Source organism: Gasterosteus aculeatus, chromosome 4, assembly GCF_964276395.1.
Source record: "Gasterosteus aculeatus chromosome 4, fGasAcu3.hap1.1, whole genome shotgun sequence".
NCBI classification, from domain to species: Eukaryota; Metazoa; Chordata; class Actinopteri; order Perciformes; family Gasterosteidae; genus Gasterosteus; species Gasterosteus aculeatus.
In genome coordinates, this window is record NC_135691.1 from 5008894 (window position 1) to 5150739 (window position 141846).

Below are 141846 nucleotides of genomic sequence, written 5' to 3' on the forward strand. Positions count from 1 at the left end.
CGCTCGCTCTCTCTCTCTCTCTCTCTCTCTCTCTCTCTCTCTCTCTCTCTCTCACACACAAACACACAAGCTGTTCACTGTGTCTGAAAACATGTATACCCATTTGTGTTTTCGTCTTCCCGTTTTGACCTGAAAGATAAGCCTATAGGCTGCAGAAGTCATTAGACACACACACACACAGACACACACACAGACATGCGCCTTGTGTGATTATGTTGGTGTTGTGTTGTTTTCAGCAGTTGGAGTTGCAGCACAGACAAGGACCAGTTTACCATCAGTCTGCAGGAAGGAGATTATTTCATCAATGCAGATAAATAACTGGGCAGCAGCATCATTAAAAACTCGTCTGTGTGTGTGTGTGTGTGTGTGTGTGTGTGTGTGTGTGTGCATGCTCAGAAACTCACTTCAGTTATCAGCCAAACAGAGTAGAGGATCTCGACCACTACCGATCCAGACGGGTCTCATCCAGCGGTTCTCTCTACTTTTAACGAGCGGTTCGGGTTTCACTGCAACAAAAAGCTCCAAAATTCAAACCAGTAAATAAAACAAATGGAACATGCAGCTAAATAGGAGAATTGACAGAACATTGAAAGCATAATATTAAAATACTTTTTAGCACTCATACTCAGAATTCAAGCCAAAATAATGTGCAAAAGGTGAGGCCTTCATGGACTTAATATTCCTGGGATTTATGTCTTGGGACCTTTAATTATGGTTAAAGAAATTTCTGTGCTTCCATGTCTGGAAGGAAATAAAACCAAAAGTTTAATAACATTGAAATGAAAAGTACACTACATGAAAAAAATGAAGTGAAAATGGCCTTAATTTGGTTCTTCATAGTCTACTTGAATATATATTCTATATATATCCCGTGGGCCTTTCTTTAATGTAGGAAATTAATCTTTATCTTCTTATACAGTATTCGCGCTGAATAACACAAAGAATAAAGCTTATTGTTTATTCCCTGGGACGGACTCCACGCCGTCTCTTATTTAAAGCAGCGGTGATGTGAGAGTTTATTCATCTGAATAACCGGGGATTACAGCAGATTTACTTTCACACAGCATTAACCCGGAGAGGGATGATGGAAGGATGATGGGTGCTGTTTGCTGCTTTTAGATCAAAGGATTAAGCTTTTTATTTTCATGTTTTCACTCAGATTACGTATATATATTTTCCCCCATACTTGTCTGTTCCCATAAACTCTCTCGTTAATCCCAAGGAGCTGGATTCTGTCTCTTCGTTTCCATCTGTCCATGACAGCGATGGCAAATCAGAAAAAACATGCTCATATTTAAATGTCTGTCTTCTGGTATTTAAATGTAATCAATCAGAACGGTCCGGTATTAAAATTGAGAAATTCATAAAAAAATGAGACACAAGACGATACGAAAACATGTCCCGTTATGTGAAGGGAATATTTTGAATCCTGCCTATGGAGCTTCGATCTTTATGAAGGAAGATTCCTTGAAAAAAGCTGTTAAATGTTGTCGATGGAGCTCGATGGCTCAGAGGAAGATGTTCGCTTGTCGATACTTTCAAGTCCACCAGCTGTTAATTGGTGGCCGTTTTTGTATACAAAAAAGTATTCTTACAGTTTTTGAACACCCTGAATGTTTGTTATTTGTAGACATCTCACCGGTTGCGTGCTGGTTTTCGTAACATTTGCCGTTTCCTGTTCTAAAAAAAGCCTCAAAACCCCAGGTAACCCTTCTCCACCTGTCTCCCCTGCAGGAGATGTGGTGGACATCTACCAGCGGGAGTTCCTGGCGCTGAGGGAGCGCCTTCACTCGGCCGAGCAGGAGAACCTGCTGCGCTCCAAGGAGCTGAATCTGGTGCTGGAGGAGATCAAGAGAGCCATCGCTGAGAAACAGGCGCTCAGAGACATCAACCGCACCTGGAGCAGCCTCTCGGGTCAGTATAATCCTGCTACAGCGTGGCGTAATCTGCTTTTATTGTGGTCTAAAAGGGTTTCATATTAACTTGTCCTGAAAAATGGATTATATACACCTAAATATAGCTGTTGCATAAAGCTTTCCTCATGGGACTAATGTAAGACGGACTAAGAGGGCTTGTTGGGTGAAATAAGACATGTCTCAGAAGATACCAAATTGTCTTACCCAATCTAACCTGGTCTAATCTAGTCTACATTGACCTCATGTGGTCTGACCTGAACTAATTTAGTCAAAATGTACCTCTTATGTTCCAACCTGATATAACCTTTTCTAGTCTAAATTTACCTTGCATGGTCTGACTTGATCTAACCTGGTCTGATCTAGTCTACATTGACCTCACGTCGTCAAACCTGATGTAACCTGTCCTTATCTATCTACATTGACCTAACTTGGTCTAACCTGATCTAACCTGGTCTGATCTAGTCTACATTGACCTCACGTCGTCAAACCTGTCCTTATCTAGTCTACATTGACCCAACCTGGTCTAACCTGATTTAACCGGGTCTACTCTAGGCTACATTGACCTCATGTGGTCTAACCTGCTATAACTGGTCTCTTCTTGCCTCACCCGGCCCCTTCTCTTTCCCGTTTATCAGAGGAGACGAGGCTGAAGCTGTGGAATGTGAGCAGCAGTAAAAACGTCCTGCAGCTTCCCTCCATCTTCCACCACCTTCCTCACCTGCTGAACCGGGAGGACAGCCTGCAGCCGGCCGTGCACCTGGGGCAGGGGCGCACCGGGGGTGAGAGGCAACCGCCGGACCAGATTAGATCGATTAACATCTTCACCATATTACTTTAATGCATTAAAAGCGCCTTCCCACTCCTCGCCCCGGAGGCACAATGACACAATCATCAACCCGGCCACAGTGCACCTTCCCTGGGGAGATGACTAACTGCCCCCCCCTCCCCACACTAGATGTACTCCACATTCCATGCAGAGAAAAACAAACAGCTAAAACCAGCCGGGCCGGGGCAAGGTCACCGTGTGTGTCGGGTCGAATTTATTTAACGTTTTTTCTGCTTTGTAGACCATTTTCGGACAAAGCCTGCTGTACACAGAGGGCATAATACAGATAAAACACACAGAACACAAGAGTGTGAGCGCGTGTGTGTGTGCGTGTTTGTGTGCCGCCGTCAAATGTATTCATGAGGCACTCGGAGCAAAACTCGTCTGTCGGACACAAAGTACTTTATGGTGCTGCAAAGAAAAAAAAAACACGAGTGGAAACAGATGAATAAATTAATTTAAACGTATCTGCGTGTGTGTGCGTGTGTGTGTGTGCGTGTGTGTTTGTGTCTGCGTAAAGCTTTGAAACTGATCGGACTGAACACAAAGTGTTTTTTCCTCGGAGCATCAAGCAGAGAAAAAAAGGTTAAAGGAAGACAGAGAGGCTTTTAAATGTTCTTATATCTGTGTGTGTGTGTCTGTGCGTGTGTGTGTGTGTGTGTGTGTGTGTGTGTGTGTGTGTGCAGTCTCCATAGTGATGGGGGTTCCCAGTGTAAAGAGGGAGGTCCACTCCTACCTGACAGACACACTTAGCTCTCTGATGTCAGAGCTCAGTCCGGCCGAGAAAGACGACTGCGTCATCGTCGTCTTCATCGCTGAGGTCAGTGAGTGTGCGTGTGTGTGTCCATGTGTGTCAGTGTGTGTGTGGGTAATTAGCCATCAGTGCGAGCATGTGTGTTGATGCATGCATTATAAAGGTCAGTGGTTTAGATAATGAACCCCGACGCACACACAGGCTGATAATCTCAGTGTTTAGCGTCTGTGCTAACGCTAACCGCTGCAGGGGAGGAAAAAAAATTTGTGTGTGTGCGTTGAATTATTTAAGCTGTGAAATCACTTCAGTGTGAAGAGTTTTCCTGCTCTCATTTACAGCTGTGTGTGTGTGTGTGGGTGTGGGTGTTTGTGTTCGCAGTAACAGTGATAAGGGTCACACACAGTGCAGCAGCTTCTCGTGCGCCGTTATTAGTTTGACGCCTGAAACTTTATTTATCAAGCTGTTCTTTGTTGTCATTAAATCTCAGATCTCACACACTCATACGTATGTTGTTTGTATATTTACCTATATGCTCCGCTCTCTATGTGTTAAAGCTGCATCTTCTCTAGTCTCCACCAGGGGGCGACTCCTGTGGTCTTATAGAAGTCTATGAGAAAATTACTCTACTTTCTTTTGATTTATTCCCTCAGAGAACACTGTAAACTTGGGTTTATGGCCTCAATCTCTAGTTTAAAGTCTTCTTCATTAGAGCATGATGTTCATTTAGTAAATTGTGCTCCATTCAGAGTCAAAAGGCCATAAAGCAGGGTATGCTTTAGGGCGGGGCTACACGCTGATTGACAGGTCTCTACCAGAAAGTATACAAGTCTCTACATCCTCTTCTGTCCAAATATGGTCGCTTCCTGTTCAACAGAAAAATCGTCCAGATGACTCCACTTCAAATGTACAGATTTTATATTATTTATTATATATATCAAAAGTCTGGAACAGTTTGGACACATTTTTTCAATCAATTAAATGAGAAAGTGGGTCCAAACTTTTGACTGGTACTGTATGTTATTCAAACAGAACAGAGACATAATGGTGTCTGCGTTCAGGTTAGCAAAGCGCTGATTTCAGCAAGGGTGCTCGCTTGTAGTGCCCGTTCGTGCTTCATCACATGCTTCTGCCCCTCCTCCATCGGACACGTCGCTCCACTTCCACCGCCTAGAGTCCGTGGCAACAACCCCCCCCCCAACCCAACGCCCCCCTCTGCTCGGAAAACTGTGTCTGATAAAAGATTAAAAAATGGAGGGGGGTATTTCAGACATTACATGCAGCCTGGAGAAAGAAAAAACACAAGGTATCAACGTGACGAATGTAGACATAAATAAAGACAAACTCACTAACATCGGCGAGGAGGGGAACGTAAACTAAATAATCGCTCAGATCACGAGGGGGAAAACTATCTTCCTCTCAACTCTTCATCAAACAAAGTCTGGAGATAAGTATCCCGAATAATACTTTGAATCTAGCAGAATGTTTTTTTTGAAGATTGAATTATGTTCTCAATCTGTTTGTTTTCATGCATTCAAGAAGAATATCCATGCGTTACACACAGCTGAATAAATATATGCAGAGCTTAAAGAAGTAAAAAATAATAAGAGAAATACTAGTGTTGGCACCAAAATGTACTCATGTATGCAGAATATTATATCATAACTTTAATGTGGTTTAAAGGGTGCAGCTAATATGAATGACCTTATATACTGCTGGTAGATTAAACTACAATGATCATCACTAGTTGATAATACCATGTTTTAATATTGTGGTGGAAGATTTTGCACAGACAATCGTTAAGTAAGAATCAAAGGCTCTGAGTCAAGTATGTCTTTTCTCCGTTTATTTCCTTGCAAGGGAAAAAGGGTCACAACAGCTACGTGGTCAGTAGACTGTCAAGAACCTCCTTTTCTTCCCAACACATCGAGGCAGTTCTTATACCTAAACTTAGATATCGGTGGCGTCAACAGAAACCGTTAACCATCTTGTTGAGTATCTACAGCCAGGGTACGGGGAACATCTTATCCATGTGAGACACGTCAGTTCTTTGACCGTGTCCTTGCTCTCCCAACATGCTAAAACAAAGGTGGTCATAGACATAACAAACACTTTGTTCAATCTCTACAGCTATGACGCTGGAAACATCTAATCCAAGTGGGAGACATCAGTTCTTATGTCAGGGCCTTTGTGACCTAAGCACTTGCAACTAATAAACTGGTTATACAAATGAAGCATTTAAAAGGGTCACATATCATTTTCCCATTACATTCCACTCTTTTGATTACATAATAATCACAAACTATGCAATCAATTTAGAATGACTACTCTAAAAATTTAACAGCTGATAATCTGCCACATCAAATATCACAAAACATTGAACATCTGGACATCGCTCACAAAACTTTTCCTGCCACAGAACAAAAACTCCCTAAAAAAACCCTCCGAAATGGGAAAATAGGAAGAAATCTGTTAGGAGAAGATAAAGACTGGAAACCTTCTCACAGGATTTGAGCGTTACACCCCAGATGTCATGTGTACAGTATTGAAATAAAAAAGAAATGAGAACATGTTTAAATCACAATACCAGAACTTGATCCCCTTTCACACAATACAGATATAGAATATTGTGGAAAGGTCATTATATCAATCATATTTACGTTACATACTAATAAATGCAAGAATAAAAGCTGTTTTTGTGAGAATGTTATTTCTCATTGTTTTAGCAAGCTACTGTGAAACAAAAAACATTTAGAACACCAGGAATGCACACAGACAGTGTGTCACTATGTCACTATGCGTATGTGTCGAGGTCGTAAGTGTTCAGCTCGTCAAGGGAGTCCGAGTCACTGTTGGGGTTATTGTCAGAGTCGCGTCTAGGGAACAAGTTTGGTGGTGAGTCATCAGGTGACCCCAGGCTGTACATAGCCATTTGTTTCGCCAGGAGTTGGGCAATCGTATGACGGATCAATGGGATACCGCAAATTACGAATGCGAAGAGAACACAGAGGATAGTAGCTGCTTGTATTAGTGTTCCTTTCCATGAATACCACACCCGTGTGAGCCAATCTGGGGAGGGAGATTTATCTCTTGTCATAGATTCCCGAAGTTTTGTCATGTTTTGTATCGCCTGATGGATTATGCCTTCGTCTTTGTCATTCTCAGGGATAAACGTACAGCAATATTCTCCTACGATAGCACAAACACCTCCTTGGGCAGCGGTCAATTGGTCTAGTACCATGCGGTTCTGCATAATCATTAAACGCATGGCGGTCATTTCCTCGCGAATACCCTTAAGGCCAGCTAGAGTCATGTTTACAAAGCTTTTGAAACGGTAATCAACGGTTTCAAGTCGTAGCGTGTTTTTTCCCACTCCTGTCCATGGATTGCGCATGCGCAGCATGTTTCTTTACATCCGCGAGTCGCGAGTCTTCCATTCCAGCAACAGAGCGCTGCACATTCATTTTTATGTCGGGCAATAGTCCATTCATGAAAGCATTCTTCAGGTGTGATTCCCACGTCCCCAGAGCGTCTCCTAACGCGGCGGGTTGTGGAATGCCACTGTTAAGATTAAACACTGTGAGAAGTCTTTGGTAGTAATCATGGACGGACTCACCCGCTGCCTGCTTGGTATTGTTGATGGGAGTCATATCCACTTTGTCAGGGAACAAAGTCTTTATGCCGTCGTTCAAAGCCGTGAGTGCGTCTCTGTACGGCTTATTTTGATTTGAACTCCATTCAACGTCTGCCGCACTGGTGTCTCCTGCAACCAGCTGGTTGAGCTTCTGGTAGTGAGTCGGACCCACGTGACTCATTAGAACACGTCGAATTTCAGCAAAGTTGGGCAGGAATTGCTTACAGAAGTCCATGAATGCTTCAGCAAACAGTCTTCCCGAGTGCTGTATCGGCGGGAGATGAGCCATTGCAGCTCTAATGTCCGTATCAGTCCAAGGAAAACAAGTATGGGACCTGAGTGTCCTGGTACTTGAATCATTGGGGTTTGGAGCACAGATTTTGCATCCGGGGGAACTCCCTCTGGGTCGAAAGAGGGGGAAAAAACATCTGATGTAGATGGTTGCTCTGCAATCAGTTTGTTGATGGCAGAAGTGTCCCCTCCGGTTGCTCCTGGAGAGCGAGAGCGAGTGGGGAGAGCAGCCTGTCTCTTTTCCTCCTCTTCGCCGAGGAGTCGTTCCTGTGCTGCTTTCTCTGCCGCTTCCTTTTCCTCCCTCTGCCGGGTGTAGTGAACTTTGATATGTGCTCCTGCAGACGGAGGTTGCTGGTTCGCAGATGAAGCAGGGTACGGTGGTGGGCATGTGTTGAGGAGAGGGCCGCCAGCCCCCGTGAGACTCGGATACAAGGGAGAAGAAGCACATCGGTCATTTTGTTCAATAACATTTGGATCTGTTTTTTCAACCAATGTGGTTTTTGCGCATGTCAATTCTTTAGCCATTTGTTTCCTTTCTCTACATTCACATTCATCCTCCCACCATTTTAACCATTTACTTTGTTTCTCAATGTCCTCCAAGTCTTTGCCTTTTATCACCCTCTGAGATTTTATACCCTTCTCTTTTCCCTCTAAGCCTGTTCGTAACATGTTCAGTTTTATTCTACTGAAAGAACCATTTGCAGGGAACCCAAAATCTTTTGACCACTCGGGCAAAAACTCTAGAGATTGATCTCCATATTTCCTTCTCATCAGATCCACAATGGGTCCCTCCGGAGAACCCATTTCCTTTTTACCTTTACCGTGTACACCACCCATCTTTCAGGCGTGGTGAAGTATACTTTTTATTACTTAAAATATAGTCGTCACTATAAGTCTTGATTTTCTTTTACGTAGGAAAAATACAAGTTAAAACCCAACCAGAACTATTGGTTAATAAATATAGGTCAAGGGCGCAAATATCTGTTCTCAGACTTCTGTCCGAAAACCCCGATATTGTTCCTGTCTTCCTGTTAGGTCAAGGGCTGAGATTTTGCGACTTCAGTGAACTCTCAAAATCCCTCCTATCTTCCCCTTCGGTCAAGGGTCACAATTGTCAATTGCCCCTGTCTTCCTCTTTGGTCAAGGGTCACAATTATGCGTTTTCAGAGTGTTAGTCTGAATACAATCGTAATACGCACATTGCTCCCTGTCTTCCTCAGTAAAAAGTTGGATGCTGATGAACCGGAAATACTGTACAATTACTCTTATAATTTTATACACATTTTTCAAATAACCGGATAAAAAGACAAGTTATCATCATTAGAAGCCCAATCAAATAACCGAAATTTGGATTTTCTAAGAAGAGAGAGAAAAAATAATTTAAAAAAAATCCCAAAGTACTAAATACCCGTCTTTGTAATCTGTTATCACCCGTTATAATTCAGGAAGCCCCGTTTGAAAATCAGAATATCAACTTCTTACCCGATTCGTGTGAAAATCTTCCTCATCGGATCGTGTTGAAGCCAATCAGGTCTCTTTTGGTCTGTTGCTGCTTTAGACAAGGAGATGTGTGGGAAAGAAGAGTCCACATTAAAGAGGTGCTGCTGAGAGGGGGTGAGAGAAACGGAAACAGCACATTTAAGTGTGGACCAAAACAATGTCATACATGCAATTTGATCATTCAGATCCTGTAGAAATAATGCATCATATTGCTTATCTGGCCCATGTGACACATGAGCTGTGCAGTGGAGATATGAAGCATCCATGCACTCTGTCTCAGGCTGGACGCGTGATGCTGCCAGGTGGGACAGTTCTGATTGTGGGTCAACCGGAAGCCACCACTGGTACACAAACATTGGATCACATATAACTGTATTTGCCATCTGGTCAATGGCTCTGCATCTCACCACTTGCAACCCTGTAGGAGTGGAGATGAGGCTAATGCCGAAAGAACACATGAGGTCTCTGCCCATTAGATTAATGGGACAGCAAGAGGACAGCAAAAAGGAATGTTTTACTGTGATGTCTGGTTCAGGGTCAGTTGAGTCAGTGTGTGTACTGGTCATAGGTGCCGTAAATCTCTCTACAATAGTCATCCCTGAAGCTCCTTGTGAGAAAACCTGTTTTCCACTAAGTTTCTGACCTGGAAAATACTTTTGTTGTATTACAGAATGTGTAGCCCCCGAATCAACCAAAAACAATAAAAGTTTCCCTTGAATTTGCACCATAGTGGTGGGCATATTTTCAAATGATTTTCCTGAAAACTTTGCATATGTGTGTTTAAGTGAAAGCTTTTGTTGTGTTCTCAATTGCTCTGTGATGTCCACGAGAGCTTGTTGTTGCTCCAGTGTGTGTGTGTGAGTGTGAGTGTGCGTGCACACCTCCTTCATTTAAGTTATCAGATAAATGAGATAGAAGTTAAATAGTTCCCTCCGATATGTAGTATACTAGAAGACCTAGTACCTAGTTACAGAAGTGTAGTTTATTAATCATTAAAAAAAGACGCTGTGAACTCTTAGTCTGCTCCTTGTTAGTGCCGAGCTCTGTGGTAAGCTCCACCCAGCTGGCACCGTCAGGACCTCGAAACAAAGCACACAAACACGCTCCCTGCAGACACACACTCTCCTTGGCTGGTGGAGATTTGTGTGTGTGAGTGTTAGTGTGTGAGAGCGACCTGCACATCCACATGATCGGGTCCCAGCTGGACCCTGATTGGTCGAGAGGAGGGTTCAACTGTGATGTCAGCGATTGCTCATGTTGTTGTTCAAGTGAGAAGAAAAAACGTTCACATGATGTCAGTCCACCACGTGTGTGTGAGTGTGTGTGTGTGTGTGTGTGTGTGTGAGTGTGTGAGTGAGTGTGTGAGTGAGAGAGGGTGTGCGTTGTGTTCCAACACGCTACGGTGATGAAGAACATAAGTTTGGCAACTAGCGCAGAACAGAGAAAACATCCTCGTCTTGTTTCTCGGGGAAACGTGCAGCCAATGAAGGGATCGGGGTGGACAAAATAATAAAAACACCTATTTATTTATCTCAATAGAGATACACTTCTCTTCTTTTCTCTACCGTATTTATACTTTTTACCTTGTTATCAAAGTAGAAGTATGAACACTGTGATGCTCCTGTAGAAAAGAATCATAAAGTGACCAAAATAAAATAAAAAAAGAATATAAATATTTACCGACACATTTCAAAAAGTGACGCCCGGTCGCTGCTCTTCACACTGTGCGTTTTCTTCCAACATCCAATCAAAAAAAATAAACTTCTTCACAGATCTTCTTCACTTATCTTCACAGAAAATCTGGCAACATCCAAAGTAACAGAGTATTTCACCTTCTTTTGCGGAACCATACCAACTGTTTCATTATCTCTTTCACTACATTGAGTTATGTAGTATTCAACAGTGTTCTTGAACCCAGCAAAGTATTTTATTCAGAAAATTCACGTAACAACACGCGTTGCTGGTGTTTTGTAGTAACGGCCTTGGTGTGATGTTAAATATGAATAACCTGAACCTGTTAACTTCCTGTGTGTTGTGTGTCTTCAGGCCGACCAGCAGTACGCCAGCAGTGTAGCAGACAACCTGAAGCGCCTGTAAGTCGTCCACCTGCATGATGGGATGCGGTTTCTCCGGCAACCGGCCCGGGAGGAGACACGGCGTTTGTGTGTTCGTGTGTTTGTGTTTGTGTGTTGTCTCTGATGTCGGCTCGCACCCTGCAGGCTTTTATATCGCGTGTGAACAGCTGTGTGTGCGCCATTGTTTACGGCATGCAATCAAAGTGCAGCATGTTGGAGCATGATTCATTTATCACACACACAAGCGCACGCACGCACGCACACACACACACACACACACACACACGCACACACACTCACTCGCGTGAATGATGTTTTTTATCTTACACTCTAATTCCTTTTTTTCATCCCTTTGTTAAGGTTTCACTCACAGCTCATTTTCCTTCTCTTTTTTTTATTTACCACAACCTGCTCCTACATCCTTATTTCCTTCTCCCTCATCCTTTCTTTTTCCCCTACATCCTACATCCTTATTTCCTTCTCCCGCATCCTTTCTTTTCCCCCTACATCCTCTGTCCTTATTTCCTTCTCCCTCATCCTTGATTTTTTCACTACATCCTACATCCTTATTTCCTTCTCCCTCATCCTTTCTTTTTCCCCTACATCCTACATCCTTATTTCCTTCTCCCGCATCCTTTCTTTTCCCCCTACATCCTACATCTTTATTTCCTTCTCCCGCATCCTTTCTTTTCCCCCTACATCCTACATCCTTATTTCCTTCTCCCTCATCCTTGATTTTTTCACTACATCCTATGTCCTTATTTCCTTCTCCCTCATCCTTGCTTTTTTTCCTGCCTCCAATGATTTTCTTTCCTCCTCTCTCATCCTCCTTTTTATTCCCTATCTCCTTTTTCTCCGTCTTTCCTCCTTTTTCTCTCATTCTCGTTTTCTTGCCTACAACCTTTTCCCTGGTCCCTCTTACCGTCTCTACCGTGTCCCCTTTATCTCCTCTCCTTCCCGTCTTCCTTCTTGCCATCCCTCTCCCCTCTTCTCCTTCTTCTTCTGTCTCTCTTCTCCTTTCACTTGTAGTTGTGATGACCATGAAGTTCGCTTTTGTCTCAGTTTTAATTAACGTTATTGTCCCGGCATTAAGTGCACTGTGTCACACTTTAAATAATATGATACTATACTATATATAAATATATGTAAAATATACATTATGTTTTCTTTATGTCTCAGTTTTCCAGCAGAGATTCAGTCGGGTCTTCTGGAAGTCGTCTCTCCGTCCATCCACTTCTACCCGGACTTCTCTCGACTCCGAGAATCCTTCGGAGACCCAAAGGAGAGAGTCAGGTGTGTGTGTGTGTGTGTGTGTGTGTGTGTGTGTGTGTGTGTTAAACAACTTCCCAGGCGTCGGTCAGCCTGTCATGGAGCTCTGAACGATACTGAACAAGCTAACTGCACACACACACACAAACACACATGAACACACACAGCGAGAAACGAAGACACACAAACTTAAATTGCTCCGCTCCCTTCCTTATCTCCTTGACAGAACCCTCCCTGAAAATAAAACAGTAGGCAGATTGAGGTGACATCATCTTAGTTAATACCCTGTTGCTTCGCCCCTTTGGCCCTGTTTCCGTGGAAACACAGAGAAGTCGGGGGGGGGGGGGAGCGAGGAGTGGGGGAGGGGACACGGGGAGGAGGAAGGAAGGATGCAGGAAGTTAATGTAGGGGAGGATAGATTCAACCTTTTAGGGGCCGTGGAATCCGAAATGTAGGAAGTTGTTATTGATATTGTTGTTGTTGATGTTTGTTGTGATTTTTAACTAGCTGTAGTTACCTCTTTAGGACAGGTGTAAACCAGGTGTGTTTAAACCTCAGCGGGATTATTGACACAATAAGCGTTGGAGGAGCAGGAGCACGACTTCACTTCACACAAAGACGCTTCTTCTCATACATTCTCACGAGTTTAGAGGAAACATCTGGATTTAGATTTGAAATGACATCAGACGTAAAAGGAAGAAATGAAAACAGTAAAAACAAGTGGAAACATTTGTTTGTTGTGCTTTATTTATCTAAAGAATGGAGAAGGTTTAACTGATGCCGCCCCTACTAGTCATTAGAGAGAATGCAGCTTTAACACATTCTTCAGAAGAGTCTTTTATTACTTTTATTCTAAATACTTCCTTCACAGACGGATGTGAATAAGTCAGTTAATGCAATGCAGTTGAATTACCTTTTCAGGACGCTGTGATTTTGAAAAGACTGTAATCACTTTACGAACAAATGTTTTAGCTTCCTCCTCTTCCTCAGGTGGAGGACGAAGCAGAACCTGGACTACTGTTTCCTGATGATGTACGCTCAGTCTAAAGGAACTTACTACGTCCAGGTAGCAAGGAAAGAAACTGTCACTATAAAAGCATTTCTGCTACAGGAAATATTCACAGAAATTAACAAAAAATATTTATTAATGTATGAAATTACAAACAAAAAAATGTATTAAATTAATTCACATTTTTTATTTAGTTATTTAATGGTTCAAATTGGCAAAATAAGTTGATTATGTTTAAGTGCGTTCTCCCACGACAATAAATATTAGTGAATTAGTGAATCCTCTTCACATCTGTGTTGATATTTCTACTCTCCTGTCCTGTGATACGATATAAATAAACACAAATCAACTCAATATGAATGATGTGAGATTAAAGGGAAAAAAGCCTTTGATGTAAGCCTGCTGATGAAACTGTTGCATTGTGGGTAGACTAATGGGCACATTAATGTGGGTGTCAAGTCTTTGTTCCTTTTAAGATGAAAAGAGGAAGAGAAACAGACAGAAACATCACTGGGAGATATTTAAGATTAAGAAAAAGAGAAACCGTATAAGAGCAGAAACATCATCTGACTTAGAAGCATAGCTTTCATTTTACTGTGAGTCTATTCTGACCGGTTACTCAACGACATTAACCAAATATAAGTCAAATGACCTTTTTAATGAAGACATTATGAAGTTCTTTAGAGGGTTCAGCTTATTTTATTGATTGTGTCATTCTTTAGTTTAGTCCGTAAAATAACCTCCACCGCCTTGTAAGTATATATAAAGCTTGCACCCCCCCCCCCCCCCACCTCCTCCCTCCATGTCTCCCAGCTGGAGGACGACATCGTCGCTCGGCCGAACTTTTTCACCACCATGAAGAACTTTGCGTTGCAGCAGCCGTCAGAAGAATGGATGATCCTCGAGTTCTCTCAGCTCGGCTTCATCGGTGAGTCACTGACCTCCACTGACCTTCACATTATTATTAATAATGATAATATTAAATACATATCTAAATAATAATAGTAGTAGTAGTTTTATTAACACAATCATTAATAATTATATCAATACACACTATAATGATAATTATGATGTAGTAATAGTAGTGATGGTAATAGTTATAATAATAAAATAGAATAAAATAAATAAATAAATATATAAAATAGGAATACTACTTTGAATATTTGTAGTTATAGTTAATAATAATACTAATAATAGTGAAACTGAACCGTCGGATTAAACCCAGCAGATCAATGATCTGCTTTCTAATCCTCCTGGAACCCGCTGATCTGGAGTCAGATATCTCCTTTAAGCTCCGACAGACACCAGGTCTGATCAGCGAGTCTTATTGATTAGATGGTTCAGATCGGCAACGACTGGAAACCCAGAATGAAAGATATCTGCCATCATGCAACTATGTATGAAAATATACGACAAAATATTTTCTTTCCAGATCGTTAAATGTGTTTTGTTACGCATTTAAAATTAAAATATTCATTTTTTAGTGAAATACATTTAACTAAGTTTTATTCTGAATCTGGTTTGGAAATGAATGATCAGAACAGCGTGTGAGAAACAGAGCGTGTGTATTTCTGGAGGAAGCTTTTGTCTTCTTCTGCTTCTATTCTGTTTTTACAACTCAAGACTCTACACTCACACATTTACTGCTTCATTCGCTCTCTCTTACACACACACACACACACACACACACACACACACACACACACACACACACACACACACACACACACACACACACACACACACACACACACACACACAATTACCCAGCACCACTTTCTTCCCATGAGGCTTTGCTGCTCCACTTCGCTCTAATAGGTCCCTGAGTGCTCGGCCCCTCGTTAGGGAACCTACGGATTTGTTTTGGTTATTATAATGGAAGTTATGTATTTCTCATTTTTTTCACGATATTTTCGATTGATTAACGCACAAAATAATCCTTGGATTAATCCTCTGACTCTTAATTCCTGGGTGCGGAGCAGCAATTAACCGACTTCTTCAATCTTATGATGATCTTATTCTGAGCCATAAGCGTTCTGGTATGTTGTCAGTGATGCGAGGAGAACATTAAAGATTGCATTTAGTGATAATCTCTGACGCCGCGCTCCAGGCGCCGCTTCCTCCATCCAGAAATTAAACATTTGAAGTGTGAACTATTGATTTGACTGGCGATCAATTATGTCATTATGTGTGATATTCTCTCTGCCGCCAAAGGCTGACGGGACGCCGATTCATTTTAGAGGCTCAACCGAAACGTTTTGGATTAAATCTGATTATTAAATAATTTTGACCAATGTGTGCAAAACACATTTTCACTGTTGTTGAAAATATAAGCTCTTGTTTTCAGCAAAATAATAATTGATGCAGCAAAGCAAGCAAAATAAACCCTTCGATGTAATTCTCCTGGTGTGTGAGGCTGATGAAACTGTTTCATTGTGGGTATTTAGCGAGTGTCCGTCGCTTGCCCTTCATCAGAAACTCTTTGTTCTTCTTTAAGAGAGAAACTGGGCAGCGAAGTGAAGAGTCTCTGCTTCAGAATGCTCAATTATTGCAGTAAGAACAGTGATAATAACAATATTATGCTAATAGTAACAATAATAGTGATAATAACAGTGATACGGTAATGATAATAGACATAATAATTATAATACTGATAATGGATAATAACTATATTAGAATAATAACAATAACAATATTATGATGATAATGACATTTAGAACACAAGTAATAATAATATTGATAATGACAATATTATATAAATAATGCTGACTGCTTCTATATATATTTTCATACACAATACGTAGGATATAAGAGCTGAATATACTGTTATATAAAGTTCTCACAGAAAAACACCTTTTCCTCTTCACATGGTTTTCTCTCCTCCAATTCTTCTTCTTCTTCTTCTTCTTCTTCTTCTTCTTCTCCCTCTGACGAAGCCTCACACACAGAAAGAAGAGTTCCATTCTCACACAATATCATTTTAGAACTCTTCATCGGAGTCGTTATCGCTCTCAGCCAATCGATGAGGGGCTGCAGCTCAATAACTGACTTCATCTTTCTGAATTGATCCGATTCGTTCAGTTTTTTTTTTTTTGTTCTTCATCTTGTTCTTCTAAATACAAAAGTCATGAAGAAATTAGTTCTGGGTTAGGGTTAGTATATATAATATAATTATTATAATATAATAATGATCTTTTCTTCTCCTTTCCTCCATCCTTCCTACTGCCTTTCTCCTCCAAGTTCTCCTCCTGGTCCTCCACCCTTGCTCTTCCCAGTCTTCCCCCCGGTCCTCCTTCCTTTCCTTGTCATGGTTTATACGAGCCCTCTGAACTGCTCTGGCCCCCTCTGCTCCTCCTTTCCTCCTCCCAGTCCTCCTCCTTTCCCTTCACCCTTTGTCCTCCCCCCGGGTCTCCTTCCCTCCTTTTCCCAGTGCTCCCACTGGTCCTGGTATTCACTGAACCGCTCAGACCCCACTCTGCTCCTCCCTAACCTCCTCCTTCCTCACTGACTCACTGGATTAAATCAGACGAGGAGGAAAGAAGCTTCGGGGTCGTCCACTAATTCAACTCTTCAAATTTGGATTTGCTAAGTTTAGCTTTTCCGGTCCGCAGGCTTTGGTTGTTTTGTTTTATTTATTAATTATTATTCTGGGGCCTTCGGGGATGAAACGTCCAGACACATCAGGGAGGCCCTGAAGGAGGCCGGATCTCCTTGTGGCCCTTTTGACTCCTCGTTGTTCTCTTCAGCGCTCTGTGTGACCTTTAATCCAAGACGAGGTTTCCCTCCAGCAGACTCATGTGATCCACCAGATGAATATGAAGACATTAAGTCTCCTTCTCACGTCTAGTGGATCCTAATGAAACTAAATTGTCACAACATGAATACTAATAATCTTAGAACTACTCTGTTTCAATAATAGTGGAGAAAAGAAAGAATCTCGTAAGGTTTTAAATTGCCAAAAATACTACTACTAATTATTATTTTACTAGAAAACCAAAATAATCAAATATGGCAAATTAATTAGAAAGTAAAAACCTATTCAAAACCATGACGATGTTGCAAGATAATGTGTTCAATAACATAATTTCACAAAGTGCTTTACAAGCATTCTATAAATGTTAAAAACAGGTGAATTGAAGTGGAAACTGAAGTGGACGTCCCTCCTCTTCTTCACCGACAGGAAAGATGTTCAAGTCTCTGGACCTGTCGCTCATTGTGGAGTTCATGTTGATGTTCTACAAAGACAAACCCATCGACTGGCTGCTGGACCACATCATGTGGGTCAAAGTGTGCAACCCGGAGAAGGACGCGGTGAGGAACGTCCACGCTTGGTCCTCGTCGTCGTGTTGCTGTCGAAGAAGGTGAAACGTTTATTTTGTGTGTTTTTTCCCTTCAGAAACACTGCGACAGGCAGAAAGCCAACCTGAGGATCCGCTTCAAGCCGTCGCTCTTCCAGCACGTCGGCACTCACTCGTCTCTGGCTGGAAAGATACAGAAGCTCAAGGTACTGTGTGTGTGTCTGTGTCTGTGTGTCTGTGTGTCTGTGTGTGTGTGCCTGTGTTTGTGACATCCGCCAACAGCAGTTAAAAATGTGAATACTTTCATCACTTTATATGTTTTTCAGGTTTTACGGTACTTTTTTTTAATGTTTCGATTTCTCTCCTAAATACTTTCACAAACAAAAATGATCTTTTACACTAATTATCAATAGCGATTTATCTATTTATCTAAATTGGATTTGTCCATTAAAATACTGTAATACTTACACACACTGACTGGATAACGTCTTAGAGATTTAGAGATCTATATTTTGTCCTGCCTTCAAATTGTTCGGCCACATTCTGCTTAATCCTGGTATTTCTATATAAAGTATACTGTTAATAAATAATATTACTATATTTGTACTTCTTTAGATTCCTGTGATATTGTTCCGGACTGATACAAACATTTCCATGTTGAGGTAACTGGTGGGTTGTATTCATTCAAGCTTCAGGTTATTTCAGCCCTTAAACGTGCAGTTACAACATGGAGGTGACACCTGAGGAACCACAGAGGGAGGAGGACTGGGAAGGGAGGAGGACTGGGAAGGGAGGAGGACTGGGAAGGGAGGAGGCAGGAGGACTGGGAAGGGAGTAGGACTGGGAAGGGAGTAGGACTGGGAAGGGAGGAGGACTGGGAAGGGAGGAGGACTGGGAAGGGAGTAGGACTGGGAAGGGAGGAGGACTGGGAAGGGAGGAGGACTGGGAAGGGAGTAGGACTGGGAAGGGAGGAGGACCGGGAAGGGAGGAGGCAGGAGGACTGGGAAGGGAGGAGGACTGGGAAGGGAGGAGGCAGGAGGACTGGGAAGGGAGGAGGACTGGGAAGGGAGGAGGCAGGAGGACTGGGAAGGGAGGAGGACTGGGAAGGGAGGAGGACTGGGAAGGGAGGAAAGGAGGCCAATGAGGTCCAGCTGAAGTTTAGCCTCCACAGGGATGGAGATCAAACGCCTCGGCAGACTCGAACGCGCCGCGTCTCCCGGCGTCTCCGTCGCTACCTCCGGAGCGACGGGTATCAGGACCGCCGCGGCAATCTGCTCCAATCAATGGGGCATATTGGGGGCAATTCAGGGACGCTCGGGCCGCGTGCAGACGCAGGCTAAACACAGCTGCTGCCCTCCAAGCCTTTCAAGTGCATCACAATAACGCCGGCGGCCGCGCTTCTTCTGCTCGTATCTTTAGCGTCTGTGCAGCGAACCACAGGTGCGTTAGTCATCTGCAGCTGGAGACGATACCAGTCCGTGGAACAAGGCTAATTCCGGGTGGCTGACTGTTAGCATTACTTTCTGCTCGGCGCACAATGCCGTCATCTTCATCTCTCTCCAAAAATACAGAGAGGCCACACACGAGCACACACTGGAACACGACCCCCCCTCCGATAAGCATGTGAAATAAACGTTCTAATTTAACCACATTTGACCTCAGCGACCTCCCCGATGCGTTGCAGGACAAGGACTTTGGGAAACAGACCCTCCATAAGGGTCACGCTAACCCGCTGGCGGAGGTGACGACCAGCATGAAGACCTACCAGCACTTCACGCTGGAGAAAGCCTACCTGGGGGAGGACTTCTTCTGGGCCTTCACGCCCGTGGCGGGGGATTTCATTCGGATACGATTCTTCACGCCGGTCCGCATTGAGAGGTGAGCACCAGGGAGCCACAGGTGTTATACGGGTGTGAGGATCACCTGGTGATACACTCTCAGATACAATGTGTGCAAGAAGAGCGCAGAAGAAGGAGAGCTTCATGTGAATTGAGCTCAAAGATACAACAACAGTATGAGATACTTCAGGGCACTTTGGGGTTAACATATAAAATCACAATACATTTATTTATAAATTATTTTGAACTTCTTTCTTCCTCTATCAGGTTTTTTTTTCGGAGCGGGAACATCGAACATCCGGGAGACAAACTCTTCAACACGTCAGTGGAGGTTCTACCTTTCGACGTGAGTCTTTAATCCAGTTACAATGCATCCACTCATCTATTCATTCATCCATCCATTCATCCATCCACTTATCCATCTATCTACTTATCCATCCATTCATCTACGCAGCCATCCATCCATTCATATATCCACTTATCCATCTATCTACTTATCCATCCATTCATCTACGCAGCCATCCATCCATTCATATATCCACTTATCCATCTATCTACTTATACATCCATTCATCTACGCAGCCATCCATCCATTCATATATCCACTTATCCATCTATCTACTTATCCATCCATTTATATATCCACTTATCCATCTATCTACTTATCCATCCATTCATCTACGCAGCCATCCATCCATTCATATATCCACTTATCCATCTATCTACTTATCCATCCATTCATCTACGCAGCCATCCATCCATTCATATATCCACTTATCCATCTATCTACTTATACATCCATTCATCTACGCAGCCATCCATCCATTCATCCATCCACTTATCCATCTATCTACTTATCCATCCATTCATCCACTCAATCATCAATGGAATCATCCATCCAGCCATGAATATGTATACTTTTTAAATATGTAACAGACATTTCCACCATACTTACATGGGATCATGTTTGTACGGAATAATTCAAACTTTAATTCTACTTTAATTCTGTATATATGTATAATGTGTAAAGTCTGTTTGTGAAGAACAAACAAACTTGAATTATACATGATCTATTAATTATAAATGATGTGTAAATAAAGTCTGTTTGTACAGAACAGACAAACTTTATTTACACATTATTTATACTTCACAAAGATAATTCATTTGAATTTGAGCTTGTGTTTGTGTGTTTTTCCAGAACATTCAGGCAGACAAAGAGGCTTTGACCGAGGGAAAGGAGAAAGCACCAAAGTACCATCGAACAGAAGACGGATTCATCAGGATCGGTGAGTAAGCGAAACAATGAAGAGTTGCATTTTGTTTCTGGGGTGACGATTAACATCTATGAAGTGAAAACAGGCAGTAAAATAACGCTGTGGTTGAGACCTGTCAATCACTGTGTAGCCCCGCCCTGAATCTCCCGCTGCTTTATGGTCTGTTTGACTCTAAATTAAGTATAATTTACTAAATAAACATCATGCTGTATCGAGGAAGGCTTGAAACTAGAGATTGAGACCATAAACTCTTGTGTACAATTGTTAGTGAGGGTATAAATGAAGAGAGAAGTCATTTTCTCACAGAGGAGAGAGAGAATGCAGGAACTTATTCAATTTAAAGGTAACTTTTACCCTAACAAAACACATATTTACCACTATGGAGGGATTAGTTTCCTAATTATGACAATTTCACATGTCTAACAAGATCAAATCAACTGCTAAGAGTTTAGGGTTGAGTTTCGCTCTTGTTTTCTCACTAGAAGAGAACAAAGTTAATATGAAGACTGTGAGATCTCGACGTGTGAAGGATTACAACTGGAGTCAGGAGACGGGTTGAAATGTGTCACAAGCTCAACGACCTTTGTGTTAACGAGAAGAAAGTTATTCAGGACAACATTCCTCCTCCTCCTCCTCGTTTTCTTGCAGCGATGACAACAAACACGCACACACTTGTTCTCATGTTCCTACGTTTGTGAGGACTCACAAATCTTGACCTTCAAACAAATCTTTACACAAAAGAAGAGCAGAACAAAATTGGTTCTCACCAACATAGAAGTACAAGACAACACACACACACACACACACACACACACATTGAAAGGTTTTGTGGAACATTTACAAATTTGGCTGATGATGTAAAGTTCACTGTTTTGGGAACAATTTCATTTGATGTAATGCCAGTAGAAGCAACAAAAAGCAGCCACTACTTAACACCTGAGCGGTACCACAGAACGAAGTACGACATGAACCTCTGGTATGTAGCAGTTGCTGCTAAATACTCTTCTACTTCTTCTGTTTTTATGGCTTTGACTCTCATATAATCAAATGAGATTGTTCCCAAAAAAGTAAACTTTGCATCATCAGCCCAACTTGTAAATATCAGAGAAAACCTTCCAGTGTTTGTCGTCCCGTACTTTTATCTTTGTGAGGACTTATTTTTCTTATTATTTTTCTTACCTATTTGTACACCATCATTCTGTTTCATGAATTATTAAGCTTAATTAGAATCAAAATTGGCACATGTGTTACACACAGAGGAATTTGGTGAATTGGTGCAATATGGAATGAAATAGAATACAATAAGATAAAAGTATACAAGCAAAAAATGAAAACAATATAAAGAAATAAGATAAGTGCGTTAAAACACGTATGAGTTTGATGGACTCATACATACTTTAGCACTATATGTATACATATCAATATTGCGATATCATATTACATATCACGGATAAATATTTTCCCGTACATTTGAAAGGAAATAATAGTTTATTCTGGATTATTTGGGAAATAGGCGAGTGGATATCCTTTCAATTTAAACAAAACAATGTAACATTGGAAACATACAAGTATTTTCTGACCTTTCAGTCCAAACGATTTATATCCACCTGGAGAAATGTAGTAAAAAGTAGGTCCAGAAGAAACAAAAGTCATGAAGAGAAGAAGAGACATGTTTTAATCTGACATCATAAATTACCAGCAGCTCTTCATCTCCCTTCATCTATTTTTCAGGTGAGTCGGGGGATCGATCTGTCCGGCTCTACCTCACTCTATTAATTTCAGCTGCCCGCCTTCCGACATCCTGCTCACATCGCCTTATATTCCCTGAAATAACCCATAAAGGTCTATCAGGACTTTACATTCATGGGGTTTTCATGGGTATTTTATTTTGAGGCCTTTCTGCAGGTTTAACAGGTAATTCATAGATTAATGATTCACACAAACTCCATTAACTGACTCCCGATCAATTACTTGTCCTAGTATTCTTCTAAATTGCAAAAGAAGCATGTAAATTGCACACATTCATGCTCCCCAGAGGATGGATTTCACTGACTTTTCCTTTTGAGGCCAACGTCAGCTCACAAATGTCCAATAGAGACTCATGTTAACAATGTTTTAGTCCTGTCTGTTCCTGAGAAAACCTCTCAGGCGGTCGTACACGTGTCTGGATATTGAATTAAAGCAACAATAACACCTGGTGATGAACAATAAGCCCCCCCGAGACGCTGCTCTTTGCAGGGATATCGGTCACACGCTCGTACCTGGCAACGTGATAATCCCAGTGAGTAAACCCTCAGAGGGATTACCGCACTGTTGAGGTGAAGTCACACAAAAACCGTCACTGTAAGAAAATAAGACTGAACAAGACTCCAAGGAGGACGAATGAATGTAAGATAGGAAAAGAAACATCCGTTCATGAGTAGTTGTTCATGGATCTCTGGTTACATTAACAACCATGACAATCGTCTCAAACGGCATAAAAACCCTTTAATTACTATCAACGAATAAAGAAAGAACAATAGTAATCAATACTTTAACATTCTAAATCACAACATTATTAAAATTAGTTTTAATACTCCAAATAATTTGTTATTAACGCATCAACATTATCAATATCGTTACATCATCTGAAAGTAACAAATTCTTTACTGGCATGAACTGTACAAATATTTAAATGTTCTGTCTAATCCTTCATTTTTATATAAGTTACCGAATGCTCTGATTTTATTGGAGAAACCGCTTTAGGGTTGCAATGCATTCTGGGAGTGAGTCCAGACAGTGCCATAGATTCCAGTCACCGGGTGCATCGATCTCATTGACCTTCGTCTTCTTCAGGAACGTTCAAGAGCGGCCTTGCGGAGGGCGAGGTGGACCCCACCTTCGGGCCCCTGGAGGCCATGCGGCTCTCGGTGTTGACGGACTCGCCGGTCTGGGTGATCCTCAGCGAGGTAAAAAAAAATGCCCGGACCAGAACCAGGGTTCTTATCGTACCTGCGTGTCAGGGGTTGCGGGGAAGGCAGGACTCAAATCCAGAGTTCGATTAACAAAAGAAGACTTTAATAGTCAAAAAGCAAACGGGCAAAAACACACACAAACAGGGGGCAAAAAGACAGGCAGGACCGAGGACCGTCCAAGACGATAGACAATGACGCGACAAGTGACGGGAGACACACACCGCTTAAATACACTAGAGAGGTGCAGGTGATTGGACACAGGTGGAAACATTCAGACAATCACAGGGGATGACAGGACAAGGCAGGAAGTGAAGTTACCCAGGGAGACAAGAAGCAGAAAACTACAAAATAAGACAGGAAATAAAACCACACCGTGACACTGCGAAAAAAAGAGCGTGTTCTCGATTCCTCATTTCAGTTCATGGGTTCCTGCGGAGGTGGTCTGGATTTAGGGTTTAAAGAGATGTTGAAGCGCTTTACGGGGCTTTAAGAAGGATGTTACCACAGTTGAAGTCGTTCCAAAAAGGGTTTTGGAGGTTTGAGAGGTAGATGGAGGGGTTCAGGAAGATGCCTACAAAGGCTGCACACCTTTCAAAGAGGTTTCTTTGGTTGATGCTCCATGATGTCGTCCCTGCGGGAGGTCATGGAGATCAGACAGGTACTGATACTGGGATTGGATTTCATCAGATACTAAGTACCAACTTTGGTCTTTTTGGATGTCTAGAATGTTCCGTCTTCTTTGTCTAGATCCAAAGTCCAAAGCCTCCAGCAGGTCTTCTATTGAGTTGTTCCAAATGCTCATTCAGAGGTATCGTTTTTTAAAAGGGTTGTATATGATACGGTTTTGGTGTCCTTGAAGGTTCTAGGGACTTCAAAGAGGGCACCAAAACCACGCTCTAGAGCTTCTTAGGAATTCCCATTTAGGAGCGTGTGATAGGATTTCATGGGGTTTTGGGGGGTCAATGATGCATCCTTGAAAAGCAGGGGGTATTATGGAACATCCTCCGTGTCCTTGACAATAATGTTTTACGGGATTCCAGAAGTCCTTAAGGGTGTTTCCTGGATGCTTTTGAAAGGGAGATTCATGACATGTTTCTGAGGTTTTGGAGAGGCTTTGAGCGGCCTTCCACCATCTAAATAATTAGAGCTGAGTGAACAACTTCTAAACATCTGCAAATAACCCTTAAAAACTTCAAAGGTCAAAGAGTAATTTTGTTTTAGTGGAAGCTAACCGCCCTCAAAGTATTGCGTTGTATAAGGATTAGTTCCACTGTACCAGAGAGCAGAGTGGACCCCTGACCTTTGACCTTTCACTGAGGAGAAGCCATCTCCATGTTAATCCTTTGAAGAACGCTTTAGTCTGAGAGGCTTTCATGAAGTTGGTGTAACGGACTGATGTTAATCAGTACAGCTCCCTCTCACATTCACAAGTTTATCGCTAACCATCAGGGTGTAAATACAGTTTTGTCTCCACTCATGTGTGACACGTGTTCACACTTAAACTCTAAAATGTTGTGTTGGTGATGTTTTCACATGAATATAAAATAGATCCGTTAAACTTCTTAACACAAAGCTCTAAACACATTACTATGCACCATTAAACATAATAATGAATCAATCTAGAAATATAGTATACAATTACCATAGCAAAGTAAAAGTATAACATTTTGAATATTTGATGGTTTACTGACTTTTTTTTTGAGGGGGTTGCAAATTAGGTATCAGCTGTGTCAATCAACAAATATAATCAAACGAAGGGCTCCATATCCAATAAAATGAATCTGCAATAATGAACAATTAATGTCAGCGGCAGAAAACGGGACGTGGGATTTTAAAAAATGTAGACCTTGATAATCATTGAATATTATTATTGTTATTATGGATAAGTATGTTAAATATGTTCTGAGCTTTAAGTACACACTTGTCGTAACTGTATCATCTTCCTGCACGACGTGTTGTACTAACCGCGCTTTCACGCTTTTTTTCTCCGGTCCCCCCCAACTCAGATCTTTATAAAGAAAGCAGAGTGAACCTCCCGGATTCTCACCGGCGGTGCCACAGCCCCTCCGTCTGGACGGACCTTGCCGCTGCAGTGGCCGAAGAGGACCCTGAACCCTGAAGGCCGGCCTCCCGGTCGCTCCCCCCCTGCCGGCTGAGGAGGAAGCTGTGTTTATGTTGTATATACAGGAAAGGGTAGATGTTGAAAACACTGGTAGTCGCCGAGGCAACGGCGCCACATCCTCTAAACCCTGCTGCTTCAAAAGACTCAAAAGGCCTCTTTCTTGTTTGTAGGCGGTTGGTCCGGGCCTTTCTACCCCCCCCCCCCCTCCCCCTTCAACAGTAACCGTGTATGTGCATATATGCATAGAGATGTACACACTTCCATATGAATGCCCTCTCAGTGTGTCGATGTGCGTCTGTAGCTGCTGCTCGGGGGGTTCATAGGTTTGCCTTAACGAAGACGAAGAGCAGACTCACTTCAAACCCAGACTGGTCCACGGACAAAAGTACCCAGAATCCTTTGCTGCAAACCTCGGCCTTCACACATCTATGTTGCTTTAAACTACTGATGACGACGGCTGTTGTTTCACTTTTTCAAAGAAGTCTTTTAAAGTTGTTTTATTTTAAGTTAACTGAGGCCTTGTTATAGACTACTGCTGTAGTACTTTGATTTACTTTACACTACTCTACAGTACTTTACTTACTTCAAAGTACTTTAAATTGTGCTACAGTTCTGTTTGAACTGACTGTACTTTACAGCACTAAAATTAACTTTGCAGTCATCTAATAAACTTTATAGTCATTTAATCAGGAATCAGGAACATTTATTGCCAAAATATGTTAGACGCACAAGGAATTTGACATGGCGGCTGGTGCACAGCATTGGACAGTAAGACAATGAGACAATGGACGAGAATTGTATTTCAGTGCTATTATTTTTCTAATATTCTTACATTCTCTGCTGTACTTTGCAGTGCTTTAAAATACTCTACAGTACAATGCAATACTCCGAGGTGCTTAAGAGTACTTTAAAGTACTCCTACGTACTCGTCCGCTACTCGAGTTTCCTTTGCTGTTGTGTACTTTACAGGTGCAGAGATTCATGTCTTTTCTCTCTCTTTTAATCTCTTGTCAACTCTTTTGCTGAAACAACCGTCGGGTTTAATTTTTTACCTTGATTTAGTCTCTTTGTGTTCCCTCAAATTATTATTTTCACTCTTTAAAGAGTCCACATGTCCTTGTGTTTTCATGGGGGCGGCCAACGGGGCTTGAAATTAATATAATAATAATCCCACCAAGACATCAACAATCAATATGCAGAATTCAGATTAGAATAAAAACAATTTAAAAAAGGCTTTTATGTTCCTGTAAATCAGAAGATCCTTTGATTGCTTAGTTATTTATTAATTATTAGTAATTCCACAAGATCAGCTCTTCTGTCAAAACTTCCTTGTTGGATTTTCAGATGAAAAAGAAACACAGATCTGGAGAGAACTGAGCGATATCTCTAGGTCTTTTTATTTTCTCTATAAGATGCACTGGAATGCATTGCTATAATCCTGTGTTTGTCTTTTGTATCCTTTAGATAAAAACTATTTAAATGATCCTCAACTTCTATCCAATCTGTGACTTGTAATAAAGACGGAACTTTAAATGATTTTCTTTGCATTTGGGCGCAGGTGTGTGGCGGAAGGCCTTCTGGTTTCCCGGCTTGGGGGCGGGGTTTTGGTGGACAGATTTCTGAAAATGTTTTCAAGTTAATCAAAGGGAAAATTACCAAGCATCACTCTGCTGCGACTGAGCCAATTAAGGAGAAGCTGCTGGTGTGAATTGAACCCCCCCCCTATGAGGTGACAGGAAGTAATCCAGAGTGGCCCTGAAAAATGGGTTCTTCACAATAAAAGTCTGACATGTTCACCCTGGTTAGATTCAAGAGGTTTAAACTGATTACTAAGTCTATTCGTTGACATCTGACCACACACATTTTAGCATTGGGGCAGCAGGTTGTGAACTTTTCTATGAGTCTGAACAGAAATGGTTCCTTAAAAATGTATATTTCCAAGGTCAAGGAGGTTTAAAAAGCAGTGCTGTGCTTCATTCAAGTGAACAAAAGAAGCAGACTGGTGCTGTGTGGTCTGCTGAGGCAAAGGGTCACATGGATGGAGATCACATGACTTCCACAGCTCTGCACTGAAATGATTAAAGGAATGGTATATTTTTTTTTGGGGGGGGGGGGTTGCTCATATAGATTTAAGACAGGGTTAGCTTTGTAGCTCAGCTTAGTGTAAAGACTGGGAGGAGGTGGTAATGGCTAGTCTGGCTCTCTTTAAGGAACATACTAATGTGTGGTTTTATTGGGATCCACATGGGGTTGTCCAGTGAAACGGGATGTTACTCTAGTAATTTTGCATTTATCTATGTGCAATGTACATATAGTTACATACCAGTACACACATAATAGTTTTATAATGTTATATTTCTCACGTTAAAATTGGATAATACCATTACACTATCTGATTTATGTTTATATCATAAAATTTAGTTTTACATAATATACAAAACTTTAATTTGAACGCAAAAGGTTACTAAATGTTTATGGTAAAATACAATCGCTAAAGATTCTGGTATTTTCCTCAAGCATCATATCGCAGTCCTTTTCTTCACCCTGGTTCCAGCCAATCAGCGAGCACTTCCTCTGACAGCTCCACCAACCAACGCTGTCCACGAGGTTCAGCTCGGGGAGGGGTGGGGGAGGCAGGCAGGCAGCTGTCATGTCCGACCGAAATTCCCCCTTCGACCAATCAGCTGTTGACCGTTGACAGGCGACGTCAAATATTTCCTCTCACTGACCAATCAGCGACGTCGGGGGGCGGTGGTTTGTGCCCTCCAATATCCCATGTGACGCTCCTCAGTCGTTCCGAGGCGTTTACATCCAAGAGCCGGAGGTGAGTTAAGAGACCGATAAACTGCACCTATTACCGGGGAGCTTTGCTGGAGAGTAGCGCTTTCTGAGAAATGTCGTTTTTTAATACTCTCAGTATGTTAATGATTAAAATAACAGCCATTTTAGTCGTTGAAAACGAATATCCGTGCCTCCAGCACGCCGTTAGCATCAGTAGCTAACTGGGGCTAATTAACGTTAACTGCAGGTGAATTCAGCTATCAAACTAGCATGCTACATTGGCCCAATATCCCCCGAACCATAAACATCTCACGATGTATTTAACTGAGATTGATGCTGCTGTTAAGTAAAGTGACTTAAAAGTCCCCTCGTGTTTCATATTCCAAGAAAACCGTAGCTAATTTTCCTTCGCCAGCAGCATCGCAGCTAAGCTAAGCTAACTTAACGTTAGTTAATTGTCAGATGCGTTCGTAGCGGAAATCGGCGGATCCTCGATAAAGTTAAATAAGTTATATACCTTCAATGATCTTTACCGAATATAAATATGATGTGGTGGTGAAGTGATAAAAAATTAGTCTTTATCATGGGGTCAGTTAGCACGTTAGCTGCATTAGTTGACCCTAATTTATCAATTTTAAATGAGTCTTTCTTGTTTTTCTTATAAGTAATGTGAAGCTGGATTTTGTGTAAACAAGTGAAAAGACATGGAGCCGTTAACTAACGAGTATTTGCGACCTTCCATCCAAGTTGACGTTACTTAACTTAATTAATCATTCACTTTTAAAGATGAAGTAACAATTCCACTGGTTGTCAGCAATGAAATGATCAACAAAACATGTATACATATTTATTTTTTCATGGGATGGACAACCTTGAAAACATGACTTTTTTTCATGAGTACATGTCTAAATCACTAAAAATGAGGGATGTTGATGGTTGTGGTACTTAACTAAAGGGCCCATATCTGTTCAATTTATGCCTCTATGTAATCAATATATTACTTCAGTGTTCGAAGATCCAATTCCTCCAAAAAAACAGTTGTTTAAATGATTGCCTGTCCCGTATGTGATGCATTATCTTGTCCTAGTTCATCGCAACACTAGAACCTATTTGAATACAGGCCAATTTATGTGGAGTTTTAAGGGCACGAAATGAGAAAAAACTAATTATGTTCAATCTGTTTTGATGAATCAATTTGATTCATAAAACAATTGTAATCTCCCAACCGTTACAAAGTCAGCTCTAGGGTCTTGTGTTCAGAAATGGGCACCAGTGAGTTGATTTTATGGGCTAGTGTGATCCGGTCTCACTGACTCATGCAGCGGACCGACCAGCTCAACCTGCTCCAGGGCGGCGTGCTGCACAAACCAGCTACACAAATTCGAACTTCTCACCTGCAAAGTGAAACATTTAAATTCTCATTGGCCTTTTTAAAAAAAGACCTAAATACCATAATCTTTCTAATTCACAAATCTGAAGCCATTTTCTTTTCTGGTAGCCAAATAAATCTACTACAAATTTGGAATTCTGAAGGTACATTTGCAGAATGCAGTGAATATTTACACATATATAAATAAGGAAGAAGCATGAAATCAATAATAAAATTATTGTTTTTAATCAATTCAATTGATTTTTATTTTCTTTTTTTAATACTTAGATTTTTTGTGTGTGTGTGCACATTTAGGTAAATCCATTAATCCTCTCCTTTTGGTCACAACCATAAAAACATTACATTTATCTTTATCAATTAGATTGATCTATCAATCTAAACTCACTGAATGCTTTAAGTATAAACTTAGGGGGAAAGGGACACATTTGTAGTTGACACTCTAAGCCATTCATTCTGTGTTTACAACGGCTCTTTCTATTTTAAATAGTAACCTGCCCATCCGGTCTGGTATAACACTGGAGTTGTTCTCCACAGCCACCTCCCATCAAACCCAGTTAGGAACCAGTTTTTGTTATCGGATGTTCAAATGGAGGAGTAGCAGATGTCCTGCAGGCTAAATAAACCTTTAATATCAGATTAAGTCACTAACTGTAAATCCAGACCCTCCATCCGAGAAACCCGACTTCAGCTTGTTTTGCTAGAGTGATTTGAGGCGGACGGCTGTTATTTGCCAATCAGAGGGCTTACTGGAACATGATGTTGCACAAAAAGTAGTAGTAGTTCTTCCACCGTCAGAAATAGTCCTCAATAATTCATTCTGTTTGTTTAAAGACTACTGCTGTTGTGTGAGAATGTTATATTTTTTATGTTTATATTAGAAGGTGGAGTTTTTATAAATAGGAATTTAACAGACAGTAATTCTAACTAAACCACTATCTGGATTTGAAAAATACATACATTTTCATTTTTTTTTTTTTCAAGGAAAAGCCAACTCTAGCGCCTTAGATCACAAATATATATGTAGTGAACAATGGTGATTCTATATAACTTTAAATGTTATATAATATACGTTAAATATGCATGGCATAAAATGATTTTCCTGTTAGTTGTATGTATATATTTCATATTTTTTATGACTCTTCAGCAACCTCCCTTAAACCCTTTGGCCAGACAGCCTTGATGCTAAGCTAACGGGTAGCGCCAGGTAGCTAGCACCGTTAGCCGGGGAATGCTTATCCCGCTGAAGACTAATCTGATTAGCCCCAACTATGCTGAGTGAGTAAAGAAGCAGGTTAACACACCCACAGGATTATTGACTTCTTATACAAATTGACACAATGTTCATCGGCCTCTGTTCATCTTTTATTTAATAGATTTAAAAAAAAAAAAACGTAATTATATGCCGGTTCCGACGCATCCCCCGAACACAAAGCAGCGACGCCTTCATTTTAAAAAAAAAGCGTTGTTAGTTACATGTAAAGTAATTCAATCAGTAAAAATAAAACTTTGGTTGTCTGATGTGGTTAAAACTTTGTCTTGTTTCAGCATAAAACCAATTTTATGTAAAAGTTTTTTGGGAAATAAAGTTAGTCCTTTTTGCCTTTGGGCGGCTCCTAACAGTTTACTAACATACTAACATGCTTTAAAAAATGTATAAACTGAAAATTCTAAATATATACTACAAATATAAAGACCATCTCAGTGGTAAATAATATCCATTCTAAGTTAAATGTTTTTTTTCCAAAAATTGATCATTTTGATCATCATTGGATGATTTTTGTGACTCAATTATTGTTTAAAGTATAATCCTTGTATTAATTTCCTGTTTTGGACGTAGACGGTGGGCAATAAACTGCTATTTTAGCAGATATTGTCTTCACAGTTCTACACGTTTTCATAATTTACATGTAAACTACACAGTGAAATGTTTGTGTTAATAATAAACCAGTCAGGCTCTGTGTCAATGTGCAACAGAGTAAGTCTGTGTGTGTGTTGTGAGAGTAATCTCGTTAAGGGTTGCGCGTCCTGTGAGTGGTGTTCAGTCACCCCGACGACAGGTGGTTGCCAGGGAGACGCACGTTAACAACCAGTGTGTTAATGATGGGGCGGCGTCAGTCTGTGATGAAGTGGTTTATTCATGGGTTGGTCTGTAGAGCTTTAAAATGCACCGGGGACACATCGTGAGGAACGTAAAAACAGTGCTAACTCACCCCCCCCCCCCCCCCCTTCTATCCCTCCTCTCTCTTCCTCCTCCCCCTTCATAGACTATGGATCAGAAGGTCGGGTTGTTGGTTCTCCTGGCAGTGGGCCTCCTCTGCCTCAGTGTGGCCCCTTTCTCTCGGGCTCAGGACCCGATGGAGGAGGTTCTTGGTGACGACGTGGACGTGGAGGACGAACTGGATTTGGGTTTAGCCGGAGCCGAGGAGGAAGACCAGGAAGGGGATGTGCAGGACGAAGCTCCAGCTGCACCAAAAACTCCTCCTACACCCAAGGTGGGACTCCTGTTTGGCTCGTTACTTCTGGTGCTGGTGGACGAGGCCTCGCTCCAAACTCACAAAGAAAACTAGCAGCTTGTTGTTCTACATTGATTGTCACCTTTTAAGTTGAAATAACAAATATAAGTAGTTAATTACTGTGATCTTATTTTTACTTTTATGTTTCTCTATTTTTTTCTTCTTCTAGATAACTCATTATTTGGGGCATAATTATAAATCTAGAAAATATTTTTGATGAAAAAACATTTTCTAGATTAGAAAAACGGGTTATTTCTGGTTCCGGTTTTCCAACAAAATATGTCATACATGTGTTGAGGCATGGTCAGAAAAATTAGATTGTAGCAAAAATGATTACAGCTTCTGGCTGATATAAACAATTTAGTTTTGGTTTTGGAGTGTTTAAAAACAAACATGCTTTTATCTTTTGGGTTTTGAGCTTCAAAGTGTTAAATCCAGTTCATTCACATTATTTAAATCCCTCAGATGAAGGTGCAACCAAATGTAAATGCACCTGAAGTATTTTCTGTCATGGAACTCTTTCCTCACCTTCCGCCTCAGGTAACCTACAAGGCTCCAGAGCCGATGGGGGAACATTTCATAGCTGAGTCTTTTGACCGTGGGACACTAGATGGGTAAGTACTCGTGTGTGTTGTGTGTGTGTGTGTGTTTGTGTGAACTCGCCTGTGTGTGGGTACCTGAATCGATGTGTTGTTTCCAGTTGGGTGCTTTCAGTTGCCAAGAAGGAGGACGCTGATGAAGACATCGCCAAGTACGACGGTAAGCCATAACCCGTAAACAACTAATCACAAATCCATAAAGTACTATGCAGGAATGGGGAGGGATATTCAGATGTGTTATTTCACCAAGAGTACTATTACCACATAGTAAAAGTACCATTCTGTACAAATACTGTTTTCCTGGGAAGGAAAAAATGCCACAGTATTAAAAACTATTAGTCCAAATACAATACCGTTGCACTAAATCATTCCTTCAGTAAGTATAGTCAGTCAAATATTAAAGCACTTTAACATATTTCTGTATTTATATATTAATGTAAAAGCAGTATTCGTTGTTGTAGTCTGTTAAACCGGCGCTCATTTAGAACCAGAAATGGTTTTTACTTGATGATGATGATGAAAGTAACCCGACCATCAAACTAGTTTTTTGAATAAGTTGATTATGTAACCACCAGGTAAATGGGCGGTGGAGGAGATGAAGGAGAGTAAGCTCCCCGGCGATAAAGGCCTGGTCCTGAAGTCTCGGGCCAAACACCACGCCATCTCAGCCCAGCTGCTGCGACCTTTCACCTTCGACACCAAGCCGCTCATTGTCCAGTAAGAAGTTCTCCTCTCACACATCTCGATCCCCTCCTCTGGATCCCACTCACTTCTTTCATGTCCGTGTTGTGTTTAGGTACGAGGTCAACTTCCAGGCCGGCATAGACTGCGGTGGCGCCTACGTGAAACTGCTGAGTCAGACGCCCGACCTCAACCTGGTCAGTTTATAGTAATGTTATCGGACTATTAATATTGATTATAATGGCAATACAGTACTTGACTAGAAGTACATTTTAATGCTGGGTTTTTACAAAGATAGGAACTTTAACACGTCTTTGTTAACTGTTGCATGATATAGTGTTAAAGCTGTATGAAAAGAGGCTTTAGACTGTGAACGTTGTACCTTCTTGTGACTTCAGGACTTGTTCGTGGATAAAACTCCGTATACCATCATGTTCGGACCAGACAAATGTGGAGAGGAATACAAACTGCACTTCATCTTCAGACACAAAAACCCCAAAACTGGAGAATATGAAGAGAAACATGCCAAGAAGCCAGATTCTGACCTGAGAACCTACTACACAGATAAGAAGACTCACCTGTACACACTGGGTAAGACATACCTGTACACTGGGGAACCACCATTATTATCCGTCCAGGTTGTAACTCCTCATCTCTGTCCCCCTCCTCCAGTGTTGAACCCCGATAACACCTTTGAGGTGCTGGTCGATCAGACAGTGGTGAACAGCGGCAGCTTGTTGACGGACATGACCCCCCCCGTCAATCCCCCCGCCGAGATCGAGGACCCCGACGACCAGAAGCCAGAGGACTGGGACGAGAGGCCCAAGATCCAGGACCCCAGCGCCACCAAGCCCGAAGACTGGTCAGTACACATACTACGTAGTGATCTAGAAGTCTGTTACCAAATGTTTGATCAGCAGCAGGCTCAGAATGAGATAATCTGACTAATGTTTGTTTGTCTGTAGGGATGAAGACGCTCCCGCTCAGATTCCTGACGAAGACGCAGTGAAACCAGACGGCTGGCTGGACGAAGAGCCAGAGTACATTGGAGACCCCGATGCTGCCAAACCCGAAGACTGGTGAGAGCCGTGGCTCCCCCGAATGGCTGATTAAAAAAATATGTAATTGTAAGTGGACCTCCTTGACACCACCCCGCTCGCCTTATCCGTCTGTGCCCCGTGTTTCTCAGGGACGAGGACATGGACGGCGAATGGGAGGCCCCTCAGGTCCCCAACCCTGCTTGTGAGGCCGCCCCAGGTTGCGGTGCCTGGAAACGGCCCATGATCGACAACCCCAACCACAAGGGCAAGTGGAAGCCACCCATGATTGACAACCCCAACTACCAGGTGAGTTTGTAAGCCACGCCCCCTCCGTCCCTGTGGCGAGACGTCCGGGCCTTTTGTGTGACGCCCCCGTTTCTTTCCTCCAGGGCGTGTGGAAGCCGAGGAAGATCCAGAACCCTGCGTTCTTCGAGGACCTTCAGCCGTTCCGGATGACTGCGTTCAGCGCCGTGGGGCTGGAGCTCTGGTCCATGACCTCCGACATCTTCTTTGACAACTTCTTCATCACAGACGACCGCACCACCGCCGATCGCTGGGCCGCCGACGGCTGGGGGCTTAAGAAGGCCGCTGAGGGCGCCGCCGATGTGAGCAAAGACATTTTGTATGGCGCTGTTATTAAAGGAAAAAGGCTCCCACAGAAGAACATTCTTATAAAGTAGGAATGTAGTAAAACCGACACAATAGAAGAAGCTCACACAAACCTCTCATAGCCCCACTACTGTCCCTTCAAAGTCAAACATGATCATTTTTCTCTCTTGATAACGGTATTTGTGTGTCTTCTGTGTTAATGTGTTACTGTTTGTGTTGCCACAGCCCGGTTTGGCGACTCAGATGTTGAGCGCTGCGGAGGAGCGCCCGTGGCTCTGGATCGTCTACGTCCTCACTGTGGCTCTACCGCTCGTCCTTATCATTGTCTTCTGCTGCACCGGCAAGGTAAAACAAACACACACACTGTGCTGTTAGCCGGTTAGAGGAGTCTTAATACCTCAAGGGAAAATGCTGAGAAGAACAGACTTAAAGTTCAGAAGTGCCAGGCCGATGTACCTGAATCATTCTGAGCCGTCCTGCGGCCTTATCTCAGTCTGGTGTGTGTTTTTATGTGTGTGGCTTCCACAGAGGTCTTCAGGATCAGATCAGGGTCAGTTGAGTCTCACCAGCTTACAGGAAGAGTTTAACGAAGCTGGACCCTCGAATCAACCCGCCTCGGGCCCGGTGAATGATAGTAGTAGCTTTGCGTGTTTGTTTTGTGCTGGTGATGATGTTGTTGTTTGGACGTCCGTAGTCTCAGAAACAGCCTGCACTTATTTCAAGTAGGAGCTTCACTTCTCGTGTAGCCTTTTTACTAGCTACATTCATCTGACTTCTTTAGGTACTTTGAGGATTTCGATATTTTTTTTTGTCTAGCTGAAATGACTAATGTGCAGGAAGTCTTAGTCTTCTGATGTCTTCTTCCATATAGAAACATGATCCAGATCTAAAGAGATTTGCTGATTTTATTTTGTGTAATAATTTCAGTCAGTGGATTTTGGAAGCATGAATGAATGCATGCAAGTGATGTTTCTGAAGATTTTCACCGTTTGTGTTCTGCAGAAGAAGAGTCCTGAGACACCAGCAGCAGAGTACAAGAAGACCGATGAAGCTCAGCCCGACGTGAAGGAGGAGGAAGAGGAGGACGAGGAAGAAGAGGACAAGGCCGAAGAGAAGAGCAGTCCAGGTATCTACGACGGCTGGATTCAAAGAAACACTACTCACCTGTCCGTCACAGTCAGCTTGACCTTTAAATCTTTTTTTCTTGCCGCTGCAGAAGAGAACGGAGAGGAAATTCCCGCAGAAGACGAGGAGGAGGATGCAGGGAAGGAGGCGACGGCTGATGAGGTGAAGAGGGACCGTTCCCTAATATGGGCGAAATTACTCTTTTGGGGGAATTTTTTTAGGCGTTCTTGCAGACTTGGAATGTGAGAAACAAAGAGTACGGATGACCATGTGGCTTTAAAGTCTCAGCTTGGCAAAATTCCTCCTGAATGTAACTTTCGTTTTCTGGTGTGACCTTTGTCACAGAATGTTTTGGTCTTTATTAGGGCTGCAACAACAAATTAATAAAATAGATAAAAATGTATTATTACATTTTTGACAAATTTGACTTGATGATTGACTATTGGTCATCTTAAGCTGAGCTAAATGTGGTGTATAAATTCACAATGATGTAATCATTTAATGAATAAGCTTCAAGCTAATATGGGGGTGTGTGCGTCTGTGTGAAAGTTTTGAGTGTAGTGTAATTTCTATTTCTTTATTATTTATAAATGATGTTCAAGGAGCAACCTGTAAGTGCAAAAACAAAACTTCACAATGTGCGCAGTCTGTTCTTTTTTAGAATGAAGGGTTGGAAATGCTGGCTTTTTTAAAAATCCAATTAATCCCAAAATCAATTGAAAGATTATACTTTGTTGCAGCCCAGTTCTTGTCTCTGGACGAATAAATTTAACCCTAAGTTTTGTTCCTTTGGTGTAGAAGTTGGAGGACGACGTCCTGCGGAGATCTCCGAGGAACAGGAAGGCCAGAAAGGACTGAGATCTCTATTTACATCTGACCTCTACACCCCCTCCTAAAGTGTCGCCCCCCCTCTCCTCCCCTCCCCTCCCCTCTCCTCTCCTCCTCCTCCTCTTGCGAGGCAATGAAGACTAAATGGAACCCCGTGGCAGCAGCAAAGCTGATGAAAACTAATCAAGACCTATGGATGCTTGCTCATCACAATTCCAGTGTGAACAGGACTGAGGGTTTTTCCTTTTTTTTTTTTAAAGAGAATATAATTGAGATTAACTAAAACTTCCTGCATCATTCCACCTTAGACTCATAGTCATGGGATCAATGTGTCCTGTCAGCTACGCCCCCGCCGCCTGCTAACCGCCCAGCGCCGTCCTGAGCTAACAAACGCCTTCCTACCAACGTCCCGCTAATTAGTGTCCTGACTGATGGAAATTTGGCCTTCAACACCCACTACTTAGCCATCAATGTGAAGTAGCAGCATCCTTTTTTGAGTGACCAACGGCATGCTAATTAGCTTTGACATCAGGGTGCCAATTAGGCCAACTGTGATCCCAATTATCCAACAAACATTCAAAGATTTGCTGATTAGCTAAATGAAACGCTGCTAATTTGCCGGTAATCTGGTGCTAATTAACGGTCAAACGAATTATCCGTCAAACTCTGAATTCATTCGTATTGCCAATAAGCCTGCTAACAAGCTGCTAAATAGGTTAACCGTCAGAATAACAAAAAGTCAAGAATATAAATCTAAAAACGTCTTTCTTACTAGCCCCTCAACCGCAGTGCTACTCTCAACATCAGTGTGCTAGTAAGATTAAAATTGGTCAGAATCCAACAGTCGATAATTTTTCAACAAACGTATTGCCAATTAGCCCTTTGAACATTAAACAAGTCTAGTCTGCAGGGCAAGCAACCAGCTTGTGAGCAACATGCAATTCACTTCACGCAATCAGTTGATCCATTAGCCTTCTGGGAGATTTAAAAAAACTATCAGGAAATGAAGCCACCAAAAGTGTTGCAAATTAGTCTCCTAGCATGCTAATTGGCTCATGAACAACTCCGTAGTAATACGGCTACTTGTACTATTTTAAAGCTGTCCTCCCACAAACTTCTGCGTTAACAACGGGGCGGCTAACAAGTTCGCAGATATTGTAATTTAATTACCAACAACTAGCTAATTAGCCTGGTAAGCCGCTAATTCATCTACTAACCGTTGGCCTTCATAGATTTATCAAATTAGCTAGTAATTAGCCATCATGCTAATATTTAATAAGAATGGCCGCTGATACCTTTTTTTTTGTCATTTCCTAGTTTAGTTGTGTTTTGTTGTAAAGCTGTTGGCTCCACACACAGCGCTCTTTTTTTTTTTTTTTTCTGTATTTCTGTGTATTTTCCTGAAGGCAGAGGGGGGGGTCAGAGGTCAGAACCAGTGAGCCTAGAACCGTTTGAGAGGAACCCTTGGATTTAATTGTTGGACGCAGGTGTTTTGACACCTGGTTCTGTCAGCAGAAGAGGTTTTTACTCTCTAGTAGTAGATGAGTAGATTTGTTTTATTCCACCTTCTGTGTTGAACAGCTACTTTTTATCTGTCCAAATAAACTTGGCAAAAGCTCGTTGGGTCCTCTTATCCACCTGGATCCTTTCTGGGCGTGGATCAGTTTACCTTTGCATCGCCTGTGTCGCTTTTAATGTTGCGTTACGACACCCAGTCAGTCTTTCTTCAACCCCATGTGAACAGAAAGAAAGGCACGAGGGGGAAGAGTGAAGCGCTTAACAGTCACCTGTCGACACCTCCACCAACAGACGCTCTGCTACCTGAATCCATTTCGGCGGTTTAGGTAACAGCCGTTTGACGTAACAAACTGAACTTGAGGTTAACTCCCGGATCATCCCGGGTCACGCGATGACAACGTAAGCTAATTTGATCCGTTGATACAGACTGTGAGACTCTGCTAACAGCCAGTAAGTGAACTTTGAGTGAAGAAAAACTAAATGGCAAACACCCGGCTGAAATGTATTCTGCAGTTTATATATTAATAATCATGTCATCCAGGAGAGCAGAATAGGCCAGACACATTTTAAAACAGGAGACCAACCACCAGGTGTCACCAAAATGAAAGCGTAAATCTTTTTCTTTTTTTTTTCCCCCCCCATCAGCTGACAACCACAAACAAGTTTCAGTAGCTTTGGGCTGCAATCCTGACCTATTAGCGCCACCATCGGGACAAAAGGTTCTCTCCTCCGGTGTGATGCTGAGGAAAACAATCATGAACTTTGTAAAGTTTCTTAATTTTCTTTTATCAATCAGGAAATCCTTTTTTGGGTTTATAATCCAGAAGGATCTAACACATAGCATAAGTGTACTGATTCAAAGCGCTTAAAAAGTAAAACAAAGCTAGGTTTGTGAATGTCAAAGTTGTTCGCTAAAACAAGTAACATGAATTCAGTCTTGTACCCTCGATGTGTCCTCTTGTTGTATTCTGTGGACTTTCATTCTGGATTTGTTGACCAACAGCATGACGAGTAGCCAACGGGGGGAAAGTGGCCGGTGGGATCTCCGGCTTCCATAACCTTCATGTTCTTTTTTTTTTTTTTTTAGGGTAAACAGGATTGTTTTGGCTGTGCGCTTCGCTGCTTGTAGTCCTTAATGTTATTCCCTACGGTGTTGTGATTTAACCTTTCGTTGACCTCCAGGCTTTAAGGACCGGCGGCCTCCTCCGGCATTCCCACCCGGAATGTGTCAGTCTTAGCCGCTCTCGTGGTCCTCTCTCTTGTGTTTTTGTCTCTGATTCTATTTTTGTGTCTGGCTGAAGCTGCCTAGCTGAACCGACTGTAGACTGAACACTGTATCTGCTGGTGAAACTTTACATGACTCTGTAACTCTGCTTTTTATTTTTTATTTGTCAACATTGTGTTTTGAACTAAACGTAACGGTTGGTCCTGCGGCCTGTTTCTGATGTACACACTATGTAGAAAGGTGGGCCTAAGGTCTGTCTTTGAATAGAAATACTGTGATGGAGCCGGGATGAGTATGTATGAATGAGTGTGAGTGTGTGTATGTGGACATGCAGTCAACATTTGTTTTGATGAATAAAAAGGCCAAAAGAAACGGAATTAATTATAAATGTGATTTTGATTCTTTCTCAGAAAGCTAACTTAATATCTTAATATTATACTTACTATAAAAAGTGCCATGTTACAATAGGACGTCATTAATTGCACCGTTTACATTAAGCTTGAATACATTATTGTGCCAAAGATTAAAGACTAGAATATATCAGGGGGAAAAGCAATAGAGTAACAATTAAGTCAACATTAAAAAAAGGTGTGCAATGCACCAAATATTTAATACGAGAGGAAAAAATAATTTTATGAGAATACTTTCAGACCACATCCTAATGAAACTAAATCAAAAGTGAATGTAATTTAGAAAAATTAGTTATATTGCAGCATATATTAAAAAAAAATCTTACGTGTAAATAAGGTTGTCATGCAAATTGTTAAGATAAATGTACAATCTTGTAATGTTTTTTCGCTGATTTGTAAGTGACATTGTCCTGTTAATTCTTTAATTTGTTTTGTATGAAACTATGAAAAGCAGCAAATAAGTGGTACAAATACATATTGGAGTATGATGAGGTTATTGAAAGACCGTAATGATATACATAGATTATACATTTCAGTCAAACCTGAGATTTAATTACAATGTTTTATGACTATATTATAACTCATTTCTTATGTATTTTATATATTCACTAGTCCCTCTTGTATCCTAAGTTGTCCTCGTTGTCCATTGGCTGGCTGTCCTGTCACTCATCCGCGAGGCGGGAGCAAACACATTCCTCCTGTCGCTGATGGAAAAAAGAGAAAGTTTCCAAGATGGCGGAGTAGCCTTGCCTGTCCACTGGAAAACAATAGAAGCAGCACTGGAGGGGCAGCGTAAGCCCGTTTTAACTGGACATAAACGCTCGAAAAACATACATATCCCGACTTCGTCTCTGTCAGGTGGGAAGGAATATCCGCACCAGGAACCTCGGGAGAAATTAATATAAATAACTATGCTTTATTTAGACGTTTCGGGCTAGCCACTTAGCCTCCTCGTCGAGCTAACGGTAGCCCGTCTAACCCGTAAAGCATAGTGTTAGCAGCTAGCAGCTACAAGGAGGCGGAGGATCAGCTGTTTGCTAGACAGATGCTGTAGGAAGGAGCGGAACGGCAACGCTTTCACAGTAAGTGAATTTAAATAAGATTAAATCACCTGGAAAGTCTTTTCGCTTATTTTCAAGTAACGTGTTGGATAAACACAATCGGTTTTACTGGCTGATCGATCGCTGCCAAGTTTGTGAAGTTGTTAGCAGGCAGCGCTAGCCCGCTAACTAGCTCGTCTTGTCCCCGCTAACCAAGCTAACTACTTTTTAATACCCGAGCAAAAATAAAAGTTTTGGTCAAAGTGGAGAGCCGTTATGATGCTCCCACGGACAACTGCGTTATCCTGAACTAACACGTGAACGTGTGAGCTATAGGTCGACGCCAGCTGCTTCAAAAAATATCCAATTTATTATAGTTTTTAAGGGAATTCTCGACGCTCCAACTTTGATTTTTTTAAGTGGAGGAATGTTGCTAACCTAACTTAGCTCAACGGCAGTTAGTTTGATAGCGAGCGAGCACACCTTTTCATTTATTCAAAAATGGAAGGAGTGTCATTTTTATTATTCACTTAAACCAGCGGGCTTTGTGTTGCTTTTTTTATACCGCAGAGATTAATCAGATTTTTTCCACGCGATTTGGGGTTATACTCGGTCGTAATGTGGCTCTAACAAGACACCAGATATGTTTCTTTACGCATCCATTTAAACAAGCATCAATTTCTAATCCATACATAGAGCAAAGTCGGGAGGTGGTGTCGCACACATAAACCTCAGTTAGTGTCTTCGGTAGTGAGTGCGGCTGTGACTGAAGGCCATTAGCAAGACAAAGGTCGCCTCCATGGAGCCAGCACAGGAGTCTTTGTAAAGGCGGAGGGGGTGCAGGGGGGTCTATAGACGCCCAGAGTAGGAGCCGAGTAATTCAGCGTTTTATGGACAAAACCTGAGTCGGAGTTTTTTTTTTTTTTTCTTCACAAACACTACTACTACAAAGTATTTTATATTGATGATGGCGGATTTTGTTACACCGCGACACAGCGCGGTGATGGAGAGGCTCCGCCGGAGGATCGAGCTCTTCCGGCAGCATCACAACAGCTGCGAGAGTCGCTACGAGAACGCGACGCTGGAGCGGCTGGAGCTGGAGAGGCAGCAGACCTTCGCCCTGCACCAGCGCTGCCTGCAGGCCAAGGCCAAGCGGTCCAACAAGCACCGCCAGCCGCAGCCCAGCGGCGACCAGGCCGGACCGAGAGCAACGGGTGGTGCAGGCGGCGGCGGTGGTGGTGGTGCAGGCGGCGGCGGTGTTGCAGAGCTCGTGGAGAGCGGAGGGACCACGGCGGCGGAGCAGAGCCGGAGCAGCACCCTGATAGCGGTGAGTGAGCGGGCATGGACCGGACGGTGGAGCATAAACACGCCACCACGGCTGGTGGTGCATTAATACACCTCCCGACAGGGACAGCTGTCGGGGCAATCAGCTGGTGCTCAGTTTAAATCAGATATTTACAGATTGCTTTAATCGGGAATGTCAGTGTGACTCTCTGAACAATACTATCACACCCATGTTTTGCATGATGATGATGATGATGATGATGGTCCAAGGGCTCTGCTCTGTGAGTGTGTGACATGTGCAACTTGGTAAACCCATGCCCGCTGGAGATGAATGGATTCACTGTTATTGTTGAGTCTTTTAAAGGTCTCACGTGCTATTTCTTAGATTACAATGCAGAAGAGTGTATTGGACACACATTACACTCAACATTACACCCTCCTGGCAAATCAAATAAAGTGTGAATACTCACAGCGAACGTTAACTTAAGATTACTTATTATTTTTTTGTCCAAATTAGTTTCCTTCTTGGTTCTGCTTTATTGATTCTGCTTTCTTGATTATTCTGTCCAAAACGGGACATTTTTCATCAAATTTAATCACTCATCATTTATGGATTATAAATTGTTTATGTTTTACTTTTCGATGTTTACAACTCAAACACTAGAACATTATTAGGTTTCGTCTCATAGTACTTTTTTGATACATTTATCCAGAGAGACGTAATCAAAGTGCACTGTTGGCTTGATAATCCCAAATATTTATGGGTGGCATTTGAAGGAATCTTGTTTTGTTGCTGAGATTAGATAATAAAGTCCTGTGGCTGCAAGTGAATTTAGGAATCTCTGTTGAGAACTGGCCTGAAACACCCATTCTTACTAATATTTATGTCTAAATCATCTCTACTGAAACTGGCACCGAGATCGGATCACTGGCGTGTGTGTTTGTTTGAACCTTTTGGATAACAACAAAGTAGATTTTACTGATAGTTCACACGTTTGGAAGCATTTATGGTTGTTCTCAAAACAATTTATCAGTAGTAGAAGTGCTCACAGGGAAGGAGTTAATCCCACTTATTGCTATTTTCTCAAGATGTAATTTACATCTTTGAAGTTTGTAAAAAAACAAAACATATTTACTTCAGTGGCACACAATTAGGTTTACGGCTCTTCAATGTTGTGTCCCTTATCATCATCTAAAGAGTAAAAAGTAAACTTATATAAGATAGACAAACTGTTTATGTGCTTTAAATACTGTTTGTTTGTGTGTGTTTGATTTGCTGTTTAAAGGAGGTACTAATGGTCCTTTTATAGTTTCTATAGAGGAGTTCTCCTCGCTCTTTAGCATGTTCTAGTGGTAACTGAAGGTTCTAGTAGCCCCTTTTTAAAATGTTCTGCTGAGTTTTGGGTTCCTTCAAGAGAATCTCTTTTCAGCGGTTCTTTTAAAGGTTTCTTGTGGTCAGTTTTAGGTTCTAGTGAGGATCATAGAGGGCCGGAGTATTTCATTTAAATTCAAGGCACTCCACAATTTACTCCTGGAGAGGTCAGAAATAAAATGTCTTTGTTTCTGTATTATCCAATCAAATAAAGAAAGTTAATTTAGCAGCTAAAGCTAAACAAGTTTTCCAAATTAACTGAATGACGTAATAATGTCTGATCTTATCATAAATAATTGTACGTCACTCATTTTAAGTTAAAAAAGGGCTGAATTTAAAAAATCAAGGCCTCACTGAAAACTAAATATTACTCTTAGAATAAATGACAGCCAAGACATCCATAATATTCTCATTTGCATGGAGTGATTATCTGTTTGTAATACCACTTGTTTCAGCTCCTTCTGTTTACATTATTGTTGAGCTGTAATAATATGTTATGATTCTGATAACAGTTAAGCTGTATTTTCCCATGGCGACTTCATTTCAGCCCCGAATGGGTCCGTCTAGTAAAAACGATTCGTTCTTTGTCTCGTTTCATTTAATAATAGTCACGGCCTCCGAGCGACCCTTCTTGGTTAAAGGCTCCAGTCTCTTTAGAGAAGCCCATGTAATATAACTAATTATTATTCTCAGAGTTGAGGGTGGTGCTTTTCAGAGTACACGCTTACTTTTAAGCCCTGAAATGAAGGTTCTTTTCAGATGTTGTGATAATTGAGTGGGTTTTGGGTTCTTTTAGAAAAAGTTTTTTAGAGGCTCGATACGCGGTTCTGATGCAGAGACCAAAAATCCTGCTACCGGTACTTTAAATGCAAAATAATTTGACCATTTCTGTGTGGGTGTTGTGTAGTATTTTAAAGTCTTAACTGATACCAGCAGTACTCCACCCTCTGTCTGCTCCAGAGTGCTCCGTGCTGACTGGAGCCCTGTGAGGTGACTCAGTACCAATAGAAACCCCCCCCACAGCTGACGCATCACTGTGTTTGTGTGTTGGAATAACAACACACTCAGGAAACGCCTTGCTCTGCTCTGTCGACATCACGCTCCACGTCGCCTCTGCAGTGCTGTGATTGGCTCCTGTGGGTAGCGATGTCACTCCCCTGATGTTAATACGTCGCCTTTTGAAAATTGAGTTTAGGAGCCGATATTGATATGGACTATTGTTTTTATCTAAGTAGTAAATATGAAAAGTCAATGGTAATATTATAGATTTATTTATAACTCAATCAACAATTGTTGAGTTCCTGGATTATCTAGAAATCCATTTATTTTATTTACCGAAATATCATAAAAATGTCCTATGTTGATGGAAGATGTAACCTACCAATACATCTGAGCCTGCTCGCTTTTACACAAAAGCAACACATAAATAATTATTTTCAATGATTCCAAAGAGTTTTGACAAAGATATGAACCTTTTGAGATGGTTTAACAACAATAACTAGTAACAGTACATCTAAGCTTGCATAGCTGTAAACATGTCATTACAACACATTATGGAGCAAACCAAGCATCTTTAATTATATATTGATTATTGTTATATTATATATTGATTTTATCAGACGACTCATCGGTCTGCTACTAGTGTGTTTACAAACACATAGAATAAAAATAACCACGCAGTAAAGTCAAATAATTACTATTGATTAAAATATGAAACAATGATTCCATTGCAGGAAAGAATGCAATGGAAGCGCGAGCAGCTGACGTAACAGGGCTGGATGTTTTACATTCTTGTGGCGAGAGACAGAACCTTCAGTGTGAGTCACTAAAGATATTTAGAAGCCTTTTGTCTAAATCTGTGTTGAGAAAAATATGCAGACCTTGTTGTTTCAGCCATAACAGACTTTCAGTATCTTCTGAGCAGGCTTCAGTCAGCATTCTGCAGAGACCGTTATCTCTTATTGTTCTGATTTTTCGAAACTGACTCCCATCAATTTTAGTGTGTTTGTCACGTTAACCTTCGCCTCTCTGAAATCTGTTTAACTGCTTTTAAATTAGACTCTAACCATCACCATGTGAGTCATGGTGAAGGAATCAATCCAGCAACGTGTGTAATCATTCATTGTTTTATCTATTTATTTGTCTGTGTCGTGGATAAAAGGGAACTGGAAATTTTAGGGTAATTTACCTGTATTGTGCGTGTGATGCCAGAATGCACTGAATATAGGATGGAGGAATACTTATTTATTACGTATTTGATCACGTTGGGTTGAGAGGGGAAAAAAATGTGTTTATTGGTTTGGACCCAGTCGGTCGATTCTAATACTTGACTAGTACTGTCATTAGTTATTAGTGTAGTAATTCCGTTAGTTACAAGTCTAGTATGGTTACTTGTAGCAGTAGTATCTTTAATTATTAATCATAACTAATTTTACTAGTAAGTGGTATCATTAGTTGTAGAAAATAATAGTTAAATAGTCCAGCCTTGTTAGTTTTAGTAGTAACGGTGGTATCATCAGTCAGCAGTGTAGAAGTATCATTAGTTATTAACCTAAGATGACTCGTAGTAGTCGTACTTGCCGAAGCCGTCTACGGATTATAGGGACTTAAACTCCCAGAATGCCTTTGCACTGCTCTGTGCCTTGTAACCTCCTCCACCCACGTTAGATGGGCCGCCCTACCTCCAGTGCTGTGACCGTGGTAACGCTAAGACCAGTATTTCAAGTTTAAGAAACTGAGTCAACAGTTTTCATTAGTCATTATTTCTTCCTTCCTTCCTTGTAGTCCACTTTATCTGAAGGAATATAACTTGTATTCCCTAAATACACTATAGTCAGCATGTTTTACTTAAAACACTTAAAACGCCCACTGCTGACTCAACAAAACACCCTGAGAGTGGGAGGGAGGGAGACAGTGGGAAGGGGAGAGATATTCTACCATTGTTAGTAAAAACATGGCATCTCTATGTGTTGTAAATATTGAATTATGTAACTTGTTAACAGCTCCTCTCTGCACTGTTCACTTCCTGAAGTGCAGTCAAAGTTTTATGGTCTCATGACAGTTGGTTTCAGGTGAATCAATAAGGATGTCCATGTTTCACCAGAGCTCAGAGTTTTAACTATTTTTAAATAATCTGGTGAAAGTAAACCAGTATATTTGCAAGATTTTAAATGAGACACCGAATAAGAAGTCAGTTTTCTTTTAAGATATAATATCCTAATATTCAGAATACGACCCACATTTGGCTGTTCTGAATTGGACCATCTTCTGATTTGATTAAGATGTCTTGTCTTTCTGCTTATAGCAGATAAAAAATACTGTGTTTTTATACGTCCGTTCCCCGCCAGTTTACGGTCGACTCCACGTGTTGGTACACAAACCAATCACCTGACAGCTTGCAAGGATTTATGCCCCCCACCCCAAACAAAGGAAAACCCTTTGATAGCAACATGTGGCGCATCAGCCGACCGGGAGGCCGCTCCAAATGTTCCCTGCAGATCCGGAGCTCTAGCAGCGAGCCGCTGCTGCTCTGAGGAGGCTCTTTGTTACTCTCGTTACGTAACATCGCCTGCAGCTGACTCCGTTATCAGAAACTCTTAGTCCTGCACGGGCGGCGGCGCCCGACACCGGGAGGAGGAGCCTGAATTTCACTCGCGCACAGAGAGGTTCTGTTATGACCCTTAAGATACTCCTTTCACAAGGCAAGTGTCTGAATTGCAGACACTGAGGTTTCACTTTAGTCAATTGATCAGATCAATCGATATTTTCACCATCGTCTCTGGTAGCTCGGCCCCTTAGATACATTTTTATTTTGGTCTATTAAAGTAAATGACTTTGCAAAAAGTTGGTCTTTCACAAACACAAAGCAATAGTAAAGGCCGAGCTTAAAGAAGGATTCAGTTAAAGGAAAATTAGATATTTAGCAAATTTCTACGTCCTTTTGCATCAGATATTTTGAATCCCATCTTCTTGCCTATTATTATGTTTTGATAATCAAAACCTTTAGTGTGAACTGCGGGGGTTACCTGCGTTGCAAAAGACCCGTTGGTAGTTCTGAACCCTTGTCTGTTTGTTCCTCAGCTGCAGGAAACGGTGAAGAGAAAGCTGGAGAACGCCGGCTCGCCCATCGGCCGAGATCAGGGCAACGGCTTCAGTGACTGCTTCCCCCCCAACAAGAAGGCCTGCCGGGACAACGGCTCCCCGCTGGACTCCAAGCTGGGCCTCAGCGACGCCCTGAACTCCAACGGGACCCACGCGCCGGCCGGGGAGTCCGCAGAAACAGACTTCCACTGCAAGGAGATGAAGCAGGAGCCCGACGACATCCTGCCCATCATGCCGCCGCCGGGAGGAGGCAGCAACAGCCTGTTCCCCGACCTCAACCTTAACGAGCAGGAGTGGAGGGAGCTGATGGAGGAGCTGAACTGCTCCGTGGCCTATGAGGACATCCAGGACATCCTCAACGATGGCTTCGAGGAGGACCGCAAAGACTCACTGGTGCCGGGCGGTGCTGGGGCAGGCGGAGGAGGCCAAGGAGGAGGAGGCCAGTCTTCCCAGGGTCTGCTTCTTCCAGATCTGGTCAGCGTGAAGACTGAGTTCTCCCCGTCAACTGTGGCTTTTGAGCAAGACTCACGCACCGGCTCCCCCCACGTCAGGTCTGCCACCTCCGGGCCCCCTCCTCCTCACCCCACCAGCTCCCCCGTTGCCTCGGCCTCGTCCCCGGCTCTGCCCCTGTCCCAGACGGCCCCTCCGCCTAGGCAGCATCAGCCTCCCCCCAACCACCATCACCCTCCGGGCCCCCCGGTCCCTAAAGACCTGTCCCCCGCCCAGCAACTCCAGCAGCTGGCCGCCCAGCAGCAGCGAGCCCAGCACCTCCACGGTCAGATGCAGCACAAACAGCCGCAGCCAGGAGCAAAGTTCCACAGCCAGGGGCCCCACGTCCACCCCGCCTCATGGCCCCAGATGGCCAACGCCTCCCAGAGCCCACTAGGGGGCGCCTTTGGTATGGATAAGCCCACCAGCCCCTCCCTCTACCCGCAGGACTTCAACCCCAACTCCCAGAAGCAGTTGCTGATGCCCGGTCAGCCCAACAAAGGTCCCCCCAAGGCGGGGGCCGGCAGCTACATGCCAGGGCCCGCCGGACACGCCAACGTGATGGGTCACCCGACGCCGGGGCCGCCCATCGGCCACCCGCCGGCGCCGGGGTCCCAGTCCTCGGCCGCCATGTTGAACTACAACAACACAAAACCTCTGTCGCACTTTGAGGCGGGGCCAGGGCCCCCGCGGCCCCCCAACACCCAGAACAACGGCAAGGCGGCACTGCTGACGCTGCTCAGGCAGCAGCAGATCAAACAGAAGAACAGCGTGAACTTCCGTCAGCACATACCGCAGGTAAGAACCGAGCCCCCTGAACCCAGAGAGCTCCGAGGACCTTCTGCTGGTTCTTCAGAGGAAGTCTACAGTTTCATCATCGATTAATCAGCTGATCTCTTTCTAGATTGCTCGATTCATCTCCTTGCTAGAAAATGATGAAAAATTTCACGTACTCAAAATTGCACTTTAATGTTGCAATTTGTGTGATATGAATGGAGAAAATCACAATATTTGAGAGGCTAAACAAATTCTGCGACAATTAATCAATTAGCAAAATAGTTGTTTTAGAGCAGTTCTGTTGACCAAAACAATACATATGAAGGTCATCAGAGGTCAAAATGACGCATAATTTTATATTTATTAAATAAGAGAAAGTTAATTTCAACGGCATGCAATTTTAAAGGTTGAGCTTAGAATGCTAATTTTAGCATCGGTCCTAACTTTAGCATGGGTGCTAATATCACAGCAGCTGTATGGACTGATCAGAAGGCTGCTGTTCAGCTTTCATAACCGGGCTGACGGCATATTCCTGGACAAAGACACACACACACACGCACACGCAGGCCTTCATTCCCCAAATGAGGTCGGTTTTGAACTAAATGCTTTCTCTATAGAACTTTAGATGTTTATCCCTCTAAATCCTGAAGCATTTTCAAGATGTTTTTTCTTTGTGGTCTTGGAGTTTCTCTTCAAAATAAGTCCTTCTACAAACCAAACCATCAGGGCCAGAAGTAGAGAGAATTAGAACACGTCTTCAGTGCAGAATAACAGTTGGAATAACTGAAATTACAAATCCATGGTCACACAAACAATGGATTCTACATGTCCAACATGTTTACACGTTACAAGTGTTATTAATGTCCTCTGCTCTGCGTTTACTCCCATCAAAGTTCCATCAAAGCTTGATTCACTGTCACATGACCGTTGTCTCGGATGAATGAATCATGGTTTCATAGTTTCCCTGAGGTGCTCAGAATTGAAATATTTTTACAAAATGTAGTTCAAGTAAACAGTTTATTTTAAGTTACGTTTTAAATAAGTCCTTTAGAATACATACAATGTGTTAAAGGACCGTCACAAAGATCTGATGATGGCGATTTCTGAAGCTTCTAGCGACGACAAACTGACAAGATGCATTCTTTAAGTTGGACGTTTTGGAGGGCCGTGGGTTAAATATGAATGTCTCTAGTGGACTTCAGGAGGTATCTAACAAACAAACCCAGTTCCTGCCTCCCACGCAGCTGTGGCGGAGTGATGCATGATGGGAGCCTGAACAATGAGAGTCTGTTACTGCAGCGAGTCTCCTGCTGGCTCCCTGTGTTCTGACACAGCGACGGCTTCACAGAACTCTCTAGCCCAAAAGGAAGAACATTCAACTTTTACCAGGTTTTTTACTGACCCCAGGTCTGTTGTCTTGGAGGTTTAAATCAACCGTGTCCAACAGGAAGTGAGGCAAAAGCCAATCGGACTCTTCCATGGGTTTTTTGATTATATTATGAGAAATCCCATATCTCAACGCAGGTATTAAGAGCACAAGTGATGTCCAAAGACACTTTGAGACGAGAAGTGTGGAAGAGGTTTCAGGACTCATTGCTGAAGCGCTCTATTTCTTTCATGATAAGCAATAATACCTCATGTTTTTGTGTACAAGCAGACAGACGACGCTGTGTAGCCTCACCCTAAATCACCTCTACTTTATGGTCTGTTTTACTCTAAATGGACAATAATGTACAAATTGAACATTATGCTGCATTGGAGAATACTTGAAACTAGATATTGAGAACATAAACTCATGTGTACAATGTTTTACTGAGGGAATAAATCAAGAGACAAGTAGTCATTTTCTCAGACTTCTGTAGGACCAGTGGCGTCGCCCCCTGGACGGTCAGTGGAGAGAATGCAGCTTCAATACGGGAAGCATCAGATCAACTTTAAAGAACTGGAGGGTGTCTCCTGATTCTGGTGCAGCTTTGCTCTGATTTTTTTTTTTTGTGTTTCACCACCAAGTGGGCGGAGTCTCCACACTGTTGTCCCTCTCCAAGGCTGTGCCTTTTAATAAATCTGGATGAGATGTTTGTAGCTTGTTGCACGCAGCTTGTTTTGAGCCGAGCAGCATCGATCAGCTCGCTCAGCTCGCTCCCCACTGGGTTGCACTGGTTTCTCTCCCCGCGGCTGCAGATGGACACTCAGAGTTCGCAGAGTGGAGGTGAAGTCTGTCTGCAGCAGGAGGCCTTTTGTTCAGTGGCTTCAGACGTGCGTGTGTGTGTGTGTGGCAGCTGATTACTAAGGCTCACGCGCAGTGTGGACGAGGGGGGTCAGGAGGGGGATGCAGTGACAAAGCAGCCTTTCATATTCTCTTCATTTAAATATAGCTGCTGGTTGTTTTCTTTGGACGCTCTGTTCCTGCTAAGGCTCAACTTCAAACTTTTTCTTGCTGTAGTTGTACAAACTATTGTTTTAGTCCTCCATTTAGTACCTGTACAAGTAGATCTGCTTTAACACTACTGTGTACTTGTACTCCATTTCATCATTACTATTATGATTAAAGAAGACATGTTTCTCTTCTCATTAGGACCAGAACTCCTATCCGGCTCCTCCACATGGCCCCGGCCCCGGCAGCGCCATGACGTCGGTGCCTGGAAATAACGGCATGGCTGCCCAGTCGGGGTCAAACGCCATGTCAAGTAACCATGGCAACGCAGCGTACCTGAGCAGTCAGGCAGCGGCGGCAGCGGCGCTGAAACAACAACAGCAGCAGCAGCATCAACAGCAGATCCTGGAGCAGCAGAAGCAGCAGTACCTGCAGAGGCAGCAGCTGATGGAACAGGTAAATGGAGGTTCGCCTCAGACGAAGAAGAGTTTAGAAGAAGTCTGTTTCTGTATGTGTTTTGCCCCCAAATCAACCTTTTTGTTTTTGATAACACTTTTAATACTGGACGTCTTTACTTCACAGCGTTTGTATAAAGGTCACAAGTTTTTCATGAATACGAGACGTAAAAATAAGATAGTAAAAGAATTGCTATTAGTGTAAGTGCACACTATATTTAGAATATTTTCCACGCTGAAAGCCAGAGAGATTAAAGATTCTATTATTTCAGAGCTGCAGATGAAAACCACCCATTTAATTCAGAAGGTGACCTCTGGTGACCCAGAGTAGCCTTGGTGGGACATTATGGAAATAGAAACATTGATTTAGGGTTTTTTGAGTTTGAGTTTTTAAATATCTGGGAGCCCAAACCTCAACACAATAAAGAATTGTCCGACTCAATCTGTTTTTCTCTTTCTAACTGTATTAATCACTGCATTCTACTTAATGTCAACATATTAACAAACCTACAAAATGGAGTGATTTTAAGTCACTAGAGAGAGCTGTTCATTTACTTTACCCATAATGCCGCCCTTTTTTTTTTTTTTTTTAGGAGAAGCAGCGGCAGCAGGATCAGCAGCTGCAGAGACACCTGACTCGACCTCCTCCACAGTACCAGGACCAGCCGGGGCAACCGGCCAACCAGAACCCTTTCCCACAGCCGCCAGTCAACCAGTTTACAGGTGTGTATTTTTTATTATTAACCCCTGAACCCCAAAAAGTACCATGGCGTGTAGAATGACACAATTACAAACAAACAAAACATTTTTTAATTGATTTAAATTGTGTTAATATGTATTCTACATTTTTTTTTCTTTTAAAAATAAAGGAATTTAAGGAGAATAAACTTAAAAACCTGAAACCTAACTTCAAAACCATCAAATAAATATTTGTCCTGGTGGAAATCAAAAAATAACTTTGAGGTTTTAAAGATTTTAATTTTATTTTTAATAATATAAACGTATACGTGTCATTTAACATAAATATTGGACTGCGATCAAACCAGCAACATGCTGCTTAACAGAAAGAGGAATCTGATGTTACACATGTAACACTGTTAAAAAAATAAAGTGGTCTTTAATCCATTACATCATCCTCTTCAACACTTAAGATTCCAACCAATTATTCTAAAGTATCAGAGACAACATCATTTAAAATATTGTTAATTGATCATTTAAAAATCTGTAAAACAACTCTTTAACAAACATTCTCCTTCACAGCTTCCTCTCAGCCAATGGGCAGCGTCGGGTCCATGGGAGGCCCCGCCCCCGGGTCCCAGCGCATGTTCCCCCAGAACCAAGGCATGATGGGTATGAACATCGGTCCAGGCAGCGGGCCGTCGGGCGGCGTAGCTCCGCCCCCGACCGGGAGCCAGGGCGACATTGGTCTGTCGTCTTGCGGCAGCAGAGGAGGCGGGGCCGGTGTGGACGTGCAGCAGGTGCTCTACAACAACATGAACCTTCACCCCAACCACCCATCACATCCATCTCACACACCCCAGCAGGCCGGCCTGCAGCGCCAGCCTCTAGGCGCCATGAGCGCCGCCTACAGGCAGAACCTTCTCGCTCAGCAGCACCTCAAATCACAACCCAACGCCGCGCTATTGAAGCAGCAGCAGCAGCAGCTGGCTGCCGCCCGCATGCCAGGCTCCATGCAGAGCAGCATGCAGGGAGCCGCCATGCCTGGCGGCATGCAGGGCGCTGCCTGGCAGCAGCAGCAGCCGCCCTCCAGCAACGCCGGCCTCCCCCCCAACGCCTTCCATATGCAGCAGCAGCAGTCGCGCATTCCGAAGATGCCACCAGGTGCCGCGCCCTTCGGCACCAACCCTAGTGGGCGCCCGATGGGCGGGCTGAGTGCAGCGCACCAGATGATGCAGACCAACATGGGAGCGGCGCAGCAGCAGAGGGCGCCGCCCAACCTTCAGAACTTGGGCCCACCGATGGCCGCCCAGCAACAGACTCAGCAGCAGGCCAATCAGAACCAGACCGTCCTGCCCGACCTGGCGGCCTTCGGGCCGCCGCAGGGCAGCGGTCGGCAGGGGCTGCAGTGTAACCAGGGATACCAGGTGAGCAGGACTGCCAGTCAGCAGCAGCAGCAGGTGTCGTTCGGGTACAACGTGGCGTCGGGGAGCTTCGCCGGAGAGAGCGAGCTGGTGGACTCGCTGCTGAAGGGTCAGAGCACCCAGGAGTGGATGGCCGACCTGGATGAGCTGCTCGCGGGCCACCACTAGCTCGCCACGCACACCTGTCTGCACCTGAGAAGCCCTGCTGAGCCGAGAGGCCCCAAAGACGAGTTTGGGAGGAGGAAAATACAAAAGTAAAAGAATTCAACACTGTTGTGTGCCGTGTAAAAAGTAAAATGTCCCAACGGGAAGTCTGCCCGTTAGCATTAGCCACACGGCTAACAAGGTCTGAGCGCTAAAAAAACAAAGAGGTAAAGAAGTGAAGCTGTCCTGATGTGAAGAGACGTCACGTTGTCACATTCTCATTGTTATCAGAGTGGAGTTATATCACAGATATATATACATATATGTACTGTATGTGTATGAACTAGAAGCATGAGGGAGTTTGTTTTGTCCAGTCGGTTAAAAAAAAGGGTTTAATTTCCTGCATCTGGAGTCCAGATGTGCTTCATCCTTTGATCTTAGGAGAACGGTACCGGGCAAAAAAATCTGACAATTCAAGGATGAATGGCTGTTTTGCAGATTTGCACACGAGGTCAAACAGGAAGTTCTTTTGTTAATATAGTTATTGAGGGTGTTTAATTCTATATCATGATATAAATTACACTTGTTTTGGAAAGTTTCATTTTGGTGAATGAAATGAGTTTTTTTTTTTTTTTTTTAATTATAAAAAGTCACCACTAAAAGTTTACCAAACATAAAGATATTAAACAAAACTTCGGCATATGTTGCATAAAGTTACGTCTCATTTTGAAAATCTAAAAGAATACCAGTTTGTTTCCACCTCGTGTGTAAATCTGCACACTGATGTTTGTACTTCCTTTTACACACTGCTGATGTTTTGTGTACTTCCTGTTGCACACTTCCTGTTGGAGGCTGAAAGGAGGAGTTGTGTTAAGACTACTGAGCCAGCGCCCCTACAGGCCGCCGGAGACGCTCTGTCATGGGTTTGATGAAGCGAACTCACTCTGATCGTTTTAACACATTTAATGTGTCACTTTAAAGAAGCACAGCGGCGTTTTTGCATCTTTTACTTCCGTTGACTACAAATCAAAAGTACTTATTTTCATTCTTAAATTATGAACTGCGAGTTTGTGTATCTGGTTAGCGTTAGCCGTCTGAACGGCTATGCAAAGGAGCTATCGCTAACACAGATTGCATCGAGCTATGATTTGATGCGTAGTAGTATTTTTCTTTTTTTACATTCTCACACGTCCAATATGCGAACGGATTCAATTTGTGAATTTATTATTTTTTAATAAGAACCTCAATTAAATTAAAACAAATCTGTCATTTTGACATTTATAGATTCCGTTTAAAAATCCACATTATCTCTAAAATGTGGATTGTTTAGAAATTTGTCATCTTGGTCTTTTTTCTGTTTACAAAAAACAAAAGTAACTGAGTTGGTTCATTTTCATACGAGAGGGAAATATTTAAATGTCTAAAACTACAGTGTGTTTTGTTTATGGATTATTTGTTTACGGCTGCTGTGTGTCTCTTTGACCTTTCTGGATTTCTAATTCCGCTTCTAGTTGAATAGATCTTTATTTCAGCAAATAATGCGTTTCGGAATCGGAGAACTTCACTGAAGTCTTTGTCGCTTCTAACTAAAAGTAAACGCAGTAAAACCTGCAGAAACAGTCGCGTGTTCCTTTTTGCTCTCTGAGGTTTAAGAGCTTGTGTGAAGAACACTTTGTTTGAAACGTGAAGGAGGAGCCCGAGCGACTCCTACTGGCTTCAAGCCCTCGACCCCTTTTCATCTCTAAGAGCTCATTGTGACAGATTTACTTTATAAACCTGTGTGAGCATTAAACTGCACATCTGGTCCCGCCTGAGGTCTCCAGATGTTTTCTTCTCTAAAGTCTTTGTGACTGAACATTCTCCCGTAGATTTTAGTGTAAACGGGGGAAATAACGGTTTGGGTTTGTAACCTGTTGGGCATGTTGTGCTTCTCTTAATGTGAGGCGGCGTTCTACCAAATATCAAAACGACTCCCACAGTGGAAGAAAACCTGTTTTTCTTTACAAGCTTCCCAAATTCTAAACGTTGCGGTTTTGTTTCCTGAATCTGACTTTAAAGAGTAAACGCTACTTTCTGTCAGGACGCTGAATTCAACAAGTGTTCCTCTCGTGGTTCTTATTCGATAAGCGAAATCGGGCCTTTTTGTCTCTGACCCGGCGGATCAATCTACTGACTTTGACTTCAAAGAGTTTGTTTATTTTATTTGTAATGTTTTGTATATTAGGCCTCCAGCCTGGCTCCGCCTCCCGGCTCTTCTGACCGTGTAAATGTCTATAAATATATTTTTTGTATGTATGTATGACTTTCCTATTGATCTGCAGAAGATAGATGTTATTTTTATATATTGCAGCGTTTTTGTAAGTATTTTATACTTTTGATATGGTTCTCTGTAAAACAAGAGTATTATGTAAATATAGTTCTTTAGAAACAATTCGGTTGTTTGTCTCTTTCTGTGTTTCTTTATTGTGGACTTAATTATATAATCAATTTACAACTGATCATCTTCTCAAACGTGACGCTGTTGTTACTTTCATTACATCAAAAGTTGAATTTCCATTTGCAGTACTTCAAGTACTTGAACCATGATGTAGATATACTCCAGTAAACTGTCTCGAGGTAAATACATCTTTCACCAGTATAATTCTCATACTGGTATTACAGTACAAACTATAGTTGCTTGCATTCCACTGGTAATTTAGTATAAAGTTGGTATGTCACTAATTTAATTAGTTCACTCATAAACCTGGTTAACTATTTAAACTAACGGGAATGAATTGATCTCCTGCACACTGACCTCTCCCATGAACTCTGACCTCTCATTCATTTTGTGACGTCTAACTAACCCACAACGGCAGAGTACTTCCGCAACTGAAAACGTGCGTTCTTGATAGTCCGTCCTGGTGGCTGAGGGGGGGTCGACGCGTGTATCCTTTCAACATGTGTCCTCCTCATTGGGCAACACAAACCTCTCTGAGGTGTCATAAAGGGTTGTCTGACCTTCTTGCTCCCCACAGGGAAGGAAACGCTCTCTTCAGCCGAGTGATTGAACTCCTGTCTACTTGCGAAAGATGTGGAGGAAAATGCGGGACAAATGTGTCCGCGATGACAAGGGGCAATAACGTCTACGATACATAAACAAACCAAAGACTTCCACACACGAAGACGTGACTCTCTAGGTCGTCATCGACAAAAACACGTTGAACATTGTTCTGGCGGTGAATTGCTCTGCAACGCACGCAAGAACCATGAGTTGAAACGAGTGCGTCGACCCAACGGTGCGTAAAGACGCAGAAGCACGCGCCAGCCTTATTTGTTATAAATACTTAACGACGAACGAGCTTAAGATACCTTTGACTTCTCTCAAGGACGTTATCCACTAGTTTCCAACCGGAGTCGTTTAAATATTAAAACTAACAGCTCACTAGTTAACCATGGTGACGGGGCGTCTTTGCCCCGCCCCCTCCCAGGTGTGCTCTCTCTCTGTGTTACCTGTATTGTCAGACCGGCTTTCAGGCCCCAGCTGAGCGGGCGTGTGTGTGTTTGTGTGTTTGTTTGTGTGGGTTTCCGTCTCCCCTGTTGTGATGATGTCGGAGGATGCGGTGGTCGGCCTCGCCGCTGTGACCGTGCTGGGCGTCCTGCAGCAAGGTAACAATGCATGCTGGGAAATACCGCTTTACTTTGAAGGATAATTAGACTGGAGCCTAGTTGTCCTCACTTTAAATGTGTGTAAATGATGCCCAGGTTGCTTCTGTTTGTATATTAAATACATGCATACGTGTTTTATGACATTTTCCTCTTGATTCTACTATTCTTTATATTCTTTATGTTCTTGTCAGCCGCCCGTCTGCCTCCCTCGTCTCCCTCGTCATTTGTTTTTGTCAATGCAATGAGCTGTTTTGTTTATTACGGTTCATATTTGCATTTTGCTGCAAACATAAGGTCAACTTTGTTCTCTGCGGCTGCAGCCTGAAGAGAGTTGGTATTTATATACGTGTGTGTGTGTGTGTGTGAAGCCTACTTCTCCCTGCAGGTGATCTACGCCAGGAGGAAGTATTCGGTCTCCCCTCCGGCCACCTCCGGACCTCCGGCCTTTGATCGCATCTTCAGAGCTCAGTCAGTCTTTATTTATTTAACTGTTATGTTCATCAAAATCAGCAGCAGATTAATATTCACGTTCATGTAATTGATGTAATTGACGTAGTTTCCGTGGACCCGGGGAAGCTAAAGCTTGTGTATTAACACTCCGATGTTTGAACTACTTTAGTCCAAAAATAAGTTCCTCCAGCTGATGGTTTCATGTTTTGTTCATGCGACTTCTTCACATTTTCTACAAAATGTTTTTAGGAAAACAAGTGAGAGATTGTCAGAAGATAAATCAATAAATAAATCAAATTTATTTGATAAACAGAAAATATGCCATATACATCATAGCAGAAATAGAAGTTGCTGTGTTATTTTGCCTCCATGCACAGCGCCTCTTGGCGTGACCAAACAGCTCGATCTTTATCTCAGCGGCACATAAAGGAACCTGCTTGTTCAAATGTAGTTTGGCTAGCCTCAAACCGGCCTGTTTGTGGTGTGCGTGCAGAAAAGGCTTCTTCCCCATCACTCTCCCATACAGCTGTTCTCTGTGCGCTGAAAGGTTGATCAATGCACAGTGCAGCGAGATGACCTGCCGGTCTTTGGAGGCGGCCCGAGGGTTGTCCTGGACCTTTCTTTGCCTCTTTCTTGGCCTGCTGGCCTTAAAAACAGTGCCTGCTGCCTTCCGTTTCTTAATAACGTTCCTCACAGTGGACCAACATTTTTAGATTTTATTTTTCCACACTATATGTAAAGACCCTTTTTTCTTATCAAAAGTTAGGTCCTCTTGGTTGGAGTTTTGAGTTTGTTTTGACACGTTAAAATATTCCTTGAGACATTTCCACTTCTTTGATTGTCCTTTATTTTGTTCCTTAATGGCACCATCCAATTATCTTCTTACATGCCTCTTCCACCCTGTCACGCTCACGTTCCTCGCTCACGTTCCACGGTCACGTCCACACTTCACGCTCTCCTCACGGTCAAAAAACAATTTCGCTTCTCACCAACACCTGTGCCAGGTAACCCACCTGACTATATTGACCGTGTGGCCTAATTGAAACAACCTCCCACCACCCAAGGGGGTGGAGCTAACAATCAAAAATGGATCTTACACTATATATATATGACTTTTTTTACGTTTTCAAACCATTTCTGACTTATTTGAGATCTGACAATCACCGTGTAGCCCCGCCCTAAAAAATAACCTGCTTTATGGTCTCTTTGAAATAAATGGATCATCATTTGCCAAATGAACATCATGCGGTATTGAGTTGAAACTAGAGAGAGTAGAGTCCTATGGGACCCGAGGAGTCGCCCCCTGGTGGACACCAGAGAGACTGCAGCTTCTCCTCCTCACGTTAACTCTCTGCGGTGTGTTCAGGGCCAACTGTTCGGAGTACTTCCCGATCTTCCTCTCCGTCCTGTGGACCTCCGGAGTCTTCTTCAGTCAAGGTGAGCGGACATCAAACATCTCACCGGAGTCCTCAGTCGAATCTTCATCTGCACTTTTATTGTTTCAGGTGTGTCTTCAGTCCTCGGTGTGCTCTACCTGTACGGACGCCTCCGGTACTTTCGTGGATATTCTCAGTCGTCACAGCAACGGTAGGAGACTTTATTCACTGTTAAAATCGGGTCAACGTAAAGTACTTCATTAAAGAACTATAAAATAAAGTTTGTTTGTTATAACGTATTTCAAATTTTGTCCTTTTGACTCATACGTTTATACATTGTACGCTTTAATCCGCTACTTTTATGATTAAAACAAATATACTAATACCTATTTTTAATGCAGGACTTTTATCCTATAATCTGAGAACTTTTCCCCCAGAGTTTAGAGCTGTAAGAACGATTGATTGCTGATCGATCCCTCTGCAGGCTGGCTCCTCTGTATTTCAGCGCCCGGATTCTGTGGGTTCTGGTCGGGTCCTCGGTCCTCGGCGTGTTCCTCTCGTTCGGCAGAGTTTACCTGAAGCTGGACCTCCTGCACGTGCTCGGCTCCGCCCTCGTCTGAATGTCGACCCTCAAGGGTCAAAGGTCACTTTTCAGAGATATAAAATAAGGCTTTTTTCATTTGGGAAATTAAAATATCAAAACTCAAAAGAAAATGCTGTTTTTAAAAAAAAGTTTGGTTGGTATACATAATATCACTGTCCATCAGTAAAGACAGTTTGAGGTTTCTCCACCAGGTGGCAGATCATACACTTCTGGAATCTACAGCACCTGAGTCAGATGACTTTTTTCCCCAAACATGACAATATTCTGACCAATATTTTATATTTTAATTGGACACGTTTTTTCAAAATATTCTGACCCAAGAGATTTGGAAAACATTACTTTGAGCCAACTTGGCTTTCCAGAACATTTTGACCTGTTCCCTTTCTGACAATGACCCGTTTTATATGAGTGTTTTTTCCAAATAGCTGCTCATTGAAATTCAACATGCATAATTTGTGCATAATTCAAGGATTTAAGAATTGGTGTAATGTGCTCACATTTTTTTCTAAAACAAAACTTAATCTAATCAGGAAAACACTGAACCCTGGAAGTACGACCAAGACAAGGTTAACTGATTCACTCCATTTATTAGATGCTTAGAATAAGACCAAACTGCATTAACAAGTCTTACAACCTACGTGAGGAAACAAGTTTGATAAAGGGACATTTGTCAGATCACTAGTTCGCAGACACTGAAACACAGGAGAGAGTTATGGATACATCTCATTGTCCAAAGCCTCCAACGCTAAAGCATTTCTATTAGAGACTATTTGATGGGGGTAAATTTCTAAACCAAGTGAAGTTAAAAGTGGAAGAGTAAAAACATGGACCATTTTACAATGTAGCACACAGTTCCAACGCTACATGTCGAAGTTGGCTAATAAACGTTATAGGTTTTCGGGAGATAAAATGTGCAATAGTAAGATTGCTAGCTCAGCCGTACAACTCAACAAGTTAAATGTCATGTTGATTTATTCAAGTCAAATAATCTATTAAATTGACTTCAAATGGAAGCCTTTAATGGCTAAATACATTTTCCAAACAGCAGTCATAAAAGCAAGACACCGCAGGGGATTGAACCCCGTCCTGACAGAGTCAGGAGTGCCACCACCGGAGTCTTTTGCTTTTTTGTTGTTGCTGTATTAAAGGGGCGAAAGCAAAACCTGGAGGAACAAAAGACCGAAGTGGTTTGTTCCTCCAGGAAAAGAAAACCACTTGACACCTGGCGGCTATATTTTCCTGTCACCACATGACGATTTCTCTCGGTCACGAGGCTGAAACTAGAAGACAAGACACTTGTTTCCCCAAATCCCCGGCATTCCCCACGAAAATGCATCGTTACAAGACTGAATCCACTGCATCATTTTAACCACGATACCACAATCCCTGGTGAAACGCAAACAGGATTTCCCCTTTGCCATTCAGCTGGACTTGCGGGTCATACAGAGACTGAAGTTTACAGCTGCAATAGAAAAACAGACAATTTAAGCCCCGCCCCCACCCGCAGAATCCCCACACAACCCACTCTTCGTCGATGACAAGTTGTGTCAATGCTGTTATTGTGGACCGCAACAGCAGTATTTACCACAGCTATTCAGTGATTCATTAAGAACGCATCCTAGAGGCTGTACCAAGTCACTCCGACTCTCCCTGCAGAGGTTTAGTCGCCCGGATCAGAATCAAGTTAAGCTGAACGAGAAATCTGAAAGGAAGAGAGAAGAATGTTTGTTGCCCGCGCCCCCCCCCCCCCTCCCCCCGCCCAGATTCAAATGCTACTGCAATGTTTGACAACGACGTCATGAACAGTATGTCGTGTGTTACGGATAAAATGTTATGCAGAGCCAATGTGCATGCAACATGTCGAGTTACACATTAAAGCCATGGTATGTTAAAAAGGAAAACAAAAAGGAATCAAGAGAACCAAATTTACTTAACTTAGCACCCATGAGACAGAAGTGATGCAGTAAATGTGAGACAAGCTTGCAGCTCTTGATCTTAATGCGAGTGAATTCTCCATCACAGGTTAGGCCATCCCAGGTGACAAATTAAGACAATTTCAGGGGGAAATGCGACCTGAGAAACCAGAGGGAGGAAGAACAAAAAAAAAGGGCACACAAACACAGAGAGCGGGGCTTCTGCGAAGGACGTCAGATTAAGCTCAAGCGCACAGGGGGTTGGTACTTCATTCAGGGACCACTCATATGTGCGGACAGCTCCCACAGATGGCTTTGCATTCAGAGGCAGGCGAGATCGGAGCGGACAGACGAAAATGATCTGAAACAAAGAGTGATCTACACAACACCCACCACAAAATACTCAGAGGTTCAAGGTTCTACTCATCTTACGGTTAAGATGCAAAGTAGTAGGGCTCCATGGCCAAAGAGAATATGCTAGTAAAGCATTGTCGTTACTGTTGATTTGAGGTTAACATAAAGCCAGTTCCAAGATGTCAGTTTGTCAACTAAAACATTGCAGAAGTTTATTTTGACAAAGGTAAGCCAACATCTTACTACATGCTCCAGGTTAGAGGACTTCACTCGTGCTTGAACCAGTCTTGCACCTGATGTCTGTGAAGAGAAGTGTAGGGATACACCCAACCAAAACACAAGACGACACTAAAGCAACACCGTTGCGCTGCATCTCAGACTAAATTAAAGCTGCACAATGCGCAGCTTTCCTCAGCTACTTAACATTTGGAAAAGTGTCGCACAGTTGCGCGACTGCAAGTAATTTGGAATAGTCAACCTGTCACTTGCACAGCTGCGCAAGGACGAGCAGCTGAGGGCTAATCGTTCCAGTCTACACAGAAAAAAAAACCTGACTCAGTTTGTTCAAACTGCGTGTTGGTTGATTTCAACGGGCAGAGGGTTTCCCGTGCGGTCCTAGGTAGACTGCATTCTTCCTTTGGTATGTTCTGTAAGAGCAAAGAGGCAGACAAGAGACACCCCTAACCCCCCCTCACAGTATCGTAGAACTGACCATTGTTATCCTTACCCAAATGCTTTACTGCAGATAACGTTAGAGTCAATGAGGGCACATCAAATCTTCTCGTTATCACAAGACTCTGGTCGAGAAAGCACAACAGTGCTATTTCTACAGTCAAGTATAGCAAGTTGCTTTCATGTCAAGAACAAGGGGCAGTTGAGCCCAGTTAAGATAAAGACTCTTCTTGTGTTCAGAATTTTCGGCTTTCCAACATCAATATCTGATGGATTCCACTTATCTGCCTTCAATTTCCACTTTGAAAAGGATGTCATTCAAGCCCTGGTCACATCCGTGCTCTACCAAGCTCCAAGCTTTAGACATACCTGAAAAAGCACAAGAAAAGCTGCCCCACACAAGGCCCCCCCAAAAGAACAAATGCATACCAAAAGTGTATTCAAATCACAACAAGCTATGCATTTATTACGCAATAAGAAAATCCTTTACAGATAGTTCACTCATTGTATTGTCAATACAAGGCATAGCAACTAATTGCAAAGGAATTGCAATGGAGGGTATTTAGCCAGACAATGAATGTTAAGAGAAATATGAACACGTTTAGTGACCTTACGTGATGCTTGCTGCGCAAGGAAACTTGTACAAACAATGAGTTAGGAGAGTTCCTGGTGGTCTCGGGTATTGGAAAGCGCACAGGAAGCACACTGAAAAATGCAAAGGACACAAGCCACTCCCCACAATACCCGTCCAATAATGCAGTACAGAACTAGATTACTTTCATTACAGTACTGCCGTAATAAGGACAACTAGCACTATGAAGACAAGTCATATTAAGATTCAAGAAATTTCCCCAGAAGAACCTTCAAATACCGCAGGCCGGGACGCGACGGATTCCTTCCGTAAGAACTGTAGACGTGGACTTGAATGTTGATTTTTCAAGGACAGGCCATAATACTTAATCTGTAAGAGTCACAAATACACAAGCCCCTCCCAACCCAACAAAGCAAATCCTGTACAGAATTCCAATGACTCGTAGTAAAGAGACTTGTTACCACACTCCCTGGAAAAACAGAGCTTCCTGCTACACCAGGAGACTAGTTTTGAAGTTGCTATCCTGCGGGGCAAAAAGTCCACTTGAATCTTGTTGGGGTGCGCCTGGAGGTTTCTTATTCAAGCCATTTTGCGTTGGGCAACATGGAGCTGTGAAGTCTAGGGAAGAGACTGATTAACGCCCCACAACCCCCCCCATCCCACTTCCAAAGTTATGTGCATAAAACCCAGTTTACAACACATTCCAAAGAATCTAATGGATGTATTGAACAATACCAAATACCTTCCTACATCTCTTTAAAGCGGGTGTGAATGATCCCGATCCTCCGCGATATAAAACTTAAGATGAGCTCAACTTGTACCAAGTGGTTAGAATTGGGGGGAGATTCTTTTGAAGATCAGCTTTAGGGGGCCATGCCTGTGGAAAGAAAACTCGAAACACGTTTTAAATGCCCCCTCCCCCTAACCCCAGTTCTTCTTTTCTTCTTTATCTAGGATTAACTATCAAAACATGACTCCTTTTGATGGCAAAATGGACTAAACAGTATGGGAAACGAGGAGTTGATGTACAGGATAGTTACACCCACATGTACATTTCATGCATTAACTCACTGCTCGGGTTAAGAGGTAGATGCAGCTGATCTGTACCACTGATGAGACGCTGAAGTACTGAAGATTGCAGTATACACTCAACCGTCCGGACAGGAGACCATCCACTCGCACACGCCAATGCTGAAAGCTTCTTTGAGGAGGACCTATCGGACGACAAAGGGACTGCGCCTCTGCCTCCGGCTTGGGGGGGGAACTAGTTGTGATCGCAGGGAAGGGGGGAGTAGAAGGTCCGACATGATGTTCCTCTCGCCAGCACACTACGACGGCATTCATCACAGCAGACAGCACCACACTCAAGTCAGCGCACAACGGGAGGGGTGACCACGGTACACAACGCGTTACACGGCTTGCCTGAAAAGAGGAAGAAATCTGTGCGAGAAATTGTGTTCTACAATTGCTTCTGGAATAATAACTAAATGCCTGTGAATGTGAGAGATACCGCTGCCCAATATACAAACCACCGCCTCGTTTTAAACTTGAGAAGCAAGAAGACACTTGAGCCCCGTCCCACCCTCTGATCACTGGCTGGCTTGCTCTGGAACTGCTGCAACTGCTTCGGCGATGGCCACTCTGCTGCGGTTGGCGGCGTTGCTACCCTGCACTGCGCCTCTGGCTCCCTCTGGTGTACACTCGCCGCTGTAGCTGCCTCACGCTCTCTCGGGCCCCTCTGCTTCTCCCGCCACGCCCACTGGTCCTGCCTGGAAACACTGTGGTCCGCCCACGCCCTCTGGTCCTGTCCTGCCTGGCTCCACACACTGGTCCTCCCGTCTCCCATGGCCCCGCGCCGCTCTGGTCCTGCGATCTTCATCTAACTAAGTCCATTTCCTCCCCTTGACAACTCAGTCCATTTCCCCTCCCCAGGAAAAAAAAACAAAAAAAAAAACTCTTCTGTCTTCTCTAGGCAGCCAAAAAAAAAAAAAAAAAGGTGATAACTTAAAAGGAAAAAAAGGTCTACACTGTCTTCATTGTGCTACAACTAAAGCTCTATTTTGGTTATTTGAGCTTTGGTACCTTGACAACTGGTACGTTTCTCTGGTCTACGGAAATAAAATGTGAAATAACGTCAAACCAGAAAAATGGCCGTTATAAAAGATTAACTAGAAATTACTGAATAAAAATTAATTAGCCAGCCTAGATGACGGTATACATCGAAGACACAAGTCCCGGACCTCATACACCATATTTAGAGTCTACAAATACGATCGCCGTGACTGATCCTTTCCAAAACAACCGGGTTTCTTTGTCAACTACTCGTTCCTCAAATTCCGTTGGCTAATTTCCCCACTTAACTCTTCCCCTTTCACACGGCGACCCTTCAAGGTTATCCCTGGCTTTCTTAGATATTATGCGAACAACTTGAAACTATTTCTGTCGCTTTTTATATTTCATATTTTAAGTAAGGGCTATCGCGATCGACCATTATCTCATCTTCATTGCGCACAGTTTAAACGATTAACGTTATTAAAAAGGTTTCTCTTAGCACCAATATTGTAGCCTAGCGGACACAGCTAGCCTGGACGCAGGTCAAACCCTAACCACTCCCTCTAGTTGCGTCACGAGTCGCTCGAACCAACCAATAGCTAACGGTTACAAGCTGCCACGTCATGGCTACCAAAATTAGAAGCACCAACTTGAAATGGCTCTATCGTCGTTATATTGAAAATGAACCAGAACATAATGTTTCTAGGACAAGTCGGGATATTGTTAACAAGTTAACAAACTGTTAGAAAGTAACTAACGTTTTAAACTAACGTTACCAACGTAACTAACGTTAGTGAGCATAAACTCGGCTCGCGTGGCCCGCCGTTGACCATACAACGTCAACTCGCGTCGAGAAAATAGAAAAAGCTAACGCCGAAATCGAGATGATATGGAGGGTTGATTAGACGAGCTACCCACTGAAACATATTTCAAAAGAAAACAAAAAGGCTGTGCTTAAAAAATAAAATAGATCAACGTTCAAAAGGGTTGAAGCTGATCGTTCGATACAGGGCCTACTGCTCTGATCACACCACGACAACAAAAAAGTATCAAGTAAGTCAAGTAAAATAGCTTAAACCGAGATATTCTCGCCCATAACAAGTGAGACTCGCAGACAATGAAACAAAGAAAACAAGATTGGTTTAACCTGCCCGCACGGCACCAAACGAAGTCGTGGAAAATGCTGTCTGAGTTGGAATGGCGTCAATAGTGGTATTTATACTGTTTGGGTGATCCGGCTCTAGCGAGAGAAGATATTCATCCGGAGAAAAAAGTAGTTCCCACATTGAAACTTAAACGCTTACAAAAGCTGATTCTGGCCTTAGATTGAAGCTCAGAACAGAACGTTGATTAAAGCAAATTACTAAATTAGGCTATACGGCGATATTAATGATAAATAGTGTAGTTGAAAAGAAATAGCTGATCCCATCTAAATTGTCTCGGTAAGACATAGATATTATTATGCTCATTTTTTAATGTTGTCTGCTGACTCCTATTTGGAAATATACGATACGCAAAGTAGTTCAGTAATTCAGAGTTAAAATCCCATGATACCTAACAGCCCAAACAGCTGACGTCACAGTAACGGCTACGCGGATGAATCTTGCCTGCAACACTGTCCAAAACCGGATCAAACTGGAATACGGTTGTATTGCCGGATCTCGTTCCCTTTTACTGCAATGTTAGGCTACTTTTTATTGATAAACTATAGAAAACTGCACACTCATCTCTCAAAACCTGGATGGCTTATGTTTAAGAAGCTATCATCATTTAGTGATTCTCTTGGGTAGAGTAGGTCATTTGAAACAGTTATCCTGGCAGTTATTTTCACATCAAATGCATCACGTAGATCCAATTTTACAAGCCTCCAGTTTGTTAGTTTTGTCTTTCATGTCCAATTCAACCTAAGAAGTGAGAGGTTCAGTATCAGTGTTAATGTTGGCTGTTGGGTCTACGTGATTAAACTAGAAATATCCAGAAACACCCAGTGCCAGGCAACTGTGTTGCTAGGACAGGGTGGAAAATTACCAGATTGAAAGGAGAAAGCAGGAGTTATTCTACTAACCAGCAGAGGGCGCATTATTTCTCCTCCCCGCTGTCCTCTTGCTGATTCCCAGCATTGTGGCCTGGACAAGTCTGGGCGAACCTCCCATGTTATATTTAATTATCCTCGCCTTGATAGCTATCGGTCCTGAAGAGCGGGGTCTAGATACCAAAGTACTGTATGGTAATCTTAACCATAATTTGAGATACACTATTCAAAAAATAAACCCAAATGTCATAGATAAATTGGCCCGAAATATAAGAAATTATTATATCCACATCTAAACCCTTTGTCTCTGGTGTTTTCTCTCTGACTGTAGGAAGTTAGGTTCTATAAGTCTTTCAAAGAAGATTAACTTAAAAAAACAATATTGGAGTTGATTAGTACTTAAAGTCATGAGTTGTGCAAACATTCACTTATATGATTAGCTGCTTAATCCTAATAGTTAATTCAATATATTCAGATTTTAAACTGTTAATTAATAACTCAATATTCTGAAAACACTCGTCGGGAAAGACTAAGATGTACACCCTTTCTCATTTGTGGATAGACGCTTAGTGTGTGAATTCTAAGGGTGGGCAGGATCACTCACTGTGATTGATCAGCTATGTGGGGTGTTGTCCTCTGTATAAGTTTCAGGCTCCCCCAACCTCAATGAATGGACCTTTGTCATGTTGATAGACAAGGAAATACCCGCACAGATTAGAAAAAGAGGCCCCCTCTGTCATGTGCTGGACATGCCACGCCAGGCTTTAAATGCTATAGGCTTATAAGGACCATAGTGTGAAACCTGCTAAGCAAAGACATTATATAGGTGTTGTTCTCAATTTGCATTGAAGGCCTCTGTGATTGTGTTAGAAGCCATGGAGCGTATTCAACGGAAATGACAACTGGAAAGTGTTTGGAATATGAAAGCTCTCTCAGATGTTGTGAAATTTACAGATACAGCACACAAGCACACATCAAGAAAACTAAGACAGATTATTAATGAGACAACCTGAAAATGAATAATGTTTCGGCCAAACGTGAAATGAGATACCTCAGAAATCAAAGCGACTCGTCACTGTATTTATACTAATTCCATAACAGTCTTGCTTATGGCTTTGCAGCATTAGAGTTCCTTTTTCAAGACCCAGTAGGAATAGGTTCTACAGTAAACATCGTATGACATAACCTTGGTTGGCTGACACATTTGAACCAAGGTATCTATCGTCATATCGCCCACCCATCCTAAATGGGCTCCCTTAGAACTCAGCCAGATGGAATCAGCAGACCTCTCAATGGGGGCAGCTTTGGGAAGTTCAATAGCTTTGGTTTATGCTGATCTCTGCTTTTTGGAAATGAAAACAAACTAAACAAAAAGTGTCATAGAAGATTATAGAATAAAACCATGAAGCACAAGGCAGCACAAACATATGGGAAAACCTTACTTCTGCCAGCTACGTATACCGGTTGGTTAAGTGAACTATATTATTGATCCTTTTCCGCAGGGCTCGGTTCGATTGTCTCTCTCTTTCAACTGGATCAATGAGTGCCCAGCTGTTACATCAGGCGTGATGCAAAATCAAGCCACCAACGCGGAATTCATACCCTCCTGCTCACAAGCCAGGGTTTTATTATGCTGCGGCCAGTCACAGAAGAACTCAAACTCAGAAACAGTCTGACTACTGGATACCTTGCTAAAACCCTTGGAGAATCAACCCTTTTTTGAGAAGGACATTTTTTGAGGCCTAAACTTCTTATTATAGTTTGGATTCTGGTTTATTTTTTCACGAAAGTTCACCACATGCTGGAAATCTCTTCTCTTCTGTAGTCAGAAACAGCAGCAGATTATCGTCTACTCTGAAGTAGTCATTTTTTGACATTGAAGTTATAGCATTTTAGAAAAACAGATAATTAGAAAAAATAAGCTAGAGTACAGAGTTCCCCATCAGTGCCCCTTGTCGACCCAACCAAGACGGTGTCAACAGGCTACCACCAGTGAGGAGACGGCTGATGGAGAAGTTTTTTAAGCCTGTTCGCAGCCCTTCTGGCTCGGACGAGATCAAGCCGCGGAAGCACCATCACCGACACCAACCTCCCCTTCACCAAGAACCTCCGTCACACAGGTACGTTGCTGCATTCCCATCTGACAGATTTACATTTACTTCTAACAGTCAAGACATCTATTCTATTTTTATTTTTTATTAATATTTTTTAGTAGAAACCACACTTGAAGGCATCTCCATTTCAGAATAAATATATAGATTCTGGTACAAATGTTGAAGTTATAAGTGTCTGCTATTTGCTATAACATACAAAACAGCTATTATCAATAATTATATCCCTGTGTCCTCGTGTTGTAGGTACACATTGTTTGATGAGTCTGACAGAAACACAGATGAAAGCCACGGGCACCACCATCACCATCAACATGGTCGCTTTTTCCCTGATAGCCCTCATCATAACAGCCCTCATCATGACAGCCCTCATCACGACGGCCATCATCACGACGGCCATCATCGTCATCCAACTCAGCAGTTTCACCACTGCGAAGAAGATAAGATACTGTACAACCACAAAACACCTGTAATCCTCTCTAGGGCCTCTTCCTCTTCCCTCTCTTCATCCTCGTCCTCGTCCTCTTTTTCCTCATGGTACACGGAGGAAAGTGGAAATGATCCATTCTCTCTCCGTCATGCGGAGCAGCCACAGCACTCCCTGTCCTGCTCCAATATCTCAGATGCGCGCAGGGGTTTCAGGGAGGACGCCGGTGGAACACCCATTGTCTTTGCCACCCTAAAACACAGCAACAAGGACAGTGTTTGTAGTGAGATACACGAGGGTGTACAAACGAGGGGAAAGCGGGGTTTTGCATCTCTTAACCGAGGTCTCAGCAGAAGTGAAGAAGGCCTCCTGCAGGGTAACGAAATGGATCTTGGAGAGGAACAGTCCAGAGTACAACACGCCCACCAAGGGCACCTGTACAAGGCAGCTAGTTTGAACCGAAGCCTGGCATTCAGTGAGGAGGACTTTCTGTTAGGGGTCTCCAAGGGCCCCAAAAGAGCTGTGTCCTCCTTTCAGCTACCCAGCAAAGGCATCCTCAAGAACAAGCAGCCTCACACAGACATTCGCAAGGCTAAGTCAATGGAGGTGCTTTCCCCAAGAGTCCCCAAGGGGCGAGGTCCTGGTGGACAGAAAGGGAAGGGTTCAAGCGCTCAAGTGGCGCAGGCCAAGGCAAATTTTGTGCAGGGAAAGTTGCAATTCTCAGCCTTTCTAGATGAGATTACAAAACAGGTCATAAGTCCGTCGGCTCTCACTATCTTGGGTGTGAGCAATGACAAAAGTAGCAGCAAGGCACCGGCCCAAGCTCCAACACCTGGCCCGGTCAAGCCTCAGCTCCCACCCAAGAAGCACAGAAAGAGCTCAGGGGAGGACAGGGAGCAGCGGCCGAGACAGGAGAAGGCGGCTCGCGACAACCCTCGGAAACAATCGGACTGCTCCCTGCCTGACAAACTGATCTCGTATGCGGCAAGGAACCACCACGGTAGCCCCCCGCCTCATTATTACCCCAGTTCACCCAGCCAAAATGCTCCCCAGGAGAGCGGCCGCAGGGACAGGAGGCCGTCGCCTACCGGGGGCTGCGCGTCGGGGGACAGGTATGCTCGAGGCGCCGCTCACCTCACGGATGGCACGAGCACCAGCCCGGAGGACAACCAGCCAAAACAACGGCGCCAACGCAATCAGCAGCCCGCCGTCTCCCACGGTCAATACACGCAGCACTTTGTTCAGCAACCGCCTCAACAGGTGCCACCCGGCGCCGGGCACCGAGGGCCCGCCAGCCCGCCTCCGTCCTCTGCCCAGGGTAAGGGGCCGCGCATCGGATCCGAGTCTTCTTCCACAAAATCGGATTCGTCGAGGACCAGAGACGAGGCCTCCACGGCGACGAGCCACAACTCTGAGCAGAGTAGTCGCCACCAGTCACATGTGAAACAACACAGGGTGAGTTTACTGTCGTTAACGAACACGTTGGAGAAAATTGTTGTTGACAATATTTTAAACCTATATTCATAGGGCTGGATAATATAGCAAAATTCATCTTTTTTTTTACTCATGCAGTAAACACATGGTTTGTGTGAAAGAAATAGTTAACAGATGAAAAGTACTATCTAGTAGTATTTGATCATAATCCCATTTTCTGAGAGTTTTTTGTGTACCTATTTAAGATTTTCACCAATTGATTGTTTATCACCATACTCTAATATATAATTTAAAAATATGATTCCACTGAAAGAAAATAAATAGTTGTATTGAATTAAAAGCCCTCATATACATAAATACAGTTTGATTATTTCCTCATAGGTCATAATAAGTGACAAATATGTAATGTTATTGATAAATAATATGCCTTGATTGTTTTAAAGATATCTGGTGATTATAGAACCTTCATTAAATCCATTGAAAACCAAGAAGGGTTTTTGTGAAAGACATGAATCAAATAGTGTCATATGGTGCTGTCATGAGTCAGTACTGAACAAGAAAGATGAATCATGAGTCTACCTAGAAAAGGAGTCAGCCATGAAGCTCCTGAGGGCAACACGGGGTGCTGAAGGGAGGACGGAACAGGAGGAATGTAACGAATGCAGTGCTGCTCCTCTCTTGCAGAGGCGGTGAGCTGAGTCACAGGCCGCGTGCGACGTGCTAAATACAACGCATTTTCAAGCTGAGTCATTCCTCAGCAATGCAGCAAATGCTGGTGATGTCCTTCTAGGGTGGAGAATTTGTTTGAAGCTACCCGACACCATTTGAAATGTATTTTAGTTTTCAAGGCTCACCTACCACGTGCTCTTTGGCTCTATTGTCAGAGAAAGTAACAATGACACGTCTACTTAGACAAACTTTATCACGAGCAGGGCCGGGTAAAATGTGAGAGTGAGCTGGTTGGACGAGTATCACGTTGCCCTTATGTAAGAATCTGCTTAGTCTGCCACTCTCATGTACTGATGAACTCCAAAAGCATTACATCACATTTCTTTTTTTCCATTTGGCCACTGTGTATGATTTGGTCTCACAGAAGCTCAGTGAATTGACATGGACATGCACACAACCACACACATAGAAGGGGGTGAAGCACTCATCGATTCTAGTATCCACGTCCATATCCGGGAGCATGTCCACCATAACTCAATAATTTATTCCATCTGTTGTGTCCCCATTAATGGACTGATGACCCATCCTGGGGGTGTCCTGTCTTTTACACAAAGGCACACTCCTGTAATTTAGATGAATGGAGGCATGTGATGCCACCTTGCCTGAACCTCACCGCATGTTGTATATGGACAGTGATGTTTGGCGCTGTTTGGGCTCTCTCCAGGCGTTGTGAACGGTGGAGAACGTGTCACCTGCGTTGCTCTTCGAGGTATTAAAAATGCCCAAAAGTCTGTGGCAAAACAGGACGTTGTGAACACTCGTTGATTACACGCTTTGAAAAATGAGCCACGCTAGTATAATATTCTAGATTACCAAATGTCTTCTGTATCTAATGAGCACTATGCGCTGTTCTCTCACTCTTCCTCTGTTCTTTTCTCAGGACCAGCTGTGTGATGACGAACATTTCCAGTGAGTGAATACGTCATACTTGCTGCCTTCTCACTTCACATTTCTCTCTGTGTCATTCTGTCCTCTCTGTGTCTGTCCATCGGTCTGATGGGTCGGTGGTTATTGATCACACTAACAACCACCTTCTCTCTCCGTTCACGTTTTGACAGGGAGAGTTGTTATGGAACTGATTTATATAACCATCTCTTTGTCATTAGAATTGAAAAAGCATGTGACGGAGAAACTTAAGGAAGAATAATATAAGCAACACAAAGAGGGCTTTTAACATTTAGACTACTAAATACTCCACTCTCCGTGATTAGAAAGTACTACTAACAGCAGAGTTTGCAAGGAGGAAAATATATAACTTTGCTTGAGCTTTGAGCTTTATGTGTGGATGTCTGATATCAACATAAGATTTTTACAGTTTAAAATAACAAAAACATTCAGAAACATTGCGACGATGCACAATGAAGTGACTAAAGGAAGGTATGTAGTAAAAGGTCTCATCTTTAATATTACTTTACGTCATCCCTGCCAAATGACTTCAGATCTACTGTATACATTTGAATGTATGTTAAAACTGAACATTTTTTCTAAAATACCACTATGATAAGGCAATGCCTCTCAATACTTTTTATCTTCTGTGACTAAACTCCATTTCCCATGGTTCCTCTGTGTTCAGGGCGCTCCAGGAGGAGAATACAGATCTTCACCAGAACTTACTGCAGACGGTGGTTTGCATTGAGAGCCTGGAGGCGGAGTTGCAGAGGACCAGGGACGAGCTCGGCCACGTCAAGGAGAAATATAAAAGGTTCGGTTTCATCAACAGAACAGAATTCCACGCGCATTATTTATTTACCTCGTCTATACCTCATGACTTTTATGCACAAATAAACATGGAACATTCCCCCGCACATGTAGTATGATGCAGTACATCACATGAATATGTCATATGAACACATATTGACTGCAGAACTAAAACCATTGAAGTCAACCTATGCCTTTACATTACAGTTGTATAGATTAATGATCGATGGAACAGAGATTTTGGTTCTGCAGGGACCTCGGCAGGGACACACGGCATCTGGCATGCCCCTTCACACTCCCCCTGCCAGGCCTGTATTTATCCACAAACAACCACTGCTGCCTACCAGGCACGTACAGCACTGCGACAGACTGGAGCAACTGGATTGAATGGTCACCTCACACTCGCCTCCTGTTGGGTGTCAGTTGTTGCATATTTGTTTGGAGGGTTTGTGTTTGCCATTTGGCCTCACAAGCAACTGTCTTTAACCCTAGATTAAAAAAAAGTAAACAGTGAAATGGTGACAGGGTGCTATGTGTTATGAATAAATAGTGATGGTGTTAGGTCTTTATTCATGGTTGCCATTTCTTCTTTCTTTCTTTGTGTCTTGTAGCCTTCTAGAGACTCACACTGGGACCAAACAGACCAACAATCGGCTGGGGGAACACCTGCATATAGCGGTGAGAACACCTGCGTGAAGCCACGGGGCAGAGTGACAAAAGAGGGTCAAATCTGCAACCTGATTCACTGCCTTACGAATCACGAGCTACTCTCATGTACATCTAACCCCATTGTATTTGTCGGTACGTGTTTGTGTGCAGTCGGAGAGCCTCACGAGTGAGAGGAAATACCTGCAAAACCGCGTGTCACAGCTGAGCTCAGAGTTGGAGGACGCCCACCAGACCATCGCAGCCCTGGAGAACATCAATGTGAGCACAGTGTCGCCTACTGGACATGCATGCACACTTCAGATAGAGGACATTTTACTTTATACATTATTGGGATGACTCAGGTCTCTCCTGTGTTTAGCTAACCCATTTCATAGTTTTACATGTAATATTATGAAACCACCTCACTGTGCCCATGTTTTAACCACACACGTGTACCTTTTTCACTTCTCTTTGTTATATCTATTTGAGCCTCAACACACGTTAATTCAAGATGATAAAAATAGCCCTGAACCATGAAATCAAGATATATCCTTACTTAGATGTGTGAAAGCTTGAATTCATTAATGTTACCCAAGGGACTCAGAAATAGAGGCTGTGTTCCATGTACTGAAGTACAGCACTTGAGTGAGTGAAAAATAGTTGCACACACAACAACCTGTTCACGAAGGGCACAGGTAGGTACGCATGTTTCTAACTATAGGTCAAACAAGTATTAGCAAACATTTGAGGTAATCAGCACTGAATGAGATCCAGTGAAACCTCTGTGTCTCGCCCTCAGGTGCCGTGCTTGATGAAGGAGTTATTGGAGAAGCACTTTGATTCAACTAATGCCATGCAGAAGATTCTGGCGACCTCTGCTCCAATCGGCCATTCTGCCACATCCACAAAAGCAGACGCCCAATGCCACGCGCCTAAAGAGGAAGAAGCTTCACGTGATTGGCGGACAAGATCCGAGGCCGGGCCGCAGCGGGTCACAGCCTTCATTCCGTTTAAACAGGTGGCGCCAACTGCAGCATCTGATGGGCCTCTCCACGGCCAGCACGAATCCAGCCACAGCCCACCGTTCTCCGTAGCTGACATCAGCACTGCCATCTACCAGAAAATGGCTGCCAGTTATGCAGCCAGACCAAAAGCTCTCTATCCCCGAAGCCAACAGCAGCTTCCCCCGGGCAACAATCACGCCGACAGCCGTCCAAACCTGCAGCAAGCCCAAGTGGCCGGCGACAGCTGGGGTGGGAATCGCGGGGTGAAGGTAACGCTCGTGGAGCAGGATGTTGTGGAAACAACCTCCATTACTGCCCAGCAGATCCTGGATGATTTCATGAAGCAGCTGCAGCCCTACGAGGAGGCGGGTGGAGGGACGGAGCAGCAGGGTGTGCAGGAGTGGGCGGGCGGAGCAGAACAAACAGGCAAAGTGGCAGAATGAAAATGTCGTCCAACAACATGGCAGAATGAATGTATATATTCCTATCTTATTGCATTGATATGTGTTTGTATTTATATTGGCCAAATGTATTGTATATATATATATATATATATATATATATATATATACAATATATATATATATCCCAAATACCAGGTAAACACTTATTGGGGCTGGCAGGGATGGGGGGAATTTGGAATTTTGGCTTTAAAGTTGAGGACTTTAGAGTAAATGCAAAGAAATTCTTAAAAAAAAATAGTAGCAATCAAATTGAATGCCAAGGTAGATGTATTCAAGTATGCTTGTTAGATATATTTCCATTTGTGGTAACTTCAACAATATGCAATTTACTGTGTTCCCTTAAAAAACACCCTGTTCAAATTATTACATTTTTTACTTATTTACTAATAACCAGGCTTGACATTGTTCCTTTTTTGTGTTCGTGCTTTATACTTAACTGGCATTTAGATCAAAAACTGCAGCGCAATGCCTCTAAGGTTAAACATTTAAAATGATTAATTGATTCATGTGAAGTAGAATTAGCATAGAATTAAAAAAATGTAGATGTAGAAATTTGTGTAAATATAAATTCACACTGTGTACATAATATAGATGAAACTTGGTGGCCCTTCCATTCAGAAATGATCAATGTTGTTTGTTTCTCACCAGTGTCCACTTTGCTCCATGAATTATGCAACTATGAGTACTGCTAGTCCATTCAAAATGTAACTGTCATGACAGTTGTTGTTCCAATAAAGATAATCATCTTAAATGAATACAACATCTCAGATTACTGCTCATTATTCATCATTTCTGGTTTGCTCTCTTCTGGTTGATTGAAGTAATCCTGCTTTATTTAATATGGAGTAAGCGTGACTCTTCTTAGCCACTTAACATTAGCTGGACTACAAATGTAACATGCACATGCACTTTAAGTTTCTTGTAGTTGTGGATGAGTGTTTGGATGGTTGCATCAGCATTGACCCGTCTATGCGAGTGTCCTCTGCTTCCGCCCACTATCATCTGAACAGGATAAGTGGAAAAAGGAGACGGATGTTCAAATATATTTCTCTTAAACCAACATGTCGGACGGAACTGATCAACATTCACATCTCTGCCACTAGAGGGCTGAGCAGGTTTACTCATTGCGTCAATGTGAGCTCGTGTCCGTCAACCTTACCATTTAATAACAGACAGAGATTTGATAAATAGTAAAGTGGGCAAAGAAACTCAGTGGATTGAGTATTGTGTTTAGTTATTTGGGAGAGCCGGGGACAACAGAGCGGCCTTGATCAAACTACAGCTCCGACTCAAGCTGTCATAAACGTTTATAACATTTTAATCCCATTGATCCAGACCTGCCAACCTCCCTCCCTCTTGCACTGCATACGTAATCCCACAAGTCTCATTTTACTGTACATGAATGAGTCACTGCTACTGTCATTTTGGGGACTAAAGTCAATTAATTTCAGCTGATAAATTGGTGCACCATCACTATTCACTATTGTGGGCTTCCTCTGCTTGGCATGAATTTGGATTGAGGTCTGCTAGTTGGGTGCAGTATTTCCATCTTATTCAATTATTATACTTCTGTGCTACATTTCAGAGGAGAATACCGTACTTCTAATTGCTTTCATTTATTTGACAGCCATATTTAAATGTCCATTCAAACATCTAGTTGAGGGTCCTCAACAATGTTCTCATCCCGACTCGTCACATACTGGTCAGGACTCTTTGCATCACTTTATAAATCAAGGATTAGCCCCACGAGTTACACAGCCTAGTAAACTATTTACTCGCTTACCATCATCACTTACTTAGATTTGAATTTAGATTTCGTATAAACAATGCGACATAAGTACAAAAAGCAAGTCACAGACATCAACAGTGCAATTCCAGAATGATGTCTCTGGTTTATTAGTCGCTTCTCACATGGTTTCATCTGAATAACTTTGTATGGCACAACGAAACATATCTAACTTTTTTTAGTTTCTATCTTCTCTGATCAACTTCATCGTGACCCCGTCAGAATTCTCGTGTGCACCTTTAGGGGGACCTGTGCCCCAGGTTCTGAACTAAACTGTGTATGAAGTACATCTCCACCTGCTACAAGAGTAAAATACTGCTCACTGATAGTAGTGTTACACTGTTGTATTAGTTTCACCAAAGTGAATGATCTGAAAACTTATTTTCATGTAAGTTGTTTAAAGTCAGACCTGGGATCTTTTGGGGACATTGCAAACCATCTTCTCTTATATTACTGTGTAGTACACAATAAAAACATGTTTTACTGCTAAATTAGATTTACTTGATCTCGTCTTATTTCAGTTACCATTGAGCCTCAGTTAACGGCGTTCATATAATAACTCGCCTAATGAGCCTCAGTTTGCTCTGTCTGTCATAACAGTCCATCCCACACGATGTGTCCATCAGAACAAGTTTGCTGATCACACACTGGCCTGCTTTCCCATTGGCCTCTGGGCTTTAATAGGATCCCAGAGACTCTGTTTGGGGGATTACGGCTCCAAACTCTCGACTTTGGCCAGTCTCCGTGTCCTCCAACCATGGGAGCAGTGGTTTAGGGGGTCTACGCACAGACCAAGAGGGGAGCCATCAGAAGACATCATCGCGTCAAAGGGACGGAATCCCTTTAAAAGGGGGGGGGGGGCGAGGCCGCTCTGAGACCGATCAACGAAGGGGAAACCATCGTTTCTGGAAAAAGGAGTACTTCTCATCTTCCATATTTCATTATTTGACTATTATTTGACATTTCTCATGGTTTGCGGCACTGGTTTGGAATGTAAAATATTTTTTGGGGACTACTCGGGCATCCAAGTGAAAGCTTTTGGATTATCCTCTGAGGTCCACCGTGTCCTTCACCATCTGAGGGATCTACCTACTTATCCCCTCCACCTGGAACAACTTAGATGAGCTCAACCTGCTAATAACTCACCGAACAACAAGCGCAAGGCCTGCAGAGACCACTGTGTGTGACCACTGAAACCCCCGGTGGTTTGGTCTCTTTAGATGCAACTGGCCGCCTCTGGATTAACACTCATTTCTTTAACCCCAACGGACTGAACTCTTCTTCTCCTCCGTCTCGGTGGTAGCAAGCCATGCTGCTGAAGATAAAGTTCAGCCTGCAGCGGCGGGTGCACGTGGCCCAGGGCCTGTGGCTGCTGTCCTGGATGGCAGTGATATGGGGGGGCGTCATCTTTTGTCTGGGGGTTTACCTTAAGACTGAGCTGCTCCGCAGGGCCGAGGTGGAGAGATGGAAACGCACTCAAATGCACACAATTGCAATGTCAACTTAAGAAACTAAAGTTTGAGAACTGGATTAATTCAATGGAAGTCAAGCAAACATACGTCTATGTGCTCAGACTTTTAAATTTCCATCGTGGTTTGTTTGCCGAGTCGGCCGCGCTGCTGCTTATCAGTGACTTTTATTTAAACTTAGCTCTTCAATTTAATCCGCAAATAGAACCCCGCGGCGCACGCGATACCAGCGCAAACACGCGCACACCAACACTGCGGCGCACTCGTGCATGTTAAGTCGCGGGGACATTGTGTGTTTTAAAACCATTTTGTAAAAATCAACATTTGTTTCCGTAGTCTTTGGGGTTCAATGAGTATTGAATTTAGGTCACGTGACCAGCAGGTGAAGGTCGCGGCCTCCACCAGCTGTCCCTGTGAGGGATCGAACACTGATTCATTTGGATGGGGTGCATGCTGGGATATCTGGTCGGCTGCACAGGAGTACTTCATAGAAACAAATTATATACCGTTTGTTTTGAACTTTACTGCAGATACCACAGATACAAACCTGATTATTTCATAACCAGAGACAGATTTTATTTATTGAAATGACAGAATTAGTATGCTACGTAATTAGTTTTTTGACGGTAATCTTAAAACAGTAACAGGGCAAAGGCACAATATTGTTGAAACACAATTATAAACTCATCACATCACCATAGCTTTGTTTGCAATGAAGCATCTCAGCAGCTAATCAAAGCTGTTGGCTGTCGGCAGGTGATGGACAACACGGAGATCCACGTGGTGCCCGACATCCTGATGCTGGTGGGCCTGGCCTCCATCGGCACCAACTGGTTGGCCAGTCGTGCGTGTCAGGACTCGTTGGACCCGAGTCGCTTCCCCCGCTGGAGAGTTCCCCTGCTGGTTTGGTTTTCTGTGGCCGCAGTGCTGTGTTGTCTGCTCATCGCCGTTTTTGTGCTCAGCTACGCCCTGCAGGGAAGCCTGGAGGAGTCGCTGAAGGTGGGGGGGGTCACTAGAAAGACACAAAGGAAAACGCTTTGAATTAGAGAGAACTCTCCATCATGTGTTTAACTTTTAACAGATATGGACAGAAATCAGCTGCCTTGTTGTCATAGTTAACAGTTCAGCCATTGTTGAAGACATCAGACACGCATCTGTCTCTTTCCCTCCGCTGTCAGGTCGGCCTGAGGAACGGCATTCGCTTCTACAAGGACACAGACGTGCCGGGCCGCTGTTTCCAGAAAGAGACCATCGATCGTCTGCAGATGGAGTTTCGCTGTTGCGGAAACAACAACTTCAAGGATTGGTTTGAAGTCCAGTGGGTCAGCAACAGATATTTAGACTTCACCTCCAAGGACGTCAAGGAGTGAGTGAATCACAATACGGGACGTTTATGAGGTCGAAAGAGAAAACACTGGTCTGTTGAGGAAAAGGAGAAGATAAACCTAGATGAATGACAGACGAATAGACTTCACATCCAAAAAGGTCAAAGAATGACATGGAGGGAGAAAAGAGAATGATTTTAAAGTAGTGTGTAAAAATAGATCTGGCCTTTACTTTTGAAGAGAATGACAGAAATGGAAGGAAAGGCAGTTCATGAAGCAAGTAAAGAAAGGGAATTGGTGAAAAGGGCTCAGTGAACAGAATGATCTGGACGTGACGACACTTGAGATGAGAGAAGCTGCTCATTTCTCACTCATTGCAAAGTGTGCATTGAGCTAAAGATCAGGCCTCTAACTTCCCTCCCGTCTCGCTCTTCCAATCCGTCTCCAGCCGCATTCGGAGCAACGTGGACGGCCGTTACCTGTTGGACGGCGTTCCCTTCAGCTGCTGTAACCCCACCTCCCCTCGCCCCTGCATGCGCTACCACCTGACGGATAACCACGCCCACTTCAACTACGACTACCAATCAGAGGAGCTCAACCTGTACGGCCTCGGGTGCAGGCAGGCGCTGACCGACTACTACATGGAGCTGATGAACTCCACCGGCCCCGCCGTGCTGTCGGTCATCTTGGTGCAGGTGGGATACGGGGCGGCATGAACATAAACGCGCACGCTTGTTCTTTCACTTGCGGTAAAATCACAGAGGGTTCATTTAAAAGTGGGAGAGATACAACACATACAAACATGTTTGAAGGATAACTGTCTCCTGAGGACTGACTGCCGTTACAAGCACCTGAAAGGAAACTTTACACACATTGATTTTTGTCTTTTAATCAAACATTTACTTTCTAAAATAACTGTATTGACAGCACAAACAAACCAGGCCTGCGGCTGTAGCAGGGCCCTCGTGCACGTGTTTGCCAGTGCATCATTACACACCGCCTGCAGCCAAACAAACAATCTATACTTCGAAAAGGCTCAGCATGCTGCGCTTTCTAGTCGTCCGTGATGATAATAGATGGCTGCCATGCCGAGTGTTGAGGCCTCGAGCAGATTTGTGGTTAGTGTCTAATTTTCCATCCATATATAGATCCGCAAAACCAAACAGAGGAGGGAAGAGAATGCGTCGGATAAAATTGAAGATTGTTTTGCTGTTGTGCAGCAGACTTTAAGATTTGACGTTTAACTGTAATCTGTTGATTTAATAATAATTTCATCTCGACGGTCCCTAATCCATTATTTTTTACACCATTGTTGCTTCTCTCTGTCCAGATTTCAGTGCTCGTGAGCCTGAGGTACCTGCAGACGGCTGTGGAGGCCGCCATGGCTCTGGAGGACCCAGCGGGCGACAGCGACGGTTATCTCCTGGAGAAGAGTGTGAAGGAAACCATCGAAGACCTCAAAGCCCAGGCCCTGACCATGCTGAAGTTTGGGCAGGTCGACCCCGATGACGCCGAGGGGTCGCCTGAGGCTGCGGACGTCGAGAAAGATGAGAAGGATGCGGCCCCTACAGCTGGCAGTTAGGAGGGAAACGAACGTTCAGCTGGGGGGGGAAGGACGGACGGTTTCTTGGTAGAGTGATCTTACGGGTAAAACACCTTCGCCGCGGCCGAAACGAGGCAATATATATGGAATCGTATCAGGCTGCGCACAGACCTCAGAACCGCTCCTCTGTGAAGGACCCGACGAATGTGTAACCATCACAGAATGTGGCGAGGAGACGTGTAGTGCTTTTTGTTGTAACTAGAAGAGAGTGCATTAACTTTTCAAGGGGTGTAGCGCTCACACACATACACACACACACACACACACACACACACACATTTAACAACTTCTGACATGTGGCTCAAAGCTGGAAAAGCTGGAGTTCATTCTAAAAGCACTATAATATTCATCTCACGGCTGTAGAGTTTGTGCTAAACTGCAATGAAATGCTTGAGAACCTGTTAAAATGGCACATGAATTATATATTAAAGGTAGACATTTTTGACTGCTTTGCAGCGTGGGCTTCCGTTTGTACAATAATTTATACAAAGCGTGCAGCGAATGTCTGTATGTGTGTCGGTTATCTGAGTTCAGTTAGGAGAGCCGGATTAACATGTGGTGTCCTAAATGAAGCTGTCATCTCGTCTATTCTGGCAGCTCGGAAACAATCTCATAATCCTGATGTGGTTAAACCCAGAGCTGCTGCACAAGCAGTATCGACACACGCGCTGTCACAGAGGGACGCAAGAAGCGAAAGGATGCAACATGTTGCAAGTTATTTCACAAAGAAAAACATTTTTGTTGTTGTTGAGAATACAGCATTGTAATCAGTCTTAGCTTTCTACTGTGTGCTCATTGTTCCTAATTAAAACAGAATAATCTCTGTGAATGTTTTATTTTAGCAGCAAACATGCTCTCAGTGGTTGCTGAAAGATGCATTTTAATTGGTGGTTTTAGATTCAGTCATGTCCTTTAAAATGGTCAACATTTCAGTTATTTGTAACATAGTCACACGATGGGAATTTGGGGTTACGGCTTGCCGGTTTCTAAATTATTTTACAAAGCGAACAGCCAATAAAAATTTTAAAAGAAAAAAAAGAGAAGAATTAATGATGTGCATTAAAATAATTTAAAGATGAAACCTGTGGACCATTTGTGTAGATACAAAGAAGTCCGCATGACATCAAAGATGACTCCCAGCATCGGGTCAGATATAAAGGAAAAATATTTAAATGACAATAACAAATACACGTCACAGCAAGGACTGTGCAGCACCTGAATAAAACACGGGCTGCTGGTTCCACCTCGCTGCGGGGGTCCTGTTGTAGAAATAATGATGTAATGCGTGTTGAAACTGGCCATGAGGAGGTTTCGTTTGGAACCACCGGAGGTCGCTGTTGCACAACACTTAAACGTGACCTGACGAGAAGACTATAAACGCCCAGCTAATCACTCCAGAATAAACCTCACCGGAGAACCGTCCAGGTATTACGCAGAAATAAGACGGAAAGCACACATTTCAATAGAGCCGTTTGGAGATATAAGATGATATTCATTCAAATATCATCTAAACACACAACGGAAAAATAGGCCCAAATCTCAAGCTGATTGTCAAGCGCAATGCAGTTTTTTTTTTTTTTAATTTAATTTTTTAGATTTTTCGTATATCGTTATTTAATTCAGTACGTTAAAGGTCATGTCTGTGGGTTACCCAATGGGCGGAGGGCGTGCAAGGGTGTCGCTCTAAACAAACTAACAAAAAAAAAAGACGCAGCATGTGCCTTTTTGAAAAATTCCGGTGTGGTTCAGAAATGAAACCATGAAGTGTCACACAGTCAGAGAGGAAGCGACACAGGGGAGAGGACGGGCCACGCAAAGAAATGTCTAAATACTTCACCAGACGAACGATGGCTGCTCGTCTTTAATGAGCTTCCTCCCGTTGGGTTACACGATGGACTCCAACATCATGGAGACCGTAGAGGAATTCATGGCGAGTGCGTTGGCGCAATGGGTATGTCATTTAACGTTTGTCGCTTTCAGCCGCAGGAAAGCTCCTCTCCTTCTAGAGGCAAATGAAACGGACACATGGTGCGCATTATTTCCACCCACAAACATTGTACCTTTTTAGAGAAGCTCGCTTCCCAGTTTAATTCACCCGAGTTGAATAAACGGAATAGTATGTGTGGCTTTCTGGCTGTAAGCAGCTCAAGCGGCCCCTTACTTCTCCTTTTGGAAGCTCCCCTCGCCTCTTCTCTAACAGCCGCTTTCTCCTCTCTTCCCCCCCCCGCCGTAAAGCTCCGATACTTCCGTGTCCTTGGGCCGTTTCTGGTTTGCTAATAACTTACGTTGTGTACTCAAATGAATACGAGGATTTGCTGCAGCTGCAACAGAATGAATTTCCAGCTGGGTTTTTGTTCCACGCGGGAAACCAACGATGCCCCCGATGGGAACAGTATTTACAATCGAATGTGACACTGGGATGAGCCTCTTTATTGTTGCCCCGAAGAAGGGGGGGGGGGTCATAGGTCAGGGCGAGGAGTAGGTCAGGGGCCTGCAGCAGGGGGAGCTTTATTATTTGCTGAAGGGCACTTCAGCAGCACGCAGCGGGGGCTTCACCTTATCGGCTGCCTGTTTCTCTGTTTACAGACAGTGCAGTTTTTAGAAGGTGCAGGTGGGAATAAACCTCATTAGATTGCAGTTTGCATCGGCACAGCTGATCCCAGCAGAGAGAGAGAGAGAGAGAGAGAGAGACCTTGGCCGCCATCCTACTTGGCTGCCCGTCACTGTGAAGTGCTTCCCAGTGTGAGAGCACATATCCCACCTGTCCAGACAGGTGCAGCGACTCAAGTGGCTTCCGGTGGGAAAATGTTTGCATCTTTGTCCCTCTATCTCTCTCTGTACCTTCTCCCTGCTACCGTCTCTGTCTCCCCTGTCTTTGTTGACCTCCCGGTACACACACACACACACACACACACACACACACACACAACGTAATCCCTCCCTGTCTCTCGCAGGTTCAGCTCTTTGAGAAGATGTTGGAGAGGGAGGACAGCGGGCCGCTTTACAGCCAGTACATGGAAGTAAACTCAATTTCCCAAAGTGCCAGGGATCGTTACACGAGGCTGACCGATGGGATATTCCTCAATGAGATCATGAGGATCATGTAAGATTCATCAATTGTCTAGCTGAAGTATGACGTTCTTTCAGATAGGGATGTTTGTATATATATATATATATATATATATATACAGTGGGTGAGTCTGTCATGCAATAAAATGCAAAATATATATTTTTAAATCATACAATGTGATTTTCTGCATTCGTATCATTCCTGCATGCTTTGTAAGTGGGAAACCTGCAAAATCGGCAGTGTCAAATACTCAAATCAAATACTTGTTCTCCCCACTGTGTGTATGTATATATATGTATATATATATATATATATATATATATATATATATATATATATATATAATATATATAGAATGCTAAACAGCTGATTAATTTGGTTATTTCAACAAATAATTGAACGTGGATTCCCACAGCCTGCTTCTCAGGCTCATTAAAACTGCATTCACCCTGCTTCATTAAATGCACTGCAGCATGATAATTTCTCATTTGGAAAATGGTTTGCTGGTCTGTTTGGTCAAGCTGCTGTAAATAAAAAAAACAAACCGTTGTGTCTTTTTGTGTGTTTGTCCCAGAGACCCCAACCCCAAAGTGGAGCAGCTGTACGACAGCGAGACAGATGACCGCATGTCGAAAGTCCAGAACTTTTCAATTTTAAACCGACACATCAGAGCCTTCTACCAGGTAGGCAAGAGTTGCAGGGGCAGGAGGGTAATTTAAGGCGAAGCGATAATCAAGCGCAAAACCAGGACTGATGGTCTGACAGTTTCTTTCTCAGGATGTGTTTAAAGATTTTTAAAAAAAAGGGCCTCAGGAAGATTGTACATTGGACTTTCCTTCATCAAGGAGACAGAAACATGATTGTCTGCTGGGTACGTAGGCGATGTCTAACACAGATCACCCGTCCGCGTTGGGTTTTGCGGCCCGTTGTGCCGACATCAAGTGGCCGATTAATCACCCCGAAAGGTCCACTTAGTACAGAGAGTCTCTCAGCCAGACGTCTCCAACGCCCGCTGCTGTGCGACTGAATGAGCACAAACCACAACAGGCCGACATCCTTCGTCCAGACGCCGATGTGCCGGAAAGGACGCGCTTCATTCAAACTAAAAGACGTCTGCTGATGAAAGGACGGCGTATGAGACCCGCCGCGTGATTTAAGCCCAAACGCAACAAAGACAGACATTCACCGCTGTCCTGCAGAGAGGAACAGCAGTACTGATAGATATGTTACCTGTTAGCAGTCAGGCGAACACACGGACCATCCCATTACCGGTTGGTGGTTATTTTAGTGCTCTATTTTGTTAGCTGAACAAATTAAGTGGGTATCTGGGTGTACTTCTGCAGTAAGGCAAGGTAATACTGAGGCAGACACACACACACGCAACCGATTGATCGAGTGTGGACTCAAACGATCCTCAGCCGGCCATAAATAGAAACGTCTTGTTGAAGAAGTTCAAATCGGTCTAGAACTGAACTGAACTCGGGGGCAAACACCACATGGTGAGGCAGGGCGGGGGGGAGGGGGGAGATGAGGGCCGGAGAAGCCGTTGTATAAACAACATGATGAGGCTCAAGCATTGGTCTCAACACACGTCTATGCAGGGGGGCGACGCATCATTTGCACCATAAGAAGAGACCCTCACTGGACGTGTCACAGCTTAATATCAGGCAAACGGGTGGAGAAGAAGCGCTTGAGCGAGAAGCTAAACATTTTAGCCGCAGTCGTGGTCGGAGGGTTGAGGCAGGAAAGTGAATAAGAACCAAACACACAATCTCGTGTATTTCATAATGTGACTTGCGAACGCCTGCAGGCGTGGAGGAAATGACACAATTCTTTCCTCACAGGATGATTCAAAGGCTTCTGTTGTCGGCAGAAGAAAACCTCCCCCGAGCAGCAGTCAGGTGGACTGAACATGCGCCGCTGAGGCTGTCACACGATGCAAAAAAAAACAAACAAGTCTACAAGGTTTCACTTCCTAATTTTCAGCGAATCACTAATGTCCCTTGAAAGCTCAGAGCAGCGCAGGACGGCAGCAATAACGGGAAGCTGGTGTCAGTCGGCACCACAGTTCCACCTGGTTTGCTCCCAACGGGCTGCGCTGTGTCCGCGGACCTTCAGTTCCACGTGTCTTATGGTTTTATATCCTGCTGCCTTCTGTTCGTCATGGAAGTGTGATTGTGGTTGCGAGTGTGCGTGTGAAGAGAGACGTACACACAACGAGCGGAGTGTGACGCGTGTGACGAGCGGTGATCGTCTGCAGCCTGGTGGAACTTCATTTCCTCTGTGGTTTTCTCTGTTGTGACATAAATGATCATTATTGTACCCTGATCTGTTTCTTCTACATGTCTATTTTTCATGCTGTTTGTGTAATTATATTCTATTTGTCTGTTCTATTCTGTATATTCTGTTGATTATATTAGACCCCTACTTACCCAATAGTAATACGTTTTCAATTCTGTTTCTTTTCAATTATATTCTGTTTATCTGCTAACCCTTTTCATTCTGTTCTCTTTTTTTGTTGTAGCTCTATTCATTTTTTATCCCGTCCTCTTTGTTTTAGTCCATTTTGTGTTGTCATTTGTTCTATCCTTTTCTATTAGATTCTGTTCTGTTGTTTTCCATTATATCTTATTGTATTATATTCTAATCCACATCTCACTTAGTATTCTGTCTGTTAATGGGTTAATGGGAATTTAATTATTAATTTCTCTTGCCTTCTAATTTATCGAGCCTCCACATTTAAAGGTCTCTGTCCTCACTAAAAACTGTATACCTTTTATACTTTTAAGGCTACTAAACCTCCAATACACTACTTTTAAATCAACATGATGAAATCTGGTATTCACATGTTAATAAAGGAGAAGAAAACATAAAGAAAAAAAGAGAAACGGCCGACAGAAGAACTTAAAATCAAAACCAGCACCGATCCAAACAACACAATGTTGAATTATTGATAGAAAGATGGGATTTGGGAAAGAAAATGTAGCAGATTGATTTTCATCTGCTGCTGCGCTGTAGCCAGCTGCTTGAAGACAAATATTATTTCAACCTCAGGTCTTCTTCGTACAACACTGTTTTCTCTGTCGGCAGACTCACTGAGAGATAAAGGCAACTGTCCCATTGAGATTCATGCACCAACCAGCACTCCTCATGCCGTTTGCCTCTGCAGGTTGTGAAAGCACCAAATGTAAAAAGCACAATGCCAAACAGGTCTGAAGCAAACACCAACCCGAGTATTTGGGCTGCGCGATGCGAGGCCATTAGCTCGCCAACAACAACAACAACAACAAGCAGCTTGTCTGTGATTTCTGTCTCCTGCAAGAGTGTGTTTGGCTTCGTGGACCATGAGCTGCACGGTGACCAACACAGCAACATCCTCCACAAAGAAAGCGCCGGCCTCTTGGCGCATTTCTTTTCTCGCTCTATGAAATGTATGAGCTGAAGTAAGAGAAGAGGTGTAATTGGGACTGTCTCCTGGTGGTTTCGGCCCGATTGATCGCGGGAGGATTTAAACAGGCTTTCAGAGCAGTTGGGAGAGGAGCCGGCCAACGTCGGAATGTGGCTCTTTGACAGAAACAGTTTTAATTAACAGAAAATGTTTGAGGATCTAGTAAGTAGAGAAATAAAGTATCAGTCGGACGACTTTGCTCAGATTCTTTTCGCAAAGTCATCCGTCTAATTGCACTAGATGGCAATGTAGGAGGAGGAGGAGCAGCAAAGCAGCCCGCAGGTCCACACGACAAATACTTGCTGCCAGGAGAGCCGGGTTTCTGGAACCGGGGATGTTGGTGGCTTCTGCCGTCCAGCTTGATTAAACCTAATTTAAAATCTGCCAGGAGCTTAGTCCAAGATCTTGGAGCAGGAGATACAGCTTCCAACTAACATCCAATAATAACAACTATATGAATGTCGTAGGCTCCAGGAAATAATGTGTCCGTGGTGGTTTTCTGTGGTTTGTTAGCTGGTTCTGACACATTACCCCGATTATCTGCATCCTTTCACCACACGGGGAACCGCCATTCAGAAGACTTTTATTCACCCATCGTATTTCTTTTTAACGCTTATTTTACATCTAGATGGTACTCAGAATAAGCTCGAATGAAAGATATAAATCCTAACATGAAGCCTGCTTGACCTGGAAGGATAAACGAAAAGTCGCTCTTATCAGATATCGGCTCTTTGTTTACACCATGCGGCGGCAGCCTGGTGGAAAGTCTTTCTGTTGTTGTTTATCACGGCTCAGTGGGGGCAGAAAGGCAGTAGGGGCCGGCCAATTTATTTCTTTAACCCTTCACACTCATTCTGCTCATCAGGAGGACCTGCAGCAGTTGATATTGATGCCCCTCCCAAACGTGGCCATTCTGGGGCAGGACCCCATAACAGGTACAAGACACGTACACAATCCTATCAGCGCCGTGTCTCCCAGCAGCAAGAAACTAATTATACTTTATACACCAGTCCGTACCTCTGCTATCTGCGAGAGGCACTGAGGTGATACTGAGGTTGGTGTTTGAGGTGGGGGGGGGATATGATGATGGTGATGACGATAACGATGATGGCGGTTATTTATTTTTATGCTCTCAGAGGCAGCCGTGGAGGAGCTCAGGCGGCTGCTTCTCCTCCTGCTGGGATGCGCTGTGCAGGTGATCACACACTCACATGACCACCGGGCCTTTACAAGGTTGATAATGACACCAGTGTGGTTTTACTTAACCGTGACGGACCAGAGTAAAAGAATAGTTGTGGAACAGTGTCCCCGGAGAACCCTAACAACCAAGGCGAGCCCCGGGTTCGCACTTATCCCACACTTTCAGTTTATGACCGGATCGGTTTTTACTAGGATCATACCACGTTTCAACTCTAGACTCACACACACGCACGCGCACGCACGCACACCTCTGACTGTGTGTCATCCATCGTGTCTGCAGTGTGAGGAGAAGGAGGCGTTCATTCAGCAGATCCAATCTCTGGACATTGAGACCCAGGCGGCCATCGCCAGCTGCATCCAGCAGGTTGGTTCAAGTTGATGGAATCATGCATCGCCCCCAAATATATATATAAAAAAAAAAAAAGGCTTTCAGCGACTGGCCGGTGCTGCGAGGAGATATAACGATGCTTTCTGTTCCCAAAATAAGAATCTCTTCGCTGTCTGGCCTGTAGGCAGCCAGAGTGAAACTAATGCACCTTCTGCCGGCGCTTCAAGTAAGCGTGAAAATGAGTTACTTGTTATTCTGCCGGCGGCCTTATAAGGACCTCTGCGTTCCCCTCGCTGCCACCGTAGGATGGATCCTCCACATCCTCCCCTCCCCTTCATCTTTTTTTTCCTGTCATTCTGCGCCATCCTCTCCACTACAACTTAAATACCAAATTGTACTCTTAAAAAAATCCTCCCACCCCCGCGAATAATCGCCGGCATTACAAAAACAGCATGTTGCATATCAGCGTGTCTGAATTACAGTAACAGCATGTTGCCCAGCAGCTCTTTTCGTGCCAGGTTTCTCAGCCTCATAAATCATAGCGGGGAGAGGTGCTCTCCCTGTGTGGATGGATGCTCCCCCCCCTGCTTGCTGTTCATAGACCTTCCACCCGAGGACATTTCAAACCTGTCTGCATAACCATTAGTTTTGCATGCATTAGTCAGGCATTTCTGGACACTCTTCCCCGGCAGTAACATTTCCAAATGAATGGGATTTTCTTCCTTTTGTGAACATATGCATCTCTGCTGGGTGTTCACACTGCCTTCACACCGCCGGGGGTCGTTTGTCCAGGCTTCCCCCGGTCCCACGTTGATCTTATCATGTGACCTGAGAAAGTGTCCTTGCTGCAGGTGACGCAGGATCCTCGCGCGGTGCTGCCGCTCAGGTGGGAGGAGCTGGCAGAGGTGGAAGGTGCGGACTTTCAGCTGGTGTTCACCTCCATGACCAAACAGATCCAAAACCTGCTGGCGCAGAGAGACACACATCTGGAGGTACACACACACACACGCAAACATTTTCTAAATGTCTGCAGAGTCGGATGAAAAGATCGATACCACTTGTAGAAAGATGAAACCGCAATAGAAAAGCGACCTACAAAGTAGCTCCAGGGCTGTAGGATGAATTAATATAGAAGGGCACTGTGAAATCGAGCATATCTTTGTGGTCAACAAAAAGGAACGAAAATGAGACCTATTGAGGTACACAATGAATGATGATACCTTTTTTGTTGCTAAAACCTAAAGACTTACACAAGTAAGAGGGTGTTGTCTTAATTTGACTCTGGCCTGTATTCAGACCTTATTAAAGAGATTATCTTTGTTTTGGACGGTGAAAATTGCTGTAGACCTTGAGCTACAACCGTGATATGAATGCAATGTAAAATATTTAACTATGATCAAATCATTCTACCGACTCAAATAAGCTCATATGTGTGTAAAACAAAGCTTTTAGTCCGTAATTTTACAGGCATTCCTATTGGAAAGGTTAGAGACAATAACGACACAATCAGTTTGAAGTAAATGATGATCATTGATCATCATTTACTGTACAAAACTCATTTTGGGTTCAAAAACTATTTAGTTTGATTCTCGCAAACTCTTCTCTCTCGTGTCTCATTCTCTCTACTTGCATCGCCTCTCTCCCTCCCAGAGGATCGCAGAGCTTTGTCGGGAGCGGGAGGCCCGGCCTGACTCACCCACGTCGCCCCAGGGTGGTCACGGCAAGGAGGCACCCCGAGGTCTGGTACTCCAGCTGGCAGACAGCAAGGCCACCCTGCGCCGCCTTAAACAACAACTGTGAGTGTGTTTGTGTGTGTGTGTGTGTGTGTGTGTGTGTGTGAGATTCAAGAAAACTCCAGAGAACCTTTAGAAAAGTTGCAATAAAGGTCAACTTGAAAAATGTGCAAATGAATTTGTCACACAAAACTGTGAGTTGTTACTTAGCAACGAGTAAAATACAAATCAGGCACTCACTGCTTTGACTATATCACAAAGGTCACTGTGGGCCAATTATAATTTCTGCATATAAGTGTTTTTACGAGTGAAGGTAATGTTCCCGAATGTATCACCGAAATAAAATAGTTTAGACAGAATAGTGTATTTGTTTATTTGACTTTTCTTCAGGGAAGATAAAGGTGATCAGCTATTGGATTACAACCTGGAGATTCAAACCATGGAGGACCAGCTCAAGAAACTTCACAAAGAGGTACAGACTGAAACCGTGTGTTCAGATTTAGTTCTTCCTCTGTAGAAAAAGAAGATATTCCAGCTTTGGATTGAAAAAAAGAAGCTTAACCAGTTTGCTAATGGCTGCAGCACAGCACAGGCAGCAGCACAAGGCACAGGTGGCATTTAATAGCCAATGAGTAAATTCTCCCGGGTTATGTACTTAGCCGCAGTTAGACAACACTCATTGAAGCCAACTACAATGTTTCCCTGAAGAACTTTGGTCTTTAACTTCTGTCTCTGCTAAACTCACAGTTTAGTCACTCAGCGGGAAGGATGCTGGATAACATCAGACCTTTGCCAAAACCTAGTCCTGGTACTCACTTTAAACTAAAACCGTGTAGATAATTAGCCTTAAAACATGTCAAACACATGAGTGCTGCACACACACACTCACACATACACACACACACACACACGCACATGTCCTTCTTCCTCTGTTAGACTTTGTTAACGCCACATCTTAGATGTTTTCACAAACTCCCTTGACCTCATCCTCTCGTGTGTGTGTGTGTGTGTGTGTGTGTGTGTAGAACCGCTCTCTGCAGGGTGAGGTGAGGGGCATGCGCGCCCTGCGGGACGAGCTGGACTGCGCCCGGGAGCGCGCTGCGCGCGGCGAGCAGCTCCAGACTGAGCTTCAGAGCTGTAAACACAGACTTTGCAGCCTGGAGCTCACACGCACGCAGCTGAAGGTAGATGCACCCGCACACACACACACACACACACACACACAACACGCATACACGGCTCATTACACACACTCCTGAATGAGAAAACACGCAGTTCGACAATATTCACACCATGAAATACATTCACGTTGCTTCGGCAGTATTTGAGTCTCCCATAGAGAACACGATGAAACATACTCACGAGGCATTCGTGCTCATCCTCCCACAAGCACACACACACAAAACGACAAACCGATGTGAGCATTACCCGTGAAGGTCACTTCAAGAAGATCTCCCTTTTAACTTCCCAGAGAGAAGGTACTTACTGTTTTAAAGACATACCTGTTTATCTCAAAAGGCATGTACTCCCCCTCATGGCCCTGAGCGTTTCAATCAGGAGCAAATATGTATAGAATATAATTCTGATGCTTAAAGCCAGAAGACTGGATTATATTGTGTGATGTCATCAGATTTAACAGCCCGAAGCTGCTCTATTGATAAAGAGCAGGAGTACCTCTTCATTTATTGGAGCTTTTACAACCCAATGAGATTCATGCTGAAGTGGTAGAACTATTCTTAAGGCAGAAAAAGGGCATCAGAGCGTCCTGACTGTCTTATCTCATCCCGGCTCCGTGCTGCATCTCCTTGACGATCAGATGGCAGGATGATTGTTTAGTTAGCACCAGTACAGTTAAAGCAATGTGAACATTGGATGTTCTCCTTTAAAAGGAAATCCCATCCCCACACCCAGGAACAGTAATACATTTTTTATTACATCTTGGGTTTATTTGCCTAGTTGTGGTCATTAGTCCTATTGGTCTATTTAACATATTACTCACCTGGTGTAACCACTTTGTATGTGCTCACTTTTTAACTTCTATGTCGAGTCGTTGGCTTGTTCAGACGTCTAATAACTTGTGGCCCTTGACCTGTCTTTCTTTGTTGTAGCAATGTTGCTGTGTTTCCTGAGAAAATGCTATTGTCCCTGCTTGAAATGATGGTGAAAACCCAAATTGCCTTTAGCTGCCACTAAAAAGGCAAAAATGTGGATCAGAGATAGACGCATACAACCCATGTGATTCTCTCAGCACATGCTTGCACTGAATGTCTACCTATCAGACGACATCACTTTTCATAGCATGTGACGTTCGTGCCACTTCATCCTGCTGCGTGTCTCCTGTCCGTCTGTGCACGGCGCCCCCTGCAGGAGCAGCAGCAGCTGTGTGCAGCGCTGCAGGAGACCAAAGTTCTTCTGGAAGAACAACTGGCCGACGCGCGGGCGCGCTGCACCTCGCTCAGGGAGCTGGAGAGGGACAACATTCTGCTGCGCCATAGAATCATGGACGTGGAAGGGGTCGGTGTCATTTAATCTTTGTGTTTGGTTTACATGCTGGCTGTATTTGCGCAGCAGTAAGTCAAAATCCTGGCACCTCGTTGCATTTGTACACTCGTGTCCAAAGCAGTGGCGTTTCACAATGAATGAATGTTTGTTGTTTGTCTGTTTGTGCGTGTTTAGGAGCGGGACATCGAGAGGCAGCGGGTTGATGAGCTGCTGGAGATGAACATGAGCCTTGAGGCGGACTTTAGGCACAACAACCGCAGCAGCAGCGGCGGCGGCGGTGGCGGCGTTGCTGCTCCGGTCCACGCGGTTCATGGACGTTTCCTCCAATCAGAACTGAACTCCGACGAAGAGATGATGGACCTGATTGGTCAGAGCACCTGCCTTTTCATATATCCAGTCCTCTTTTCCTCCATTTCTCTTTTTCTTTATAACTTCTTCTCTCTCTCTCTCAGGTGAGAAGCCGCTGAGCGTGGAGGTGGGCGAGGCTTCGACGCTGATGCTGCTGGGAGCGGAGCAGGAGAACGCGGAGCTGAGGAGACAACTGGAGGAGCTGCAGGCCCAGCAGGAGGTCGGGGTTCAGGGATTGGACGGGGGGTTGACGATTGGCAGAAATGTTCAATGAAAGTGAATCCGGTAGTAAATAATAAAGATTCAACATGTCTGTAATGTGCTTTATATTTGATGGTATCATCACGTCTTGGTAAAATTCATTTAAGAGAATTTTTGATGAAAAATACCAGTGGGGCAACGTTTCAAGTCAAGCAGGCGTCAGACATGAAGCCCGTCGCTACCTGAGTAAATGAAACAGGGAAAGCAGGAAGCAACAGGAGTTAAACATTCATCTCTTTTTGCTTCAGGCTGATTCTCCGGAGGACAAAGATGAGCTGGCTTGCCTGAAGACGGAGCACAAGAACGCACTGAGAGAGGTGAAAGGGAAATCAAGGTTGCAGTAGACTGGAATTGAACCGAAACCTGACAGAAATAGTTTCTAGGCGACACAGTGTAAACAGGGCAATGTTTTAATTACATTTGATGTAAATGATCAGCGCATTAAATGATTGAAGCCCTTTAAATGTCATGGCGGAAGATACGGAAACTCTGGGACTGTTGAAACAGCCAGTTAATATTTTTTTACATTGTTTTACATATTTTCTCTGGATTTTGAATTATTTATGATGTTTTTCAGGCTGCTCTAATTAGTTTTGTATGGTTGTTTGTGCAGAGTTGTGCCTTCGTATTCTTTCTCTACAACCAAACAAAAATCATTAAAATAGTTTGCTAATTTACCTGCTGTCCTTTATACCACCTGAAAGCTTTATCAGTAACAACCAGAGGTGGTTTCAGTCTTCTTACATGTTCGATACACCTACCAAAAGAAAGGAAAGAAAGACAAAAAAATATCGCACAATATCTCACTTCCAATAAAAACGTCTGTTTACTTTCAGCTTCAAAACGTGAAGAATGAAACTGCCACTTTGAAGCAGCGCCTTGAACAGCTGTTGACCAAACCGCAACAAATAGAAGAAAAACGGAAGGTTGAAGGAGAGAAGAAGCCTAACTGCAAGGAGGAGGAGGTGGAGGAGGAGGAGAAAGAGGAGGAGGAGAAGGAAAAGGAGAGAGGAATCCAGGGCTATGAAGGCTGCAGGGGAGAGGGGGAGGGAAGGGTGCGGATGATGGGGGTGAGAGAGGGTGGAGGAGAGATCATTGTAACCCAGAGGGAAGCAGGAGTTGGAGAAGAGATTGTCCATGTTGAAGGAGAAAATGAGGAACGATGCGATGAGGAGATCGAATCCAAAAGGAGAGGAGAGGCGGAGGGAGGACAAATAGAGAAGGTGAAAGAAATACAATTAAAGAAAGAACAAACTGCTGTAGCAACCAGCTCAGAGATCCACGACCCCCCCAAAGGCTTAGAAAACAATACAGAGACCACGTGTGCAGACCAGGCTCTTTGTTCCTTGCCTGGTGCTGATGTGGAGCTTCTGACAAAGCGGCTCCAGGAGGCCCACGAGGAAGCTGAACAACAGGCGATGGTGGCCCAGGACCTGCGCTCCAAGCTGGGGGAGCAGAGCAAGAAAACTTGGGGGGCTGAGCAGCGACTGGTGGTCCTGGAGGCTGAGCTGCAGCGTCTAAAGAAAGCTGCTGAGAGTCTGGGAGACGCCCGCAGGCAGATAGAGGTATGGATGGATGGATGGATGGATTGATGGATGAATGGATGCATGGATGAATGGAGTTACATTCCTTGAAAATGGAAACTTAAAGAGTTCCTTTTTTTTAAATGATAGGAAACTATGTGAGCCATTGTTTATAATCGAACCGTGTCCATCAAGTGACTTTTCAATGTGCAGAGACGTCTGCATTAATAAATGATTCCCTCACTCAATATGCTCCCGCCGTGTTCTCAGGTTCTTCAGTCCGAGGGTCTGGCTTCGGAGGAGGAGCTGTGCCGCCTGCGAAGCCAAGCAGAGCTTCACAGGATGCAGACCACGGTCATCGCCACCCTGGAGGGGGAGCGAGCCGCTCTGGAGAGGGACAGGGACGCGCTACGCAGCGCCACGGACGCCCTGCGCACCGCCCACCGCAAGGTAGAAGAGAACACGGCCACAAACACACAAACGCGTGATGCATCCGTGACACCAAATGCTTCCAAGACCGCGGCAGATGTCATTTTTCTTCAGGCAGAGAAATGCATGTAGAAAAGTACAAACCAAATTAAGAGTTTTTGTGCTGTGACATTAATGTTGTTATTATGTAATCTATTTAGATACTTACTAGGTTACATTAAATAAATTACTCTAAACAGGGGTTCTGCTTGCCAAATGATATCTGGAATATAATTATGCTATTACATGGAGAAAGTGCTCAGCAGGAGTTGGATTTGACAGCATGACGGGAAACTGATTCAAGCTGAGAATGAACAATGTTTTCATACAGCCGGTATTGTGAGAGTTAGTTGGCTTTTGAACTGAAATATTCACATATTTATATGAAACACACGGATATCAGAGGTGTACATTTATTCAGTATATTTCCCTAGATGTAGGATCAATGAAAAAAATCACACCTCTTCACACCTTCATCAATCACACCTACGCAGGTTTAGAAGCCTTTGAGATCTTCTGAAATTAGTATATATGTATATATATATATATCAATGTGTTTGATGTGCTATTTTAGTAAAGTTTCAAGACATTAGAGAAATTGCAAGCTAGGGAGAACAGAAGTGCTGAGTCAGCATTAAGGAAATACCTTAAAAGGAATTTGTGAATGCCTCCCATTCAGGGAGTATTGCACTTTATCCTCTTATGTAGAAATATCTCCCTGTATTATTGGCGGTCTTTTCATGAAGGAAAGATCTATTCTTTATCGTAAATATTGTGTCTGGACATTAACTAACCTAAACAGAACCCGTACCTTCTTTTTTTTATCAATGTGTCTACTGGGCAGTTTCCAATGAATGTGCCTGCAATGACTCCACCCTGCCACATGATCCAATGAAATCCTGTTATATAGATAACGTTATTAGAGTAGAGCACTTTATCTAGGTGTAGTATTCCTTACTTTTCTAAACGACAATTATAACTTAATTCAGAAAATTGACAAAAAGATTGATTGAATTTACATTCTAAATCTGAGGAACAACGTTCCTCAAAGTTCTCTTTGGATGTCACTTACCTTGAACTGCAATAATTGATTTTTGTAGTATACTCAAGCAGCATTTCTTTCATGGATCACATCCTCGTTTGCATGCTTGTTGTGCCGTTTTTGGCACATTGCAGAATGCTTCTTCCACTTACTTAAAATATCTTTGTACGGAATATGCATCCTGTCACCTGCGTACAATTGAGGTACTTAATACTTGTCATCTCATACATAAGTAATCTTTTTAATACAGGACTGTTACTTGTAATATTGTATTTTTGTACCACAGAATTGTTGTTTAGTAAAGACTCTGAATCCTTCCTCCACCACTGTGCATGTTATAAACACGAGGGGATCTTCTCCCTTGAGCTACTGGAAGTAAAACAAAAACAAAAGAAGAAAAAAACCCTACAGGGAACTTTGAATAATTTCCAACAAACAATTTCCACAAGTTACATCAGGAAAGAAGCAGGAGGAGAGTCGAACCCATACTTCAGCTGGAAAGGTCTACAGAGGGTGTTCAGTGACGGGTTACTGATGTCAAGCTGCTCCACGTCTCAAGAGATTTTGTGCCCTGTTGTGAAACTTTAAATGACTTTAAATGTTTTTGAAAATCGGTTATTTTCAAGATTGTTTTGAATCTGTTGCCTTTTATATTAATCCTGTTTTCAGGTGCCTCACTTCTTGTTTGGCCTCTCATTAATGAACGACATTGCTTTTTAAATGCGTGGTTAGCCAGTCCCCTCAGCCACACCAGCGTCTTGCAGCATGTCTTACTGTTATTGTTCTATTTGTCATAAGTTGTCTATTTTCAATGTGTCTGATTTGTGTTTTATTACTTGCCGCTGTGCTGGCACTAATGCATTTAATCTAGTGGCCACTCATAATAAAATGGCACTAAATTAGCATCTCTTCTCTTTTGCAGAGTGACCAGCTCGAGCTTTCCTGTCAGACTCTCAGGGCCGAGTTGGAACGACAAGGTCGGAGTTTGGAGACTTCACGTCGTCGGGAAGACGAGCTGGAGGCGGAGCTGCGCGAGGCGGCTGTGGAGGCCGAATCTCTGGCCCGGGCGCGAGACCAGGCGCTGATGGAGGTGTCCAGGCTGGAGCAGGAGAAAGAGCTGTGTCAGTCGGCTCACGAAAGCCTACGGAAGGAGGGGAGGCAGAGAGAGAGAGAGGCGGCGAGGCTGAGGCAGCAGCTGGACAGCACAACCCTGGCCCTCGAGCACAGCAACCAGAGAGCTCGGGCCCTGGACGCTGAACATAGGTACAAACACACACACACACACACACTCACGCAAACCGGCCTCTCCGCACACTTAACCCGGATCAAAAGCTGAGGTACGCAATTAACTTTACAAGGCATCACAGAGAGCTACTCGGCTGCACCATGTATTTATCTTTAATGTCAACTCTATCTTCATTCAACCCGTGTCTGACCCTGCTGCTGTGTGTGTGTGCGTGTGTGTGTGTGCAGACGGGTGCACCAGCAGCTGTCTGAATCCAAGGAGCTCTGCACTCGGCTACAGGACCTTGAGAAGGAGTTCAGCACTCGATTAACCAGCATGGAGGAGGGTAAACAGCAGCTGCAGGAGCAGTATGCAGATGCTCAGGCCAAGATTAATTCACTGTCCCAGGTTTGTGTGCGTGTGTGTGTGTGTGTGTGTGTGTGTGTGCGTGTAGTAGCCGTGACGTGGTAAACTCACTCACGCTTTCTCCCCTTATATACATTAATAGTAATAGTCCATCCTATTATGTCTTTACTGCATAAAAAAATCATTGTGTTCAAACTAAAGTCGGTGTTCTCAAAGAATATTAATAATTTTCTTTCAAAATGTTCTGGATTTGATGGACCATATGTTAATCCAAAGCATTTAAATTCAGACTGGTCACAGGTTGGAAGTGTGTTTCCCTTGTGTGAAATTTATGCATTGAAAAGTGTCCGTAGAAACAAAAACACTATGTCCTGCTGGCAATCCAATAAATGCATTTAAAGTACTGCGGTGCAGCTCCACGTCTGTCAGCGATGACACGGGAAAATGATGAAGAAAGATTGCTCCACCTTGAATGAAATAACAAACCATTGCATTTTGAGGGAAAGCGTTTAGCTTGTTGTATTGATACCTGTCAGGCCAGTGAAAACCCTCCTGTTAGTATTCATTTACTATCTGCTAACTTCTACTGTGAGCATTGAATTGTTAACTTGCTAACTATATAGAATTAGTATGCAGTGCAGAATCGGTACTAAAGTATGAAGGTGATTCTGATTCCTATGAAGATCGCTCTTTTATTTTCGCTCAGATTCTAATCTTTCCTCTTATTTCTCTCTCTCTCATCAGGACCTTTCAAATGAGCGGGAAAAGTCCCTGAAACTGTCCACCGAAGTCGAATGTCTGTGCCAGAAACTACAAAAAGCCGACGCTGAACTAAAGACGACCACCGGTTCTCTCAGCCAATCACAGGAGAGAATAGAGTCGCTCTGCCAGAGCCTGAAGAAGAGTGAACCTCTGCACCAGAGAGGAGGGAGTGTGGAGGTGGACGCTTCGAGTTCATATTCAGACTCCTCGGACAAAGTACACATTTCTCAGACGCAAACCCAGAAGACGTCACATCTGGATCCGTCCCCCGCAGCTGGCGAAGGTCGGGACCTTTCCTTGACCCGTGAAAACGCAGCAGAGACGGAAAGGCAGCTGAGTGAGCGGGTGGCGGAGCTGGAAGGAGAGGTGTGTAGCCGGGTTTGAACATATGTTTGTGAGCATAAGTATATATATATATATATATATATACATATATGTCTGGACGTCTGTTTGGTTTGCTGCTGCTCATCTGTGATGATCGATATCATGTTTAAAATGTTGCTCTAGAGATGCTCGACGACTACCAATCCACAGTAGGCCGCCACTTCCACGAGTGCAGCACTTAATTTCCAGGACTGCCGCTTTATCTCTGCTCATCAGTTTTTATAATGTCACCTCAGCTACCGTTAATCTTCTTCTATTACTATTTCTTCTGCAGCTCTCTCTCTCTCTCTCTCTCTCTCTCACATAGACACCCACATAAGTATTATTAGTCAAATGTACTGGAAGCGACTAAAATAGAAGTATGTTCTGTGATTGATTTAATATTTGACCATTAATACTGAAGCATTAACGCTGATCGTGGTGGAACTGGTTTTCACCACTTTAAATATAGTTGTTTGTAAGTAAGTTAGTTTAGTCGGTTGCTTCCCTAAAAGGTCACGGTATAAATCTGTGTGTCATGAGAGGAGAAAGAATTACACAAATACACATCATTTTTGAATTCTTGCTTCTTCTGCGTGAAGTATTAAATATTTTGGGGATGCTTTCCCCTCGTTAGGCCTCAAACTGTTAGGAAAATAAAACAGTCTGACAAGTTTAGAAATGTCTCAACGTAACAACCTAATTGAAACTTGACAGTTTGTCTTAAACAATGCAATGTATTCTAGAAACTCTTCATATGTTTTAAGCTGAAACATAACTAATAACTGTAGCTTACAAATGACTTTGAGTAAAAAACAAAGAAATCTTTTCGAAAAATTGCAAAATGATACGGAAATAAAAAGTAGGAAATCTAAAAGAGCCGGGGAAAAAAAAAGTAACAACCCCTTCAGTGGCTGTATGATTCAGTCAGAGTTGGTAGGAAATGTAAAATAATCTGAAATGAGAAAAAGATTCTCTGCACTCCAGAACTGAGCTCCAGACCCTCCAGACGACTGGAAACATGACGCGTTTTGTTACCGTGCCAGTGCTCATCATTTTGCTCAAAAATTCAATTTCTCTTTCTTGAGGCACACCAGGTTCTGGTGCCTCAAGGTCATTTTAGTTTTCCAAAAAACCCCCACCCAATTTCAGGAATTCTTTTTGGGAAAAAAAAATTGAAATATATCTATTATTCGGCTCATTCAACATCTTTCAAGCAAATAACAAATACGCGTGCAGATATTTGTGATTGGATCATTGGCGGCACGTGACATTTTGTTCTCTCTCAGAAAGCGCTGGCGCTTGCGGAACGCGAGGCTCTGCTGCCGCGGCTGACTCAGTCCCAGGAGGCGTGCGAGCACCTTAGGGAGCAGCTGGAGGCTCTGCGCCGGCACTCCCTCAGCCTGCAGGACTCCTGCACCCGGCTGCAGACGCTCAACACCCAGCTACAGGTAACTCGATGATGATAACTAGACCATTGCTTTGAATTGGCCTGCACACGGTTCATTTCTCTTTTAAAAACACACACGCAGGTGGAGCAGGCATCCGTGAGCTCCCAGCATGCAGCGGTGCTGGCGCGCTGCAGCGAGAGCGAGGCCCGCCGCGCGGCCCTGGAGGCCGAGGCCACGGTGTGGGCGCGGGAGCGCGAGGAGTCGGCGGCCCGGGTGGAGGCTCTGAGGCGGGACCACGAGCGGATGGCGGCTCTGCAGCAGCGGCAGGAGGCGGAGCTGGAGGAGCTGCTGGACAAACACTCTCAGCTGAGGAGCAACAACCGCGGCCTGGAGGCTCAGCACAGGGAGCTGGAGGCCAGGTACAAACACACGCTTGTGAGGACTCCAGACACACACATGACGAATTCAATAACACAACCTTTCATAACACAACTGTCTCTGTAATTCGTTTTAAGACGATTAAGAATTAAGATAATTGCCTCTGCGTGGTTTTCGTGATCTCAAGGTACAAGGACCTCGTTGACCTTAAGTCCCAGCTGAATGAGAGGGAGCTGGAGATGAAGATGGAGAAAAGGGAGATGGAAGCAGAAGCCCAGAGGAGACTTGAGAGAGAACGAGAGCTGCAGAGGCTGAGAGAGGAGAACGAGAGGTAGCAAACGCACTCACCAATAGGTATCATGTTAATGAGATCTGCTCATCCTTTCTCTGCATGCACGTGGCCCTGACTATAAAGAAGCAGCATTAATATTTCTATATGCAGCATTGGGAGCAAAACAGGGATTTGCTTGAATGCAAATGTGCTTTAGGAAGACACAGATAGCATGTTTATTTGCCAGGTTGAGTTGTTGGGTACAAAACAGCAGCAGAGATGGAACAAGACAATAAGAAACAGTAGACAGAATGTAGGTTTGTTTGCATATGTTATCATCGCATTTCTTGTCTTAATCACATGTGTTTTTAAGCCACAGACCTTACTGGAGCGTCTGATTACATCTTATCTTCGGGGTGGTGGGTACTGGATTTTACGATGATAATCATCATCATTATAAGATACTCGTGTACAATAATTAATCATAGTAATCGTCACAATGACACAATTGATTACGCTGATGATGGGTTGTCATTAGTTGTATCTCTAATGAAAAACAATACGGATAGTGTCTGATTTATTTAATGCAGAGCCGTGCTGCACATGAAAAGTTTCACACCAACACATTTTAAATCCACATTGGGAACATAATCGTTTGTTGTTTATAGTAAATATTACAAAGTTTCCCCCACAGTGACCATTAAGAGTTTCATCGCATCTCATTGCAGTTCTAATTACCACTATAAAACAAAGGGAACTGCTCAGTCGTTTTCAACAATGCTCTAAAACCACTGACTGGCCACATAACGACTTCTTCGACCCTTTTGTCTCATCGCATCACATTCTAGTCATTTTGGGTTGTTTTCTGAGGAGATCATAACACAACAAAGTGCCGAGCTTCAGGCAGCGAGCTCTCAGTAGAACAATCGATGCGCCGCGCCGTGCGGGTCACGGGAGTAAAGCCCGGCTGCGCGTGGGTGTTTCAGGCTGCAGGCCCAGCAGAGGGAGGGGTCGGCGTCGCAGGCGGAGCTGCTGGCTCAGGGCTCGGTGCTGAGGGCCGAGCTGAGCAACTCCCAGCTGGAGCGGACGCGCCTGGAGGGGGAACTCAGCGGCCTGAGGGAGACCAACCAGAGCCTGGACCTCAGCAGCGCCCGCCTCACCAGCCAGTACCAGGTAGCTGAAAACCCGCAGGCACACACTCTTTGTTCTGCAAAACAAAGGGGCTTCAGTGCTTCACAGACACCCAGATACATTTCCCCCTTTTTAATAAAACAATGCATTTAGCTAAAAAGCAATTAAATCAAACGTATGAGAGTATTTTACATGGTCGTGGTCATTGAGGAACAGCGATTGCTTTAAAACTGAGAGGCTGATTTCCACTGCTTGATGTGCAGATTGACATGTCAGTAAAAATGATGTATTGGTCCATACAGAAACTCACCACCAAGCAGTTAATGAAGAATAGAAGAATAGCGTTTAATGCTGTGAAACGAGCAGCGAATGCTGAAAACGTCTGCAGCCGTTTGAGGGGTGTAACAGGTGTAAATTGACTTCCCGTGAAGCGTATAAGAAGTCAACAAGCAGATGTTACGTTGTGCTGCTTCATCCAGCTACTCATAAACCATGAATGAAAAGCTGGCAGGGGAGCTTAAGTCTCCAGATTCATGTGAAGAAATGTTGCACAAAATCACTGCATGATTCCAGACAAGCGGAGAGCAGTTTTCTGGATTGTTTTCGGTTGCTCGCACAACAGCTTTCAGTGGAAGGGGGTTTGAAGGTGTTTTGGAGGTAGTTTGAAGAAGGTTGGATGTGGTTTGAAGAAGGTTGGATGTGGTTTGAAGAAGGTTGGATGTGGTTTGAAGAAGGTTGGATGTAGTTTAAAGATGTTTGGATGTGGTTTGAAGAAGGTTGGATGTGGTTTGAAGATGGTTGGAGAAGGTTGGATGTGGTTTGAATAAGGTTGGAGGTGGATTGAAGATGGTTGAAGGTGTTTTGGAGGTGGATTGAAGATGGTTGAAGGTGGGTGTGTTCAGAGAAAGGAACGGGCCATTATCCAGCACCATTTTACGCCCTGACTTGATTTGGCGGTGCAAAACAACCCAGCTGGGATGTTTGCTTTTTTTTGTGGTTCTTCTTCTCATTTGTATTTCATATTAACGTTATTGACTTCTTGCAGTACTTTGCCTGCATTTTTATTTTTTCTCAACGTATTCATTGAATCCACCAAACGAGAACTTTATTCTGATTCAGATTAATACTTAAATTTAAAACGAAACAGCCTTGTTACTTGCCAGATAATTTCTTTGTCGACTCAAGATAAACTGCCCCTTCATTTAAAACACTGCAAATTTTCAAAAGCTCACTAGATGCCTTAAGGATGTAATCAATACCCCTAACTCCTTTTTAATTATTTCTAAATCAAGCAGTATAGATTTTTCTGCTGTTTTCTCCCTTTTAGATTTTCTGTTCTTGTCGACATTGATGGCGATCTGTGGCCTAACAAAAACTAAATATTTGTACCGTAGCAACCTATTCATCCTAATTGTGACGTGTACGGCGTTGTGTGTGTGTAGCTGTTGACTCAGCTGAAGGGGAACATGGAGGAGGAGAACCGACACTTAGCCGAGCAGAACCAGAGCCTGCTGAAGGAGAACCGGGCCTTACTGGAGCAGAGCCTGGAGCGCCGAGACCAGCACTACTCACAGCAGAGGGAATACCAGTCAGTGCGCGCACACACACACACACACACACACACACACACACACACACACACACACACACAGTACGGATAATTTATTCTGTTTGTGATTACTGACAAAACATGTTTCTGTTTTCAGTAATTCTGTCATTGAAGAAATCTGGTTTCTTGACTATAAAAACCTTTAAAGTTCTTGCTCAAATTAAATTAAAGTAATGTGTGTTGCAGAAAACACCATTTGTTAACATCGTAGGCGGTAACACAGTCTGTGTTCATATCCAGGGCATGAAAGCACTTGTGTAAAGGTTATCGACTGCGAGACAACAATTCCACAACACCCAGCAGACGTCCTTCTAAATGACAGACGACAGATTAAACCAGAACTAATGGGCAGCATGCAGAGCTCAATTCACCTTTAAGTATAGTGAAACACATTTTCTCTAATCACACCTTATTGAAACCCAATTCTAAGCTTTTATTCTTGAAAAGATTATTATTACCACGCTTCACTTTTTTCCTTGAATAAATGTGATAAATGTCCCTGTAAACACAGCACATTTCAGTCCAGCAGCCGAGCACGTGTTGCCTGTAAAGGCGCATTGTTCTTGATGTGCTTGCTCAAAAAAGGTTCCCTGATCAATATTCTTTTCCTTCTAAAAGATTGAATTAGTTATTATCATCTCAAGGTCTCAGGTTCATAACAATGGGCGTACGGTGCCTTTTTAAAGCAGTTTATTTGAACGGGAGGATTTATTCTTACATTTCAGGTTGTTAGGACAGGAAAACTCAGTAAACTGTTAATGTTTCATAAAGAAAGAAAAGGCTTTTAAAAGGTTTTAAACTAACACCAGGATTCAAGTCCAAAAAGTGTGGACGTTTATTGTGAATAGATGAAATCACATAAGAGTCCAATCTGCTGCATATTATTACATGTGATGTCTGAGGAAACAGAAGACAATTTAAAATGCACAAAATATCACTTTTCCACTTGGCTAAAGTACCTTCTGTCCTAAACACATAAACACTTTAGTAAAGCAGATTAAAGATGGATATTTGTTTGTCCTCTCTCTCCGTCAGTCACTCACAGAATACATATTCAAGTCCTTGGTCAGTGCGAAGGACAGTTTGGATTGTTTCCTTTACAAAATCACTTTTGTTGTGAGTGACGCAGAGCAAATGAAGCAGTGACTTTGCCCTTCCAAACTTAACGTTGCAGGAAACGTTGTGAATTCAGCGGGCAAACATTCTCTCGTAAGCTTTCATGGAATGAATTCAACTTGCTCCCAAGAGTCGTTCATCAAACTCAACTTATTTAAAACATCTTACTCCTCTGCTGCCAGATCGATGCTTTGGGTTGTAGCTGATTCACATACTGAGTTTTATTAAGAAAGGACAAAAAACTAACTTAATGGCCACAATATTAAATTGGAAAACATTCAATAAACTGGGATTACTAATCTGAATGATGCTGACGGGTCTAAAACCATGACAGTGTCCCTGCGAGGCTGCTGAAGACATTAGGTTGTCTGTACCTGTATATATGATCCCAATAAAGCTGAAGTTAGCATTGCAACATCAGACAATTTGCACAAAAAGAAGCAATTGAATGACATTTGAAGGGTCATCCAACAGTTGTTACGGTTTCGCAGTCTAGAGCAAACTGACTTCCACGGATAACGAACGCATGCGACGAATGAACGGCACTCTCCTCCTCAGCTGACGCTTCACGTGTTTCTCTTCAGGGAGAAGCTGAGCGAGCTGCGTCGGGAGAAGCAGAAATTGGTGGAGAAGATTATGGATCAGTACCGAGTCCTCGAGCCCAGCATGCAAGCTCCAGCCAGCAAAGCCAAGTACAAAATATATATATATATATCCAAATACACGCACACCAACTCACATTTGTGCTCTATCTGCAGAAGATATCGGCTAATGTGTTCATGCAGCACATTTCACACGCAACAACAATTCAAGTGCTCTCAACAGAGAGAATAAAATTTGTGCAAACGCACTAGGACATGATAACACTTTACGAAAGATCTGAATGGAAATGTTTTATTTACTTTTGGTTCTTGGTACTAATATCAATGAATCTAGGATTTAATCTACTCCATTTATTACTCTTACTTATCCCAGAGCACACGGTGCCTTTAAAGCCTGTACTGTATTTTATTGGGATTTCTTGTTGTTGCCATTTTATCATCGTTGTTACTCTGATGACGATTAGTAATGAACCGTGAGAGCTGCTCGCTGACGTCACAGAACGTGTGGATTCTTTGCCCCTCAGTTCAGTGTTTTGTTCTTGTTCTTTCTCTTTGTAATGTTCTTATTGGGCTCTGAGAGGCGTCTATGTCATTTCCCCTATTTGTTTTTTTTTGGGGGGGGGTGGTTCGCTCTCTCAAGATCACCTCCCGAAAATATTTGGAAAAGGGGAACACAACCTGTGTGTAGGTTGTTGTTTTCTTCCATTTTCACATTGTGTGCGGAATCTGTTGAGGTGACAGCGGTTAGAGTGAAATATATGTTTGTTTGCGCCTTTTGGGTGTAAAGTTATTCTATATTGTTGTTCCTTCCCCCGTCGCCACACACACCAGCGGTCCAGGGCTTGCTCTCTATATCGGGAGGAGGATTTTTATGCCCCTTCGCGGAGTGTTTTATATCATCTCTGGTTTCTCGTGAGTGCACCATCATCATATCTGTGAGAGCGATCTCTTTTCTCTCTGCGTGGACACACGCGATACACGCAGAAGGAAAACACGCTTATTTCCACAGAGTGAGTCGGAAGAAGAAAGAAAGAAACCAAATTGGTAAAGCGAGGCGCAGCTGCTTAGCAGTCTTTGATTGTCGAGCAGTTTGTACCACAAATGAAAATGTAATGATTAGGATTATGGTGTAGAATTCAAATGGATATGGTAATGACATTGTAATTAAAATATTTCCAAATAGATTTAGCTCGACGCGGTGCTACAAAGTGTGTTCTGGTTTTGAAACTTTGGCATCCTCCAAAGCGTCTCTGAAAAATCGGGTCACTGTGAGGGAGTGTGCGCACGCTCTGAGCTCATCCCTCTCTCTAAGTGGTGCCTGTCCTCCGCGTCCTCGCAGGAAATCTAACTGGATTGCGGACAGGATGAAGAAGCTAATCAAACCCCGGGGAGTTGGAAGGGAGGGACGCGCCCTCTTCACCGCCTTGGGCAGCGTGGAGAACCTGGCCGACAGCACCGAATTCACGTCAGACGCGCACGCACCTCAGTCTGGTGAGAGCGCGCGCACGGCCCAACACACTGCCTCCCTGTCTGCGCCACACACACACACACACACACACACACACACACAAACGTCAGCCGACCGGTTTTCACAAAGATATGCTCACACGCTCGCCCCATCCAGCGAGGCTACGGGCATGCATACAAATCATCTCATGACTAGCAAGCGTGGTCGGCATTGATAGCACCCTCCTCTCGTCAGATCTCTCCCCGTAGAGCGAAAAGACTTACTGAGGCCGGCTTTCTCTGCTAACCACACGCTGAAAGGAAAATATTCTCAAGCCTCTTTTAATGCACCTTGACCGTGGAATGCGTGGAATGCGTTCTACGGGCTGAGAAAAGGGAACAAAACCCTCTGCAGACATGTTCAAAGCCTCTTTTTGACATACTACGCCCATTTAATTTAATTTTTGCTCGCATCGCATTTCTATTATCCCTCAGCCCACTAAACTCAGGAGCAACACCTTTCTGTTCCTCGACAACAGGACTGGAGCTTTTTATTGAGCCCGTTTGCCTGAAAGAGACTTGATCTCGTAGTAAACACTTTACATCACAGTTAAAGTGTTAAATCCCGGCTCAATTGCTCTTGATCATGTGTCTTGATAAGAAGCTTGTTTGAGCTAGCCAAGACATTTTCACACTTTCACACACCCATCTTGTAAGTTTGAGGTGACATTTCCCACAATTGAAACATTTCACCGGGTTTATGGTGGGTTAACTTGACCTTAGCTACTGGTCACTGTGTTCCAGTCTGTTCAGACAGTCGCTTATCGCATTAAACTAAATATATGAATCATCAGTCTTTAAAGTACTGTTACGTTTGCCTTTTTTAATATAAAAATCAGGCTTCTGTCTTTGTTAAGCTGTGCTTTAAATTCTCTAGAAAGATAATAAAATAATAAAAGCATGTATTGATTTTAATCCGCTTAGAAGTACACTTAGTAAAAGCATTGATTACCAATTCAGACAATTATTTAGGCCACATTTTCACAGATTTCAATCAAAAGTTGTAATTGCTATGCTGTGTGCCATATTGTCACTCAACAAAAAGAAGGTTGCTCAAGAACAACAAGACACAGGAACAGAACAACTAACCTTGTGATGAGAAGCTCCACCACACGAGCCGCAGCTATTGTCCCTCCTTCATTCACTTCCTGTCCCTGGAACTTCTCTCGCTTCGGAATAAAGGAAATGTACCGTTTGTGCTTTAAAGCCGTCCGCTGATTCGTCCCAACTGGTTGCAGAAGACAAATGTTTAAAAACCATCATTGATTATAACTTTATCTCCGTACCAAGCCAATAATGTAATCATATTAAAGTGTTACAAGGCCAAGACATTGATGTAATAATGACTTTGAATCAATTTCACGTTGTTTTAGACCCCCGCAGTGCTCCCGTCTCCCCCTGTCCCCTGAGAAAAGCTCCCTCCCAGACGGAGCTGGACATCTCGGCTCCAGGGACGCCGCGCGCCACGCGCTCCGGCTACGCGGGGCGCCGCAAGCTGGGATCCCGTCACGGCTGGGGGCTCGGCTTGGCGAGAGGAAGCTCTGGAGTGTCCCAGTCCTTCAGTCCCGGTGACCACAAAACAACCCCCCGCCTGCCGCTGCGCTCCAGCCAGGACAACTCTGCCGTCCTCTGGGAGGGACAGAGGCGCGAGACAAATACCCCCCAGGCCGCCGCCGCACTGCTGAGCAGTCAGGAGAGTGTGGAAGAGGACGAGGTCACAGGTGAGGGGGGGGGGGTTACTAGGATGTCTGAACCTAACGAGCATTGTGAAATGTCTGTGAAGTAACAAGTTAATTTGAGCGTTGAACATACATGTGATATGATGTTAGTGCAACACGTGTGTGCGGCGGTCAGACTGTGACGTCCTCTCCCCTGCAGACGTTCAGCTCTCCAGTGACGACACGGCGGCGGCCTGAGACGGAGCAGCAGCTCTCCTGACAGCACATCGTGGTGCAGCTTTGAAACGTCCGCCTATTTTAGACTTGAGATCCTCCCGGTATATTTTTAATAGTGTAGTTAGTTGTGAACATTCTTTCTGACTGTATTTAGAAAAAATGTCTTGGACAAGTCAAAAATAAAACATAATACACATAATAATACATCACTGAAAATTTTTCCTTTACTACAAATGAGTTGATCAATTTTTTTAAATTTTTTTTTACCGCTCAGGATCTTTTCCTACCAACCCGACCACAGCTACCGCAGCATTATATTATATCCACATATATGTGTATTTATTTATGTTTTTGGCATGTTTTTTTAACTTTACTCAGGGCCCTGTCCTCTACATACAGTGTGCGGAGACGCATGCTTACTGAAGACGGCGGGAGTATTTCAAAATAAATATTGTTTGTATGTATTTCAGTGAAGAAATGCTTCATCTTTGTTCATGAGAACAATGTTTTTTTAGACCTTCTGATCACCGTCTCTCTCAGTTTGCTAACTAAAAGTCAAAGAAGTGTCCCATATTTCGTAGGATATGCTTCAGGGTAAACGGAGAGGCTATTCTTCTTGCACTATGTTGTCTTATCTGTCTTGTTGTCCATCGTCTTACTTATGCACTAACCGCCAAGTCAAATCCCTTGTATGTCTGACATATTTTGGTAATAAATGTTCCTGATTCCTGATATTAGATACTGATAGTTATTGAATATAGGCACTGACACCCCAATTAAGGGCCCACAATATTTTATCCAAGTAAACATCTAAGAAAAAAGGATTAAGGAACACAAGGAAACGCCGCCGTCAGGCTCGCATATGGCTATGGGTCATATGTTGCATTTAGGGTTCCTGTATAAATCAAGTCATTGATCGAACAGCACATGATCCGGTTATAGTGCTGTAATGAATGAATGAATCCTCTTTGAATCCTTACGCTGTCGCACCAAATGGTGTCAGTGTAGAGCCGGCGGGGCCTTGGCCAACAGACAGATGTAGTGGGGGTGGAGGGTGGGGGGGGGTAATTAGCACGGAGCGTTCCAAACCAGCGGACCTTAGAGTCCACCATGAGGCTAAAGGGCCCTTGTATAAGGCAGGCTCTCCATGCAGGGGTTGTTTTGGGTGTGTGTGTGTGTGTGTGTGTGTGTGTGTAGCTCCGTCTCGAAAGCCAGCTCTCCCCAAACGCACATCCCGAATTACGATTCGCAAATGACAAATGGGTTGCTAATAGAATTCATGAATTATGTAGTTGTCATGGTGACTTTAATCATGAAACCAAGCCCCTTCTCTGGGCTCCGAACATTGTGTTTGTGGGATTGAGATGCGTGACGCCGGCTGCACGCCGAGCCGCTTGAGTGAGCGCAGGGCGAAGCGATAGCAAGATATTGGTTCTGCCAGTCACTCAGAGGCTTATTATGAGCGCGATGCAACAATCACACGCCTTCGGGCACACGGGCAGAGAGCGCTCACGGAGGAAGAAATGGAAGCTTAAAGGCCTTTACCCACTGGGGGGGAGGTTTCTTTTGTGTGATAAGATCGAACAGTATTTAGCTGAACTTATGTTTTAGTCGTGAGTAGGTTCCCTTTGCTTAAAACATGCTATATTATTATTAAAAGGTAGAAAGTATACACACACAACAAAAGACACCGTTGGTGCGTTGGTAACCATTCGTAGAGCTGATGGAAGGAAGCATCCGGTGGTTCAGAGAACCACACGCAGGAGCAACAAGCTGAGCCTCTTTCTTTGACAATTTATTTGTGCATTGTATAGAAAACTGCGAAATGGCATCGCGCTGGTGTGAATATAGTTTTGATTAAAAGTATCCGCAAGTGGGTCATTTGCTTTTTTGTGTGTGCAAAGGCCCGAAGGTTCTACACAGCGTCACACGCTGGTTTTTATCATTTTTTTGACCCCACGCACATTATCAAGAAACACATAAAGAGGGGCGCTTGGAGCAGAGTTAATATTAATATGATAAAAGCAATTATTTATACAATTATTATAAAAAAATTACTATTTTTTTCCACAAGATGTCTGCCTGAAAGGAGAATAAAGGAGGGTTAGTTCGTCCCTGAAAGCATAACAAGCAGCAGCAACACATCAGTCAAAAAAAGCCTTGGAGAACAAAAAGCAGTGGAGAGAGAATAGTCTTGGCGGGAAATGAGTGATTAAGTGCCGCCTGTGATTCCTAAAGGGACGAATGATGGACGGCTGCCTCGGTTGACATCATGGTTGGATCTCAAGAGGCTGCTCAGATGTTTAATCATTGATCACCCGAGGAGCGGGACACTACCAGCCCACATCATTTTCCCCACCCTCCTTTGGCGAAGGCTGTTCTCTCTCCACCACTGTGGCCCATGTTCAATAATAACACTAATGATTGAGGGGGAGCTTCCATTGAACTAAAAACACACACACAAGTAAAGCTTATCACAAAAAACAACAAATGAAACACAACATTAATCACACATTGAAAATCCGCTCTAAAAAGGTGAGTTGTATTTGGGATTTGAGTGTGAGACAGGCTGGTTCCGTCTCGGATGTCTTCTGCATGAAGGCTTTGTGGGGGACCTGCAGAGAGACACTGTATTGGAGGACAGGAGGACACGCGATGACGTGAAGATGAGCTCTTCTGAGCCCCCCCGTATTCGGGACCTTAGGCTGATGCGCCATGAATGAATTCTGTTGCAGTAAATTGTGGATGTGATGGGGGAGGATGAAAGAGTTTAGGCAGCAGAGGAGGAGAGTGATGGGCAGGAGCGAGTGATGCTTTAGGAGGGAGAAACGCTCTCCCGGTGATTTGATGAGGTGCTCGAAGGAGACGCCGCTGTCAAACAACGACTTGTTTTCTGACATGTGTATTCTTTTTCATCATCACCCATTTATCAACAGTCCTCGCTTAGCTATCAAACTTGATCAAGACATAGAATAGAATAGCCCCTTTGTTCAGCGCTTCCACCGGGCTGGAAGGCAAAACGCGCTGTTCTGAACAATAAAGTTGTTGAGTACAAGTGTTATGCAGCCTTTCCCTGCATGCACCTTGGAAGCAGGCGAAGCTGTGATGACGTAAGAGCCTCCAAAAGAACCTCACTTCAGTCACGCGGTCCGGTAACGGAACGGGCCGGACGTCCCAAACACTCACAGGTGCGTCAGATATTTGTTTCGTCGCTGAGATGAATGTCAAAAAATATTTTTGACAGTTATTTTTTGACAATTTCCATTCTCGTTTCTGCCGTCTGGCTGATTTAAAATCAGTGCACACGGCAGAACTTGACTCAGGGTTCTAATTCATGAATTGTTGTCTGGCATTTCCACCCCCAACAGAGGCGGAGACACCAGGGAGCTGCTCGCAGAGCTTTGATTGAAGGTTGGTGGTGTAATTCTTTAGTCATATTTTGCTCCGGGCGACAGGAGTCATTGAGAGGGAATAATAACACAAACAGGTGGAAATAACAAGTGGAGCGGTTGTGTTCACGCACCGGGCCGACCCTGCAACGCTGCACGAAGCGCTCAGGATCTCCCTGCTTTCACCGGGCTTTTACTCAATGAGGTTAACCCAAAGGTGAGCGTCTACAACCTCCCTCCACCCGGCCTCCGTCCCCCCACCACTTCCTCCGCACTCCCCCCCTTGCTTCCCATTTCATCATCCTCCTCCCTTTGTGGATCGTTCTTCCTCTCCCAGCAGTTTGTCCCCGCGTCCCCCCTCTCTGCTGCTCCTCCCTCCTGCACTCACTTTCTCTCCCCTAGTGTATTAAGGGCCTTTGACGCTCTCAGTAAAAGCTGATTTATTCTCTGGGTGGTATCGATCGGTTTCTGCATTAAAGATTATAATTCATTACCCCGGCCCCTTTTAATACATTAAACACTCAAAATAAAAATACCCCCCCCCGAGCCGACCACCCACACTCGCTGTGTCTCGAGGGTGCGGGAAAACACTCTTATCGAGACGTCCGGCCTGTCGTCCTGAGCGCTACCTGTGTGTGTGTGTGTGTGTGTGTGTGTGTGTGTGTGTGTGTGTGCGTCGCACTGAGATACTCAGAGGGACTCAACCTTCACGTCACTTACACACTCATGCAATCGGGGGGAAAACACAAACACAACGATGAATCTCTACCTAGCGGTCAGTTAACGATGAGATGGATCCGCAGAAATTACTTTATTAAATGATCGCCAACAAAGTCATCTACCACTTTGATATTTATTCAAGCGTTTCATTTAAAAAATGCAAATGTACCAAGCGTGAATTACATCACGTCCCGCCGGTCTGGTACATGAATAGTTAGTTTTCCCCCAATATCGTCTTTTCATTTGGATGAATTTCCCGCGTTCACGGCAGTAAATCTGCCCCCCGCTGCTATGGACACCAACAGAATACAGGGGGGACTCGTGTTCGCTCCCCCCGTCATTCAACACGGCTGGACTCTTTGGGACAGTAAAGATTCAAGAGGCGCCACGTGTCCCCAATTGATTTTCACCCCAAATAGCTGCACCACCCCCTGCACAAAACAAGATTGCCGTCCGCGTTGCCTTGACAGGTTGATTGTGTATCGAAGCCGCGAGGACTTGAGGAGCGATTCCTCAGATTCGGCCTCCTTGCACTGTCACCCTGATGGACAATTTCCCCCTCCATCCTCACCGCTCCTCGTCTCTCCTCTTTTTCTTTTCATTAAAGGAGTCTTCTACCTCCAAGCTCCAACTTTTCTTCATCTGGCCGCCCCCCCTCCTTCGGCCTCCGTCTCCACCCCCCCCACAACCCCCCACGCCCCTCTTTCCCTCTGACAGGCTTTCAGACAGTAAATCAGAGACATTGATCCAGCGTAGCGCCCAAGTGTCCTGGATTCTGCTAAAGAGCCATTTTCATTTCACAAGCAGTTTACTGGCCTCGCTTCCCCCTCCCACACCCCCCTCCCGTAAACATCCCCCTCCTCCCCCTCCTCTCGCGGCCTCCATCATGGCCTCATCCATACACATCACCCATCTCACCTAGCTGCTGGATCCTGATGCTCTCTGAGTGCCGCTGAGTCCCTCACCCTTTTTTTTTGCTTTTGTGTCACCATGTTCACAGAAGAGAAAAACCTTGAAAGGACCTCAGGACTAATCAGCACAACGGCTAAAAGATCCGTTTTGACCACATTTCTTTTATGTTGTGCTTAAACGCTACAAAGAAAAAGCGGGCAGATGTGGTTTTCTTCTACTAAGAGATGGAAGCGGCGATCCTGAGAACATCTGGATCTGACATCCATTGTGGAGGGTGGCGGCTGCGCGCCTCCTCCTCCAGGACTCGCTGCACTCTGGCTGACTGCAGGCAACGTCACGTCGCCAAACATCCAGCAGCAGGAGTGAACTTCAGTCAATAAGCCGCGGCCTCCGAAGGCCCGATGCAGGCCGCGTCCACGGAGCCCTGCAGCCTCCACAAGACGTCGTGCACTCAAAGCCCACATTGTTGGTCTCGCGGTAATATACAGCGACGCCTCGCTTTATGGTTACGCATGAGCTCGCAGCGATGCCTCAAACTGCTCGTTGCTCAACGCCGGGGAGGTAAACAAAGGCTCGAGTGCGACGTTAAAGCATCCATTGGCGGGGAAAAGGTGAACCGCCGCCCATGAGACGCTCCTTTGGAAGGCTGGCTGAGGGGAAGCCGCTCGGCTCAGTGCGCTGAGCCCTGCAGGGCCTGCAGGTCACGTCCTCTCGTTTCAATGAGCCGTTAGACAGGAGAAAAGAAATACATCATAATGTCAAAGAGTGCTTCTATGGAATTGGTGTGCATGAAACTTTATACTTTTTATGGCTATGTTTTTTATTTTTTATGACGTACCGTCCTGTGATCTTATTATGGCATATTGTGCCGTGACATTTTTGACTTTTTATGGATTTTTTTATTAGATATTATGATTTGTTAAGAAATATTTTACTTTGACCTTTGTTATGACATTTTCATAGCATACCACATACTTTACTATGGCCTTTTGAGTTATATATATATATATAAATATATATACACACCTCTTCTCTTCACCACCTACTGCAGGGGCAGCGTGGACTTTCTCCAACACGATGATCCAGCTCCGCTGTCACAAGGACAGACAACTACAATAAGATTACAACAAATCATCTCTGGCTAAATCCTGCTTATTATTTGAACCATTACCAGTAACCACTGCACTACCGTCTGATTAAATATCAATAACCATTGCACTACTGTTTTAATGTTATACCTATTCCACGCCACTGTACATGCTTCTATTTCACTCCCTTTAAACACTAAATACACTACATATATACTCACATACACTGTACATACTATTTTTGTGCACTTTTTCTTATTTCTCTCTACTTTAATCTTATTTTTTAATTAATTTAATTGTCCAATTTAATTGAATATGTTCTATTATGTTATTTTATTGTTTTTATTCCATGCGGAATATTTACTGTTGCTGCATACACATTTCCCCCTGGGGACGAATAAAGTATCTATCTATCCATCTCATATATATATATATATATATATATATATATATATATATATATATATATATATATATATATGATATATACAAGGTCATACAATATGACAGTATGACATTTTTAACAACCATACGACATCAAAACCTTACTATACCTTTTATATGACAATATCTGACACCTCTTTTTATGACATACTAAACAGTGACATTTTTATGACTACCACAGTTTCTTTTACAGAGAATCTTGGGTGAGGCATGAACTCTTTGATGTTATTATTACATATACAATTATGACACACCATATGAAAATCATTCAGTATACTGTTCTTTAATTATTATGACATTTGAGATTATACTATTCTTTTCAACCAATGAAAAATAAAACAAAATGTTATATTTATGTTATATGTAATCCTTTTAATTTAAGTTGGCAGTATTTAATAGTTTTTCAAATATAATTATTTAATACACATTGTTAAAGGGAAACTTGACTTCTGGCAATAAGATAATGAAGACACAACGTATACTATAATATACTATTCATCATAACACACTATACCACAGCAATTTTCTGTGACATACACCACAGTAGTTTGACATTTTCATGAATCGCCGTTTTTAATGGAATTATTTTGCACGTTTTACACGTTTTTTTATGAAATATTATACTGTGACATTTTTATTATATGCCATATTATGACATTTCTATTACAAATGATATTATGTGTTATTATATAATTATTTTCATATATTCATTATTCACAAGTAGCGCTTGTGAAGATATATAGATATATCTATATAATCAGAAGATATATATATACACACACGCGGCTGTGATAGTGTTCTGTATGTGCTTGGCTCACCACTGGAGGATCAGTGTACATGCTGATGTACTTCTCCGCCGCTCAGCCCGGGGCAGACAGCATGGTGAGTTTCATTTTGGCCGGATTGTACGGCCTTGCATTCACCAACGAACGCTTGTTTTTGAGTTGAAATGAAATGTGTTTATGGCGCTTTGGCCGCTGGTGTCTAAACTGGGGGTTGGCCAATTGTGGGTCGCCTTTATTCAATCACACAACGCAAAGCTCTGACGCCTCTCATCCGCCAATCAGAGTTTATTCATATTAAATCTTATTCTTTGAGTGTGTCTAAATGCTACACTACACTTCCATAGTTCACTTTTGGGGCAGTGACACATTTCTCTAGTTTGTCTCAATAAAGCACATTTGATGTAAAACAGTTTTTACATCCATATTAGTTGAACAGATTAGTAATCTATATTTATCATGCACATTTGTTTGCACATTAAATAAATGTATTATACAAAAGTGTAATATGATTATGAGTATAATACTAATATAAGTGAGAAGCTCACAGGGTTGTACAGCAGTACTCTCTTTGATCAGTATTGATGGATAAACCTCTTGATAGTCATTGTTTTATTGCAGACTCCATGTATTAGAGTGCAGAGCCAACGTCAGGCTACAGATCCGTCCAGCACCTTATCACCTCATCTGAGACCCAACGCCTTCGTCCACATTGAAGGAACCAGTTTTGTGTTTATGTGGCTATAAATTGTAAAATCCCGCAGTAACTTTGCGCCCATGTTTGCTCTGAAGTCAACAATACACTTTGAACCTCACGTTTATAGTGTTAATCAAAAAAATGTAAATGATTTTGTTTGTGTGTCGCATGCTGATGTTTATTTTTGCCAATGTAAATCTTGGCAGCTGTTAGTTTTCTCATGTCCTTCTGTGGGGATTGTCACCGCTCACTGGCTTTTTGTCTAACATGAGCCACCTGTAGCGGTGTTTATTTCGATCAAGTGTGATTAATTAATTGTGATTAATTGCGCCCTTAACCGCCATTAACTTAGTGTTTACTACCGGTTTATCCGGCATGAATAATACCTCATCTTGTCATTTTTATTAAGCTGTTCATTTAGAGCTCTTAGCTCAGCGTCAGTGTGTCGCAGCCTGAATCTCACAGCAGGAGCCGCGACGCGTCGGGGGCCCTTCAGGGAGATGAAGTCCCACGGCTGCAGATTCACACGCTCGCAGGCCAGAAGTGTCAGGCAGAAAAATGTCTGCGACAGGCAGTTGCACAAATAACTGAGGGACTGGAGGACGACTGTTGACAGCTGTTGCTGTTTCGCTGTTAATGCACCGGTTGATTTATTTCTACCTTCCGTCGGGATGGAAAGAGGGAAAGAATATAACTCATATGGACAGCTGCGGTTATGGAAGTTGGAAGAGAAAGTACCGCTACTTTCTACCTAAGTACTGGTGAAACGTTACCCAGATAAAACAATGGGACCTGAGTTTGAAATGTCCGAGTACATTTTTACAAAAAACATGGTGACAACAAATGAGAAGGCTGCACATCTCACCAACGAGCCCACGTGTCTAAACCAGTTATAAATGCCAGATGCTCCTTCGCCGCCTACACATGCGACAGATATAGGTAAAGGTTTCAGGAAGCAGATGGTCTCACACTTCACATGCGACTAACTGCACAACACAACAGTCGCGCAACGACATCATTATTTGTCAAAGTCCAGCCGTGACACAAACTAAAGCATTGTCTAAAACAGATATTGCATTGTGGGATTGTTATTAGAATGTGTGACATTATTTGATTTTATTCATTTTTGAGGTCACTATAAATATAAAGCATCAAGTGGGGATTTTCGAAAACAGCGGACGTCTAATCAGTCCAAACAATTCAGATCGCCTGCGTGTGTTCTCCATGTGCAGAGAGGGAAAGATGTGTATTAAAAACCCCACTGAATTTCTCTTCAACTTTCCTTCGGCCCACAATTTTAGACATAAAAGTGTTAAAGTTGAAGGTGACAATCTTCCCACCTGACCTGATTTTAGCAAAAAAAAGCAAGTGCTCAAGTACCACGTATGACAAAACCTAAATATAACTAAATCAGCTTATCACACTGCAAATTAACTGCGCTGCCAAGGCAACACAAAGCACCGCTGAGACACAGCATGATGAAAACCACATCGAGAGAACCAGCTGCAACTCCAAAGAAAAAACATTCAGCGAGAAATCAAAACACCCATTTTCCTCATTTCACAAACACTAAAACAGCACTTCAGCCCCACCAGAAATAGTTCCAGAGCAGAGAATTACAGATTGCAAACAACCGCCACTTACATTCAAAATTGAAAAGCAACAATACAAAAAAACAGACTTTCCATTGCAAGTTTTTTTGTCTCCGTCAAGAAACTCAAGCATCACAACAGAAAATACGATTTAAGAAAATGTTGACGGGGCAGCAGCTTGTTGTGTTAGACTGAAGAAATCAGTCAGCAACAGAAGTCATGGAGCCTGAAATGATTCTTCATCAAACACCTGAGAGTTCACTGCCGTCGCCCGAACAAGCGGTTTTTCAAAACACACACACACACACCCTTTCACACACACACACACACACACACACACAGTGTGTGCTGCGTGCAGCGGGTGATTTCTTAGGCCGACCGGATTATCAGTGTATTCTGATGTGGGAGTTAGTGAAACAGTTAACGTGATTGTTTTTCAGCCGCCATTTTCACAAAGAGCTGTTCCCAACTGAGCGAGCGAGCGAGCGAGAGCGAGAGAGACTCATTATCCTGCAACCAATTTTCATCACTGTCCCATCAGTAATCTCTCTCTCTCTCTCTCATTACTCAGAGTGACTGGTTGGAGAGGAGCTTCACAGCCTGCTGCTTATTAAAAAAAACGCTTGAGACGAGTTCATCACGCTTTGCATCCCTCTTCTTCCCTCCATCTCTGCATCCCCCCCCTCCGGCTCTGCATCCTCTCATCCCCACCTTTTTTTTTTATTCCTTCCTCCTCCCTCTCTCTGTTTGAACTCACTACATCCTTCCTCTCTCCGTATCCCCCCCCTCCCCTCCTCTCTCCCCCTCTTCCATCTGTTTATGTTGTTTTTCCATCATCCTGTAGAGTGAAAACAACGAGGAGGACGGAGAAGAGACGGAGACCCAGACAGAGAGGGAATCAAACAGCTCCGCAGGGAGAGAGCCGGTCCCTCTGTGGCGGATGAGAAGGGAACTTTTCACATTTTCCGGGCTGATATTGTCGTCTATTCCTGCCCTCCAAACGCCTTCCTTTGTCCCAAAACGACGCACACTTCCTCCCTGTTCGTCTTGCGGCTGCTGTTGGATGAAAGTGGAGAGGTGGCTCACTGAACTCTCAATTCTCCTCACACACACACACACACACACACACACACACACACACACACACACACACACACCGACTCCTACAGACGTCCCCGCGTGGAAAAGCACGATGACGCTCGCTCACACATGTGACGCCCGGTTCACCGACTCGTACCGTAAGAAATAATCAATTCAAACAGGTGCTTGTGTGATTCATTTTAATAAGCTTTTTTTAATTGTATCCCATTATTTAAATACACATAACTCACTGCTTGATCACAGACAATAAAGGTCAGGTTAGAGTGCAGCTTAAGGTCAGATTCTTCACAAGAATTATCAATATAATGTCGCATCTTCACAACAACGCGTCTCGCATCATTTGCGGGGAAAAAACGAGGAACTAATCAACATCTGCAGAAGAGCCAGCGTGCACTTGAAAAATCCATTAAATCCATTAAAGAGTTTTCTTCCGGCTGAAGAAGGTTTTAATCTGCAACAACAAGGAGGAGGAATCTGAACGTTGCGTATCCACAGCAACCGCGTCTGGCCAATCCATCGCTCACAGTTTACTCTTGACTGTGGCCGCTGCTGGAAGAGAAGAAAAAAACAAGAAAAAAAACCTTGTAAAACAGAGGGATGGTTGGTGAGGGGTGCGGGGGGGCTTTACGTTGGTCACCCATCAGCTGATATCGCTTCGGCTTTTGGACGCTCACACACACACGCACACACACGCACACACACGCACACACACACACACACGGAGCGGAGGGCCGGTTCCAGGTGTTGGAGACACATCAGGTGTCTGCTGGGGACTTGGCGGCCCGCCTGCAGCAGACAGTTCCACACCATCTACCAGCCAAGCACCACTTGGGCTCCCTCGCTGCTGCTACAAAACATGCTGGAGATCCATTAGAGGAGAAAGGCTAGTGCGGGTTTCTTTGTTATTTTTTTATTAAGGGACACACCTGTGTTTTGGGAAAATAACCTCTTTAGGCAACCGACCCGTGTGAAGACGTGGAAGGGTTGATTTCATGGATCAAGTGAAGACTTGATGCTTTGTAGCTGGTTCAGAGGTGGATGGATCCATGTTCCAGTATCCATCACATATAAATAAACTTAACAAACAGATCACAACATCAAAGCTGGTACCTCAGCTTCAGCTTCAGGGGAACACGCAATCGACACAACACCAACATATGACCTCAAAGTCACCACAGCCGACGATGTGAGCAATCTGGGGAAGTTTAATACGAGCGCTTTGATTTCCATCCAGTCCCGAGGAAACCAGGCGACCTCGTCGGCGGTAAACACTCTCTTCAGCGGCCAGAAGGCGGCTCGTCCTTAAATCCATTTGCTGGAGAGAAGTCAGAGTGCCGCGTGTCTACCAGCGTTGAGTCCTAATGGCAAAAGATTTTCAGGCAGATTTTACACGCGAGTGCAGAATGTGTCCACAGAGAGCTACTGTCTTTTCTTAGAGGACAAATAGAAGCAGCGACAATGCTTTTTCTTTTTGATTGATCACTAATTTGACCCCTAAAACCAGGTTTGTATTTTTTTGAATGGTTAAATAATTTTCTCAAACAGATGGAGACGAACTTCAGGAAACATTAAGAGGGACTATTTTCCGCAGCGGATTAATAATAAACGGCGTAGTGAGTATTACCGGCAGAAAAAACGATGGATTGAAAATAAACTTGTGCTCGAATCCGAGTCCAGCGAGTGTGGTTCATTGAAATGTTTTTAAAAGCGTCTGGACAACAATGAAACTCGGGCTCCAGCTAAATACTCGTTATTAGGATCAATTGTTGGTTCAGGCGCTTTCATTGGATTATTGAGATTAAAACACCACCACAATTGTCCTTTCTGCTCAGATTTTTTCCCATGAGGTTGCTCCTTCGGCTCTTAAGTCATAGTTACGTTTTTATCCAGAAAACAGTACATGTCCTTCATATTTTTTTTTTTTTTTTTACGAGGTGGAGAATGCAGGGCCATTACAGTTTGAGATCCCATTATTTTTCGCTATTGATCTCCCCGAGGCCCCCGTTGAAACAAGGAATAAATCCTTCCTGGTATTGGCCACCACTGTTCGGGTCTGTCTGCAGAAAGATAAATAAATTAAGACTCTCTACCCCATGTCTGACTCAAAAGCTTATGTGGGAGATACGGCTGCAGAGTTGATTGGATTCTCCTCTTATTTTTAATAAGCTGCTCCTCCGTCCGTCTCCTTTGACTGCTCGTCCGTCTGGTCACATTTGTGAAAGACTTTGAATTTCCAGTTCACGGATTCTTTTTTGTTAATGTCTGCTTTGTTTTACAACATTGTTGTTTTACAGCATACTGAATTGTACAACTGACATCTCGTTAAATGCAAAATATCCACATATGGCCTTGAACTGTGAAGCAGCAGCAGGCATATCAATGATATACAGGGTGATGTATTCAAGCACCAGAGGCGTTTCTCATGCTTTTCCTTTACTGAAACGGAGACCATGAAAATCCTCTTTAAAACTAAACGCAACACTCCTTGCTTTAGTTTCCGCGTCAAACTTTTCTGCATCAGCTTTCTGATGTTGATGCTGCAAGGTCTTGTTTGTTTAATGTGTGCTGCTTCATCGTTGGTGTTACCCCCTTTGTTTCTTTCCCCCGTTTTTCATCTTTTATTTCTCCTCAAACATGAAAACGAACAACGGCGGGTTCCTCTAATTGCTCAGTAAGCACAGACCGAGGCAGGTTGTAAAGACACTAATTCAGATCCACAGTTGTTCACATCGCCAACTTTTTATACAGAGAACATTAGACTTTAAGTGAGCCTGCTTCATCTGAATAATTCAGATGAATGTCCGAGGTCTACCAGATGAGACGTGGGACCGAGCAGCTGCACAGAGCTCGTGGACGTGCAAATCTGCAGCGGCTTTGAGAGTGTTTTGTTGGTCTTGAACAAACAAAAGCAAAACCTTTTTTCTGCAGAAGCAGAGAATACCAAATGGTTGAGACCTCACAAAAAATGTTCTGGAGGCGAGAGGTGCGCTTGATTTATGGCGGCGGTAAAGCGGGACATTGGAGGTTAAGGCTGCAGTTGTAAGACCAACGCTTGATTTGAATAATTGAGTAAATGACTGATCATGTCCACGAGCGCAGACCGCTGTGCGATATAACGCCATCAATCACGGGTGTAATCAAAACAAATGGGTGAAGTCATCACGCCACAGCTCCAGCCAACTTGGAATTTACGTATTTACTAAACTACATTTAACATTGCAGATAAATCTGCATCGATGGCACGCGACTTTCGTTTAGTCTTTTTTGAAAAGCAGGTGAGACAGGACGTCCCGAGCGAAGGAGGAAATGTCTAGTTATCCTTTTAATTTACTCTCTTTCAGTTTCAGTTTTATGAAGCAGCTGCTTGAATCCAGAAGTGACAGTAATGAAATGCAAATAAACATTTAACTGAGGGGCAAATATTGTCAATCCTTGCTGGAGGAACCGGGACGGTTTCCTCTCTGAAAAGGACATTTACGTTTGACACCAGGGCTGAGGCCGCACACCTGAACTACACACGTCGACGCACAACGAGGAGCTGTCACTGCTCAGGCCACGCACAGAAAGTATGGAATGGATAAAAGTTCTCAAAGGTCATCTTGCATCCTGCTCCGTGGGGAAAAAAGGCAACAAGCGCACAAACACACACACACACACACACACACACACACACACACACACACACACACACACACACACACAAACATTCTTATCTGGGAGCGAGATCACAACAACAATGCAGGTCTTGATCAAAATGCAGCAGAACATTTACAAATGGAAATGATTGTGTTTCTTTTCAGTATCTTTAAGCAGCCCGTAGGAGTTGATTCCTTGACATAAGCATTAGGTGGTGCTAGCTTTCTAGGCAGGTGCCACTATGACGCTGCAGGAGAAGAAGAGAGATGACGTCGTCAGGGTTCACTCATCCGTCTCCACCCGCTCACATTCTGCTTTGATTTACACACCAAAGTCACCACACGTAACACTTTATAGCCTATATGAGTTTGCATAAAACGTTTTGTATCAACTCTTCGGGGCAAAATAACTTTATTCACTTTAAGTGTCTCATGTCTGATGAAACCCAGATGTAACGCAAACTTCAGTTCACACTCATCCACATACGAATATATTCTGTCTGTCATCCTTCTGGCTACATGCAAATCTGTGCATCAACAGATTCTGAGTGGATTACAGAGTTTAACATGACAGTCTGTGGGTCTGGGGAGGAAAATACATTCATTTGATGTAATTAAACACAATTAAGTGTGCGATATATTAATACTATTGCTTCTAATGACCAATGAATGAATGTGCTAATGCATATATGCGCAAATAGCACACAGAGGACGAAGCAGCGCATTTATTACACCGTCCTACATGTCTCTATGTGTGTGTGAAGTCAAATTGAGCAGCGCTAAGTAGTCATCACTGCATATTTCATCACTGAAGTGTGTACGCGCGTGTGTGTGTGAACAACTACTAACCAGCAGGAAAGTAGAGCGGGAGGGTCTGCAAGTACAGCTCCTTATCCGCCGGCAAGAAGACACAGAAGATGACTCTGTCCAGCTGAAACACACACACACACACACACACACACACACACACACACACACACACACACACCTTTACAACAATATGAAATCACCTGAATTTATCAAAAGCAGTGGGGGGAAATAATATGACAGTGTGTGTCATTGTGTGGCAGCAATACAAGAGAAGGCAGCGAATGCATCAGTCCTTTACTCCTCTATTAGCTTCCTATTATGAAGCATATCTCTCTCACACACACACACACACTCCCACACCCTCATAAAGATAATGGCTTTCAAATATTATTAAGACCCTGGCCGAGTGAGTGCAGCTACTTTACACCGATAAACAACCTTTATGCTCTGTGCTCTCGTGTTCCCGAGATCTCAGCAGTCTATAATATTTACATTGTGGATAATAATGTGCATGTGTGGGCATTCAGTACAGTACAGAGAGCAGCACTACATGTCGGCTGATGACTAAAGTTACTGTAGCTGCAGTAAACAGAAACGTTCCAGGGGATTTAAGCTCCCCAGCGTGCCGCTACTTCTCAGCCTCTACAAACATTATTGCCTCCCTAACGTCTCGGCAAAGGTTCAGACTTTTCTCTTTTGGAGCGAGGCCGCGCCGTTTATAGTCCAGCTGTTTTTATCACTTCCTGCTCGCTGTGGAAGTTTAACTCAGGCGAATGCTTGTTGCACAATTACCTTCAGCCGCCAGGATTTGAATGGAGACATGGAAATGTGCTGTGAGTAACTACGTCCTCTGGGCTCAGGTTGGAAATCTCTAACTTCCAGAGTCGCATCCACTCGGACAATTTCTCAGCCTGGCTCATTGAAATAAAAGCCTTTACGAGGAGAGATGAAAAATAGTCCCCAGAAAATGGAGGCAGTGTTGAGGACATTTTTTTTTACTGTAGTAAGAGAGCCAACAATAAGATAACAATCTTCTGTCACACATTACCGCTCACTGACCTCTAATAATAATCAAGCATTTCACAATTGTGAGCTTGTGAATACATTTTTGGTTGTTCGCATCGGTTGGGAAGAGCTATTTCCATTCAGCTGAATTTCATCTTTTTATAACTCTTAAAATAAGAAGACATTTGCGAGTTTTGCATTGTTGTTATTTCTCACTGGGAGGTTAAAGAGATTAATTTCCACCACATGTGGGATTACTGGTAAATGAGGCACATCACATCAACATTTATTAATCTGCCTCGATGAAAAGCGTTGTCTACTTTTCTAAGACAAGTCGGCATTCACCACAGCACTTACTTTAACAAATAGAATCCTTAAATTACAACTGCTGCACTTATCTAGAAATATGGAGATCATCCAAATGAAAGACATGCTGAGGATCTCCGTCCCAAAGCATCAATTCCAGCTGATGAGGATCATGTGACCGGGTATTTCTATTGGACATTCTGGACACTCTCGCTTCTGTAAAAACTCCTCTTCAGTGTTTGTGATTTGCTCTTTTATTTATGCTGCTTGTGTCCATATTCATCTGATCCAAAAGGTCTTTAAAGTCTTTAGTTCTTCTGTCATTAGAAAATGTGTTATTAAACAAAGTTTATTATTATTAATCAGTTTTTTAACACATTCGGGTCAACTAGGAATCTTATTTGTAAAATATAACAGCCTTAAAACTCACGAGCTGCCCGTGGGTTTTTCTTTCTTGCAGCAGTTTAGTTGGTGCTTCACGAATAAATGATTCAAGGCACTTTTCATTACAGCCGATCCCGGGCCTTCGCCCCGCGTCTCGGGTCCATTTTGTTTGTCTTACTTGGAGTGTAATTTTCAATTTATTTTGCTATATTACCGCTCTCGCAGCCGAGTTGAGACCAACAGAACGCTGTGGAAAACATGCAAAGTGGAGCGAGTTCAATTAAAGATTTAAAGTCTTCCGGTGAACATTCTGTATGCAAATAAACTCTCACCATCATATTTGTTCACAGTGCAAAAAAAAGCGCCTTAAAAACACACAGTGGAACTATTTCTGGGCGGAATTTCAATGAGCGGACGTGTTTAATGTTCGCTTTAACGTGTTTAATCTTGGTTCTGCCGAGCTCGGCGTGGCTGACGGCATCGGCCGCTTGGTGTTGCTGCACGGACTCCGGAGACGAGGACGCTCACAATAACACCGTCAACACCGTCAACACCCTCCGAGGGAGGCGACACGGCGCAGTGCTTAGAGACAAAAGGAAACAAGATTGAAAGGAGAGGAAGAGGAGGCCTGAGGAGTCGAGGAGGGTGCAGAGCATGTTCACGACTGATTGGAAAGTTTCCTCTCTGTTCCAAACCCCCCCCCCCCCCCCCCCCTTTACCCCCCCACCCCACCTCGGCCCTCCAGTCATCTGTTCCATCATTTTGCCTGTTTCTCCAGAGAGAAAGTGTGTGTGTGTGTTTGTGTTAGTCGGGTTTAGTCCCGCAAGGAGCCAATTAAAACGCAGACTTGGCCACGAGCATAAGAGACAGAACTTGTGTGTGTTTAAATGTATACTTGTGTGTCACTGTGTGCGTGTTTTCTCGATGCACCCTTCTCCTCGCTCCCACCAGGAAACAAACACAACAGCTGTGAAAGGAGTGATACCTTGAGGGAATGGAAGGGGAAAAATGGCCAATCATGCAGACACAAACACACACACACCTCGCCGTGATGTTCACCCAGATACTCCCTCACAGCCGCCAACGCCTCGTGCACCGCCTGCTCCGCTGGATATCCTACACAAACACAAACATACAACACAAGTTGCGAGCGCAGGTGTTTGCACTCGGACGTCGTCAACACTGTCTTTTATAAATGAGCACGATGCATTGTTTCAGCGCCCTGCAAGGGAAGAGATGTGACTACAGTAATAATCTCAGGTTACAAATGCCAAAGTCATTTAAATTCATTAAATTCATTTAAAATGAAAGAATAAGGTGGGACAGAGATGGAGTGTACCCAGCATGGCCTCAGTACAAAACCCAGTGTGTACACAACGTACTGCTCATGGATTCTGCACTACTGCTTGTAGAGAAAAACAAAAGGACCAACATAGAGAGATTTCAGTAAAAAGTTTAGTCAACTCAAAGCGAGAAAAGGTCGTCTCCATGTTTGAACCGGAGAGGAAGACGCGGATAACACACCGAGTCTACGGAACTTTGCTCTCTTTCCTCTCTTGCAGCATGGGAGACGTGTTTACAGCCGGCCCTCCCACACAAACGCTCCCCGGGGAGTGTTTAAGCACTCTGCTTCGCTCTCTGTGTGCTGCCCGTGTGAAGGGGGATTACAATCAATCTCACACCATCTCCGGCCTAATCTGTCTTAATCTGCCCGTCCTAATCCCAGGCCTTAATCTGGGAGCTGCCCCCGGGCTGCAGGAGATAATGTGACAAGCTTAAACAGGCAGATACTGGAAACGGGCACGTGATGGAAAACATCACCGCCGGTGTGCGCGGCGCATTAACACGGGAACAAAGAGGCGCCGTTGTTGGAGGGAAATTCATTTCTTATTCCTTTCTTTCGCATCTGTTTTAGTATAAAGCGCACACACACACACACACACACACACACTGACCGTAGACTCCAGTGGAGATGCAGGGGAAAGCCTGCAGGGTGAAGATGACAAACAAAGTGGTTACAGTCGGTTGCTGATCACATAATAATCTGCTTCCATCCCGCCCACTCAGAGGAAGGACTCTTCAGCATCGCAATGAAATCTCTCTAATTGCTTTTTATAGCAGCTTCTCTTCTCTTCTCGCTCTGACTGCAACTTCTCTTTAGAGATCGAGCTGTCAATCATCTTCTGTGCAGTGACTTTCTTATGTGTTTTTGTATTCACTCTGATATTATCTACCACATTGCAGTCCCAGTGGTTGATGACAGAAACCGAGGTTTCAAAATAAACAAACAAACAAACAAACCACTGCCTGAAAACAATATTTGTGTCATTTAAAGACATTTTCCCTTCTATATTACACATATATTATTTAAGGTACAAGTCGAGGCAGTTAGAGAACTTTACCCCAAAATCAACGAAAGCTCATAAATGGGGAGTATTTTCTGAATGTCTCCATCATCCAGAAAAATGTCATCGATATATTTCAAATCTCCAATCTTACTTGACCCCTTCAGGTCATTTAGGTGCCTCTCGTGGGTTTGTGACACGCCGCTGGAGTTGAGCAAAGCAGCCGGTAAACTTCAAAGTAAATCGGAGCTTGCAGACTCTCGGCCTGCTGTCGGTTCGGGCGGTCCGAGCAGACGCCAGCCGTCTCCCGCCGTCGCCAGATCTCTTCATTCCACCAGATTGCAGAGTTGGCAACTCGGGGTGAGAGCAGCCTCGACTCGGAGGTTCCTCAAAGCGGACGGTACCCATCACTCAACGGGCCCAACCGGAATGAAAATTATTCAGGACGTTGTGATTACGCCTGGAAGTTTACACATTTCGGCCGTGTAATCGAAAATAAATGACAAATATAATAAATGCCGAAAACAAATGTTTGCAACGGATCGGCTCAAATTGTTTTTTAATCGTGAAACTACAAACTCTACCTCAGACTTTATTTACATGCTGTGCCGCTGTTCCCGTTTGATTTTAACACCTCATGCTGTTGTGAAACCGCCCTGGTGTGCATCATAAAAGCTTTTTACAGCCGCCTCACCTGCAGCTCGCCCCTCTCTCACTATCTCACTCCCAACGTCCTTTGAAGAATCCTCGTCTCTCTTTTCCTCTCATCTGTCCCGTCTCTCATTTTACCCTCCCAGTTTTCCTCTCGTTCTTAATCTAATCTAATCTCCCGTTTCCTTCGGACTCCCGCCTCCTCCCCCCCAAAAAAAACAAAACCTCCCTCGATCCTTTTCTCCCCCCAGCAACCATCACCCCTCCGTCCTGCTCACCACGGAGCGGGCGGCGCCTTCGGTGGCTGCCGTCAGGCTCTTCTCGTAACACGACCTCAAGGCGTTCTTCTCCTCTTGTCCCACTCCTCCTCGTGCCACCGGCCCCACGGTGTGGATCACGTCTGCAGAGAGATGAGAAGATGAAAACACTGCAGGCCGACGGATATGAAGATAGATGGAAAATATGAGTGCAACACATCTCGAGTTTAATCTTCCCCAGTCAAACATCCCATTTATTCAGTGGTTATCATCTTAAAACTAACCTCGTATCAGGAAGAAATTCAGAATGAATTCAATCTCCGTTTCATGCCAAGTACAAAAATAGGATCAGTTTATTCCACTATAATAAATATCTGGTATTTTGGTAGCCTGAGATAGAATGACCAAAGACACAAGTCCACTAATGAATGAATTATTATTATTATTAATTGGACGCGTTATTGTAAACACTATATTGTAACTGTCAGGTCGTCAACCCTGCGGTCACGCGGCTGTCCTGTGTTGTCATGGCTACTATATCACGTACGTGGGGACGATGTGCATCATCTTTCCTCTGCGTTTGACACCAAACTGCTGCGGATGAAGACTTTCAAGTCAAATCAAAAGCTCGAGAGTAAAACAACGTGTCAGAAGCGCCCTGATTCGCTCAGTTGCAGGTGAGTCGCACTTGTTTCCCCTTCAGGGCATGAAAACAGGAAGCCTCATCATCAGGGCCGGCTCCTGCTGTGACGCGAGTCACATGTCCTTTCTGCCACATAACAGCCTGAATTCATGCTTAAAGCTTTGTTCCCTTTCCTTTGAAAATGCCTTTCAGGAGTCTGTAACCGGGTTGCAGATGACCCTGTACAGTAGAATAGCAGCATTAGATTGTTACAGCACACACAGGAAGCCCTCAAGGCGCCGCTGTCACAGGGTTAGACGCTGCATGCAGGTGGTTTTTAAATATTTAACATGGCCAAAAACCCTGAGACATCTGTACGAGAACGTTGTGGGTGTTTTTCATTCATTATGAAGTCAATAATTTAGATCCCGCACAATCTTTCTAGCCAATTAGCCCACAAAGAACGTGCCCTAACAGTATCAGCATCTGCCACTGCCAAGAGATGATGACCTCCAATATGGCTGCCAGAGGACGTATTATGTCCACTGGCCGATTTTAAACGAATCTCGCATAAAGGTTTCACTCGTTATGGAGCTTTACACTTGTATCACATTTAAATTTTCATTTAAATTATTAAAAATCACATTTTCCTTTGTCTCTCTCGGCAAATTCACAACAACAATGTGTTTTTTGCCACATATAAAATCAGTTTTTCTGTAATTCAGTAAGACTGTTGCTAACTTAGTGAATGTATTTCTTTCCCCAGGATTTTGAAGAAATATTTCACTTGGAGTAATTGATTGAATTAAATTGTCAATGAAGTGTTTTGAATGGAAGGCAGAGGAGAGAAAAAAGGAAGCAGAGGATCTCGGAGCTGGGTGAGAAAAGTCCGCTGCCAATACCACACATTCTGATGAGGCTCAGCGGGTTGCTCGCAGTGTGAATACCACACACACACACACACACAAACACACACACACACATCAAATAAATTCCATTTCAACAACACGTCGTTTTGAGACTTCTTAGAAGGAGAAATGTATCTGTTGTATTTCTCCTCTGCGGATCAATCCTGACTCCTCGGTCTTGAATCAAGTTCATGTTCAGTGATATTAGTGGATGGAAATAGAGTAGCTGCACATTTGACCGACATCCAACAGCCGATCAGGGACTCAAACCTGCACATTCACCACAGGGGGAGAAGGTTCTTGCCAGCATTCCTACCCGCTCTGTTGAACGTTTGCTCCGGAGAGCTTCCCCCACACTTTGCTATGCATTGAATATGTACATCCACGCTGAGACACACCAACGCCGTCGGCTCATTCGAGCGGGCAGCTGGCTTCAGACTCGGTAAAATGATTGTGACATTTTTCAACAGATGTCAAAGAGTTGGGTTTTTTTTACACTCTATGGGTTCATGATGGCCACACTTTGGCACTGCAGCGTTGTCTCTGGAAGCTGAAGCATTCGAGGTTGTGTGTAAATGAAATACAGTCTGCGTGTGCGTATACGTTGTCGCAGCTTTTGTCAATTTGCACTTGTTTTCCATTAATTCGCCATAAATTCTCGGGGGATTTATAGACGACTTTCTCGCGGTAGACACCTCACATTATATTTTCCGGAAAGCGTGAGTCACACTGAGAATATGGGTATTGTGTCTGTGTGCTCCGATTTGACTGAGTTATGATGACAGCGGCACTCAGGCGTTTTTAGTGCCTCTAAACTACAATAACTGAACCTGTTGTTTTAAGACGCTGACATTTACCTGAATATTTCATCTCACTAGTAGCATTGCCTCTGTGGCCCCCGTGTGGGCCGGATTCATCAAAACAAAACGAGCCCAATGATTAATTAAGATTCAAATGGACATTATTCTTCTTCTTGTGTTCGAATCCCAGACACACTTAACAGGTTGCTTTCTTGTTAGAATTAGTTTTAGTTGTTTCCATTGACAAGGCAATTGTGCCATCTAACCAAAATCAATAAAATATATTAAGTTACCCGTGCAGGATCTGCTCCTTACAGCCCGCTAGTGGAACAGAGCTCCCGGCGTTACTGTGTTATTTTTATAATAACAAAGCCTGCGTGACACAAAGCACAAATAGATGAAAGGAAAGTTTAAGCTTCAATCTAAATCCACTTTTTGTTAAATCCTCTCTAACACGAGTGCAGTTGGAAACATTCTGATAACATGCAATACATTTTACACAGAAAGGTTTTCGATACCCGTTTTAAATAAAATCTGCTTGATTATTTTGTAGTGAGTTATTGTGTATAAATGAATATGGTTTATTAATTTATTCCATCACAGACTGACACATATTACGTCAACCTTTGAAACGGGTTTTCTGTAGGACGTGTTATATAAATGTGCTGTTTAAAAAATGCACATGGGTTAGCATAACAGAGCATATTTTGTAGTTTTATGTATTTTTAAATTTACCATGAAGTCAACAGAAGTTTGTGTCCCTCCTTTGACTGGACGTCCAACAGATGTTGTGTGGAATTACTCTTTAAAGTCTACTTTTGATCATTTTATTTTCTGAAACATGTGCCTGCAGAAATGGCCTTTGCATTAACATTAAACTTTAAAACAAACATTATCCTGACTATTTGAATTATTTAAGTTGACTTGTTCGGGGCATAAAAAATAGAGAACCAACTGATAATCCTCCACAGGTTTTGTCGTCGCATAACATTTGTATTATGAATAATATTAATAGGCTTGTGCTTTTCTCAGCAGAAAACAGTCCTCCTGCAGTCATTAAACTGGAAACGGGGAGCTTTACACCAAAGGAATATTATCAAAAACCACAAGCGGGCTCGACTCCGCGTCCCCCCCGAGACCAGCAGCACGTGGATGAAAGAGTGCACCGATACCTAAAGCGATTTCCACAGAAAGACTGAAAGGAACTCGTCTGCACACCGTGACAGTCCTTCATCCAACTGGCAGCTGATGAAAAAGAGTGCAGCCTCTGAGAAATCACTCAGCCTGAGTGCATAAACTTAAAAAAAAAAAAGCCGCAGTCAAAGCCGGTTCATACATCCACACGGCTATTTGACATATTCTGCAATAGCATAGATTATCAAGGCGTTAACGCCATGTCACTTCCTGCTTGAAAGTGGAGGTGGATATTGATGGTATGACATCGATTTCCCTGAACTTGCCCCGGTGAATATTGTCCTTGTGTCTGACACTACATGAAAGCGAGGTGAGGCAACTGTGTAAGTGTTGAAACTTAACTACAGCCTCTCAGCATTAATGACCCTGCTGGAAGTCACGCGGCGGTAATTCCCACGGACGTCTAATCTGCAGTGGGAGGATCAGTGTCGCCCGGACGACTCCGCTCTCAGTCCACACGTCTTCCAAATGTGAGCTCGGTGTCCACGCGGACGCTGCGGCCTCGTGAACCCTCCTGCAGAGAGTTTCTCTTTCCTTTGCACCGAAAACAATGTACTCACTAGTGTGATGTTTCTAAATTGTAGCTTTATTTTCAGTACGGTTTAAAGTAATTCAGCGATTTAATGTTCATTCTTTAGAAAAAAGTTCAGGTCGACATTTACAAATTTTATGATTTGTCCAATAACAGCTGATTATTTGACCAATTGTTAATCACAGCTTGTTCAGAGTCATCAGCTTGGACGAAAGGACAATGTAGATTGTATCATCCCTAAATAATTCTGCTAAAATCCTGGATCACCGTGTGGCCCAACTCTTTATGTTCAATGAAACATCCTGAGGACGATAGTTAGCTTTGTACCTTAATGACGGCTCAACAGAAAACTGAAGGAAACCCAACGTTATTCTGTCCCGGGAAACAAAACACTGGCTTAGAACCGGCAAATTAAAAGCTCCCAACATCTGGCTATAAGATGAATCACTATTGTGATTCACCACTTGAGCAGCAGAGGCTTTATTTATAGTGCACGAGAAAGCTGCTGTCTGAATAGCAGCACGGACGGATTAGCACACGCTAGTTTGATGAAACGCGGCATATTTTGGCTTAATTACAGTCGTCAAACGGGCACGAAGGAAGAACCGTGAACTCCAAAAGAGGACACGTTTGTGGGCCCGGTTGACAACTCAGCTGACGTGCGTGTGTGTGTGTGTGTGTGTGTGTGTGTGTCCTTTTAACGTGTGTAAGTGCGGTGCTGTGTGTGTTGATCTGGTGCGGTTCAACAGTGGGTCACTTGGTGGTCATTTATCTACATTTCATCTGTTTAATGTCACTGCTACAGCGTCTCGACACACACACACACACACACACACACACACACACACACACACACGCACGCACACACCGCTGTTTCTGCTAAAGCTGAATTGTCATCTGTGATTGGTAATTCTTCCTCATTGCTAACCCAATTATCTGCTCTCTGCTGGTTCCTCCCTCTCCATCATCTTTTCACCTCTCTGTCCATCCATCTTTTTTTCCTGTCCATCGTTCCGTTTCCTTCCCCACGTCCTTTGTCGTCACTCCTCCCCCCCTCCACCATTACCTCATGCAGTCATGTCACCTCTCCTCTCGCCTCATTGCCCTCTCCCCCATCCCCTCGTCAACTGTTCCTTCCTCTCGTCTTCCACTCCAGCCTTCCATCAATCCTCCCCTTTCTCTTTTTCAAACGCCATTCTTACCTACCTCTCCCACCTTGTCTCTCTCATCCCTCCATTTTACACCGCATCCTCCCCCCCCCTCCCTCCCTCTATTAGATATTCCTCTCACCCCCCCCCCCCTCTCCTCTACTTCTCCTCTCTCTCCGTCACCTGAGGTAGACAGTTCTGTCAGGAGTCGGCCTTATTTACCGCCTCTCTTCGCTCCTGTTTACATTATCGATCGGCAGGGTTGCTTTAGTTCCACCATACATCAACACACCGCCCCCCCCCCCCCCCCCCATGTGTTTCAGCTGCTGGCTCACATTACCCTAAAACAGAGAGAGAGAGGGTGGGAGGCAAGGGGAGCTGGGTGGGGGAGAGCTAGCGGAGCCTGTTAGGATGTGTGAGGGGTTTATGTGTGAAGGGGAGAGTGTGTTGTGGAGTGTGTGTGAGGAGCAGCAGTGGTGATGGAAGTATGAAAACACAAATCGCCCAGTGAGATTAGATGAGGCTGTTTGGGTTCGATAACAAGTGAGGGATTTAATTACACTCCTCGCTCTGTAAACGTTAAATGTACACAGTGTCGACAACACACGCGATTGATTGAAAACATCATTCCAAGATTAGCATTAACTTGCTTTGAAAGGTTTTTCCATTCAGCCACGTTATCTGCAGGCAGGTCTGCTGACACGAGGACCATCAAGCCTGTCCAACCCACTTCATGCTGGGTGGAGACGAGGTCAGCGCTGCGTGAAGGACAGTCAAGTTCCTCCACAAACAATTCGGACAAGGTCAGTATGTGGACTTATGTGTATGTGGGCTTAGCGAGTTATAGCGAGAGTTATAGGGGAGCTCAGAGGCGGTTTACAGGCCTTGTGGAGGACTACTTCATACGGTAAATATGTTGAATGAAGCCTTTTGTGGCTGCAGAGGAAAAGGCATAAGAATAGAAGGCAAATTGCAGCGAGTCACTGAGCACGTTCCTCATCTCTGCTTGAGGCTAGCAACTCGGGGCTACATGAGCCGCTTTAAAATACCCAAATTTAAAATATAAAAGTCGTCCGACAAGTTTTATTGTGGGCCATGTAGACGCCGGGGGTCTTTATCTTTTTATTTCTTTATTCGTGGAGGTGAAAATATTTTTGTTCATCAATTCATCACTTTGTGAAGAGAGAAGAAAAATACACCATCAGTATAACAAAACATGGCCTGAAAAAACGAGGCCAACGGCCCAAACCTGCATTCCCTCCGCTGGCCATAGGGGGCAAAGAGGAAAATGACCCTTATTCTCAGTCAGTAAAACATTGTAAACATCAGGTTGTGATGCAAGTCTTCTTCACTACAGTGTGACGTTCACTTAGTAAAGTATGAACCCATTAAAAAGGGAAATAGACGATAACACAGGCTATGCTTCTCTGGGAGTCTGTGTTTTCTTCTTAGAACTATTTTAATATATGAAAGTTGAATTTAACATTTTGCTTGCCTAAATATGTCTTAATTTCTTAATCTTTAATCTCTACTGGTTACAAAAGACAAGACACCGCAGTCCACAAAACAATATTCTATGGTTTCGATGGGTTTGATGGTGCAGCACAAATAACTACAACAGATTTTATTCAGATGAGTTGGGCGGACACACACGGACCAATGGAAAGAGACCCACTACTGTACCGTTCTGTGGCTTTCACTTTTTTCTGTGGCTTTTTCATGTTTTGTTTTTGAGTTTTTGAGGTTTTCTGGCTGTTTGTTGATTGTTGAGTGAGAAACGCAAACCGGCTCCTTCGTGCCGATATCGCACATAAAAAGGCGAAAGCATTTTTTTTTCCCAACAAGCAGTTTTATGCTTTGTTCATAACAGCAGCTGCCATTGTGGTAACTGCATACATCGCACAAAAAAAAGCATGTAATGGCCACATTTTATCATCAGGTTGAACATTTCCAAATTGTCATTACAGAAACATGCACAGATGTTGGTTGCATAGCACGTCTGTTCATATGAAAAGGCGACGCTTAAAACTGCCTTTAGATGAACATTAGTGCGCGCTATGAATTGTGTCATCGCTCTGCGGTTGTGCGTTAGTGACATAATGTGCCTCCGCTCAGCGGGCCTGAAAAGGTCGATCTTCCACATGGAGGAGGGAATCGTGACCTATTGTTAAACAGATGTGAGGCTTTTTTTTTTTACCCTTCAAGCGGCGTTTCCAAAGGCTCTGAACAACAAGCCTCTTTGGGTCGTCATGAGATCATCTGTTCATTTGATTTTCACCGCATGTGATCGAACCGTTTTCTCACAAGACATCAAATTATTTCTCCTGTTCTTCTCTCCTCTCCTCCTGCTTACAGACTTTGTTTAATGCAACAGCTGTTTATGTTTATTGATTTTCACCTAGTGAAGGAATCACTGTTTGACTCCGCTAGTTAGAAAACACTATTTACATTTTACTGTGTAAAGGTTTGTACGGTTTCCTCAAACATTGTATTTTTTAATAATGCACCATCAACATTTCTGGTATGAAGCCTCTCAATTAGTTCATACTGAATAACCACTTATTAAATATAAATCCTTTTAATATGCTCACATTCAAATTAATTCAAAATGAATGGTAATCAGTCAACATTACTGAAATGTTTTACTTAGATAATATAACACTACAAGATCAAATATTGTGTTAGAATGTTTATTTGTAAATGCACTTAACGTGTACCGATTATGTTTTTATATACTATATTTACTATGACTAATTTCTAAGCCATTTGTAAATGTTGCAGCCGGTTGAGGCTTATGTCAAAAGATGATATTATAAACTTTTTAATAGCAAGTAACTACAATTAGAAAATGTATTGAAAATTACAAAATGTAGTAAGGCTAAATGTGAATTCTGATTTCTGAAATGGATTCTAATGGATCCAGCTTTCTTAATTCTCCCAAACCAAACAGATTCAAATGTCTGTATAGAAATTTAATTAATTTATGGGTAAAAAATATAATTAGAATTAAGAGAAGAGAACTTTTTCCTTGAAGTTTTCTCTCTGACTACTTCCATCTGTCTCATCAGAAACTCTTTCTTCTTCTACGTCCTTTGTGGTTTCATCCCGTGTTCCACCTGAGAATACTGTAGTTTTTACCAGATCCATTAGAAAAACAGGCTATTATTTCATCAAGGGTAAAACCACAATCTGACCTCATTACAACACGAAAGCCTGTTTCTGACAGATGGCATTAAAGCACTTTCATTTCATTGAACCTACTGCTAAGCGGGGAAAACAGTAAATAACCCGGAGAGAAGGAAAGGAAATTTGCACTTGAGCGCAGCAAAAACTATATTCATCTCACACCTGATTTGCTGCGCACATTTACCGCCCAAAGAGACAGGGCAATGTGTGAGTGAGTGTGTGTGTGAGTGAGTGTGTGTGTGAGTGTGTGTTCTCTCTCCTTAGTGGGCGTCACTGAGCATTAACAGAACTTGACTGAGCGCCATCCGGTGACACCCGCCCTTCCTCTTTGTCTGCCATTCCGGCCAATCGTCGCCACCCCCCCTCCCCCCCATCCCGGACCCCCATAACGGCCCCACACCATTCTTACCTGGGAGGCCGCGAGTCGCTGCTCCTGCATACCCGACGCCCGTCCATCCGGCCCTCCCCCTTTTCCGTCCCTCCCTCTCTGTTCTCGCACCTCCATCTGTCCCTTGCTTTTCTTCTTCGTCTGACTGTCTAAAGCAGCAGAGGCAGCAAAAAGCCGAGCTGGTCCTTTGTGTGCTCGGCCTCAGTTTGTGCTCGGCCGAGCGGACGCGGCTCTTAAATCCAGGGAGGGAAGGCTCAGCCCTCGTAAAGGCCCCTGCAGCTCTCCCTATCGCTTTCCACCTCTCTCTGAAAAAAGACAGAAAGGCGTTTTTTAATTTTTTTTTATTGTATACAGAGCTGACAGGAGGAACAAAATGCCGACGCTAAATAATTCTCTTCATCAAAGAGCGACTTCAACGCAAACTCCGTTCCCCTTATGCCAAGCAACACTGGAGCCTTTTCTCTTTTTTATGGCGAATTAATTAACTGAATGAATTCACACCACCGCTGCTGCGATCGTCACCATCACCGCGCTCCTCCTCATCAGCAGCGTTGACGGAGCTTTTTTAACACCTTGAAGGATCACACTGCTGACGCCGAGGCAGGAAGAAGCAAAAGATGTCGACAACCGTGTAAAATAAAACTCCCCAACTAGCAAGTTATCACAGCCTTAGTGCAACAGTCTTTAGCCCAGAGTCTTGTCAAGTCTCTTGGCGCCACTAAAGCAGTCGATGAAAAAAAGGGAGGTAGGAGGTGAGATCTGGCGGGAAAGTAAAAGCTGGGAGGAGCAGAGGGTCGACAGACAAGCTAGAAATACAAGGAGAAAGAAGGGTAACAAACGTAGGAGTGAGGAAAAGAAAAAAAAGAGGAGGCTGTGAAGAGGTGCAAAAGGCGAGGAAGAGAACGAGACGGGAAGAAACGAGGTGTTTAGGTTGTTGATCACGACAGGCAGAGACGCCTTGAAGGAAAGGGATCCAGAAGAGGGGGAGCGACGGTGCAACAGGCGAGGCAGGGAGATGGAGTCCTTGGAGGAGAGGAAGAGGGAGAGTCCGGGAGAGCTGCAGCCAGGATTTTAATTAACTGTAATTGGCCACCGAGGGAACTGGAACTGGGAGACGGGAGGCAGGAGAGGGGAGCATAACAGACAGTTTTTAACAGAGTGATCTCTGTCTCTCTCTCTCGCTTTGCACCTCTCTATTCCCTTCAGCACTTTTTCTATCCAAGCGTTTCCATCTCCATCTTGTTTCCCCTCTTCCCATCTCTTTCCACGTGTGTCTTCCTCGATTCCTCAAACAGAATCCTTCACTCGCTACCAAAATCCCCCGACATTAAAGGAGAGTAGACGCAGTATTTTGGACAACACTCAAGCATTATGTGCAACTGTGCCTCAAAGGTCTTTTCGACACTTTAC

General features: G+C 43.5%; 9 protein-coding genes and 1 long non-coding RNA gene across 18 annotated transcripts in view; 8 read left to right on the forward strand and 2 right to left on the reverse strand.

Moving 5' to 3' along the window:
* The window catches only part of mgat4b (alpha-1,3-mannosyl-glycoprotein 4-beta-N-acetylglucosaminyltransferase B), a 49742-nt gene extending 22449 nt beyond the window's left edge, over positions 1-27293 (forward strand). Inside the window, exons 2-15 of one of the 2 annotated variants that reach the window (XM_040172610.2) lie at positions 1735-1914; positions 2552-2695; positions 3429-3562; positions 10965-11011; positions 12173-12286; positions 13253-13328; positions 14085-14199; positions 17452-17582; positions 17668-17775; positions 19254-19447; positions 19675-19753; positions 20606-20693; positions 23517-23629; positions 25642-27293. In XM_040172610.2, the coding sequence (XP_040028544.2) occupies positions 1735-1914; positions 2552-2695; positions 3429-3562; positions 10965-11011; positions 12173-12286; positions 13253-13328; positions 14085-14199; positions 17452-17582; positions 17668-17775; positions 19254-19447; positions 19675-19753; positions 20606-20693; positions 23517-23629; positions 25642-25665 (1547 nt within the window). In that variant the 3' untranslated portion in view covers positions 25666-27293. Of the gene's footprint in view, positions 1-1734; positions 1915-2551; positions 2696-3428; positions 3563-10964; positions 11012-12172; positions 12287-13252; positions 13329-14084; positions 14200-17451; positions 17583-17667; positions 17776-19253; positions 19448-19674; positions 19754-20605; positions 20694-22412; positions 22671-23516; positions 23630-25641 lie in introns of those variants that run through there. The other variant, XM_078100557.1, reaches the window with a different exon arrangement.
* Positions 27294-28368: 1075 nt separating this feature from the next.
* Positions 28369-40455, forward strand: canx (calnexin). 2 transcript variants are annotated; one of them, XM_040173421.2, is made up of 15 exons: positions 28369-28581; positions 32193-32420; positions 32982-33055; positions 33142-33200; positions 33616-33757; positions 33837-33918; positions 34120-34312; positions 34394-34583; positions 34687-34800; positions 34911-35067; positions 35151-35366; positions 35596-35715; positions 36373-36496; positions 36587-36657; positions 37294-40455. In XM_040173421.2, the coding sequence occupies exons 2-15, from the start codon at positions 32196-32198 to the stop codon at positions 37351-37353; spliced, it is 1827 nt and encodes a 608-aa protein (XP_040029355.1). In that variant the 5' UTR covers positions 28369-28581; positions 32193-32195; the 3' UTR covers positions 37354-40455. The 2 variants fall into 2 exon arrangements, with proteins under 2 accessions (XP_040029355.1, XP_040029354.1); XM_040173420.2 differs by having other exon boundaries at positions 28374-28581; positions 34120-34583.
* Positions 40456-41165: 710 nt separating this feature from the next.
* Positions 41166-57045, forward strand: maml1 (mastermind-like transcriptional coactivator 1). Of its 2 annotated transcripts, XM_040174143.2 has the most exons (6): positions 41166-41558; positions 42513-42843; positions 48253-49560; positions 52115-52369; positions 52962-53091; positions 53629-57045. In XM_040174143.2, exons 2-6 carry the CDS (start codon positions 42520-42522, stop codon positions 54636-54638), a joined length of 3027 nt encoding a protein of 1008 aa, XP_040030077.2. In that variant the 5' UTR covers positions 41166-41558; positions 42513-42519; the 3' UTR covers positions 54639-57045. The 2 variants fall into 2 exon arrangements, with proteins under 2 accessions (XP_040030077.2, XP_040030076.2); XM_040174142.2 differs by lacking the exon at positions 41166-41558 and having other exon boundaries at positions 42333-42843.
* Positions 57046-58002: 957 nt separating this feature from the next.
* On the forward strand, positions 58003-60799 carry ltc4s (leukotriene C4 synthase). The gene is made up of 5 exons (XM_040174145.2): positions 58003-58259; positions 58628-58727; positions 60076-60146; positions 60215-60296; positions 60570-60799. The coding sequence occupies exons 1-5, from the start codon at positions 58196-58198 to the stop codon at positions 60703-60705; spliced, it is 453 nt and encodes a 150-aa protein (XP_040030079.1). The 5' UTR covers positions 58003-58195; the 3' UTR covers positions 60706-60799.
* A 9007-nt stretch (positions 60800-69806) lies between these two features.
* On the forward strand, positions 69807-72483 carry LOC144406118 (uncharacterized). The gene is made up of 2 exons (XM_078100558.1): positions 69807-70424; positions 70662-72483. Exons 1-2 carry the CDS (start codon positions 70312-70314, stop codon positions 72367-72369), a joined length of 1821 nt encoding a protein of 606 aa, XP_077956684.1. The 5' UTR covers positions 69807-70311; the 3' UTR covers positions 72370-72483.
* Positions 72484-73719: 1236 nt separating this feature from the next.
* LOC120817688 (uncharacterized) lies at positions 73720-77581 on the forward strand. Its single transcript, XM_078100559.1, has 5 exons — positions 73720-73914; positions 74579-74707; positions 75315-75381; positions 75523-75630; positions 76151-77581. Exons 1-5 carry the CDS (start codon positions 73838-73840, stop codon positions 76796-76798), a joined length of 1029 nt encoding a protein of 342 aa, XP_077956685.1. The 5' UTR covers positions 73720-73837; the 3' UTR covers positions 76799-77581.
* A 1708-nt stretch (positions 77582-79289) lies between these two features.
* On the forward strand, positions 79290-83825 carry LOC120817716 (peripherin-2). Its single transcript, XM_040174184.2, has 5 exons — positions 79290-80061; positions 80831-81073; positions 81253-81440; positions 81848-82094; positions 82730-83825. Exons 1-5 carry the CDS (start codon positions 79915-79917, stop codon positions 82979-82981), a joined length of 1077 nt encoding a protein of 358 aa, XP_040030118.1. The 5' UTR covers positions 79290-79914; the 3' UTR covers positions 82982-83825.
* Positions 80629-85406, reverse strand: LOC144406119 (uncharacterized). The gene is made up of 3 exons (XR_013467302.1): positions 85164-85406; positions 82757-85004; positions 80629-81086 (listed from the first exon to the last, which is right to left on the reverse strand). It is a non-coding gene; the product is annotated as an uncharacterized LOC144406119 (long non-coding RNA).
* ccdc88b (coiled-coil and HOOK domain protein 88B) lies at positions 84711-112272 on the forward strand. Its single transcript, XM_040174183.2, has 28 exons — positions 84711-84953; positions 85957-86105; positions 86647-86755; positions 90386-90455; positions 90657-90715; positions 91001-91084; positions 91900-92040; positions 92699-92844; positions 93172-93253; positions 93807-93965; positions 95149-95295; positions 95458-95650; positions 95736-95851; positions 96141-96209; positions 96729-97457; positions 97686-97865; positions 99848-100188; positions 100399-100558; positions 101261-101644; positions 102931-103092; positions 103174-103451; positions 103598-103741; positions 104668-104854; positions 106255-106400; positions 108122-108229; positions 109479-109630; positions 111019-111366; positions 111524-112272. The coding sequence occupies exons 1-28, from the start codon at positions 84867-84869 to the stop codon at positions 111559-111561; spliced, it is 4968 nt and encodes a 1655-aa protein (XP_040030117.2). The 5' UTR covers positions 84711-84866; the 3' UTR covers positions 111562-112272.
* A 10155-nt stretch (positions 112273-122427) lies between these two features.
* The window catches only part of macrod1 (mono-ADP ribosylhydrolase 1), an 81246-nt gene continuing 61827 nt past the window's right edge, over positions 122428-141846 (reverse strand). For 4 of the 6 annotated variants that reach the window (XM_040175415.2, XM_078100565.1, XM_078100564.1 and 1 more), the window contains 5 exons: positions 131680-131801; positions 130361-130391; positions 129448-129521; positions 126750-126831; positions 122428-122814 (listed from right to left, as the gene is read on the reverse strand). In XM_040175415.2, coding sequence (XP_040031349.1) covers positions 122786-122814; positions 126750-126831; positions 129448-129521; positions 130361-130391; positions 131680-131801 — 338 coding nt within the window. In that variant the 3' untranslated portion in view covers positions 122428-122785. The remainder of the gene's footprint in view (positions 122815-126749; positions 126832-129447; positions 129522-130360; positions 130392-131679; positions 131802-141846) is intronic. The other 2 variants (XM_078100566.1, XM_040175416.2) reach the window with 1 other exon arrangement.

Coding starts and splice junctions, on each gene's coding strand:
- canx (XM_040173420.2), top strand. CDS start 32,196: ATGGATCAGAAGGTCGGGTTGTTGGTTCTCCTGGCAGTGGGCCTCCTC. Junction 34,584..34,686: donor GCCACCAAGCCCGAAGACTG/GTCAGTACACAT, acceptor GTTTGTCTGTAG/GGATGAAGACGCTCCCGCTC. Junction 35,068..35,150: donor TTGACAACCCCAACTACCAG/GTGAGTTTGTAA, acceptor TCTTTCCTCCAG/GGCGTGTGGAAGCCGAGGAA.
- maml1 (XM_040174142.2), top strand. CDS start 42,481: ATGATGGCGGATTTTGTTACACCGCGACACAGCGCGGTGATGGAGAGG. Junction 42,844..48,252: donor GGAGCAGCACCCTGATAGCG/GTGAGTGAGCGG, acceptor TTTGTTCCTCAG/CTGCAGGAAACGGTGAAGAG. Junction 53,092..53,628: donor GCCAGTCAACCAGTTTACAG/GTGTGTATTTTT, acceptor TCTCCTTCACAG/CTTCCTCTCAGCCAATGGGC.
- ltc4s (XM_040174145.2), top strand. CDS start 58,196: ATGATGTCGGAGGATGCGGTGGTCGGCCTCGCCGCTGTGACCGTGCTG. Junction 58,260..58,627: donor GCTGGGCGTCCTGCAGCAAG/GTAACAATGCAT, acceptor GTGTGTGTGAAG/CCTACTTCTCCCTGCAGGTG. Junction 58,728..60,075: donor GATCGCATCTTCAGAGCTCA/GTCAGTCTTTAT, acceptor CGGTGTGTTCAG/GGCCAACTGTTCGGAGTACT.
- LOC144406118 (XM_078100558.1), top strand. CDS start 70,312: ATGGAGAAGTTTTTTAAGCCTGTTCGCAGCCCTTCTGGCTCGGACGAG. Junction 70,425..70,661: donor CAAGAACCTCCGTCACACAG/GTACGTTGCTGC, acceptor CTCGTGTTGTAG/GTACACATTGTTTGATGAGT.
- LOC120817688 (XM_078100559.1), top strand. CDS start 73,838: ATGAGCACTATGCGCTGTTCTCTCACTCTTCCTCTGTTCTTTTCTCAG. Junction 73,915..74,578: donor TGTGATGACGAACATTTCCA/GTGAGTGAATAC, acceptor CTCTGTGTTCAG/GGCGCTCCAGGAGGAGAATA. Junction 75,631..76,150: donor CAGCCCTGGAGAACATCAAT/GTGAGCACAGTG, acceptor TCTCGCCCTCAG/GTGCCGTGCTTGATGAAGGA.
- LOC120817716 (XM_040174184.2), top strand. CDS start 79,915: ATGCTGCTGAAGATAAAGTTCAGCCTGCAGCGGCGGGTGCACGTGGCC. Junction 80,062..80,830: donor AGCTGCTCCGCAGGGCCGAG/GTGGAGAGATGG, acceptor GGCTGTCGGCAG/GTGATGGACAACACGGAGAT. Junction 81,441..81,847: donor ACCTCCAAGGACGTCAAGGA/GTGAGTGAATCA, acceptor ATCCGTCTCCAG/CCGCATTCGGAGCAACGTGG.
- ccdc88b (XM_040174183.2), top strand. CDS start 84,867: ATGAGCTTCCTCCCGTTGGGTTACACGATGGACTCCAACATCATGGAG. Junction 90,456..90,656: donor GGGGCAGGACCCCATAACAG/GTACAAGACACG, acceptor TTATGCTCTCAG/AGGCAGCCGTGGAGGAGCTC. Junction 95,852..96,140: donor AGCTGCAGGCCCAGCAGGAG/GTCGGGGTTCAG, acceptor TTTTTGCTTCAG/GCTGATTCTCCGGAGGACAA.